Genomic DNA, 144,179 nt, shown 5'->3' with positions numbered 1-144,179 from the left:
GAGGGATTTTCTTCAAACTTTGCACAGATGTCTGATCTGACTGCAGGGTGAACTAATTAGATCTCAGAAGTCAAAGGCCAAAGGTCAAGGTCATCAGGCCTCTGGTTCGTCCCTTACTTGTGAAAATGATATCTCAAGAATGCTTTGAGGGATTTTTATGCATCAATTTGACTCTCCTGTATCTACAGCACTGATGAAAGGAGACTTCCACAAATCACACGAGTACAAAAGCCACCCCTGCCCTTATCCTTGACGCCACTGAAGTTTCACTTTCATGAGGACTTTCATGATTAAACCATCAGGTAGTAGTTCTAGTTTTGTACCTTTGGATGCTTGCTAAATTGCAGTGGACACTGCACTGATCCCAGTGCTCAGAGGGAGCTGAAATATCCATAAAGAGATAATCAGTCCTCTCTGATGGCCTTCTTAATTTTGTAGGGCATAAATGTATCAGTACTAATTTCAGCTTGTTTCATAACCAGCTTAAACACAAGTTTCAAAGGTTTTTTTCTGAATGATACGAACAAATTGACCAGCTGTTTTGGAAACAAGATACAAATTTAAGAAGGACTTTAATATCTCAAAGCTAACTGGGGCACCGGATTAAATATTGAACTACATTTTATAAGGTCAGGGGTGCCACCAGGGATTTAGGCCACATGAAAAGATGAAAATAATCTAATACTGCATAAAAAGGTATGCATGTTTGGATATTTTTAGGGCCCAGTGAATCACTGAACCTCGTAACCATGCTCACTTTTCCTCAATGCAACGCCCCAAAACAGGACGATCAAAATGAAAACAAATTAATACACCACTACTGAACAGCTGAGCTGATGTGGAGAAAGCGATGTATTTTTGGAGAAAACTAAGTGCTGCTGCTGCAAACTTTTTACAGCACCAAAATCAGAATGGATCTTGCAACCAGTCCATCATGGACTGCAGCCTCCAGACAAAGCATCCAGAAAGTATTCAGACCCCTTCACTTATTTGTTGAAGCTTTGGAATTACAGCCTCTAATCTCTCTTTTTTAATATAACACAACAGGCTTTGCACATGGCAATGCCTCGGCCCAGTCTGAGGACCTGAGCACTGCACAAGTTTTCATATCTCTGTAATTTCCTCCAGTCATCTATCCCTCAACCCTGACCAGTCTCCCAGTCCCTGTGGCTAAAAAGCACCCCCACAGCATGATGATGCCACCATGCTTCACAGCTGGGATGACTGGGCAGGTGATGAGAGGTGCCTGGTTTCTTCCAGTACAGTTCAGTCTTTGTTTCATCAGACCAGAGAATCTTGTTTCTCACAGTCTCAGTCCCTCTGGTGCCTTATTGCAAACTCCAAGTGAACTTTCATGCATTTTGCACTGAAGAGAGACTTCCATCTAGCCCCTCTTGCCATAAAGCCCAGATCAGTTGTCCTTCTGGAACGCTGTTCCATTTGATGGTATCCTTAAAGACTAATTTTCACCCTGTCTAAAACAGTGATTCTCAACCTTGGGGTCGGGACCCCATTGGGGGTCACGAGACACTGAGAGGGGGTCACCAGATGCCTTAAAAAAAAATAAGATATATCTAAGATATATTTTTTTAAATTACACTGTTGCCACTTTACACCAATTTTACCAAATTTTAACCTTATTTTCAGGACTTTTTAACACCAATTTTGCTAATTATAGCACATCCTTGCCACTTAAAACCCATTTTTGTCCATTTTAAACCCTCTCCATCACCTTTTTCTGCCTGTTTTTGCCATTTTCTAAACCAATTTTTGACACTTTCTCCATATTTTTGCCTCTGTTGACCCATTATTGCCTCTATCAACCCCTTTTTAAACCCCTTTTTGCCCATTTTAACAACAGTTAACGGATGTTAACTGTTGTTGTTATGTCACAGTTAACCCATTTTTGCCAGTTCATATCCATTTTTCATCCCATTCCACCTAATTTCCACCAATTTTTTTTGCAATTTTTCAAAAAAGCCCCTTTTACCACTTTTTCTGCCCATTTTTGCCACTTTATCCCATTTTAGTTTATTTTTTGCCACTTTTATCTAATTTTTGCCACTTTAACTCATTTATGTACGTTAATCTAATCTCTTTATGTTCTGAAATCTAATTTTACCACCTTTTCATCATTTTTTCAGTTTTTTTAGCCATTTTTTACCCATTTTAATTATGTTTTAAACAGAAGATTTCTTCATCTAAAAAAGGTTAAATGACTAAATAAAGATATTTGTTCCTTTAATAAGAGTTATTATTCAGGTCAAATGTAAAATATGGTTTTCACAGCTTAACTTCACAATGGACCATGATTTTGCTGACCTCAGTGGACCCCCAGTTTGGCTGTGTCCCAGTGGTTACATGATGAATTATGTAGATTTTCAATTTAAAAAAAATAAAAAGAGCATATAGCATTAGTTCAGGTAGGCCATGGAGTCAAGCGCTGCCATACAACTGAGATCAGGTGACCTCACACAAGCCCTCATCAGCTGACAGCCAGCTCATCAACGCTAAGCGCGCTATTGGCTAATCGTACAAATGCTGCCATTTTTAAACTGCTCTAGGCTGGCTACGCTTTGCTGCTGCCTCTGCTAGCTGTTTTTGCAACCCTCCTCCATCCCAGCTCCTCCTATATACCTCTTGTGACTTAATCAATGTCATTTTGCTGAGTTTTTTCTTTTTTTTTTTTTTTTGCTTTTTTTCTCCTCCCCTCAGGCCTTCCTTGTAGGCACAGGAAAGCAGGAACGTGTGCTGTTACTTCTTGATGCTTTCAGGGTAGGCTTATTGAAGGCCAGGGGGATCCCAGAACAGCCATGCAGCCAAATATAGATAATGGCAATAAGTGATAATTAGTAACTGCTAACAAAGAAAAACATTTATTACCACAAATCATGTGTGTTTCTTGAGAAGGTGGTCCTTTCTTCATCAATGGCACTATCGCAGCCCTGTGACCCCCTGACTGCCCAGAGACCCGTTGCTCGTGCCACACGATGAGATGTAATGTTGCTATAGTGATGATTTACTGATGAGAGTCAGTGTGTTGTGTTGTCTTTTAAAGTTGCACGTTTTCAAGCTGTTTGGACTGATCTGCTCTACCTCGATTGACGTGGTTTGGCGGCAGCCGGTGCCGTAAATAGACCTGGCATGTATCTCAAGTGGAGTGGAATGGCGCTTCTGGGAAATGCTTGAGATGGATGGGAGCACGTGCAGAGGAATTTAAAATATCAGCTACAGAGGGAGCGGATTGCTGCACTGACAGAGTATGTGGAATTTGGGGGTTACTCAGTGATGAACTGATTTGAGAGGTCAAAGGTCAAGGTCACATAGCCTCATGTTCATCCCTTGCTTTTGAGATGTGTACTTATCACAAAAGCACCACTCTACTTTCACTGTCCGCAGTTTTATACCCGGCAGCAACATGTAACCAACCAATAATAGGACTAAAAACACTGCTGATGGGGGTATGAGAAAAATAAGGATCATCTTTATATCCACACGGAGTGTACTGGACTTTACTTATCTCCATATCTATTTCCCCAACCTTCCTTTGTAGTTTCTTTTGATGAATTTGGTATTTTTCAAAGCATGCTAAGGTCATGTAAACGCTTGAATAGCATTTCTGTAGTTTCATCTTGCTCCAGGCAGGATGGCCTTAGAGATTTTTTTTGAAACCACAGGTGTTTATAAAGCCTATTCTTCTCCGTGCAGGTCACAGACTAAAGGAAACTGTTGAATGGGAAAGCAGACACCATCTCTATTGTGAGCCTCACATCATGATATCCCTGAGCAGGGCGCTGCTCTGACTGTGGATCTTTTCAGCACGATCATTGGCTCTCAGTAGAAACTCAACACGGAGCCGCTGCACTAAATAACACTGACATACCTGGATGGTGAGGGTAGTATCAACTGTCTGATTGCAATACCCCACAAGACATTTCTGCGTGTCCCATGGTGACCTCAGTCAAATATAATGTTGCCGTCCTGAGCACTCTTCCTGGCAGCGTATCTTAAATAGCCTCCAGAACGTAGCGATTGTACGTCTGATGAAAAAATAATGTGGAAAAGGAGAGATGGGGGTCATCATATTGAATCATCGCTTTGGCACACCTTTTTCTCACAGTGGCAGCTGTGACTTTCATGTATCTCCTCTCTCAGCGTTGTACAGGAATTATCTAACTCGTCTATCAGGCACAGTTTCATCCCTCTGACACACTTCAAGGACAAAAGTGGAATATTTACTGAGACGGCGGAGATGGCTGTTTAGCATGTCGGCCATAATCCAGTCATAATCACTCTTGTCTGTTTATTTTGAACAGAGGTCAGGCATTTTCTTCTCCATAGTCCACACTTTGTTGCACCAATAAAGACAGTTTCAGTGGTTAATGAATAATCCACTCATGACAAGGACAGTGTTTGGTCTGTAAAGAGATGTCGCTTTCATAGCGGTGCTCGGTGTTACTCCAGTTCAAGCTCTGACCTTGTTAGAGTGACTATGAGAGATGAGTTTAGATTTAAAGCTTGGTACTTAATTTCTTGTTGAATTATACGTGCATCCTTCACATGGTTTATACAAGCAAAACAGTTCAAGGAATAAAGCATGTCTCATCTGTCTTTCATTTCTTTTGCAAGCCTTTTCACACATGCACGAACATTTCTTTAGAACTTCAGACATGCTGTTCACATACAAGAAGCATCTCACAAATAGAGATTTTTCTAGTCAGATTGGTTATGAGGGTTTTAGGAGGCAGGGCATGATATAAACAAGACAGTGTGGGAATAGTGGGTGGAGCAACAGTCCGCCAAAATGACAGTTTTTGTCTTTCTGTTATGTAACTGGATGAATTTGCAGTATTTATGTAAAAGTGACAAGGGAAATCCAGAGAAGCATTAACAATTATAACCTTCAATACATGATCAAGAATCAAAATATTTTCTACTGTGTTCTCACACCAACTTCAGGCCCATTTTTGGAGAGAGATCCAGCTGCAGACCGTTTATCTGAGACACTATATACTTCAGAACAGAACAGAAACACATGTGTGATGTCCATAACCTTGCGAAGCAGATGGATACGTCCGTTACCGTTTTTCTCATTGGCGAATCCATCTTGCAAAGCTCCCGTCTGAACTGTTTGGGCCCAGTTAGAAAGCAACAGGACCAATCAGCGACGAGGGGCAGTACTTTCAGGCATGGCGAAGTCGTGACGTACGCAAGCAGCAACAAGAGACCAGTGCAATTATGGAGGAAGACATTAGTGCGGATTCTGCTAAAGTGCCAGTTTTATCAGAACTTGATGACATTTCTTCGTTAAAGAAGAACAGAGAACAGCAGTGAGTTGTTTTCTTTTCAAAAACAACAGAAGTCGTGTACTGACATGTGTACAGTCTTCATGGTTCGTGGCATTATGGCGCTCTCTGTGGAGTTTACTCCTTCGGTAGGGGCGCAGGCGCACACCTCGGTAGCGGCTACGTTACTTGTTTTTTTGTTTTGTTTTTTTTGTTAAGATTTATTTTTGGGCTTTTTTATGACCGCCTGCATACATGATGCGCGCCTTAACCACTCGACTACTGGCATGCCCTATGTTACTTGTTTTGTTGCTCTGATTGGCCCGTAAAAATTGGCCCGTTCAAATTTAGTTGACAACCCCTGGTGTAGAGGTTAAAGCTCCTGCAGTCACACACTCACACTCTCTCTGACCTGGCATCCACACAGATATTCCACATAATAGTTTAGGCCCCATCCACATGGAGACAAAAACACTATATTTCTGTTTTGTTCTGAAAAAGTTTTCTGTAAATACGGGATTGTTTCAGGAAATGTCCTTGTAAGCGTGGAACCACTGAAAATGACTGAAAACGCTGTGGTGTATACGCCAAGCCTGTACGTGGTGCTGTATTGCTGCCACAGAAATGCACCAAAAGAGAGAAGAAGATTACAGAAAACTGCCACAGACTTTCTCCTAGTTGCCCTTCTGGTTGTTCTCCGCATTGGAGTTAAGAACATCTGGTGTGTGCTGTTCTCGGTGGTGGTAAAGGAGCATCAGATTTTGCTGTAAAAGCCGTAATAAGGTCAGTAGCTTCTACAGCACGAACACAACCCCGTAACCCGCCATTGGTGTTTTGAGCATGCGGTTTAAGTGGGCTATGCTATGTGTGACGTAATCGTATCAAGAAAGATATGCTTGGCCGTCCACACGGAGATGAAACGGTAAGCATTTACAGATTTGTTCACCCTGGGACCCAGTTTCAAAAAGTAGTAGTTTATGGACTCCCAAAACGCTGGTTTCTGTGTGGATGAAACGCCGATATGACAAAAAAAAACTTTTCGTATACTCCGTGAGGCAAGGCCTTAGTTTTGTTAGATTAGCCCGGGCTTTAATTGTGTTTGCATTTCACAACATTTACACAATGTCTCCAGACAGGCACATCACACACTACTGGCTTTACTGACTCTTATACTCCATGGTGTAAATATATAATTTGTTGTAATTTGATCTAATCTGGCTTTTCAGACTTTTTAATTAGGTTTGATTTTAAGGAGCTATTATTGTTGCATAACTATTGAAAATGCTTACATAGATCTGTACACAACCTGAAAATTTGTGTAGAGATCTGCAAATGTGTGCAAAGATCTGCAGATGCATGCAAAACCACTGTAAATGCATGCAAAAATTCACAAATTCATGTGCAGATCTGCAAAAGCATGCAAAGATTTGGAAATATGTAAAAAGATTTATTTAGGTCTAAAACGGCTGCTTGGCTCAGTATTGAATACTGGACCATGTGCTGTGAGGTTGGCAGTCTTGCCTGCGAGCCTGCGCTGAGGGCAGTAAAACCCAGTGCTTTTACACTTAAATATCTGAGTACACTTTTGCAGGTGTACAGCAGAAGTGTTACAAAAGTCCTGTGTATACCACAGCCAAATGAGAGGCAAATGAGAAGCAAAAAGAGTACGTTTCGTCAACCAAAATCAAGTACACAGTTAACAAAATGTTCCATCCAAGTTGTGGATCTTTGTACTTAGCACTGTATCTTAGCACTGATGATAAATAATTTTGAGATTATTAAAGTTAAAAGGATGAGTTTCCACCAGCTGTCTTGTTTGGTCCAGTCATGGTTTTGCTCATTAATTACTGATCTTACCCATGTTTCTTTAGCTGATGTCTGTCCAGTCTCCCTCATCATGATTAGAAATCTGTCCCTTTTAAGAAAAGCAGATTGTTTGGCCCCCTTATTTGATACCAGTTTGGCTTCTTAAATTTGGATTAAAGTACGACAAAGGATAGAGGAAAGGAAACTGGCACTCAAACGGGATCTAGCAACTGTGGGTGACATTAAAGAGCCGTTTAAAGGCACGTTCCTCAATGGCTCATCATGTCTCGGTCGTTTATCCCAGGGGTTCCTAAACTTTTCATCCCATGACCCCCAAAATAACAGCGTCATAGACTAGACACAGTGTTAGATTGAACTCATTTTAACAGTGTAAGGGGAGCAGGAGGAATAGGGGGTGTCCTTTGAAATTTAGGAATTTTCAGAAATTTTCAGGAAATTTCTTTGGATGTTTCTGTCATTTTCATTTATTTATTTATGTATGTATTGATGTGTTCATTTATTATTTTATTTTTTATTTATTTATTTTTTGGAATTTGCTTTGACATTCAAGGGGGGGTGACTAAATTTTTGGGTAATTTACATGTAAATCTTTGGGAAATTTTATTGAATATTTAGGCTTTATGATATGTCTTTACTGAAAGATTTGAGATATTTAAATTATTTCTTTCAGAGAACTTTTTAAAATATGTTTTAAAATTTCTCAGAAATTTCAGGTATGTTTAGGGAATTAGTTTAGATTTTGGAAGAAAAAAATCCCGTCCTAATATTCCTAGATAAGTGGAAGTGGAAGAGACTAAAAAAACCTTTCCAGACAAAAAGCTCATGTCTCAGGAGGTTAATTTGCATAATTAGAGGTGTGGTTAAGCTGACCAATAGGTGGGGGACTCACTTGCTCCACCTGTCTTTCATCATACTGGTTTAATGTTAGGTAAAGTCAGCATTCTCAGTGATGGTGTCCACCATCGCTTAGGCTTCATAACTTCTCTTCAGAAACCAAAGAGTGATGTCACTGAAACTACGTCCATGTTAATACAGTATTCAGGACTGACTCGATCTAGGAGTCAGCCTCAAGTGGACATCCATGGAACAGCAGTCAGCACATTAGTCTTTTCCTTCATTTTTCCAGCCTGAAGGCCACAGCGAGGTTTTGCTGTGTCACATGTTGGTATCAGGAGCCTCCCTGCAGCTGTATACGTGAGGAATGTCACAACCATCCCTGGTTCAAAGGTTACAGTGTGGTGTGACTTCCAGCGGGCCCTCCCACTGCACCTCGCACCTGCCTCCTCCCCAAGAGGGCCCTCCTGCATTTCAAACCTTGGGAGACTCTGCAGCTGAAATTGGGGAGTAGAGGTCAAAGGTGGAGGGTTAATGTCTGCTGACATCGGGCTCAGTCCCTCGGAGACAATCAGGCGTCTGAAGCTAAACTCTCCTGTGTTTGCTCTGCTGCTCCATGAAGACGCCACTGCTGCTGACCTTTACTCACACATTCATATGTTTACCATCAGTGTATGATTGTTTCAGTGGAGCAGTCAGAGGACGAGAACAAGTTTAAAGAAACAGTTTTTAAAGAGACCTGGGTCAGATAATCCTGGACTGAGGAACAAACAAATCTTTATATTTCATCCTAAAAAAAACTGGAACAACAATCTGCTCTAGTGACTGCTTAGTGAACTCAGGCTGACTGATGAAGATCAACTACAGGATTTTAATATGAAATAAATGAGTTTTAACTGAGGTATTTTCACTTTAATCATTAATGAAAGTGTTGAATTAGAGGAGGTTTATTGTACACGAAGATATGATTTATTAGTTTGCAGATATATGAGCACTTGACACCTGTATATACTTAGTATTAGATTACCTACTTCATGTACATATTTAGCAACCTGTTACATAACCTACAACAACATATTTATTTCAGCTCCCCTTACACTCTGCAGACTCTCATGCTGTCTACTACAGCTCATGTTGTTGCTGTTTCATATTTCTATAGAGATTCAATTCTAATTCTAATTCTAATTTGTGTTTTATGATGAATTAATCTCTACACATTTTTATTGTTTTATTCTATTCTTACTGCTCTGGATTTTATTCCTTTCTGTCTCTTTCTATGTTTTAGATGCTCTTACATCTCCGGTCCTTAGGTCTCTTTTATGTAGTTGGGTTCCTGCGTTGCCTGGACTGGTCTAGGTCAGTGGTTCTCAAATGGTGTGACAGGGCACACCAGTGTGCCTTAAGGCAAGTCTAGGTGTGCCGTGGGAATTTGTACAATACGTTATTACTACAACTTTATGGCAAGTTCGGTAACCAGGCCTGCCCACAGATCTGGCTGGACCTCTGAAAACCCCCAGAGAATGGGACCTCCCCAGTTGGTGTTTATTGATGGTATCAGTGCACGTGTGTTGATCAGCAGCATTGGTGCTAGCATCCTGGCTAACAGTTATCTCATTTAGAGCTAAAAAACATGTCAGGCTATTACTTGGTTGAAATTGGTGTTGAAATTATTAATTTGTGCATTTTTTAACCAAGCTGACCAATTTTTCTACACATTTTTGCCACTTCTTTTGACAACTTAGACAATTTTGCTGCTTTTTAGCATTTTTTTTTTTTTTACTACTTCTTATTACTCTTTTTTTTTTTTTTTTTTTTAAGATTTATTTTTGGGCCTTTTCATGCCTTTATTGGTTAGAGGAAGGACAGTGGACAGACTTGGAAACAGGGAAGAGAGCGGGGAGAGACTTGCGGCAAAGGGCCACAGGCCGGACTTGAACTCGGGCCACCCACGTACATGGGTAGCACCTTAAACCACTCGACCATCTGCGCACCCCCACTTCTTATTATTACTACTTTTTGCCCATTTTGGACACGTTTTTGGAACTTTTTGCCTCATTTAAACAAATTTTTGCTTCCTTCTTGCCACTTTTCACCCAATTTTGCTGTTTTTTGGCCATTTTTTTCTGTCACTTTTAACCCCTTTTCACCACCTTTTATCAACTTTAACCCTTTCTTTGCCATTTTTCTGCCACTTGTAATCTATTTTGCCACCATTTGACACTTTTAATTGATATTTGTCACCTTTTTGCAAAATTTGGCCACTTTTGCCTTCATTTGACCACTTTTTGCCCAATTTTGCCCTTTTTTAAATCACTTTTAGCCCATTTTAACCACCCTTTTACAACATTTAACCCTTTTAGATTACATGTAACCCTGTGTTGCCACTTTTTTGACACTTTCAACAAGTTTTTACCAATTCCAAGCCATTGTTTGGCCCCTTTTTAACCAAATGACTTTTGTTCTGGAATTTTCATACCTAGGTATTATGATGACTTGACATGTTTTTGGGCTTTGTAATGTGTCTACCAGGATGATTATAATGTTGTGGTTATGTTTTCATGGCTTCTTCTGTTGTTGGGGTTTTGTCCTTCCTGTTGTGTTCTTTGCTGTGTTGTGATGCTTTGTTTTAATTGCAATTTGTTAATCGTCAAAGCACTTTGTAAACCTCTCTTTTTACAAGGTTCTCTACGAATAAAGATATTACCATTATTATTATTATTATTATTATTATCATTATTATTATTCACAGAAAAATACATAGAAACAGAAACATCTTAAATACGTATTGCCATAACCTCCTGAGACCTGAGGCTTTGGAGAGCATTTTTATTTTCTCCCTCTTATTTGGGATAAATACAATCAGATAAGTTAAAATATCAGCCTTGTTGTCAAACAGGAATTTCTTGGAAATTTTCCTTTCCAAAACCCCCCAAAATTCCATAATAAAAAAAAGGAAAATACTAAGACATATTTTTGAAGTACCCAAATATTTCTTTAGCTAGTACTCAAATCTTCAGTGAATATTCCTCGAAAAGCCTGAAAATTCCAATAAAAATCTCCCAAAAATTTCATGCAAATTCCTGAAAATTTTAAGCAAATTCCCCAAATATTAAACTAAATTCCCCTTTCAATTTCTTGGCAAATTCTTGACATTTTCCAGAAACATTCTCCAAAATTCCATGAAAATGATGGAAATTACCCAAACCCCTTAAAGTTTTCTAGGAAAAATGTTGAAAAATTCAAAGGACAATCCTGAAGCCCAAAATTCCTAATCCAACTCCCCAAAAAATTGATAATAATTTCCCCATATTCCCATGAAAATGCATTAAAAAATTTAGAATACATTTAAAGCCTTGAAACCCTCCAAAATATACGAGCATATCCTCTTAATTTCAATAAAAATACTTTGATAACTTCCAAGAAAATTCCCTAAAATATCCAAACAGCAAATTATCCTGGCAATTCAAGCAAATACTTTAAACTTGAACAGACATTTTGAACAATTATTACTTCAATTCTGATACCAAAAATGATTGCTATAATGTAGGAAAGCTAAAATGTAATGTCCTCATATGTGGATGTAGGGTCTTAGGAGGATATTTATCTATCTAATCTTGTTCCAAACAGAATTACAGAACAGACAGAAATATATACAGTATTCAACGTGAAAAACCTCACAGATTTGAAACAGTAGTGTGCAGTTCTTGGATCAGCTGACTCTCTATACAGTTGAGTTAGCACTGAATGCATAAATACTGTAAACTAACTCCAACATTGAAGGAATGGAGTTAGAATTAAAATCAACTCTGAAATGTTTAACACTGAGATTTCAACACTCCAGGTTTTGCTGTGTGCTTTTTTGTTTTTAAACTGTGAGTGTCAAAGTCTAACCTGAGCCCAACAGGATGTGTAAGCCAAAAGGAAAGTCGCAGCACTGCAGATGCATAAGTGCTGATACTATCAATCTATTTCACCTGTATTTTAAAGTCAGACCTTCATTTCCTCTTTTTGTGGTTGTTTGTTTGTTTTTGTATTGACCAACATTCTGTTGAAAGGCGCTATCCTTTGAGATGTGCTGATATCCAGGTCTTTACAAAAAAACAAAAACAAAAAAAAAAAAAACAAAGAGCAGGGCTATTCATCTATCGACTTATGCTTTCTCTAAAATCTTAACACTTCTGAGTGGTACCGGTATCTGGTCTGGCCCATGGACTAAAAGGTTGTTGGCTCAAGTGACAGAGCGTCACAACAGTAACTCTAGAACTACATAAAAAATATTTTTTTTGACTGTCAGAAGAAATGTAAGAGAAACTTTACTCAGTTTTACTCAGTTAAGTATATTTTGAAACACATAATGAAAAATGAAACACATAAAACAAATAAGACTGACTTTTATAAATGTCTGCTCAGTACCTGGCTGCATGTTTCTCAACGTTATTTTGTGGTTTTGGTGGCAAGCTTTGCCAAAGAAGAAGAGCATTTGATACTTCCCCCCCTTTCTCTGACCTCATTTAACACCCCAGCCTGCTTCTTTGACTCATCATCACTCAAAACAAGAAAGTCATGAGTTAAATGCACCTTTATGTAGTTGTTTAAGCTGGTCTGAGATGACACGTTGCAGTGCTGGGTTCAAGCACACTGGATGTTTGTTGCTGTTATTACAGACTGGCCCAGATAGAAAAGAACATTTATATATTTAACTGAGCTTAATCAAAACAGTGATATTTGGTTAGTTAGCTTGCTGTTTGTAATGCTAGAACAAAACATACTGATGACAGGACTCAGACTGAGCTGTTGTCAGTCACATATCACTCTGCTATGCCAGCGGTGGCATTGGTTATTCCTCTTAAGTGCACAACAAAACGACATATGCATTTAAACCGCTGATGACAGTGCAATAGAAAATCCACTCCATATGTTACCATTGATAATACTGATACCAGTTTACTGCCCAACACCACTGAGCCATAGCAACTGTGATCAGTAGGTAGAGTTAGTGGTCAAGGGTTCGATCCCCAGCAGCCACAGTCACAGTGTTGAATTGTCATTGCGCAAGACAGATTTGCTCCCACTCCTGTGTCAGTGGTCGGTGAATATGGGATTAGCTGACGATGGGATGTCCAATTCTCCATGTAAATGGAAAGGTGTGACCTGCTGTGCTCAGGTCCATGTACCATAAAACATGAACCCAAGCTCATCAAGTTTTAGACAGTTTCTTTACATAACAGGTTTTTATTGGTTTGAGTTGGAATTGCTGAACTCAATTGGGTGGAAATTTGTCATGTCATTGAAACATGTAAAAGTGACTAAAGTTGACTGAGGTTTTTTTTATTTTTTTGTGTGTGTACTAACTGGTTATGAAACGCGAGTTTGATATATGTTGGATGGATGACTTTTAAGTGAGAAGAACAGCAGGGTAGGGTTGTTTAACTTTCTCAGCATCAGTTTAATGTGAGCCACATTTCCTCTGCTTTCGGCAATGACACTTTGTGGTTACTTGACACATTTTATGCAGTTAACAAATCAGAAAATAAGAGGACTAAACGTAAACTTGATGAATAAACAGAGGTAGATTCAACATATTTTACTCAAATGAGAATATTCTAACCTGTAGATTCAGTATAGCTCTGTAAAATAAAATATTTCAAAAACATGTTTAGACTCGATACATGAATTAATTTAATAACTTAATTTCTTCACTGTAGGAACTTACAGTTATATACCTTAATGGTGTAGATACATATTTTGATGATTTCCAGTTTAAACTACCATGTATTTAGTACTGATGTACTAGTACGGATATTGTATTCTGAATGATTCAAATAATCCTATGATGGTACAGGATGAATGAAACTGCAAAAATGTTTTAAAAATGATTCTGATTCTGATAGGCAAAAATAAGCCACTGGGCGTCAGCCTGTTCCTTTTTTAGTTGCTGTCCGATAAATTATTATTATGTAAAGAATGATTTTATTTATGTTTTAAACCGAAATAAAGCATTCATTCATTCATATGTTAACCCTTTAAAGCCTACGGGAGCACTGGTGCTTCCATTTGCATATCCATTTTTAACTATGGGTAAAATTATAACCAAATGAGATAGAGCAATAATTCTTGTTGCATATAAAACCAGAGGAGCTACACTAACACATAATACATTCAATGTGTTCCACAGAACTGTTTCCTTCCAGAAATATCCTTCCTTCTTCTGCAGACATCTAGTACAATGCGCACACATCAAAAACAATATAGTATAATATAATCTGGACTATAATCGTGTTGTTTTCTTGCAGGTCAGGAGTCGCACTTGTTTCAACATGGTCTTTTGCAAACATGTATAAACTACAGTGAATAGTTTATTTTTTATAAAGATGTGTTTTTGAAAATTAAGCACAATTTCATTTTATTTCCATTTTTGCCACAGTTTGTAAAGATCAGTGTATTTCAAAAATGATGTAACGAACACACTCAAAATAATTTTTTGTTGTTTGAAATTATCTTTTGCAACTTTTTTTACAATCACAATTTTAAGGGATGCTGTGACATCTCTGTATTTGGGAAAATTTGTAATAAAAGGCTTTTCACTGTTCTTGTGTTTTGTTGTTTTTGTTTTTGTTTTTGTACTTTAAAGCAGTTTAATTTGTTAATATGCAATATCACATACGTATCATTAAAATGTGGGTTCTAAGGATTGTATTGTTTGAGTATGGATGTTTGGCCAATTCAAAAACTTAAACAAAAGGCACTTCAGCATGTAAAAATGCAAAGACATGCTCTGGCAGATTTGTTCTATGGTAAGGCATAAAGGGTTAATAAACTTTGGATTATGGAGGTCAAATTGAGGCATAAAATAATGACCTTTGACCTCCAAAAATTTCATCAGTGTACCCTCAAGTCCAAGTGTAGGTTTGTGCCAAATCTGACAAAAATCCCTCCTTACATTTCAAAATATTATGCTTCCAAGATTTGAGGTCATTGTGACCTTTGACCTTTAACCCCTTAAATCTAATCAGTTTATCTCTGAGTTAAAGTGGACAGTTGTGCAAAGTTTGAAGCAAACCTGACATGCATACAGACGGGCAGCCTGAACATAATCCCTCTGACCCTGACGATGAATGCTGTGGAAGAAGAGACGGGTTTTTAAATGTGTTTAAAGCCGATTCTGATTCCTGTTTGTCTGCTGTAAACAAACAACTTCTAAAATGTGATACTGTATTTTTTCACAACAGCTGCTGGTTATTTGGTTATCATTCAGTTACAAAACCCCTCTCCAGTGCTGTTTTACACACTTAATACGACACTGTGTTAACATGATTGTAAAAAGTCGTCCTTGTAAAACAAGAAAGTCCGCTTCCTAATGACGTTTAAATGCTTGTTAACCTTCTCTTTTATAACGTGGCACACTTTTTCACTTTTCCGGCCTGTTTTGTCACCACTCAGCTGTATCAGCCTTGTTAAAATCCCTCCTTTTCTCCTCAAACGCAAATACAATGATGACAAAATATTTTCAGAAAGGCCTCAGACTTTTTCTGCTAGTCACAATCTGTCCTTTTGCTCGAGGTCAAAGGACGCAGTTTCCTGCACCACATTTCTGTGAAAAGCTTTGGGGCCAAAGTTCAGTCTCTTCTGATGGGGTGGGGGGGTTAAAGGGAGGATATTGTATCTCCATTTATGTGGCATTCAGGGTCAGAGTTTAAAGATGAGAGGTCATTCCAGTTCAGAGGTTACAAGGTGAGATGCTGAGCCGATCTGCTCCTCTATCACTCCAGGCTCCTGTCCTGAGAGGGCCTCGTGGTGCAATAATCGTACGACAACAATAAACACAGCAACATCAACTTTTTATGAATAGCACTTTGGCCAGGACTTTGATCAGACTTTTAACTGCTGTTGTAGTCAAAATGCAAATGGCAGGTAACACCTATTGTGAACAACAGCCTTGTAAAAGAAAACTATCCAATTTAGCCCACTGACATGTTGAGTGCCGCCTCTGTTTATACTGCTGGCAATGAACTGAATTACTGTTTAAACACCACGGTGGGGGCACTGCAGGTTAGAAGGCACAGGATCCTGTTGGCTGAACACGAGTGGCCAATAACCCAGCGTGACGTGACGACAGAGCAGAGCGGAGAGAAGGAGGAAGAGCGACACCCTCACCCCCCCATCCAAGGTTTGAAAAGAGAAACAGAGACAGGGATGAGTGGAAGTAGGTTATATTTTTGTGTTCTTATTCATGAGAACGCTGATGTTCCCCTTGTCCTCAGAGACATTTTGTTCAAGGCCGTGTCAAAGAGACGGGCTGCCGGCCAGAGGAGCTGATAGTGCGGATAAGTAGAAGATTTCTGAGCAGAGAGGAAAGTTGTTTGCACAATCACAAGTTTAGATTAAAACTGCTTATGTTAAGTCCACCCAATTGTGCAATATCAGGCTTAATATTCCATGTAAGGTCTGAGAAAGTATGCAAAACATAATAGAAATGAGCTACAGCTCCACACATGCACATAACTGCTGAAAAATGGCAGAAATTTCCAGGGAGAGCCATATGTGTCTTTGCAAACCTGCTATACCAGGCTTAATTTTCCATGTAAGGACTTAAAAAGAATGCAAACACAACAGCAATGAGCATCAGTTTCACACATGCACCTAGCTCCTGAAAATGGCAGGCATTTTCAGAGTGAGCTAAATGTGTGAATGCAAATGGTTGAAGTACTCAGTGCAAATGCAGCACATGATATTTAAGTGAAACTGCAGTAGCCTCATTATATCAGTGTGTATGTTCTTTGTAGTAAACAGGATTCTGATGAGGCCATTAGGAATGAATGGGACTGGAGGAAAGTTAGTACTTTAAAGCTCTAAATGGACCTCTACGCAGAAATTATCAAGAGATCTTTTTTTTTACAAACATTGAGTACGATCTTTACACTTGACAAAAAATAAACTATTTCCTGTTTTACTTGGTGTGCAGGCGTATTCAGTCCTGCAGACCTAGAATCTAGCATCCAGATTGGGAGGCAAGAGTCTTGAGGAGTCTGTACTGAGCTAAGAGGATAGCTGAGCCCCTTTACAAAAAATAAAAATGTATTTTGTCACAAACATGCCCTCAAATGACACGGTGATGTGCTTTCAACTGAATAAGCCTTGTAAAGTGAGCACTGAGTAAAGAAGTGCTGTTTGAGAACGAGCCTGTTCTACTAAGTGTGAGCCATTGTAGCTATCTCCCCTTTGAGTGCCAGTTTCCTTTCTTTCAACCTTTGTTGTTATTTAATCTATACTTAAAAAGCCAAAGTGTAGAAGGGAAGAGCCATTTGGGAGTCAAACAACCAGCTCTACTGAGCTGAGCCAAATGATTGAGATCTCTTAAAAGAGATGGATTTCCAGTCACAACAAGCAAGACTAGAAGGACATCAGCTGAGGAAACACGGGCAAGATCAGAGTTTAATGTGCTAAATCATGGTGAAACCATACTAAACCAAAGTGGACCAATCTGAGAACGCTAGTATGGGCTTTGGACAGAGGCTTTTTAAAATTCCTGTTTGCTGCTGTTTCTTTAAAACCTCCTTTTTTGCCTAAACGTTTACTTCTGAAACACAAAAGCAGCTTGAATCAAGAATATCTTCAGTTTCCCACTTCGAACGCTTGGCATGGTGATAAACAGCTCAAAACAGGGCCCTTTTGGTAGCATTTATCTATGCAGAAATCACTTATTGCCTTCCGTGAACAGTTCTCTGCTGCAGCGCAATATTATCTGCAAAGACATTGTTAAAGAATTAAAATAAACTGTGCATTTAAGTGCCTGTTTATGCACCTGGACCTCTCTTGTTCCACTTAAACAAGACTGTGATGCCATATTCCATTGCATCTTTGCATGAGACCAGAGAAACTGTGATTTCTAATGTCAGGCAACAGTGCAGCACAGGACTTTCCTATTTTCCATTTGACACAGTCATCATTTTTTTCTTCATCATTGGTGTTGCCAGGATGGAGCCTCCAAAAATTTCTTTTTAATTTTTTTTTTGATCAAATTTTTTTCACAGATGCTTCAATTCATTATATTATGACTATAGCATAGAATTAGCCCACTGTTTGTTCACTAGCTACAGTGCTTCTTCAGAGTTTTTTGATTTTTGTGTCTGAGGCCAAAATGTGCTTGTGTGAAATAAAACTTATTGCTTGGTAAATGTAGGCAGGCCCTGTCACAGACTCAGCTATGTGCTTTTATTATTCAGAGTTGTTTAAGGTGGGCAGAAGCCCACCAGGTACACTGAAATTGCCTTTCCAAATGTGTAAGCTGCCCACGCCATAGCCACTAATGCAACCCCATACCATCAGAGATAAAGGCTTTTGAACCGTGCACTAACAAGCTGGATGGTTCCTGTTCTCTTTAGTCAGAGTCTATGGCTTCAAAAAAGAATTTGATTCATCTGACCACAGAACAGTTTTCCATTTTACCTCGGTCCGTTTTAAATGAGCTTTCACTCAGTGGAATTGGCTGTGATTCTGGATCATGTTTACATATGGCTTCTTCTTACATGAAACTGCTTTAACTTGCTTTTGTGGATGGGGCAGTAAGCTGTGTTGAGAGACAATAAATCTGGAAGTGTTCCTGAGCCCATGCAGTGATTTCCAGTACAGAATCATGCCTGTTTTAATGCAGAGCTGCCTGAGGGCTTGAAGATCATTAGCATCCAATATTGACCTTCAGCCTTGCCCCTTATGCAGAGAGATTTCTCTACATTCTCTGAATCTGTTAATGTTATTTACTACAGATAGAGGGATGTTCAGTCTTCACAATTTGGAACATTTTCCAAAATTGTTTCACATTTTTTGACACAATTTTTCACAGATTGGTGAACCTCTGACACTCTTTATTTCTGAGAGACTCTGCCTCTCTAAAATGCTCCTTTTATACCAAGTCATAGTGACCTGTTGCTAATTTACCTTCATAGTTGCAAAATGTTTCTCCATTTGTTTTTGTTAGTGACTTTTACTTTTCCAGCCTTTTTTACCCCGTCCCTACTTTTTTAAGATAAGTTGCTGCCATCAAATTCAAAATGTGCTAATATTCTTCATGAAATGGTAAAATGTCTCACTTTCAACATCTGATAAGTTGTTTATGTTCTTTTAAGAATAAAGATTTGTAAACCACTGCATTCTTTTTTAATTTAATTTTTTACACAGCGCCCCAACTTTCTTGGAATTTGGGTTCTACATGTTTATAGTAGCTCTATCTTGAACAACAGGAAATAGAAAATAACACATTGTATCATTGGCACTGAGGCTACAGTGACAACCAGTGGTTCTCAGTTAGTGGGTCAGGACCCAAAAGTGGGTCGCAGAGCTGTTTTAGTAGGTCATGACTTTGTGCAACAAAAGACTATAATTTATGAAAGTCCTGAGGGACATAAAGACATGCATTTTATCCTATTTTGTTTTCCAGTGATGACGTGTACATTTCAGTCTTTTTTCTCAACTTTTCAACTTACTTATCAGTGATACCTTGAGAATTTACTGTGGCAGATCTAAAATTTTCTATGTTTTTTTAAAAGATGTGACCTGCCATAACCATGCTTTCTTGATTTTGGTCCGAACATGTTTTGGTCTGGGTTTTCTGGTCTTAAACATTTATGTTTATTAATTTAACCAGGAAAAACCTCACTGAGATGAAGAATCTCATTAGCAAGAGTGTTCAACACATTCAAAAGTAACTGTGAAACCCTTTAGTATACAATGAGGCACTCTGTCCTCTGGTTCCCTTTGAATTTACCCTTCAAGAAGGTCACAGAAACAAACTTTTCTGGATGTGTGTTGACACTCTCCTCCTTAAAATCATTTGTAAATTTCCACCATCTGAAGCCGAATTCCATCAGCTTTCAACCGCTAATTCCTCCAAACTACGACTGTCTCTGGGGCAGTTGAAAGTTTTCATTAATGGCACATCTGCTGCGTGTGAATGACACCCTGCTTCACACTTTAGTGACACACGTTCACACCTGGGAGCTGCCTCACTGCCTTGTTCAAGGGCACCTCGACGCCGTTCGTGTTGTTCATTTTCTCCTCTCGCTGGCTGTGAGCTGAGGCAGGCAGTAAATCTCCAGCACTGTGGCAGATATATTCTTTAAACTCTCATAGTTTGGGCCTCTTCCAAGGAGAGGCCTCATGATTAGTTTAGAGATGCTGACTAAAGGTTGGTGGGGGCACTTCTTACTTAATTCTTCATTTTACCGCAGGGCCTTTTTATTCACCTGCTCATGTTTTAAGGAGATAAGCTAATGGATTACTGTTTAGCTCCTTTAAGGGTTTACATTCCAGACAGGCCAATTAGTATGTCAGTGTGTTATAAAACAAAACATATGGAGTTTACGTTCAAAGATACTAACAGAGTGCTGTGACTTGCGTTTCTACCCATAATACTTTATTCAGCTTCGTATAGGAAAACAATCTTGTCCCCTGAATAAAGTGCAATGAGAACAAAAGGTCTCTGTGAATTTAGGGTTCCACTTTAAAGTTGATCAACTTGATTGGTCACTTGAATAAAACAGGTAAATCTGAGTTATGCACTTCCTTCTTTTTTTGACAGGATGAAACTCCAGAACATCACAATGCTCTGTTTCCCACAATGCAACTTTAAGCTCTGATGTATGTCCTGCACTGAAATGTAAAGTATTGATAAAAAATGACGACCTCTATAAATGTTTGTAGAAAAGGTTACATTGCTCAAATATTTCTAACATTTTTCAAAGCCAGAGAAATCCCAACTGTTATCATTAAAATTGGATGCGTCCTAGCACTGTTGCTGTCATGACAAAACCACCATGACAGTCACAACTTGTTTATCATTGCCATGACAACGCCGGACCTTAACTGCAACTTTAAGTTGCTGTTCTGCTGCTGTATCATTAGCCTCATAGTATAGTTGCCTAAGTCATATTTTAATGTCTTCAGAAAAATAAGGCACAGTGAACCATATAGTTAAGCAGACTTCACAATTTGGCTAAAAAATGACTCAGGCAGTTATGGCACAAGGCTAACATTATGTTTTGTGCTGCTTCTCTGTCATGGACCATGATCATTCTCTGCCACCAGTTGTATGTTCAATCACCCCGGCTTGTCCCAGTAACAAGGAACTTCATCCCCACCACCTTCTGTGACAATGCCACCCATCAAGGCATTTTTAGGTGGAGTAGAACCAAGGTGCAGTGATCAGTGCAACCACATCCTCTGGTTACTAGCATTTTCACTAAAACTGCACTCCATGAGGTGTATTTACACTAAACCACTATTTTGGTTTCATGGCTGAATTACTCATAATAAGGGAGAAAAGCTGTTTAAAGTGGCCTTGCTGGCTCACAGTGATTACATGAGCGATTACAGGGGAATTTGCAGGTACAGCTTGCAGTGTGAGCCAAAAACGCCACTATTAACAGCTATTCTCCCTCATTATGTAAAATCAATAAAACCAAAATGTTGTTTTTCTGTGTTTAAATACACTTTATGGAGTGTTGTTTTGTTGAACAAAATCCTTATTTCAAGACAAAAAGGAACTAGCAGAGCTGGGAAGAACTGTGCAAAGGAGGAGTTTTAAGCTGGTGATAAAACTTGCTGGAATTACATTATTTGGAAAAAAAAAAGTATTTGGACACCTGGCCATTCCACCAATGGAGTTGGCCTCATTCTTGTTACTATAACTCCAGAAGACTTTCCTCAAGATTTTAGAGAGTTTCTGTGGGATTTTTTACCCATTCACTCTGAGGAGCATTTATGAGGTCAGGCACTGATGTTGGTTGAGAAGGCCTGGCTCACAATCTCTGTTACAGTTCATCCCAAGGTGCCCCATAGGACTAAGATCAGGGCTCTGTGAGGATCAGACCAGTTCTTCCACACCAAACTCACCATACCATGTCTTTATAGCCACAAAGTTGGAAGCACAGCATTGCCCAAAATGTGGAGATAAGGGGTCTTGCCTAAACCCTGAAGAACAGCCACATACTATTATCCCTCCTCCACCAAACTTCACAGTTGGCACAGTGCAGTCTGGCAGGTTCTCCAGGCATCTACCAAACCCAGACTCACAAATCCGACTGCCAAACAGAAAAGTATGATTCCAAAGAACGCATTTCCACTGCTCCACAGTCCAGTGTAAGTGTGCTTTACACCACTCCATTCAACACTCGGCATTGGACTTGGTGATGCGAGGAATGCATGTAGCTGCTCGGCCATGGAAACCCATTTTAAGGCTCTTTTTTTTTTTTAATGCTAATATTAATGCCAGTGGATGTTCAGAACTCTTCAATTGTTGAACCAGCAGAGCTTTGGCCACTTCTTTGCACCATCTGCCTTAGTAGTCATTGACCCCATTCTGTGATTTTACATGGTCTTGGTGTGGCTGGGTTGCTGTTGTTCCTAAATGCTCCCACTTTCTAATGATTATACCATTGACCAGTGTTTCCCAACCATTTTTCCTTGGAGCCCCCCCTACATGTACCTAAGAAAAGCAAAGCCCACCCATGATAGAAGAAAAAGTGACACACTGCTGGCAAAAATCAACATAGATTTTAATTGTTCCACTGATAAAACCCTTAAAAAGGCCTGTGAATGCTTTTCTTATCAAAAGACCTTTGTATAAACTACTTAACAACTGCTTTATCATGGTTTTAGTCAATATTTGCAAATCTCATTTTGGCAGCCTCACAGCAGACAAAGCCTCACGCCCCCTGATATCTTTGGCGCCTCTGCTCGGGGGTCCCAGACCTCAGGTTGGGAACCAATGCCATTGACTGTAGAAAGAATTGGACAAAGCCTGTGTGACGTCAGCTGTTCGATTTCAATAGGCAGTCTCAAACAGCTCTTGAAGCCAATCTGTGGTGGGTTCGCTTAAAAACTAAGGGTGATCGTGCTTTTCAAGTTGTGGCACCAACTCTATGAAACTCTCTTCTATTTCAGTTATGGTCAGCTGTTTCTGCCGATGCTTTCAAAAAGGAGCTTAAGACTCATCTTTTTAGGCTGGCTTTTGAACATCTGATTTGATGATTTGGTCATCTTTTCAATGTTACATATTTCAATGCATTGTTGTTGTTGATGATGATGATGATGATGATTTGTTGTTTTTTATTATTTCTGTTGTGAAGCACTTTGTGACTTTGCTCTGTGAAAGGTGCTATACAAATAAAATTTACTTACTTACCGCTTACTTACTTGACAGGTATTATTATTGTACTTGATGCTGGTATCAGTAGTAGTAATCTCATGCATTATTGTCCCCTTCAGCTGGCTCGGACTAAGTCACTTAAAAACGTCCTCCAATACTCTATAATGAGTCATTTTGTACTTGCACTCCTGCATATTGCTTAATTTGTAATAGCATTTAATTCTGTATTTGACAGAATAAGTAAGATGAAGCCGTCTGCTATCCAAGCAGCAATGTCTGTGATTGAAAAATAATGCCAGTGTGGGCAAAAATATTCATTTGAAACTACCCTTTTGAGGCTGACTGAAGCACCAGAGGTTCCACACACACCCAATGTTAAAATGTCAATGTTTACGCCTTATTTCAGTTTCAGTTTCATTTTCACCGACTAGTTCAAGACAGTATAAATCCAAAATGAAACAAATACTTTTAAAGGCAAAATACTGGGAATTCAAAATGTACCAAAAAGGGATCAATAATTGCGATTAACCATAGATTCTGAGATTAACTGGGATTCAGCACAGAAGAACTAAAAGGTTTTTGATGCTGTATTCAGCTGTTATGCTAATACAGAAACACTGGAACAGTCTTTCAGAGGATCTGAGAGGAGCTGAGAGCATCAAGACTTTTAAATGCAATTTAGAAACACATTTATTAAGCCTGGCTTTTATGTAGTACTTCAAAAGTTAATGCTTATCAGTATTATCACAGTCATTGTGAGTTTTTAGATATTTGTCATTTTATTCACATTTTATATTTTAATTAAGGACTTTCAGGATTTTATGTATATATGATTATGACCATTTAATCTTTTTATGCCCAGTTATGCAGGCTTTTAATTATTTGTGATTTTACATTAATCTTTCAGCATTGTTTTATTTTTTTTTTTCGTTTACTTAAATATTGCTGGTGATATTAGTTCTTACTGTATTGTATTGCCTTTTTCTGTTTCTTTTAATTTTAACAGTCTCCTCTTTAAAGGTCACATATTATACAAGATACATTTTTCAGGCTTTTCTGGCAAATATATGTACCCCTGGCCTGCCCCCCCCCACAGAAAATGTGTGCTGAAACAACCATTCTAAGATTTTCCCCCTCATGACATCATCTGGGGAGTTAGCCCTGCCTCCAGGTTCGGTTGGCCCTCCCCGCTTGGAAGAAAGTTCCACCCTCCTCTCCTGCTGAGCGGAGGATCAGGAGAGCCATGGCCATTAAGCCAAACCTATTTCCTCAAGGGGCGGGGTCAGGGGCGGAGTCAGACAGCTCATTAACATTTAAAGCTACAGACAAAGAAACAGCTCGTTCAGAGCAGGAGTGAAACAGAGGATTTTAGACATGCAAAAATCCAAAACTGGAGTGTTTTTTCTGAAACAAACTTCACAGGCATGTTTTCGGGACCTTTACGACAATATAAACTTGTCTTTAGGGCTCAAATATGTGAGCCTTAAATTACCCATCTTTTTTAAAAATATTTTTTGGTGTATAAACTCTTTAACTTCTTAAACCCTTTATTTGTTTGTCAATAACTTTTCCAAGTTCTTCTAAAGCACTCTGAACTGCAGCTGAATTTGGTTGGAAGGTTTGATATAAATTAGCCCGATGTTTGTATCTTGAGGAGTGCTGTGAGTTTAAGGTTAATGATGATGATGATGATGATTATTATTATTATTAGAGTAGTTGTAGTGTAGTCCATCAGTAGCAGCAGTGACGCTGGGTGGATGCTCGTTTCTTTAAGGGTGGTGTCAGCAGCAGTGTCTTCATTTTTTTAAGTGTATTATTATTTTTATGTACATTATTATTGTTATAATTTTATTATTATTATTTCTATTACAGTAGTTGTAGTGTAGTCCATCAGTAGCAGCAGTAATGCTGGGTGGATGCTTGTTTCTTAAAGGGTGGTGTCAATAGCAGTGTCTTAATTTTTTAAATGTATTATTATTATTATTATTATTATTATTATTATTATTAGGCTATTTTTATTATCATTTCTATTACAGTAGTTGTAGTGTAGTCCATCAGTAGCAGCAGCGACGCTGGGTGGATGCTTGTTTCTTTAAGGGTGGTGTCAGCAGCCCTGTCTTCATTTTTTAAATGTATTAATATTATTTTTATTATTATTAGGGTATTTTTATTACTATTTCTATTACAGTAGTTGTAGTGTAGTCCATCAGTAGCAGCAGCGACGCTGGGTGGATGCTTGTTTCTTTAAGGGTGGTGTCAGCAGCAGCAGCGTGGGGCGGGCGGAGGGCGCAGTAGGAGGAGTGAGTCTGTCTCCGCTCACTTCTCCACAGTGAGGAGACTCTGGGAGAATAAACAATTCAGCCTGCACGCCGCTCACCTCTGCTCAGCCCGCTCCCAGTCGCCGCACAAATCAAACGAGGCATTTTTTCGGACTAAAACCTTGATTTTGAAAGCCTGCCTCGCCTTTTCTGCTCCCTGCCGAGAGTGTCAAAGAAGACAGATGAGAGCGTTTTCAGTGGATTTGCCTCCTCCTGTCGAATAATAACGATGCGCCTCTCCGGCTGACTGTGGGGTGGACAACGCAGGTAAGGGGCTCTACGTGCTGTATGTAACACACTGTCATATGGTGGGAATTATTACCGCCGCTGACTGTGAAAATGACACTCACAGGACGCGGTGTCGAGCTTAACTGTACATGATAGCGGGTTTTATCGAGGGTCTGTTTGTGTCGTAAGGCGAGCCGTGGCGCGTATGGATACAGCGCTGAAAACGCTGCATAAAGAAGTGAATAGACCTGGCTGCTCTCCGTGCTGTACGCTTCTATTAAAGCCAAAACCACTATCTGTACCCCTGAGCTCTTATACGACTGGAAATTTGGGCCTTCATTTGAGGTATTCATGTGTCAAAATCCTCATTTATCTCAATGTAAACCGAACGTAGCGAAATTTAATGTAGCCACATTGTAATTTAGGCTACTGTCACATCCCCACCGTGTAAAAACTGAATGAATAATGACACCTTATGGGCTTATTTGATAGCAATACACACTGTAGGGCTGTCCATGCCAGTGTGCTGTAATGTAACGTAAGCACTGTTAATCTAGTTCATCACATTGGGTCAAAACAGTAGACTGCCTCCTATTTTTAAGCGGTTTTAGCACCACCAATGGGAAACACTTCACTGTTACACTATCTGTACATTACTATCGGCTCCTTTAAAAGACCTTAAGGCGGTTTGAATGAACCCAAAGGCCTTGAAAATGACCTAATAGCATACTTACATGTGGAGCTTGAGTCATAAATAGTGCTATCTAGGCTACCAGACGGGAAATCTCCTTTATACCCACACTACAATGAGATTATTCCTCTTTTAATTTGATGTCACATTGTAGGAGTGCTCTATTTGGGTGTTTTTAGTGGAAAATTCTCTTTTAATCAAAGTAGCAGTGGCTCTTCTCTCTTAGCATGCACAGTACATACAGCTGAGTGGCCAAGAACATGCAAAGGTTTGTAAATGATCATAATAAATGTGGTCTTGTCTGGCTGTTGTACCTACATCTCCATGTCTGTGACCATTTCAAGGTTTTTGTGAGTCTCTAGTTCAGTGTGCACAGGGCGGAGGTTGGTCAGTTGCAGCCTGTCACATCACTGTGTCATCATGTCCGATATGTTTTGATAGAGTTCAAAGACTTGGATGTTTTTCAGCCTGGCTTTCTTCTCTCTTTTTTTTTTTTCATGAACGGCCTTTGCGTAGGAGTTCCTTTCTCCTGAAATGTCCTATTGCTTCACTGGACTTTGTTCCGGTGAGGAGGCAAAAGGTCAGGGGCTGAAGTTTGCTGCGAGTTACAGGAATGAGGGCAGAGTACATCTTCAGTACAGCTTCCAAAAGGGCAGTTTACAAAGCTGCCCAGCTGCAGCCTGTTTGGGTTTCATAATAGACGGATTAGACAAAGGAAAAAAGTGTGTTGAGTTAATGTGCTACCTCTCGCTGAATCTCTGTTACTTAGACAAAAAAGTAATGTGGGGAGAAGTCAAACTTTTCTAAAGCCTGCTAAATACTGTCTGTGTCTGGGGGTCTGCCTTTTAGCCTTTCTTTTGTTGAGCGTTTAAGCTGCTTAATTATTTGACCTGAACTTACACAAGATGTTCAAGGTAGTTCAGCTTGTCCTCTTTTGCCCGAGATAACTAAAAACCTGCACATTTATGGACAAAGTTTGAAAGTTGCAGAAGTTGTCTGAGTGCTGCGTTCAGTGGCCCAGGCACCCTGACTCCTCTCTCTGTTTTTGGACGTGGCTGGATTTGACTGGGACATCTGCTATTGTCCGGGGAGCTGCTGTTGAGTGATGTGCAGTAGCCTGCAACAGAACCAGAGGACATTCAAATGGCCAAATGCAAATGATGTCGAGGCTGCTCAACAGTCACAAGACTGGACTCTGCTCTCTGCCCTCTGATCCACTGACTCCTTCTCATGACAGCGAGTCTTATCTGCCATCAAAATAGAGCGGCTGCTGCAGGAAGGGGCAATGTTTTGACGTGTGGCAGTGACTGGGCTTATGCAGGTGTGGTGTAACCAGTGTTATGCTTCACATTTGATTATTTTGAACAGTGGTTCAATGCACATATAAATTACTGTCTTTACCAATCAGGCTGATGGCTGTTTTCATTATTAAGTCTATAGAGTGTAAAAGCATGTGAAACACACCCAAAAATGCAAAAGTCTGTAAATGGCTTTCTCCTGCAACAGCCAGCCAAAATAGCTAACCCATAACAATTCATTAACTACTATAAATGACAACAACATCTGTGGATTCTGCTTATTTAAGCAGCTGAAATCAGCAACTTTTTCATATTAATGCTGAAAATGTTCTAAAATGTTTAAAAAGTTACCAAAGTTGCTGGCTGTAGAATTTCCTTTAATAGAATTATTGAACGATCATATTTGCTGTTAGGCTTGCACTGTATTGGACTTTAGCTAATATTAGATATGCCGATATTTACAAGATAATTTGAGACGAAAGCTGCAAAAAATTGAGAGTCTAATTCTCAGTGTTACACATTTTAGAGTTGATTGTAACACCCAAAGTTTAATTCTAACTCCAGTCACAACTTCTGGAGTAATATGACAGTGTTTATCCAACTCTGTAGAGAGTCTGTTGATTTCAGCTCTGCCAACTGTTGTATCAAATATGGAGGTAGTTTTTCCCATCATGCCCTTGGGCAGAGAGTTTAGATGTTGTCTGTTGTACTGTAATCACTGTTTGGATTCCTTTTCGCATGTTTCTGGTAAATTATTGCTGTTTTTGATGTTAGACATTTCTGCACCCTGAGTGAAGTTATCCACTGGGTCAGTCACTTCCTGCCTGTTGGAGGATGTCTTGTTATTGATGCTAGACATTTCTGCACCCTGAGTGAAGTTATCCACTAGGTCAGTCACTTCCTGCCTGTTGGAGGAAGTGTTGATTTTGATGCTTTGATGATTCTGTTTGAGTTGAACTAATGCTGGTGATTTTGTTGTGTAAAACTCTGGTTCAGTGTTAAAATATCATCACTTTAAAAAGTATTTAACTACCACCAAGGGTGGACACCTATACACACTTTTCTAGTGTGTCCAGACCTAAAACAGTCCTTAAAACTGAGGATGAACAAATCACCAATTTTACAGTCCTTCAAACATTTTAAAGCTGTGGTTCTTAACTGGTGGGTTGGGACCCAGAAGTGGGTCACAAAGCTATTTTCAGTGGATCACAGATGTGTTGGGGGAAAAATATGTTGCAAAAAGTCTATGAAGTGCTTTTATTTTGAAAGACGCATCGCCATCTCTTTGTTTCTTCACCTCTCTGGCTCCATCTCAGGTCCAAACGGGCCCATCAGAAACACTCGGTTATGATTGAGACATGAGAAATTTGGGTTGTGCTTCATTCGTGAGGAGGTGATGGAGGGTCCTGACTTCAGATCAATCACTTTTTTAAAGAGTAAAGAATGATAACAAATAAAGGAAAATAATTCAGCTCTTACAGGTTTGTTGGTCCAGTCTAAATCTAGCCAAAATGATTGGTTGTGAATATTAGCAGGAATGTACATACCACGCCAATAATACTTGCATTGATCTACTTCTTTAAAAAGTATTTTAAATGGAGTTTTGTCACTGACTTACAGAAAAAAAGATCTAATCTTCATGATAAAGAACAGTGGAAGCATCCCTTTGTGTCTTTACAAAGGTCTGTCATAAATTACAAAGAAAATGTAGGAAGTTCTCATATTTAAGAAGTTATAATGTGAAAATGACTTCTGTATGCTTAAATCAGTTTGCAATTAATCACCCATAATTGATTAATTGATTAATCAGAAAGTTATTTATCCTTGCAGTCACAAAGCTTGAACAAGAATCACTTGCTATTTCTGCTTGGAAAATATGTGGAACGATGAAGCAGTTTTCCGAATAGATGACCATTAATTGTCTTTAATTGATTAGTCAATTAGTTGTCGTAGTTTTTCCTCGGAGTTGCTGCCAGTTCAACCATAGATTAAAAAAATAAAAAATACCATTTGCCATTTTGGAGAAGCTGAAGAAGAATTACTGCCAAGAAAAAGATGAAAACAAGAATCAATCTTGAAAATAGTTTGCGATTAATTGCCTTTCGATCAGTAAATTGATTTTTCAAGAAAGCTGTACGTCTCTGTTTCTTCCTCTCCTGCTTTAAAGTGTCTACACTTTAAATGAAGATACTTTATCAGAAAAATATTTTACATTAGCGCTTTTAAAATATGTGGAACAGTTGAACAAATAGCAAAATAATTGGAAATGAATTGTCTTTCAAAAGATTAATCAATTAATCGCTGTAGTAGTGGCTGTCTTTATGGAGTTTACTCAAGAAATACTGCCAAGAAAGAAGCATGTTCTCACATTTAAGAAGTTTTAACTGAAAAGTTGATGTTTTAGCTGCTTAAAAATGTGAGTAAACACTTTACAATCAGTTGCCCTTCATCAGTTAACTGATTAATCAGAATTTTACTTACATAGATGACATAGAAAAGAAGCTTATCCTCACAGCAATGAAGCTTGAGCAAGGAATGCATGACAATTCTGCCTGTAAAATACTGGGAACAATGAAACACTTTTCCAAATAGATGATGACTAATTGTCTTTCAACTGATTAATCAAATAATCGATTAGTCTTTGCAGCTCTGCCTCTGAGTGGTGGTCATTTCTGCCATAAATACCAAAAAAGAAGCTTGCTGTCATATTGAAGAAGCTGGGATCAGAGAAAGTCTGCCCATAAAATAAATGAAACATGAATTTATCATCAAAAAGGTTTCGATTAATTGCCCTCTGATCAATTAATTGATTTGTTACATCCGTGTAACTTCCTCTTTCATAACAAAGACAGTTATCGTAAATCCAGAGAAGCTTCTTTAAGAGGATATTTGACATTTCTGCCTGAAAAGTCTCAGGAACTGTTACTGGATCCAGAGAGTGGTTGGCCCTTTAGTCATGTATTGATTGATGAAATGATTCATTGATTAATCATTGCAGCTCTACTTCGTTGTGACTTTCTTTTGTCCTCTGAATAAGTTGATATACCAGTGTATTTTTATGGAGGGTGGTGCCACAGATATGGCAGTACCTGCCCAGGCACTTATGTGCACTAAGAGCGTCTCTAACCACCATCACTGTGCCAACTGGAAGCCTTCTGTTTGTAAATCTGTCAGTCACAGAAACATGACACACGGGACAGGCTAAACTGAGGGCGTCATCCTCGCTTTTTGATCGCTGAGGTAGTCTGCGAAAACACAAACTAATGTGCAATCTAGCAGAACAAGTGTCATGCATTTACTGCAGAGTTTTTGATTTATTATAGACCTGGGAGCTGCCCAGCACTTGTGTTGTTGGCCACCGAACATTGTTCAAGGGCACTTTGACAGTGGATGTAGAGGAACAGAAGTGCGTTTCTCATCTACTTACTGGCTCGCACTCTGTCAGCCCACAGAGGATTCAAACCAAAGACCTTTTGGCCACAAGCTCATTTCTCTAATTGTTCTGCCTCCATAATATCTGTGTGGAGCGTGCATTAAGCTCAATCACTTTATTGTTCTTTTTATTGTTTGTTTATTCAGTGGACACTCTGCACTCGTAGTAATACTCCATACTACTGCCGTTATTGGGCAGAGATTTACACCGCAACAATTACACTGTCAACTTTAAAGTCAGAGCAAAACATTAATCTCAAATTACGAGACAAAAACATGACACAGGACAGGACAATGTCATCAATCAAAGTGATTAAAGTAGAGCCTGATTGATAAGCTATTTTTAGACTATACCCATATCTATAAGGGGGTAAAGGTTCTCTGCATAGGTGGGTTGATGGATATGTTGAATTTTAAAAAGTAAAGTTGCACGGATTGTAAGAATTAGGCCATTAGCAATCTTGTCCTCATCTCTTTTCCCCCACTGAGCCAACATTTTCTCTCATGTTTGACCACAAAAACACATCATAGATTGTCCAACAGGTGACCTCTTCACCCCAATAAATAAGATCTTTTTTGATATAGCAGTTAGGTGTATGAGATGTCGAACATAACAGGTAAACTTTGGCTACTGACATCAATTTGTGTCATATTCTTCATCTGTGCATCCCTATGATAAAGATATTTAAACCTCGAGAAGATGATTGACTTAGGGGTTTCATGTCAGGGACCCAAGTCTGCTTGAGGATGTGGTCTCAGGTTTTGGGGATTTTACCCCGGCTGCTCCAAGTGGATTAGGATGAGTCATCTGCAGCAGCAGACGGGGTGACAGTTGTTTACAAGCTGATAATTGTAGAAGGTGATTTGATTCATAATGCACATATACTTATTTGCTGGCAGCTAAATTATAGAAATAACCACCAGTGTGCATACAGTGTTAATCTCAGCTGCAGATATCTGCAGTGTTTCATACAAAGTCCCTGAACTCAGGTGGTAAAGATGGCCGTCCTGCCCTGTCTCATTCTTTCTGTTTAATTTTTTAGCGTTTCTGCCTTTTTTTTTTTTTTTTTTTTACAGTATTCGTCAACAGTAGGCTATGCTGTATAAGGATGCTCAGATAACGCCTTTTGAAATATTTCTCTCAGTATTCCCTAATCATAGCAGGTGAGCAGGATGTTTGGAGGCTTTTTGTTGATGGAGATAGCATCACAACCATCATTCAGGAGTGCAGGATAATATTGGCAGCACTGACCAGCAGAAAAATGGTCAAACAGAGGCGTCATTTTTATCACGTGTTGGGATATAGAAGTAGATGTCTCTGTCATGCACACAGATATGTATTATTGATATACCTGGATAGTTAACCAAAGTATAGTCTATCAATGGGAAACATAACACAGCTGATGGATTGTGTCTACAAGCGTTCATCAGGAACAACCAAATATATTTTTTTATGCACCGATTTTGAAAATGAGCTGATACCAACACCAATGTTTACAATAAAATTCAGTTGTTTACTGATGTGATAATAATGTGTTTTTTAACTTCTTTTTTTTTGTTGGGACAATTCAATTATGCCAAATTTTCTCTCATGTACAGATGAGCACTTTTCTGCCTCATAAAAAACACTCTGTCTATTCAGCAGGAAGGTTTATTATATATGCTAACATTATATTGACACAACGCCACACATAAACAGCAGCTATCCTTTATCTATTCATGCCATTTTACTTGCTGATGCTTTTTACAATACTGGTTAATACCAGTGTTAAACCCATGCATCGGTGCATCCCTAGTATTATGAATTTAAAAAGTCGTATGATTTGCGTTACTTCCTGATCATGTGGGGTACCTCTTATTCATTTTCTCGTACATAGCTGTCAAATGAAGTTGACATAGCTAGTTTTGTCATAGGTGTGCAGTAGGAATGCTCACCATTGGATTTTTTGCTAATATCTGATAGATATTTACAGATTAATTAAGCTGATAACAGTATCGTGCAGATAACGTTGTGAATACTTAGTGTGAGACTCAGGCTTATATTTTGCTGTGTAAAATGAAGACATTTTAATTCTTTGAAAATCCTACAGTTTGAATTGGATTGCTTTTTTGAAGGGCGATTTTTGGATTAAAACATGTCTGATTTAACCTTTTTTTACTCATGCAATCACCTCTTTGCAAGACAAACAGAGACATGTTTTTTGTTTAAATAATCTGTACTTTTCAGTAGTATTGATCAACAAAATAACACAGTCTACATATTTTATAACAGAGAGTAAAGAAAAAGTGTCAAACCTGGGGTATAGGTGTTCTTGTGGTTAGACTGCACCCAGTTTTACCTGAGTGGCCAGGCTTGAAGGCCGTCCGGTGGCTCCTTTTGCATATATCATTCTCTCATTCCTGTTATGAGCTCTTTGCACTGTCTCCCTTACTAATAGTGGCATAAAAAGGCCATAAATAAACCTTTAAAAATTGCAGTTTCACAGTTTTTTCAACTTAAGTGCAGACCTCCGCTTATTCAGCTACAGTTTTTTTATTTTGCAGTTTTTTCAGCAAAATGTTTCATGTCCATTTATACTGAAATATAAAAACGCTAGTTCTGCACAATTAATGTAATTGCAATTGCAATCACAGTTATGATTTCAGGTTGTGCAATTGCATAATTACATGAAAGACTGCAAAATTTTTGCATTAAGTAGTGCTTGAAAGGCCTTTAGGTTTACAATAGTGCCACTTGTACTCTCTGTAGAAGTATTTCTGTATTTTCAAATAAAGGTAAACTTAAGTTTTGAAAGCAGTACAGTCAAGACTTCAGGTTTTGTATTTTTCTTACACTACCTAATATTTTTTTGCTTTTGAGATGTGAAATACACACTTCAAAACTGTCATTATTCTCTGTATTTTCCTTGACAACCAAGGCAGTAGACTCATGATAGCATACCAGTATCATTGCAACCTCACATTCCCACCAAATCATGCAGCATGAATAAACGCTATAATGGTATATCTGTGGTTATCCCATATCAGCTATACTGGTCATTTAAAATATCAGTCAGGGAGATAATTATTAAGATTTCTCACTATTTAAGAGGATGTTAGCACTCTATGTGACTCCTTTCATGGCTCTTCTCTGTGCCGCCGCTGCCTCCTCCTCCTCCACAACCTCTTATCTCTCAATGGATTTCACCCATCCACACACATGCATTACACACTACAGTATCTTGAGCACAAGCAATGAGCCAGATTGCATAGAATTGGCATAGAAAAATGTCTTGAAATGGATACAACAAAGATGAGGCTAAAACGTCAAGGCTTGAGTGATTAAAGTGTAAACATATACGGATGGATGCAGCGACTGAAGCCAGCATAATTGAATCAAAAATGAATACAATACAGACATTAATACAACAAGTGGAGGCCTGCTGCAGGCTGATCTTAAATGACTTAGGCAGGAACATAAAGAGGCATGTGGAAACTTGCTGTTTACTGATTATACAGCATTTTAGTGTATTTTCTCAGTAACAAGAACAACTATAGAGCGAGATTGCATCAGAAACAAGGCAGAAAAACTCCTCAAGTGAAATTTTCAGTCTGAAATAAGATGATTGTGTGGGCAGTTTGAGAGTATTCCCACTGTGTGCTGCTAAGAGGATAGGGTTTAGAAAGGCCTCTCAGTTATAGCAGCACTATCTCATTCAGAGACAATCACTCCGGCTCCTGTTGGTGCTTCTGTCATGAACAGAAGGCAACCAAAGTCAATGGGACTCATTTTGATGACAAGGCAGGAACTGCTAAATGCGTCTTTACAGCCATCGCTCCTGGATGCAGGCTGGAATGACGAAATGTGAGGGAGAAAGATGGACGCCTCCTCTGCAACCCCTGAGAGCTATACTAGCAGGATCTCATCTGTTGAATGACTCCCTCCTCCTCCTCCAACTCTCCACCCCTCTGCCTTCACACTTCACCTTGGCCTTGGTGCAATGACAGGCCCCTCAATTATCTCCGCCGATTGATCGCTGCTGATTGCAATTACCGTGAATTATTTAGACTTTGCAGAAATTGCTCAGTAAAGCAGAGGGAAGGCGAAAGACAAAAGATACTGCAGGTCAAATAAATTACACGTTATAACCCACGTGAAGCATCGGCCCTCTTTGAAAACAACAGCTGCGGAAGCCTAACTGTGCCGATCAATGAGGCAGAGCAGGGAAACAGCATCAAGAGTACCTTGTACTGTGGTAACAGTCTCCGGCTCAACACCAAACCTGCACTGGGCTGCTTCTCTGATATGTTAAGTAAAGACCAAGGAGATGGAGCACGGAGCAGCAAAGCCTTATGGGTGATGTGAGAGGAGCTGACTCTCTTCGCTGGGCTGGTGTGGTCACAGCTAGGGCTGGGCACTAGGTTTAGCTTTTTGTAGAGACATATTTTTGATAAGACATGGCTAAGATGGTGTCATTTATATCAAAATAGTTAATAATGTTTTAAAAGAAATCAATGTCAGGTCTAACGCTCATAAAAAAGATTGTTCAACGTAAGGAAGACTAACAGTGATATGCTTATTAATTACAGGTTCACTGATTTGAACTGTTAAGTCTAAGTCAGAATTATCATGTTATTCATTTTATGTAAGAACATTTTCATAAGGGCTGAACAATTTTAGAAAATAATCTAATTGCGATTTTTTTCCCCCAAATATTGCAATTGTGATTTTATATCCAATTATTCCTTAACTTTCTTTTATTCCTTATTAAGGGCTGAAGTGTTTAATTCTGATGATTTTGACTCATTTTGCGTATTGCATCTGATTTGTTGCATTGAAGGGTTTTTGTCATTCTTATATTTGATAAGAAAAAAGTACAGAAATTAAAAGGTTAGGATTTTTTGTGAACTGTTAAAAAAATGGCACCTGTATGATTGCATGATCTGTCATTCATAACATCTCTGCTGCAAAAACAAAGTTTAAAACTGGTATTTTGACACAAATTTCAGGTCAAAGAAATATTGCACCTTTTATGATTTTAAAATTGCAGCAGGCCATATTGCTATTTAATCTAATTTTTGATTAATTGCCCAGCCCTAATTTTTATTGCTGTGGAAAATCAAATGAAATATCTAACCATAATCAATAGGGCAATAAATCACCAGTTTCATTACAACATGATACGATACATCGAAGCGATATAATAAAATGCAATAGGATATGATAAAATGAGCAGATATGATTGGTCACAACCCACCAATATGATATGAGATATGATAAGATACTATGGAATGATCAATACAATGTAATACAATACGCAGATACAGTATGATATAATACGATATGATACAGCAATATGATACAATAGAACAAAATATATTTGATATGTTACGATACACCTATATATATGATATGATACACCAATACAATGAGATACATTACACGAAACCATGCGATAGACAATACACCGATACGATACCATAGAATACAGCGTGATATTTATTTGTGACATTATGATATTTAATGAGATCAAATCTTTGTCACATGTTGATGCAGTGAAGATTTGGCATTATTTTTGCTCTGGAGGAATCTTGACTTTGATCAATGAAGGAGGTTAGGACAAAGTTTTGAACTATAATCGATGCATCCAGAGAAGTGTGAAACTGAGTACTTTTTCCTCTCTGTTTAGCTGCAGAGCCTTAATCAGACACCACTTGCACTACTTCAGCCACGGTTAAATAGTGAGGGGAGGTTTGTTATCCATAAACAACGTTATGTCACATAAAAAAATGGAGATCTAGTTGGCAAAAAAGGTTGTGGGCCTACCCTGGTGTAGTCCAAGTCCTTAATATTCCCCCACAGCCGAGAGTGGAAAAGATAGCTAATTCATCCTCCTAATTTCAGCTAGCAGCTGTGAACCTGTTTACCACTAGCTTGTTTCCCACAGGTTTGTGTGAGGAATTTCAAAATAATAACGGAGCTTTATCATGATGATGACAATTGATATTTTGAGTTTCTATTTCAGTTGATTGGATTGTTGAGCAACCAATTTATACATTGATACACATTGATCAAACGTTAAACCAATTTATGGTTTTTAATCATCCAAAATTGCAGGAAACTGCTGCAACATGTCGTAATTGCACAAATGCTTTTGCAACATTCAGAATAGTGAGTGTAACTTTGGAGAAGCAAGGGGAACCACCAACTTTTTAAAGTGTTGCCAAGTTATTTGGCCATTAAGAGCCACTCTCTCTTTTTTGGTTAAATTTTGAGTTAGGATGATGAAGTTTCTGCACTTTTAATACACACTACCATTAAGACATTGGAGATTTGATCATTTTGAAGGCATTGAACAGTGTTGAACATTATTGACAAACTCATTAGACAGAAAAATTGGCAATAGTTTTGTGCATTTTAGTGAGGTTATCTTCAAATAAAAAAGAAAAACTGCCCAAAAATGAGTGTCTGTCTTTGTTGCTGTGGTATCAAACAATGTGGTTATATTTTCACTAGAATCATATCAAAGTTGGTAAGGTGTTGTAAAAACCGTTTATTGTTTTATACAGAAAAAATGTTGAGATATATATTTATTATTTTTTGGCTTTCAGGAGAAAGATGTTGGAAGTATGATCTTTGGTCCGTATCACCCAGCTCTGCCTTGTACTGTAGTAACAGAGCCACCAGCTCAACACCAAACCTGCACCCACCGTCCCTCTCCTCTGATACGTTAAGTAAAGACCGAGGAGATGGAGCACGGAGCAGCAAAGCCTCCTGGGTGATGTGAGAGGAGCTGACTCTTTTCCTGGCCGGGCTGGTGTGGTCACAGCAGAGGAGCAGAGTGGAACTGACTCCCTCCCTCCCTCCCTCTCTCACTTCCTCTCCAGCTCCTGTAGCAGAGCTGCTGCTGCCCCCGGGCTGTGGAGGTGCAGTAGGAAGGTTTCTCTACCATTGTGGTGAGCGTGCTGCCAGGATGCTGCAGTCAGACGAGGGGACGGTCTCTGCTTTGCCACAAGCAGGCCAATGTCACAGGCGTGACAGAGTGGGCGGGCTGTGAGGGGAATGAGGGCAGACGCTCACAGATAAAAGGAAAACCCAGCCTGTGTGTGCATGTGATAGAGAGCCTTGTTTTCATACAGAGAAGCACACAGGATTAGAGTTGTTCTGATACCAAAATCACTACTGGAAACTGAGCAAGTGAACCAGTCCATGAAGATTTGTTCATTAGCTCCAAAAACTGTCAACTAGTTTGACCAAACATGAATTCTTCTTCACTGATCTAAAGCAGTAGCTTCAACAGAGCAAGCAGAGCTGTCCTGCCACCATGGATGTGCTGCGGCTGCCACCAGCAGCTGTTTAAGAGCAGCAAAGAAGAGCAGGTTTTTAGGTCATTCATCATGTGCTGACACTGAAAAGCCATGCAGCACTAGCTGAGAATATAGAGTCAGTCAGCATGTTTACATGCAGTCCGAAATAAAGTGGAATACTTGTCAGTTTGACTCAAACTGGACCTTTAAAAAGTAAACATGCAAGTTAAACTAGAACTGTTGGAGACTGACCCACTCCAGCATCCATATGCCTCAGTCAAACCCAAACTGAGCAAGGCTTTCTGCTCATCCACCACAACCCCACTGCCAGGCTTTCACCCCAAAGTTGAACAGAGTAAATGCTGAGACTAGCTGAAGTCTTCAAATGCCCCTCCCAAATTTCAGGGCCAACAAGCATTGTATTTGTACCAAAAGGAAATCAAATAGTATATACAAAGTGTAAACAGCATTGCTCATGTTTTCACCATCTGATATAAAACAACTCACCTGCTTCCTAAGTAACTTGTTAAATGGGAGCTTATCAGCACCCTCAGTGGTGGGGTCCAAGATACGCCCTAGATAAATTAAAGGACAGCAGTCCATTTTAATGTTATAATCAAGCAATAACTTTAATCAGACTTACTTGAGCATGAGCTGAAGAGAAAAAGAAGCATTTTCAAGATCTGCAGTTTGACACAGCATGACCAAAATGGCTGAGAGTTGAGAAACTACTTATTAGGATTGTCACAGTGCCAGAAATTTAACCTTCTATTCAGTACAGCCAGGAACACACTTATCATTTATTTTACCGTTTTATTGCAAAATGTATATAAAGATTTCCTTGGTGGAGAAGGCACTGCTATAAAGATTCTCCCTGAGTTAGTCTAACAGCATGCTCTGACTTTCCAGGGAGCACAGATGGATACATACATTAATGACAACGTGTACTGAATACAATAAATTAGTTTAAAAGCAATTAATCCACAGTAGCATGAATCTGAATATGAGGGTATGCTATAAAGGAGGAGGCTGGGGTGGAGGAGGTTAAGCTTTGCCAGCATCAGCAGTAGTGTGGTGCATCAGCATTAATGCAAGCAGGGATTAGTGTGATGTACTTTGTATTTAAATACGTAGCTGTGTGCTGAGAAAGAGCTATGATTGGCTGTTGGAGCTGGGAGGCAATAATTGGGATCAGCTGGCCGAACACGATATGAGTATCCTGTTCTACATGAACTAATGTTAGGCTTCATTTCTGGCAAAAAGATCAAATGATATGACAACCAGACCAGGGGTGTGGCTCACCTTTTGCCCAATCACAGCTGGGATTAGCTCTAATCCCTTAAAACCCCAAATAAGAGGAGTGGTGTCATGGTCTAATGCAGTGGCTCTCAGCATGGGGGTCTCGAGACACTGAGAAGGGTCAACAGATGCCTTCCAAAAAGCAAATAATTTTTTTAATATTGTATTTTTCCCCAATTTTGTAAGCAAATATTTACACAAAATTAGTAGGGATGCACAATATTATTGGTCTGATGTCGGTATCGGCAGATATCACAATTTCAGCTGATATTTACATCCGCTATTTCGTCTGTTTTTAAGCATACATCGACTGAAATTTCTTGTCTGAAAAGCTTATTTAAATATCAGTATTGATATTGGTATTGGCTAAAATGAATCTGTTAATATGGGCATATCGTCAATCGGAAAAAAATCCAATATTGTGCATCCCTAAAATCTGTTAAATGTAAAATAAACACAGGAGCATTTAGTGAGATTTATGCTGAAATCAAATAATGTTTAAAGAAATCCTTAAAAAGTAACTCTGCACGTGTTCAGCTATGTTTCAGCTACAGACAGAGTTCCCGGTCTCAGCCATCATTATTTTGGGTGATGCAGGCTGAAGTTTGAGAATCACTGCTCAAAACATAGAAAAGCTCTGAAACTTTAAATCTGGACGTTTGTTTTGGAAAAACGCAGCCATCTGTTGCAAAAACCCGAAACTCTTTGGGTTCCCAGTCAGTCTCTTCTCTCTCTTTGACTTTCTCTCCGTCTCTTTGTCACACACACTCATGATGTCGATCATGCCATCATCACAACTCAGTTTGGCCATTATACTCTGGTGGCTGGATGTACCTGGGTGTCGCCCTTTGAGTATCATCTTTGCATGGGAAACACTGAGATAAATGTCTGTCCAACCCTAGCAGACGCCATGTGTCAGAACAATTCACCCCATATATAGAACTGTTATTGCTATGTAAGACGGTATTTCTTGTTTTTTTCTTTATAGCAGCAAAGACAATAACAGACATTTCTCTGATACTCATCCCTTGACGTCTTTTAATCTGACTAGAGCTATAAAATAGATAAAAAAATCACAGTTTTTTAGTTTGAGTGAATAGCAGATCAGTACTTATGTCACCAGCTTAGTCAGTTTCAGTATTCAGACAGGAAAATGGTGTCAGAGCATCTCCACAAAGGATGAAAACAGCAGATACTTGTCTGCTTTTGTTGCAGATGTCTAGCTGCAGCAGTTAGAGTATGTACATAATTAAGTCTGTGATAATATAGTCGGTGATCTGAGTGATCATAGCAAGCACAGATTCACATGAGGCTGCATTGGGCCGCGCTCGAACAAAACAGCCACCGACAGGCACGAGAAGAGGCGCCTGCACCTTGTGTACTAAATGCTATTAGTGTTACCTCCGCATGCATTGCTGCATATGTCCCTGGCTCGGTCTAAGAGGCCTAAGGGTTGAAGGCTAGAACAAAGGGTCGCAAAGTCCAGAGGCTAAGGTCGGCTGTTATTCAACTGTGTCTTATTTTAACCAGGTTATGTGGCAGCAGTGCAGGGGAGAAGCTGGGGCTAAGTGAAAATGCCACTCATTCCTGAAGAGTCCCTGGCCTCGTCAAGGTTAGTGGCTTGTCTTTGTAAGTTGAGGGATTGATGCATGAGCCTGTCTGGCGCTGAATTCAAAGTCCAAAGCTGTCACAGGCGGCAGCTCCCACCCCCCTTTCCCTCCCACCTCCCTCCCTCCCTCTCTTTGCAGGCTATCACACGGCCCCGTCCTTCCCAACTTCTTAGCAGCCCGTCCTTTTGGGAACCTTGAGCAGCCCAGGCAAGGACACAGCGTCTGGTGCAGTAAGCCTGTGCAGAGGGGGAGGCTTTACGTAACGCTCTGCTTTAAACATGGGTGTATGACTTCCCTGACACGGAGCAGTGCAGTGCAGAGCTGCACGGCTCGCGGCACATGTCCCCTCGCCCCCCCGCCCCTCCTCAGTACAAGGCGGGGGCAGAAAGATCCCTGCAACTTAATTATATCTTTCTCTTTTAAAAGCTTTCGTTTGAAATTAAATTTTCCCAGGCAATTAACTAAAGAGGAGTTTTCAGAATTTATGAATGAATGATGGATATATAGCACAGACGACAGGAGGAGGGAGGGCAGGAGGTATAGAGGAGGTGGGGTATATATATATGCTGTATAGGCTGCGAGGTTATGTCTCCGAGATTTATTTCCATTGCAAAATAGGTGAAGTTCAGGGAAAATCAGGCATCATTAAACTTTGTACCTGAGAGCTGCTCTTAAGTGCCAGCAGTGCCTTAACTCTGCTGTGCTTGTGGTACACTAGGGTTGTCAAAATGTTCAATACTCTGGCTTACTGTGACTCAAGATCCACTATTTTAAAGAGTATCTAAGATCAGAAAAAGCAGACATACAGTCTAAACAAGTGGAGAGTTAATGGGTTGGCAAGCAACGTTGGATTGAGTTACAAACAAAGCAACAATTTAGAGAAATACTGCCCAATTTTCTGATTGTTTCAAGTGGTTAAAGCAGTTGTTCTCAAGTAGTCTAGCCTCAGGACCTGCCCACACTTTTATTATGACAAACCACTCAAATTTACATACTGAAGAATAATGCAGTGTGGACCTGAGATTGCTCAAAACATCACTGTATGTCTTCTAGGTGGCTCCACACTTCACCTTAACTCAATATGTCCTAAAAGGAGGACCCATATTCCATGGATTTTGTGTCATATTTACATCAACCTGCGATACTGCTAGCATAAAATCAGACTTAACACAGCTTAAAAGGTCCATGATTTTCTTTTGAGTTCCATCCTACCAGTTGGGATCCATGGATCTTAAGAACCTAAAGCTTACACCAGGGATGAATGTGATTAGCCAGCTAAACAGTTAAAGTCAAATCTATCTGTAGACAGCACCAAAATCACTAAATAGGTAACCTAAATGTTATATTTTCCATCAGTTCAGGCCTACAAACCAGGTTAAATAGTGTGTCTAAACTGTGGCATAGCTGCCCGCAACAGCGATGTGGGCTGTCGGCCAAAACGGAACAAGATTTTCATTGCATAGTCTGACATGGTCCAGTCGTGAAAGACCAAATACATCATGTAGACTAAGCCGACCTTTATGAACAGCAGGATTTGGCTCTATTTTGATCAAGAAAATGGGAGAAAGTTGTCTGTAGATTGTTCTAGGTTGTACTCATTGAACTGAAGCCTTGAGCACTGATATTCCACTCACATATATGGATGTTATCCTGCATAAAGGATCAAATGTTGACAGTGCTAGCGCTGCTAACTTTAGCTTCATGAAATTTGCTATCTGCTGCTGTGATCCTGGCTTAAGAAAATTGTGCTCAATTTTGACTTTTTTATTGTTTTCTTATCATCTGGGACATTATTTGCCTAGGAACATAGCTAGACACTCGACACCTCCACACAAATGTGCAGGAAGTTGCAGGATTTGTGTACATCTCTACCCCCTTGTCACAATGGAACAGTGTTATTCACAGGTTTGCATATAAATTTTGAGTCTCTTTATCATCTCACTTCAATGTACACACTAACTTTAGTTTCTGATACAAGCACAAAGAGAGCAAAGTAGAGACAGAGCATTCTCACCTGGTCCTTGAAAGTCTTTTTACAACTTAACTGTAACCTGTGTTAATTGACCTCGATAATCAACCCTTGCTGCAGCTACACACCTGAGCCTGGGAGACTGTTGAGGCTCCGGCTGATGCTGAAAAGTCTGGATAGTATTGTGCAAAGATATTTTCAGAGAGAAGTAATCAAAGACATTTGCAATGATGATTAAAATTTGGTATAAAGAGGTTCACTAGCATGGGACTTTTTTTTTACCATGGTTATCACTGAACCCAGTAACCTTCTTAAGCAGTAAAGGCTGCAAGGTTATGTCTTTGAGATTTATTTCCATTGCAAAACAGGTGAAGTTCCAGAAAGATCCGGCATCATTAAACTTTGCACCTGTGAGCTGCTCTTCTGTGCCAGCACTGCTTAAACTCTGTTGTGTTCACAGCACACCAATCTTCCGTCAATATTTGGGTTATTTCAGTGTAACCCTGTGAGCACTGTACAGAAAGCTTTAAAATCAGAGTAGGGGTTTTTCCTTATTCCTCATTCAATCAGAATCATATCTTATTGAAGTTGCTGAATGATGCTACATGCAGAATGCCCAAATCCGCTTTCGGCTTGAACTGTAATTGTGTAACTTTTTGGCTTCTGGTGATGAGCTGAATTGTTGCTGGGCAACAAGGGACCTGTGCGGGTGGCCGTGGAGAGTCTGAGCTCTGTGAGTTCAGATGGATCTGCAGCACATTATCCTGTAGTAGAGGAATGTCACTGAATTCGTTTTGACCTGCCTTATTTTTAGCGGAGTATTTTGGTGTTGTCACAATATCAGAACTTTAAACACTGATATGTAGCTAAGAAACCAACCATTTTAATGCCTGTTTTCTTACCATGACCAAAAAATAGAAGTCCTAACCCCCCAGTGTTGGTTAATCTCTTGTTTCCAATCAACACAAATAGCAGGCACACTTCTGCACACTTTCTAAATTGCACAAAACACATGCAACAATCTAGTGCTAATGCTGCCAGTGTTTTGTGCAGTTTGGTTTAGGGATGGAGATTGCAGTTCCTTGAGGACCTCGTTCTGCATTTTGCAAAACCTGAAAATCAACATTTGAGCTTAATGATACTGCTGTGGAGCAGCAGTTGGTCCTGTAATGAGACATTTTATCAACGTCGACACTGATTCTTAAAATCCATCACTGGCGCACATAGATATCTAATAGACCACATTTTCTGAATGCAATTTAATTGCCATCAAACACGTATTTTGCACACCTGCACTGTAAATCTAATCAAATCAGCACATTCAACTGTCTGATTGAAAATACTGTCAGCTCATCTGCAAATCTGTGCTGAAATTTGGCAGGAGAAAGCTGTTCGGGTTTCAATCCTTACCAGATGTATTACTATTATGATGTCACTCATCACATAGTGTCGGTATTGAAGTGGGTCTATTTTGCGTTTCAGTCAACAGTCAGGTTCTAGGTGTAAATAGGAGCAATAAAAGTAAGAGAAACTATCATAATAGAAATAGTCTATTCAGCACAAATATCAGCGACTTTGTCAAATGAAGTCAGGGGACACTCATAAATAGAGAAACTTGTGAAATGAAGACTAAAAGAGGCATTTTCAGTACAAAGGCAGTGATCTCTTTCCAACGAGGGCCATGTAGATATATGTAAGGACGAATGGGCCACTTTTTTACAGTACTGCAGGATTTGATAATAAAGTGCAATTGTGATTATACTAAACACTACTGCAAATTTTCAATTATGATGTAATACATGTAAAGTTTCATGCTTGCTCTTTAAGGGAAATGTTGAGAGTAATGATAGTTTTGAAGTGTTTTTTTCTTAACTCAAAACATACAAATATGAAGTCGCAAAAAAAATGAAGTTTTGCTTTCAAAATAACTGAATGAAAAGAGTTTTCCTGTTTTGAGAATAAAGTTACTTCTTCAAAGTTCATATGAAGTAGCATTATTATAAACTCAAAGGCCTTCCTGCAGGCACTTTTGTAAAACTTTCATGTACCACTTGAAGTAAAAATAATTGGAGCCTTTTATGAGATTATGTTATTGCACAGCCTGATATCTAGATTGCAATTGCAGTTAGATTAATGATGCATCACTGCTTTCATAAACCCCACCTTTAGGATGTTAGGTAAGTAAAACCAAGCTAATGAAGGGTAAGATATGCTTTTTGAATTGGGAGGCTTAAATGGCTGTCAAGGCAAAAAGCCAGTCATTTTGAGGATTTTGGGGAGGCCAGTCAGATTTAAGGGGGCCCTGGTCAGCCCAAGCTGGCACTGGTTCCACCACTCGAATGCTATTAGTACTGATAATAGCTGCTTTAATACACCAGGGCATTTTAAATCAAGATACTGTCATTTTTTTGTTTGCCAATGTGTTTACCATTTATAGTGTTGTCTCAATTTAGCTAAAAAAAAGTACTAATTTGTTGTTGTTACCATTATCCCGTTCAGTACATCTTTTCCAAATAAGTCATACCTGTGGAAAGTGTTTTGTTTTTCATTTCAAAAAATGATTTGTAGGAGTTAGGGCTGGGCAATTAGATGCAAAGTAGATTAAATCCCAACGTGGCCTGCTGCAATTTATTTTTTTCTTTAACTTGAAATGTGTCTAAATACCGGTTTAATACATTTTTGCAGCAGAAATTTTATGTTCAAAGTGCAAAGTTCACTTTTTTTGGAAAAGAAATTCCTACTTTACTAATGGATATTCTTTTGCTATTTGAAATTAGATTGGCATAAAAATGATTATCCCTTTCAGTATAGCAGTTAATATCAAATTAGCAATATGAGCCAAAAGAATCGATTTGTTTAAAATCATTTTCCCTGGTATATTATATCTAATATTGTGAACATTATAATTTCAAAAGATTTATTGCTTGTATTTATTGAAAAATATATATGATGAGGAACCTAAAAATAATTGCATTTTAAATCGCAATCACAATATTGGGGGAAAAAATTGCAATTAGATTATTTGTGCAAATCTTTCAGCCCTAGTAGGAGTCTAATACTGACAATTCAAGGTTTCTAAACTTCCATGTACAAAATGTGCACTACACAGAATCCTGCAGGAAATCTGTATTTATTTAGCACTAGATGCACTTTTTTTCCATCCAGGCGGGGTGGGGCCATCTGATGTCAGATTGAAAAAAGGTAGCCAATTAGGTAACTTTTCAGCAGTAATTGAAAGCACTGATAGCAGTATTGATAAGGACTCAAGATTATTAAGGGGTATTGATTAGGGTGTCAATATCAATAAGAATCAACAATGCCCATCCCTAGTGCAGAGGTATGTCTGCTATTTTTCATAGATTCATTCCTGCCCTCACACTAGAGTTATGAAATGGGAGTAGATTATAGTATTTTTCAACACTGTCATCATTAAAATGCAGAGTATTTAAAGTGTATCAAAGTATCTAAAGTTTTGATAACCTTGGATAATTCTAGAATAAACGATATTTAATTTGATTTGTTTATATTTTACATAAAGACTAGCCTTTAATGGCCCTTACACTACAGATTAATTGCTCTCTGCTCTACATTTTTCAATGAATACATCAGACTGATTGCATTTTGAATAAACATCCTTCTGCAGAACAAGGCTAAATAAGTGGCACATTACTAAATTAGATAATGAAAGCATTCCCACACCAAAAGAGAAAAGGGCCGAGGACATTTGGCATAACCCCAGCCCCCTTCTCTCACTCAAAGTGGTCTCTTGAATTTCTGAAATGCGCTGTCCTTTTGTGAACCTTCAGCCCACTTTTACATCCATTAGCGAGGCGGTGTTATTCAGTGCGTCCTCACTGGAGCTGGGTAAACAGACTGAGAGGCTGCTGTGGTTCAGAAGTATACAGCCGCTTCATAACTGTGTTATAGAAGGCGCCCTGTGGTAGAGAGGCCATTTGAGAGGAGATGAAGAGAGCGCCGGGCTGATGACTTGAGGCAGCTGTATGACCTATTACTTTGGCAAAATGGACTGGTGACCAGAAGATTGCTGGCTCATACTCTGCTCACCCTCTGCCCTTGAGCAAAGGCAATTAACCTGGATTCCTCCAGTAAATATCCAGCTGCAGAAACGGAAAGAGATGTGCAAGAGTGATAATCGTGTAAGTGACTTTGAATAAAAGTGTCCACTAAGCAGGGCGATTAATACAGCTAATAGAATCATAGCTTGTGTTTTCAAGTTATCAAGGACTGCTGAACATTCAGAGTATTTGCCCCTCCTCCTCTTATCTGTTCTTCATGCTCTCATTGCTTAGACGGGGGATGAATAGAGGATCTATGGTGCAATGTTAATAAAGTACTGAAGTCAAGAGGCAATAGTAGTGCAATACTTGGGTCAGAATTTGATGTTATCACTTTACTTTTTTCACTTTAGGATGCTATGACTGATGATATCATCTAACAAAAGTTACAGTATGATACTGTATTAACACAAAGCAATATTCCTGAATACTTTATTTAGGACATGACACTTTTAAAGTGCTAAGGTTGCAATATTTTATCATGATACTACAGTCAGTATCATGATTCTTAAATCAATGATCTTTACTCTGGACATGATACTCTTACCTTTTGCACAATAATCTGCACTGTAGTCAAAATTTGTTATCATGACACTGATTTCATGATGAACTGTAGTATTTTACATAAACCTAAGTCACGTTATGGAAGTTTAAAACACCTCAGTAAAAATACAATTTATTCACAAAGTTTTACTCAGGAAAAGTGTGTCAGATATACTTTAAATCATGATAAAATGTCAGGATGAGTTTGCATTAGTTTCTCATATTCTTTAGTCACTATATGATATATGTGTCATGCTGCTTTAGTCGCTAAATATTATCAGTACACTTAGGTTATTATTGTAGCATTTAAACTCTGCCCTATCTCTTTCTTTACAGATTTTGTTTCTTTTGTTTTTACAGTGTTCATCAGCAGTGTGTTGTGTAAAGACACTCAAATAATAAGGATGCACAATGTTATGGGAATGATCTGCAGATATTAGCTTTAAATGTGAATTATCACAATGGCAGATGTGAACATTTCTGCTGTTATTTTGCTGTTAAAATGTGGCTTTTTAAAGCTGTTGATATTAGCCACATAAAAAAACAAGTTAGTGTCATTTTAGGCTGCATCAACAGACCTACATCAGCTGAAGTGTTTTTCTTTATTCGGCAAGTGTTGTTTAACCCTTAGGGGTCCATGATCATGCTGGTGTGATTTCATCATCTGCTATTTTTGTCTCATGGTAGCATGAAAACAAACAATGACTTAGTGTAGAAAGTGTGTTTTTTAAGCTTTCTTTCAGTTTTGTTTGATGTCAAAAGGCCGAGTGAAACAGGAAATATGATCATTTGAATTTGATATTAACTTTAATTCTACACATTGGGGACAGCTGACCGTATTATACAGGACCGGGACTGGCAATTTTTTCACAATTTCAGCATTTTGTAATTTCTTTTAAAAAATGACAATGGTGAAAATGGTAAGCATTTTCTTAGTGGTTTATATTGCCAAAATAAAAGTTTTAACAAAATGGCAAAATAGTCGTGGACCTCTAGGGGTTAAAGACTGAAATGTTTGAATTTGTTCATCTTCAACATTAAATTGTGTGTTTTAAGGACTAAGTTTTAAAGGTCTGAACTACATTTAAATATTGGTAAAAAAAAAAAAAAATACAATATCGGCTTTGCTATCACTTGCTGTTTCTGATTTTTGCTTGGTGCTCCATTATCATGGCAGGTGGGCTGGTTGAGTCTGGGCTTGTCGTTGCTGAGAAGACATCTGCAGCAAATATCACAGAGTGCAGGAGTAGAGGATAGTATTAGCAGCAGGAAGCTGCAGAAAAATGTCAAAATAACATAAGGAGTGACATATGAAGCTTAATTTTAACATGAGACATTAAGTGGTGCATTTACAGGAGGGATGGGCAAGTGGTTGTTTTTCTCGGTCTAGCGACTACAGATAGATTAATAAAGGAAAAAGACAGAAATGGTCAGCATAAATACTCAGGTGACTTTGAATAAACCTGGATGGCCCATCCAAGTGTCATCGCTGTAAAACACTCTAGATCCAGTATGCTCTTACAGTACATAAGTTATATTCTAATTTTCTTGGTCACCTGTTACTACAGCAATTTAGTTCAGATTTGATACTAAAAATACTTGAGTCACAATTTCTTATCATAAAAACACTTCTGTTAAAATATGATGCTGAAGTGATGGCAAAGTGTTCGAGTTTTGATTATTATATATGTGATTAAGAATCAGGATAATCCTATTAATGACTTCAGTATTGCATTAACTTTAATGTCAGGTCTGTGTTGATTCCTCAAGATATGAGATGTATTTTTCTCTGATGTTTTGCAATCAGTGTTTATAAAAAATTACATTTTTAACTGAAGTTAATCAAAGTTTGTAAGATTTTTTTTTTAATCTGACCACATTTTTTCTGTTTATCTTCATTCTTATGGCGGCTAAATGGGTATGGTAATCAGAAAGACGGCAGGTAGAATAAAAAGGACACCTTAAAAAATCCTGCTGCCTCTGCAATTAATGCAGAGCATTGCTGTAACTTTTAAATATTTTGAATAAAATAACTACCGTTGTATCAATTTTTTTCTACCACTTTGCTCATTTAAACAGAAATAAGATTGTACTGTGATAAGGAACTCTTATAATTTTTGTGTAAAGCACTTGAACTGTTTGCACTATCACTATAATTTGTATTCATTCTATCGAAGATCAATACTGAGTTAATACAATATTTTCATTAAAATATCCATTATCATGCATGCAGCTCTAGTGGTTCCCCACCCCTACTCTCCTTACACACATATTCATAGACTCCTCTCTGTGGCATTAAGACTAGAGCGTGACCTTGACCTGATTGCTGGGGGCTTTTTAAGTAACTCTCCAGAAGGAGATCCAATCATGTGACACCCTTCACCCAACCTCACCCCCCTATCCTCTCTCCTGACCTTCTATGTCGACCAGGATGAGGGGGTGGAGACGCTCGCCACGGGCATGCGATGCAGCTGCAGGGGCTGTCATTCAATTGGGTAATCACTCTTAAGGTCGCTATGGGTCAAGGTTGGGTCAGAAAGAGCTCCGCATCTCCTACAATCTCTGCTTCTGCTGTGGATTTTAGGAATGACTGGTCACAAGTTTGAGTGACTAACCTGGCAGGTTTAGTCATCCTCTCCTTTCTTAATCACTGATACCAGCATATGTCAGGGAAAGGTTGTTTCATGTCCACAGTGATTCATGTCCACAGTGAGCTGGCTGCTTGGTTTTCTCTCATTGCAGTTGCCTTCACTCACTCCCTTCAGCAGTTTAAACCACGCTGGTTCACTGTCTCACTGCATGGATGCTGCTCTTTCTGCTGTGGAGTGGTTTTATGTTAGTTTGCTCACTTTACTGCCTGTGGACGCGTTTCACATGTGGCTTAGGGCTGGGAAATTCAACAGGTTTTTAGGACACAATGATACATTTTCAAATGAGATATGGTAAATGTTGGTTCTAATTTGATAACCCTAAAGAGATAGATGTTAGGTCTATGTTGCTTTTTTGTTTTTACAGTTTGTTTAAATTCAGACATTACTGATTTTTTGCTACTTCTCCTCTCAATCCTGTGCCTTCTGTGTTTGCACACAGCCCTGCAGTCTCCCACCATTGTATCGAGGGAAAAGGTGCATTTCTCTATTCTAACTAGGAAAAATTGGCATGAGCCTTTAGTTTTAAGGACATGGCATGCATCAATTTAAGAACAAAGTTGAGAACAGTTCAGCAGTTTAAGGAAATATCATGAATTTGATAAAAGTATCTCTTAGAAACCTACCTCTGCCAAGACTTTAGATTTGGTTTCCTCTATTTGACGATCTGCGTTTTAAAAAAATGACATTTTTAGCTGCATATTAAAAGTGTAAGAATTTTTTTCCATCTGTCTATCTTTTAGTGTCTTTATTGTAAGTTTTATGGCACTTAAATGGGATAGGCCATCAAAAACGTGAAATAAAAAGTGCAACCTTACAAATAATCCTGCACTCTGCAAAACATGTAATACACAGCTCTTACATTGGAATTTAATGATGATTACTCTACATTTGCATCAGCTTTTTCTAACAAAACACCTCTAACTAACAACGACTGCTCTCCATATGGCAGCTGTGTCCAAACTATGGCCCACGGCCCATTTTTGATTGGCCCCCCAAAAATTCTTTAAGTCAAATGAAATATGGCCCTCAATAAAGCATGAAGCTTGTGCTGGACTGTATTATTATTAGTTTTAGCACAAGGCAGTGCTACCATGCTAACACTGTAAACAAACATTTTGATAACATGTTTTAATGCTGTTTTTTAAGAACTAAATTGAGACACTATAAATGTTAAGCATATTGCAGGGGTGTCAAACTCAAGACCCTGGGGCCAAATCTGGCCCGTTGTACAGTTACAACCGGCCCGCAAAGTCATATCATGATCTTATTATAACTGGTCTACGATATGAGGCCTGCAGATTTCCTGCAGTATAAAAAATATAACCTTAACCTTGATGCTATGAAACATCCTTAAGTCATAAAATTGTAAAAAAATAAAATAAATAAAATAAAGAGTAAAAATAACTAGATCAAAGTAAATGTGGGAAAAAATTCAGTTGTGTTTTCATTTCATATTTTCAGTTCTGCATTGCACAATTATGACTTCAGTCTATTATTTGGACTTTTATTTCATATTTTGACCTTGTCAATTTATTATTTCAACCTTGATATCATATTTTGACCCTTTAGCTACAACATTTTTAATTTTAAGCCATATTTTTGCCTTGAAAACATGATTGTGACTATCTTTTTTTATATATTTTCCCTTTAAAAGCATTATTTTAACATCTATTTTCATGTTTTGACCTTTTGAACAAATTAGTTTGACTTTTTATTTCAGATTTTGAGCCTTTAACTTATCATTCTGACTTTTTGAATCTCAAAATCATTAATCATTGCTAACTTTTTTCTCCATAATTTATTACTGGCAAAAAATGAGGTTGACAGTTAAATGTGGACCCTGTTAGGCCCTCAGGTCAGACCTTAATTCAGAATCTGGCCCCTTCTGTGATTGAGTTTGACCTCTCTCTCATATTGACAACCAAAATAACAAAGATATTTTGATTTATAACACCCTAATGGATTACAGCAGCAAAATGCAGCACCAATGATGTTCCGAAGCCAGAGTCTCCTAAAATCTGATTGCCCCCCCAAAATCCTTAAATGATTGGCTATTTGCCTTGTCAGCCATCAACTATCCGTTTAAGCAATCGCTGAGCGTATTATAATCTACATTAGATTGGTTTTACTTACTTTAATATCAAGGTGAGGTATATGAAAGCCACACCATTTTATGTATTTCTTTATGTGACCCCTCATGGTAAAGTTTGGACATCCCTGCTGTATGACTGAACCATAAACCAACATTTGTTTTTACTGATAAGCCTCACACAATGAGGGAGAAAAGCTGTTAAAAGTGGCCTTTCTAGAAAAAAAATGCTGTGACGAGGAGTGCTGTGTGCTTTAATTTTGAAAGATATAACTCAGGTCCAAACTGCACCATCACCTTCTCTACTGCTAGGCCACAGGGCCCAGCTTTTCAGAAGTTTGGGACACAGTTTATCAGTGAAGAGGCATTGATTCATCCTCAGGATGAATTACTCATTCACCACGGCCAGTCTAAAAAAAGTTCTGAACATTTGACAGCCTTACTTTTTAAGTTTTAGCTTATTTACCTGGATATAAAGAGAGTTAAGGTCTTTGGCAGGTCACTTATTTTCAGTCAGTCGGGAAAAGCACAGTGAAAAGAATCACTTTAATCAAATTAACTCCAATCTAATGCAAACTCATTCAAATGGCAACGACTGTAAATTTGAATTGAGATGCAAAACAGGATTAAATATGATTGAATTCAGCAAAAGAGAGAGCCATTCTTTAAGGTAATAAAATGACTCATCGTTTGGTCATCGTAGCTCCTGTAAATTCAGCATTATATTAAACTGAAATGGTTATTTGTGAAGCTGCCCCGGCTTCACTGTGATGTCTGATATCAGAGGTGTCACAGGGTCTAAGGCATGTTATTCTAGGTCTTGTTTTTCACACAGATCTACTGTTTTTTGCTCTCTGTGGAGCCAAGTGTCATTATTTCTCACATACTGTCCATCTCATCTCACTGTAGTTTTATTAGAAAACAGGCTGAATCATGCAGTCCTCTGCAGCTTTAATAAAACTCTCTGTTTTGTGCTGGAAGGAGAAAATCACAATATAGAGTGGATTTATTTTAAGGCTGGACTGAGAGGGTTTAAGAGGAGATCCAGATGCCCTCATATGTTGTCTTTTAATTTACTTAACAGATCTTTATTATGAGTTTCACACTTTTTAACATGCTTATGTCCACTCTACTTTTATATACTTTTTTTTTTCAGACAAACTTGAATCATTATTTCACTTTTTTTGTCTTTAAATCATTCTGATTTGAACTTTAAACCCAGACATAGTTAGTGCAGTCCTCTGTCTCTGTGGTCTCAGCACTTCCTCACCTCAGCTGATTAGCAAAGTTTCCTAGTCAGACTCAACTGTAAAGGTGATCACCTGCAATGATTTGACATTTACAATCAGCTATTACTCTCTACCTGCCAGGAGGCGTCTCCAGCTCACAGGAGCCCAAAGACATCGGCATCGTTTGGATGTCGATTATCAGACATAGCCTGTCAGAGAAAACTCCTACGGCTGAGAGACAAAAGAGACTAAAAATCTCTGTTGATGGTGATGATAGACTTTAGGTTGTTTTCTTTTGGTAAAGATGGATGTCGCAGCTTAGCACACGGTGTAAATGACAGCCAGTTGTTTTAACTTTCATGCTGGTAGTAAAATCCTCTCCAGGAAAGGCTTTCTTCAGACGTCGAGGAACTTTTCAACCATGCTGTATAACCTGATTCAGGGTTTAAGTCATTGGATGTTTAAAGCTAGGACAGGGCGATTAAGCGAGTTTAAAGTTTGATCAAGATTTGGGTTTCAACACCACAATCATGAAAACAATTGAGATTAGCCTAGATAATTACTGTGCATAGTGCAGCATGATTGCTACATATTTTTATGTTTCCACTTAATTATTTTTATTTGCTGCTTCTTTTTTAGAGTTCAGAGTGTTAAAGGGTTAAATATCTTCAAGGTAAATAACTGCATATCATGCAAATGTTGTGGAAACAATCAGTAATTGTGTTTAATTAACATTTGATTGATATTGTCACCACAATAACAGTCAAAACAACCGTGATCATGATTTTTGCCCTAGAATCTAACAGTGCTTCAGGACAGGCTTGTGTTTTCAGCAGCAAAGAACAGCAAAGCAGCACTGCTTTTAAAGAGTGAAAAGGCCTTTTTAGCATTTCATCAGGTTTAAATGTAGAGATGTGTCCGCTGTAACAAATTAGGACCCATGTTTGAAATAGCAGTTTAGACAGTGGTGGATACTGAATCAGATGTTTTTTTTATCCAATATGCCAATGTTTCCTCTCCTTCGTAACCATGAAAACAGATCAGACTTTGTCCAACAGGTCACATCTTTTGCTTTTTTGAAAATATATATTTTGGGGATTTTTTGCCTTTATTCATAGCAGAGGACGGTGGATAGAGCCATGAACAGGGATGAGAGAGTGGGGACTTGAGGGCCAGACTTGAACCCAGGCTGCTAGAGTATATGGGGGCCAACCTCACCACAAGGCCGTCTGCAACCCATCTTTTGCTTTTTAACAGATCACTTCAGTGGATGATGAGTCGTTAGATGTGCAGAATGCTAAATTGGTGCAACAGGACAGATAAACACATGCCACTGGCCTCTTTTCATGCCCACATTATTTGTTGACAGCTGAATGTCTGTTAAAAGGGCTGATATTTCTGAATACAGATGTGAAACTGATGCAGCTGTGCCCTTCTTGTTTTAATCACCAAGACCTCAGTAGTAGTAGTACTATTATTTCCAAAAAAAGTGTCTCAAAACACTGATTTCAATAAAACTATTTTAGTCTTTGACACCGTGAAGATCTGTTTTCTTTACAAACTTTTTTGTTGCATTGTTTTTATTTCTCATTGGTGCTAACTGTTGTGAGGTTGCAGAAGTTGACTTCTGCTGTCCCCAACAGTGACAGTCTGTTCTGTTTTAACTTACAACATATGTAATATTTGATTTAGTTGAAGGATCACCATGAACACATACAGGTAAAGTAAAGGCATCATGTCATGGTGTTAGGAGCAGCTCTAAACCTCAAAAAAGGGGTAGCATTAGTTTTTCCTCCACTAAAGTTGATGCCAGTGTCCTACTCTTCCTTGCTGCTCTGTGAGGGAGGAGTGAGTTTGGCTCTGTTCATAAAGATGAGTTACTGTCAGCTGAGCGCCGTGAGTGCAGCAACAAAATCAGCCAACATGGAGTGCATTTGTGCACTCAGGATGCCAAATGCTAAAAATGCTAAACTGCACTGGTTTTGGATTGATCATGAAGGTATTAGTGCAAAAAACAGCATCAATGGTTGCAGGCACTGATAGGGCTCTCTTCTGGAGAAGAATCTACTTGGCAGTGTTTTTTTCCAATATTGCCATTGCAATTTTATATGCGATTATTTTTAGGGTTCCTCGTCATATGTATCATTCACAATACAAGCAAAAAATGATTCAATATTATGATAAGCACAATATTTGATAAATTAAACTAGCGATGAAAATTTTTGAAACGACATCTAATTGCAATTATTTTGACTCATATTGCAAATTCGATAATTGCTGTCATTCTTGTTTTGATTCAGAAAAAACATTTAGTACCAAGAAAGGTGGGATATTTGTCAAGAATTAAAAACACACTTGAATCTTTTCATAAAGCGTAGATCAAAACATCTCTGCTGCAAAGAAAGTTATACAATACTTTATTGTTTTCTAGTGTATTGAAACAAAATAGAAGAACAGCAACTTAATCCCTTTTGAAAATGAAATTTGAAAAATCTAAATAACACATGAATTGAAAGGAATAAAAGAGAAACATAAATATAAAAAAGTATTTTGTATACAGCACATACAAGCATACATGCCTATATAGTTGATATATGTCCTTACAATGATAAGTATGAAATATTACATAAAAAGAGTTATTTAACTGTTATTTTGACACATTTCAGGTTAAAGAAATATTGCTGTGTCTTCAGTTAAAAAAATGCAGTAGGACATTTGCAGTTTAATCTAAATTTCAATTAATTGCCCACCCCTAGCCCTAACTCCTCTCTCAGTTTGTTGCTGCGTTTACAACCTGAGCTAACGTCAGTTAGCAGCTCCGCTCACATCCCCTCCTCATGTCTAATATTGGCTAAAGAGTGACACAGAAACACGTTTTAAACACAGAAGTGCTTTCTTCTGTGTTTACATCTGTTTGTTTTACAGAGGAGGTGACCTGTGGATTATTTGTCTCCTTGTACAAACTAATGCTGTTAGCAGCAACTTAGCTTCTGACCCCTCCTGATGTCCTTTGTCTGCTTGAGAAAGTCAAGAATAAACCGGTGTTAGAGCTGCTTAGACCTGTTTTAATCATTTAAATGAGACAAAAATAGAAAAATGTTTAAGAAAACTTTAATTCGTGCTAAAACAGTACATAACGGTTAAAGGGATGGGCCCTCAGACAGTGTCTGATTACAGGAAGTGAACGGCATTGATCACAGTAAATCTAGAATCATCCTGCTGTTTTATTTGTCACCTGGTCCAGCCGTTGCACCTGTTGTTGTCTAACCTGTTTGTGCCCAAAAAACCACCCCAGCACATGTGTCTGCTCCCCATATATCACTTTAAGCTACGCCTTGTTTGGCTTATAAAGGGCATTGGAAGCTACAGTAAAGCTGGTAAAGCTTGTATAATGTGAGATCTTTTTTTGCCCGCTCACGGTCTCACGTACGCTCACACATACACACCTGGGGTTAGCACAGAGGAGCTGTGTGCTTGTGTAACTGTGTTTACACGTCTGGGGCCGGTGCTGGCACAGGATCCAGACGAATGTGGTTTATCCAGGGCCTCTTTCTCTCTAAGCCACCTTCGCTTCTATTCAGCGTTGACCTTGGTGCTTATGAGGAGGCAGGGCTTGACCTACATCCACCCCTTTAACTGGAACTAGAACCTCCACCAGCCCCCGCCGAATAAAGAGACCTGACACCTTCTCCCGCTCCCTCCAACGGCCATTTTCTCTCTGTCTCTGGTCACATTTGCTGCACTTTACACATAAAAAAGTAAGAAAGAGTAGAGCGGCGTGTCTGGCAGCAGAGGAAAGTGGAGCAGCGGCCTTCATGACTCGTCTCTGAGGCACCAACATGTCTGTGTGCACTGGGTCACCATTAGCACGCAGAGGCTTAGCACCGGGCTGGTGAGAGTTTAGCGGCAGGTCAACCCTCCTCTGGTTTTTTAAAGCAGAGTGTCAAACTGTGGGTGATGCAAATGAGCACGCACGCAAACACATGTTGTCGCTAGCATCTGGTGAGACTAATGTTGTTGTGTGGACAAACTGTGTGACGCCGGGGTGCTAACATAAGGCACGATAATGTCAGAGAGATATGTTACAGTGTGAGAAATGTTGGTTACGCTGTGGTTTCACATTTGTAATGCATATTGACAAACAGCTTTTACTATTACACATTCACAGAAGTGATGCTCATTCAGTCATTATTACGGCTGAACTACAGAGCGCTCATTGTTCATGTTGGAGTCAAATATTTATCAGTGTTTATGTAGGTAATGCTTATTTTGACCAACTTCTGATATTCAAAAAAAGTAGAAAGGTAGAGAGAACAGTTTAGATTCTCTTAGGTTAAACTTATGTTTCATGTTTGTAGGTTTGCGATTATATTTTTTTTATTATATGTTTTATAATCAAGCTCAAACAGCATTCAGAAAAGAAATGGGTTTTAACTTAACATAACTTATCCACACACTCTGCTGGTATGTATAACAGATGCACTTTAAAGCAGACATATTATTCAAAAATCACTTTTTCAGGTTTTTCTGACAAAAAATGTGTGCCCCTGGTATGTCCACAGTTCCCTCAAGTACCAGAAAAATCCATTCCCTTCCTCCCTTTGTTTCTCCACCTTTCAGAAAATGTGTGCAAAAACAAGCTGTTCTCAATTTTTCCCCTCATGATGTCATGTGGGGAGTTAGCCCCGCCCCCAGGTTAAGTTGGCCCTCCCTGCTTGGAAGAAAGTTCCACCCTCCTCTCCTGCCAACTTTGGTCTGAGAGACTCATGGTTCAAATCCCAGTCAGGTCCTTAACTTTGGATAAAAGCATCTGTAACATTGTAACATGAGGAGTGCCACATCCATTTCCTGAGAGGGGTGTGGTCAGGGGCGGAGTCAGCCAGCTCAGTAACATTTAAAGTCACAGACACAGAGACTGCTCGTTCTGAGCAGGGCTGAAACAGAGGAGATTTAGACCAACAAAATTCCAATACTGGAGTGTTTTTTCAGCAACAAACTTGACAGGCATGTTTTTGGGACCTCTGAGGACAATATAAACTTGTCTTAAAAGGTAAAATATGTGACCTTTAAGACTAAACTGTTAAAGCTTGTCAAACAAAATGAGTTATGTTAACTGAAAAATCCTATTTCAGCTCTATTTTTCTTGACCTGATAGAATACATTTTTACTTTTAAGTAAATAGAACTTGATCACTCAAGTATTTCTATCTTTTTACTCAAATTATATGATATTCATCCATTAATCTGCAGAGTTCTCCCAGAATGCCTTTGGGCATTAGACACTTTTGCACCATGAATGAAGCTACCCACTCAGTTAGAGAAGTCCCGCCTCGTGCACCTTTCAGTCTTTAATACTTGTAGTCGATCAGATTAGCTAACTTTAGGTAGAATAGCCGTTCAAAATTAAAATATGTAAAAGACATGAGGGAAAATTACAGTGGATGAGGATCATGGAAATTATGTATTTTAACTTGAGTCAGACCCCAAAACTTATTTTCACTATTTTGAAACTTTATTATAATCAGTTATGACAAATATTTTGAGTAATTTCAACTTGTTTGGTTTTACAGTGTAAATTGTCTGTACATGTCAATAGAAATTTCAATATCTGCCAGAATAAATAATTCACTTTGTAAGTGCTTATCTGCCAATAATGACATTGCATGAATAATAGTGTGTATCCCTTTGAATAAAAAGGACATTTTTTCACAAGCGTTGTCACAATACTAGAACTTTTAAATATGAATATCATAAAAGTCAAATTTAAACTAGGGTTGTTCCCAGCCAACTTGTATCTTAGTTAGTGAATAAGGTTGGACTAAGCAGAAAGTGTAAACAGAGCAGAACTAGTCAGAGACTGCCAACAGTTTTTAGGCCAAAAGGACATCCACAGGATGACAAAGGGGCTCGTGGCAACCCTACTACCCTAGAGGGTACCGTTGGCCATGCTTCTACACCACATCAGTCCCTTATTCCGCCCTAAAGGTGCAGACTTTTTGGGGTTGTGTTAATCCCTCTTCCCACTGAAGGATGCTCTCTGGGGGCTTACTTGCCAAATCTACGCCTTTTTTAGGCCTCAGTTTTTGGCTCAAATATGCCCTAAAGTTTTGCAATGTATTTCTTAAGATTTGTTTTGTACTTTTTCCTTTATTTAGATAGGAAAGCATAAGAAATGGGGAAGAGAGAGAGGAGAATTGCGTGCAGGAAAGAAGCCACAGGGGAAATTGAACCCAGGTTGCCAACTTTGAGAGCCAAAATGGGGCACAACGTAACTGCTAGGTCATTTGCGCCCCCTTCATCTATCTCCTAATGATAATAATTAAAGCAAAAAGTCATATTGTTCATTCTTGAAAGGAATGGATTATTGAAAATGAGTTTTAAAGATGTATTTGTACTATTAAAGCTTATTTGATGTCTAGAGCTGACAAAAATAGAAAGTTATACATGTTTTCTGTGATAAAATAACATAAAAGACTGATTTAATAACCATTTAAACCAAAAACATGTTGCTGCCCCCAAATGTGGGAATGATTGTTGTAAGATATGTCAGTAATACAAGCATTTACACAAAAATCTGAAGGGTTAAATACAACGTCTGCCTCCACTACGCCGGTTTTTACATGCATAACAACAATAGAAACAGGACAAACAACATCAGACATTATGCATAAGAAGCTGTAGTGCAATCAGTTTAATCTCTCACGCTAACATTTAAGCTTTAGTGTACCAAAGAATAGAAGAACAGAGGATCGTGGTATTGAGTTCAGTGCGGGTCTTTAAAGGTAAAGGGTTTTTAAAAGGTAATAATTAAATGTCACTCTCACTCCTACAAATATAGCCCTCCATGAGGAGCTAAACAAAGGTTGCTACGCGACACGGCAGCAGTGAGTGATGATTTTTGGCTGGCGCATTAATATTTAAATTAGCAGTCAAAGGTGTGCGTCAATGAGGTATTTCACGAAGGCTTCAAACACCGATACATGGGACGTCTCCGGACAAACTATCTGTTTTAGAAATGAATGAAAGTGTTGTCGGAGAGAGCCGTGTTAATGTATGGAGGGATTACTAAAGCAATGCATGAGTGAACGCAGCTTAATGAGGGGAAGGTTTGCATGAGAGCAGCGCCGTGCGTGATCTGAGATATATCATGAGCTGTCCTAACCCACACACAGGCATTCAGGGGACCAGTGTCATGCTACCATGCAGGCATTAGGGCAGCTCGCGGCTCAGCTCGCCTCCTAATATCCCCCCCAAGCCAAGACAGGCTCATCATTTTTTCAGGCTGCATGACATGCAATACCTTCACGGGTGTTAAATGACCGCAAAAAGGAGGGTGTACGTCTGTGTTTAAATAAGGAAGAGGATCCCATTTAGCATTCTGAGAAACTCATGAGATAATGGCCACCTAGAAGGAGAGATGTGGAAATTAGGAGGAGGGTGCAGTGGAGAGGACTTTCAATGGCATTTCACAACTGATTAAAGGGAACTCCTGCTCCATTTCTTCAATATCACTTCTATAGCTAATAAATATTAAAGAACTGTAGAAAAAAAACCTTTCATTTCAGCAATTTTGCAAAATTTTGCCACACCATTTGTTACAGCAAGTAATGCAACCAACGTAAATCACCATGATGGGCAAAATATGGCAACTTGAAGGAAGGAAGTTGCAGCTAAACAAGCTGGCTATGCATTAACATTACATCTTTAGCAATGATCTGATACCAGATCTATTCTTGTGCAAACATCATCCATACATCATTTCAGTGGCTCTCCTACTGTGGCGTGGTGTCTCTCCATGCTGTACGCAGTGAAGCTGCTGTTAGTGATACAAATGAATGGGAAGCCACAAGCTAAGAGGCTTTCAGTGCCTTTTTAACCGCTTTTCTTCTTCATTTTGTCATACACTTTCCTTTAAAAGACACAGGGATGCACTATTTAGCAAATAAATCATGTTGGCTACTTTTTTCTACATTGAAATGACAACTCGATTCAACTTAATTCAAGACTACGATGTTTTTGTTTCATTGATGAATTTATCGTAATGGGGAAGTAAAGCTGTTAAAAGTGGCTATTCCTGGTTCAAAGTGTGAGCAGTCCTTAGCTGGCAGCATCAACCAGGATGCCCACTTTTAACAGCTTTTCTCCCTTATTATGTAGAATTGATCTATGTAACTCTAACATTGATTTACTGTTTATTAAATACAGTTGGGGTTTAATGGTTCACAGAGGTCACGGATTGGTTTGTACCTCGGTTTTGTGGTTGTGGTTTGGTGCAGGTTTGATTTTACAGGCAAAAAATACGTCCCAGACATGATTTAGGAAACTATTTATGATTATGAACAGGCAATGTGATTGTGGTAGCAGGCACAGTCCTTGGTTTATTTAACATTAAGCAAAAAAAACAAAAAAGAGAAAAAAAACATGTAAAATAAAAAGCAAGAAAAAAGTACATAACATATTCTGATTTGACATTATTAAAGAAAGACCATGGAAAAAAAAGCATAAAATAAAATACATGCATACTGGAGCAATGTGTTGCATTTCTGATCTATAAAGTGTGCAGTCATAGTTGTAGAAGAACAGCAGGTGTAGGGCTTATTCGTGCTAAACCATTGCTCTTGTTACCCAGAAACAGACTGGGACTTGTTTATTTGAACACAGGAAGAGTCATAGTGACAAGGTGTGAAGACGTATGAATCACAATTGAAGTCTCTACTCTCTTTTATCAGCATGTAGCCTTTAACGTGTATTAGCGCCTGTATTGTTTTCTTTGCTTTCACATTCAGGGGCTTTTAAAAAAAAAAAACAATGCAGAGAAGTTGGAGGGGGATGAGATTGCGCCCCCTGGTGGCAGAAGTTACATACTTTGCATTTCAGGCCAATGGTCTGATCCGACTATGGTTGGGCACATTTTAGCCATCACCACCGTGCCTGAGTCCAGGGGCATAGCCAGGGATTTTGGGCCCCAGGAAAGAATATTACACAGGCCCCCCTTAACTGGCTAGCCAAGTAACAAATGTTGCATCATTTTTTACAAATACATATGCATTTTAATGCATTTTTGAAGCATAATTTCATCATTTATAAGCAATATTTTTATGGTTAAACAGAATTTACTTGCATTATTTTGCAGCACTTGACTATACTATTTGGACATTTTTAAGGGAGGAGCAGAGGCCTCCCAGTATTTATTTTACTCTTTTTGTAACAAAGTTCAGTCTGTTAATGATTCATTTTGTTGCTTTTGAGTCAATAATGACACTAATTACTAAGAAGCAATAGATAAAAACATACTTTTCATTGCAGGCTCCTCAAGGGCCCCTCCCTGCTGTGGGCCCAGGTTAGCAGTACCCTTTTACCCCCCTGTGCTACACCCCTGCCTGAATGCAGCCATGCCAGAGGACAAGGTACTCACCAGTGAGAACTGATACGAATCTAATAAAGTTAGCTAAATATACTTGTCCAGGTCATCAGAGGTAATTTCTTCACTTTGTCCTCTCCGGTGAAGGGTGGAGAAATGATAATATTATCCCGTTTTAAGTGTAACTGACAAATTTTGCATATTTTAATCTTAAAATCACTCTTATAATCACATTTAGTATCTCGTTTCTGTGCAAAGTCCTGTTTAGACGGAAAGGACTGGAAGTCGTGCCCACATTTCACACAAAGTAACATAAGGTGGACACTTGGACCATAAAAGTATTCATTTTTGTTGATTAAATATAATTACACTCAGTATTTTGATATATTTTTTACTCTTTTTTAAATGTATTGCTTTTTCCAAGGCATTAAGAATGCCTTAGCTCACTAAGTGTTGCAGTAAATTCAGTGAGTATTAGGGTTTTAGAAATGTGATCTCAATATAAGTCAAAGATATGATTTTTGCCATGGCTGAGCAGCCGTACAACATGCATGATGCCACCTGCTGTATCAGACAATGCATGCATGTGTGCATTTTAAACCTCTGTTTAAAATGTCTTTGCTCTCTCCATTGTTTTTGATTAATTCAGACATGTTTTAGTGAAGATTTTCTATCAGGATCCGAGGCTGCAGGATTGTTATTTATCATTATTTATGACTTTTTTGGTTGTTTTGATGAATTAAGCAGTCCTTTTGTCTGTGAAGAGCTGGGAACATGCTCATCATATTTTCCAGAGATCAAACTGACGTCCTGAAATTGCTGGAAGCGTAAATCATAAAAAGTCTGACATTATTGCTTGAAGAAGTCCACAACTATTAATTATTGTAGGAGCTGGCGCCTCCCGCCCACTTTCAGCAGACTCGCTTGCGACGACACATCACTTCACCTCAGGAGCTGTTGTTGTTTCAAGGCGTAGGAGGATTTTTTCTTTTTTCTTTTTTTTTTTTTTTTTTTTTTTTAACCAAACATAGAGCAGGTCATCTGATAAGAGTCGCCTGTGCTCAAAAGGCCACAGGAATGCATTGCTGAAACTCCGAGAGTCATCAGAGAGAGAGAAGCCTCCGAGTCTCTCTTTTGAACTTCTTTGTCTCTCTCCCACTCCCTCTCTCTCCCTTACTGTCTCCCTCGATCATGCTCTGCAGAACTCCTCGCACGATCTTAGGGAGGGGAGAGAGAAGAAAGGAAAAAAAGAGGAAGAAAAGTGGGTCAGGGCGACCTATTTTTTTTCCCACAGTTCACGGAGGCAGAGGGTGGCGGTGTTATCGTCAGTTAGACGAGGAGCAGGGCCTGATGGGGAGGCAGGGCCTTGTCGCGAGACGCAGCCACTCAGAACTGGGTCAGCGGCAGAGGCTACGTCTTGTAAACGGCTTGTCATACTGGGGAGAAAAGCTGCAAATGAACCATAGATTATACGCCCCAAGCTGAGCACCGAGGTCTCTCCTGACTCCCTACACAAAAAAGAAACACTCACACAGGCACATATAAGGCTTACAGTAGCTAAGAGAGGACTATGAAGCACTGCCACCTCCTATAAGTCCCTCTCTTCCCCTCTCAGTCTCCACTAATATCGTTTGATTAGCGCAGTCAGACCTGTCAGGCTCAAACGCTCTCTAAGTGAAGGATCTTTTCACATTTCTCTCCCTCTGACACACGGGCTTGCTGTTTTCTAAATATAGGCCGCTTTCTCCCAGATTTGCTCGACTCTATTCAGGTCAGGTTATTTACTGTACCAAGTTCAACTGTGGTTTAGAAATGAGCAATACAGATGCTTATTCAGCTGCAATGACCTCTTTGCATATCATCCGTGCCAAAGCCAGACATATGAGGAGATAATTTGCTTTCATGAGCCCCCCTGAGATATATTTATTCTGACCAAAAAAACAGCCTATTGCCTTCTTTTACATCATCCTGTTTAAGTCAATCTGAAATGCAAACAATAACAGCCAGAGCATTCATTCTTTCTGCAACCCAAAGCTCTCCGTCCTGTCTTTCAAAAACAGTGTTCTTACTTCCTTTACAAGCGCAGTACATCACACTCCTCTGGGTTAAAAATTACAGAAAAACATGGTGGCAGCTTCAGCATGGCCACAGATCATCACTGATTTATCAACCTGTGCAAATCTGATCTGAAATTAAAGATAGAGCATCTAGAGCAGGGGTGTCAAACTCAAGGCCCGGGGGCCAAATCCGGCCCGCAAGATCATATGATATTTCTGTTATAACTGGCCCATCAGTCTGAGGGATGCAGAGTTCCTTGTTAAGTCAGATAAAAAGTCAGGAATGTGGGAAAAGAAATTAATTTGTGTTTTAATTTCTTATTTTCAATTTTGCATCTCACAATTGGGACTCCAACTTAGAAATGTGACTCTTTATTTCATACTTTGAGCATTTCAACTCATAATTTTGACTTCTTATGTAGCATTTTGTGCTTTAAGATTCATGATTTTAAATTTTAAGTGATATTTTGACCTTTTTGAGTAATAACTTTGTGTTTTAAACTCCAAACTTTGACTTCATAATCCAATAGTTTGACCGTTTAGAGTTATAGCTTGACTTTCAATTTTGTGATTACAAGTTTTATTTAATAGTTTGACCTTTTAAGCTCATAATTTGGACTTTCTTTCTAATATATTTGCTTTTAAAAAATATTATTTTTCAATTTCATGTTTTGACCATTTTGAACTAATAAATTTACTGTTTTCAGGTTGTGAGCCTTTAAACTTATTTTTTCTAACTTTTCAATTTTCAAAATAATTTATCATCAGTTTTTTCCCATATTTTATTATTGTTGAAATTAGTTTGACAATTTATTGTTTAAAGATGCTGCTGTAAGGTCCTCAGGTTAGACCTGAACCCATAATCCGCTCCCTGCTGTGTTTGAGTTTGACACCCCTGATCTAGAGTCTTCATTCTTTGAGCAACTGAAAGCTCTAAAACATATTTTTTAATAACATATTCTTTAATATCTATATCTGATTAAAAAAAAAATGTACCCGTGGCCTGTCCACAATCCCCTCCAAAAATCAGCACCCCCTCCCTCCTTCATCACCTTTCAGAAAATGTGTGCAAAAACAAGCCGCTCTCAGATTTTCCCCTTATGATGTCATGTTGGGGAGTTAGCCCCGCCCCCAGGTTTGGTTGGCCCTCCCAGCCTGGAAGAAAGTTCCGCCCTTCTCTCCTGATCCTCCTCTCAGCCGCCAGCTGAGGAGAGCCACACCCATTTCCTGAGTGGGGTGTGGTTAGGGGCGGAGTCAGACAGCTCAGTAACATTTAAAGCCACAGACACAGAAACAGCTCAGGGCTGAAACAGAGGGGATTTAGACGAGCAGAAATCCAATACTGGGGTGTTACAGGCATGTTTTGGGACCTCTGAGACCAATATAAACTTGTCTTAAAGGGGTAAAATATGTGACCTTTAAATAAAAAAAGGTCAGCTAGAGCCTTCATTATTTTGGCAACTGACACTAGACAGTTCTATTAAGTTAAATCTGTAAACAAACATTTTGAAGGGAGAATTTTTTTCCATCATGGAGACAAAAGAATATTATTGCTGCTGAAAGATCAGGCTCATTTACTTCTCTGTCTGCTCTGCTCAAGGTCTGATTCTCAGAGCATATTCTGCTAATCATCTCTAAGCATGAGCACTCCTCTAAAGTTTGCCAGTTTTGTGCAGTTTGCTCTTGTTTTGTGTTTGAATGTGAAGATGGCGCTGTCAGCGTCTCTCCTCTCTGCTGTATGGAGTGTCATTCTAATCCCGAGCAGGTGTGGATCTAGAGGTAGCCAGGGCTGACCAGGACCCCCAAAATCCTTAACTTGCTTTTTCCAAATCAGCCATCAGTGGAAATCTGAAATGTTGACTGTTTTATTAAATAATTAAGGATGTGTGAATCTAAAGGTCCAGATATACCAAAGTGATATTTCTCTTATTGTGGTGAAAAACTACTTTATAAACCTGCTGGCGCCCAGAGATGATCACTGACACATAACCCAGTGTAAACGCGAGAACAGCTAGAACAATCCCTGTTTGGGTGACTGAAAGCTCTGATACGTCTCCCTTTATAACCTTCGTACATTACGTTCCATTTGGTTTAAAAAACAGGCTGGCAGCCTCAAAATGTCAACAGAGGATCATTGTTACATAATCCTTGTTAAATTCATCTTAAATAAAATGTGGAAAAGTGAGAGCCTTCATTCTCTATTTTTATGTCATATTGACCTACTTTACCTTTGTTTAGGAGTGGGATGAAGCCAAATACATTATATAATTAGAGAGTTATCACATTTTTCTGTCGACTTTTCAAAAGAAAAGTGATCATTCCTGCGGAGGAGATAAATCAGGCTAGAACAGGAGTTCCTATTGGTTAATTTAGTCCATGTTGATTTTTGTTAAATGCAGGACAAACCTCCTCCTCAGACACTGTCTCCACACACATATATATTTTGATATTGATTTGAAAAGCGTCTGAGCCACAGCTCGTGCTTTCACATCCTTTGTGTCTCGGACAGACAAAGCGGGATAAACACTGGGTTTGATCTCCTCCTCACAAATAATCGCTGTGGCTGTTGTATCGAGCTCACACTGTAGAACTGGGGCTTATTCCTCCATCGGCCTCTGCTTATGGAGCGATGCAATTTTCAGGCAGTCGAGCTCACTCATATTTCACTATGTGGAACAAATCTGCCTGTAATGAATCTCCCAGGACACTGTGGTGCCTCCACAACCCAGCCTGCTTTTTGGCTCCTCTGCAGGGGGGGTGGGGGGGATCTATAGTGGGGGCTTTTAATATTTCAACACAGCAATGTCCCTGAGATTAAAGCGAGATTTTTGTTTTTGATGGGAGGGATTTCACAGCAAATAAACACCGAATTCATTAGAGTTTTTTGCATTTTTTTGAATCTCTCTTCCAGTCCAGACTCATTTTAATCATATTGGTCCCGCTTGGTGTAGAAAACAGCCTTATTAGCCGAGGTGTCACACTAACAAACATAACATAATATCCCGAGGTGGGGCTAAACATGGCGGGGGATCGGATTAGCAGCAAGACTCCTGTGAGTACACAAACCCGGCTCTCCTGCTCGGTGTCACAGCTCCAGAGTCCTCCTCTGCCTCTGCCGGGCAGCGAACCTGTCTCGTGTTATTCTTAGCCACAGAACTTCACGTCTCTATGCGAAAGCCCCTTAACGCTAATTGAAGAGGCTGCTCATAGCGCATGTCGCTCAACAACGGCCTCAGAGGGCATGTGTGCGTGTCACCGTCTGTCTGTCTACGTGCTTGTGTGAAGGTGAGACCTGCTGAGCCGTAAAACCAGTCAGAACCAGTACCCCGGTTGTGTTGTTGTTTCTTTTTTTTTCTGATAGGGAGTCACAGCGCCTTTAGCAGATGGTTTCCAGCAGGCCTGCTTATGACATGTGATAACATTACAGTTCTGAAAGGTCAGGCATGAAGGGAACCAGTAGGAGGGCTCGTCCAGTCTCAGAGAGCCCAAAGCTGCACTACAGCCCCCTGCAAACACACACAAACACAACCCTGTAAAGCAGAATGTGGGCCGTATGTTCAAAAGAGAAAAAGGCCTTTTTATGGACTCTCAAACAGCCAGTATTGGACTCACAGCTTCTAACAGGGCAATGCAAATATTTACAGAATTACTTGAACCTTGAGGCTGGAGTCACAGTTGCAGAGGGGGGGTTGCAGCCATATTTGCATGCTGATAAAAAACCTTCTTTGTGCTTTTACAGTGGACTGATTGGATGCTGTTCACTTACATTTATGTTGACAGTTAATGGAACAAGGCAAACCTTAAGGGTGGGACAAGGAAATCAGTAATACTAGTGTAAATGTTAGGCAAAACCTTTCTGGAACACACAAGGATATGCTGTCATGATCAGTCCTGCTATCAGCAAACAGGGAAAACAATATATTCAATAAAATCGTATCTGAGCTAGTTTCTTATTCATTAATTAATGTCAAAGTAATTTTAGTGATAGGACATAACTTTGGATTGATTTGCATTTTTTGTGATTACATTTTACATTTTTTTTTTTGAAGATAATGTTGTGGGCTTTTTGCCTTTATTTGAAAAGGATAGCTGTAGAGAAACAGAAATTATGGGGAGAGAAATTAACACCAGGAGTTGACCCTGCGACCTGTACATTCAGGACTACAGCCTCCATATAAGGGCGCCTGCTCTATCCACTGAGCTAAACCAGTGCCCTAATCATTATCAATTAAGGTCCACAATTCAAAAAACATGTTTTATATTGCAATTGCATGCTTTAATGTCCCTTCAGCCCTCGTTGGTTAAGCCTCTGCAGAATCTCCCTGCAGCCACAATGATGTAAAATAAATCCACCACTGCTTTTTAATGTTTCATTTCATTTTAAAAACAATCAGACCAATCAGTGGGCAAATCAGAAGTCACCTGACCCAAAACATTTGTCTCTTTTCTGTCACCTTATTTTGTTTTCAATCCATCACACGTTCCTTTTTTCAACCTACCTATAAAAGCAGGCCTGTATCCTAACAGGAAAACAACTACAATGTTTAAATTTTTGCACTAAAATAGCTATATTTATATCTAAAGTGACCATTCCTATGTTTAATCTTACAGTATATCAGTTACTTCCTTAAGTTTTCAAAGACAGAGAAACTCTTAGTTTATATAAGTGTAAGGGGACGTTTGTTGTCATGGTGACTGCCATCTGTTGCAAACTCCAGTGTTAATTTTTCAACTAAAACTTTGATTAAAAATATTGATGACGACCTTTTTTTCCACAAGAAAGATTCGACTAATGCTAGTTAAACATTGATCTTTAAGTGACTAAAACTCTGATGAAAAGTAAGTTCAGTTCTCTGCAAGAGGACTAAAATGCAGTTTCGTTTTTGTCAATCAAATTCCAGGAGGTTTCTCTTCTCTAAATGAAGCTTTTCTGCCTCCTGCTGTAGTGACACCAGGTTTGCACGGGTGTATTGAACATTTTAGTATGATTTTGCACCGTATTCATGCAAAGAGAATAAATGCTTGGACTAAAACTAACAATGTTTTGGGGGTTTCGTCATCTAAAACCAGACTAAAACTATTAAATCATATCAAAAAATGACTACAATGTGACAGCATTTATTCTAAAGACTAAGACTAGAACTAAAAATAGATGCCAAAATTCCCACTACCAAAGTCCCCCCTGTATCATGGAAACCCCCACATCAGCATTTCCAGTAAGTTAAGACCAGCACTGCTCAGCGCCACCCACCTCCATGGCCTCCTTCTCAACATTACTTCCTGTTCTGAATTGAGGACTCTTTTCGATAAAAATGGGACCTCATGAGGTATACTTAACAGAAAACCAATGTTTTTTTTCATTCATAAATTTCTCATAATAATGGAGAAATGCACTTAAAAAGGCACTCCTGCATTCACTGTGGAAGCAACGCCAGAGCACATGGGTATCCTTGGATCTCAGAGTACATGTGCATTCTGGGACTGCTTCCAGCGTGAATGCGGAAGTGTACTTTTTAGTGCATTTCTCCCTCGTAATGAGAACTTTATGAATGAAAACAAAACCATGGTTATCGGTTTAATAGATACACATTTAGTATAAAGGTGCTGTATCTATTGAATAGGCCTCAATTTAAAACAAAACAAAATAAGGGAAAATGGGTGTGGTTATTGTTTTAACTTAGAGCCCTCTTTTTGTGAAATTTTACAGATTATGCATTAAAACTGAATGACACACAGACACTTTTAAGTACAATATAATGTTTTTTAAAATCCTGGTTAAAAAGGACAGATTAATATCAAATAACTAGAGAAATTCTGAGATTAATCCTGATTTAAAATTTTAGTCATTTGACAGCCTTATTGTAACATAAGTTTCCAAATAATTGTTTAAAGAGCAGCTCAAGGTTTAACTTTACATTATCTTTGACTAAGACCCAGATATCCATCTAAGGTGAGCAAGAACTTCCTTATTAAAGGCAGAAACATCAAGATAAACAGGCTCATTAGTCGACAGACATCTGCCATGCTACAGTTGGATATTTTAAGTAATTTATAAGAGGATATAGTATTTATCCCAGAGGGAAAAATAAATCCAGGAATACATCTATGCACAGAACAGGAGCATGCGAACATGGAGTAAGTGAGAGATGTCAGAGTGGAGAGATGCACATAAAAGAGAATCCTCAGCGGTCAGGGCTATTTGCCTTGCTTGAAGGCACATTGGCAGTGAACAGGAAGTCAGCTGGCACCCATCCAGCTACTAGACAAGAAAATTTCAAGTCAGGATATGATTCAAAATTCAGTGGCAATAATTTCAAAAAAGAAAAAGTCAAACCCCTTGACTGTCTTGTTTGATGTGTAAATAAAGTCATTAGCCTTTAAAATCTCTAAATGATGATAACAGACCGATGCAGCACGGAGAGGGACAAAAGCATTTACTCTGTGTGAACAAGGTGCAGACAGGTGAATAACTATGTCTACAATTCTGAAAAATAAAAACAAGCTAAACAAAAATAACATACAGAGAAACAAAATCAGGTCCTACATGTCCTGATTTAGTGAGAACCACAGATGGACTGGGCTCTATAGCATAGTTTTTTAGCTTTATGATAACAAACAATGGAAATTGCTTTTAGCAGGCTCAAAGATTGAATATTGGATTGCGCTGATTTAAACTGAGGAAATTAACAATTTTACTTATACTGTCCTATTGTTTAGTTTCATTATGTAACATAAAGTAACAGTATGGATTGTATTCTATCCGACCCTGTCCTATTGTTTAGATTTGCAGTGTAATGTAACAAAATATAACATTATGTAAGGAAAAGTTACAGATCTTATTATATCCTATCATTCTGTCCTTCTGTTTAGATTTGTAACATATTGTCACATAATGTAATGTTACACTATTTATGATTCTATTTTATATTACATTTGTAATCTAGCATTGCATAAAGCAGCGTGACAATGTAACATAACGTAACATAATGTAACATAATGTAACATAACGCAACGTTATGGATCCTATCCTATCATATCCTATCGTTTAGATTTGTAAAGGGGATGAAACAGAACATAACTGAGTGTAACGAAAAGTCATAGACTGTTTTCTTTCCTATCCTGTGGTTTAGATTTTTAACATAATGCAATGTAATAGAATGTCACATAATGTAACATTACATATCAAAATGTAAAGTAACATATACTGTAATACCCTATTCTATCTTAAAGTTTAGTTTAGTAACACAAAGAAATGGGACATGACTAGTAAAGTGTCATATCGTTTTGGTAAAATTTGTAATGTAACATAGCGTTACGTTGTTGATTGTATCCCGTCCTGTCCTATCCTACAGTTAGTTATTTGTTTTCCTGACCTAATATAATGCACTGTTACATGACAAAAAGTATTGTTTCATACTAGGGCTGGGCGATTATTGCAAAAATCAAAATCACAATTAATTGATTTTTTTTTTATCTCGGTTATGATTAGTGAACGGTTATTCCACCCCCAACCTCCAACTAGGTTTTTATATTTGTATAATTTTAAAACAAACAACTGAAAGGAACATGCACTGATTAACAATTTGTTTTTTTTTTTAATTGAAACATTTGAAACCAAAACAAACATCAGCTGAAATAAAAATGTTTTTTGTAAGAAGTTTTAAGTTTTATGTAAGAAATTTTTCCAAGAAAAGGTGAAAAATTGAAATAATTCACACAGCAGGTTTATGTCAGTTAAAGGCTCTAAATGTCAGTTTCATACCCTTTTTTAAGTTTTAGTGTCAAAGCATTACATAAAATCCTATCCTAAAGTTAAGTTTCATTACATAATGTTATATGGCAATGCAATGCAATGTAACATTGTATTGTTTTGTATCTTATCCTTTCTTTTTCTTAAATTTCATTTTGTTTCCCATCATATGGAATCCTGTCCTATTGTATCGTGTCATTGGTATTTCATAGTATCATATTGTATTGTATTTTACTGTAATACATCATTTAATATCGGACACTATCCTATCCTATTCTTTCATACCAGTTAGTATCGTATAGTATTATATTTTATTGTGTTGTATCCTATTGAATCATTTAATTTCCTATTGTGTCATATTGAATTTGTTGTATCGTTTCGTATCACTTTGTATCATATTTTATCCTGCTTATTATATCATATTCTATTATATTGTATCCTAACATATCTGATTGTTTCATATCATGTTAGTAAAACAACGGCAATATTATTTAAAACTATATAAACATGGTGTAAAATTTTCAGTTGCTTTTTAAACTGAATGATTATTTGAATACTTGCCAGTCATGTTCTTTCCTTACCAGTCACCAGACCATGTTTTTTTTAGACCTGGGCAGAAACCAGACTTAAACACTCCAGTACTCAAGCAGAGTCCAGCAGATTGGGTATGTGCTGCTCCAAAAACCATAGTCCACACTTCAGCTGGAGAAGACCTGAATTCTGTAGCTACATATTCAAACACCCTGACCAACTGTGATGTTCCAGTTCTTCCAAAATTTGAAGTTGAGTTTTAATAAGTCAAGAGCTATATATGGTGCTTTCTTTGTTTATTTTTGTCCTAAAAAGGAGTGGGTTGATGTACCAAAATTATTTGCTTCACATCAGATTCATGTTTTCTTTGTGTGAGAGCGCTATGAGACATCCAGCTGTAAATGTAGTCACTAATTTTATCTCCAGACCTAAGGCAGACAGTGAGAAATAAGGGATTTGTTATAAAGACAGAACAATAAACCATAAAAACAGTCTCTTCTGAATTTACCATCCTGCTCTGGTCTCTTATCAGCTGATCTTCTGTCTCAGTTTGGATGAGTGCAGCAGAGTTGGAGAGCACAGTTGGACAGGGCAGATCCAGACTTTGGACTTTGCATCGTGATGTTTTCTTTGGAAAATCAGACATCTATATTGGGACCCAGAAGGTCAATGGCAACCTGTCAAAACACTCTCTGTAAGTCACCACCCTCTGTTTAAGTCCAAGAACCTTGATCGGCCCGTAAGCCGGGGCTCATCCTTGGAACAGAGGTCTGGGGTATTTGTTTTGAAGCTACAGGCCGCTGTGTGCCAACGGCTCAGAGCGGAGGGGGAGGAAGAGGAGGCTGGAAGTTCCTGGTACGTAAACAACACCTCTGGATTGGACAGCCATGTCATCACACAGGTGTATTCCATGAAGCCCCCCCCCCCCAAAATGGCATGGGGCTTGAGCACGAAGGAGGAGGCAGAGGTTTAAAAATAAACTCGTGCAGGCCGGTCAGACATTTTGAAATTCTGTTTCTATCTCCGTCTGATAGAGAGGTTAAAGATACAGCATCCTGATAAATCTCTTCCCACCAGGGGGAACAGATAAGGAGTGGCGTAGATTGAATAAAAGAGCCGAGGAGAAGGGGGAGGATAGGTTGGAGGGGTGTAGGAGGAGGAGATGGAGGGCTGAGATGTCTATCAGGCTGCATGAAGGGTTTTTTTTTTGTCTTGCAGATCCAGTTCAAGGGCGCCCGCAGGCGAGGCAGCTCTCGCTCTTGCCGTGCCAACGCTGCTGCTCAAGGTCATATGAGCCAGCCCTGTGACATTAAAGAGGAACAGGAAAGGGGAACGGGGGGGGGGGGGCACAGACCATCAACCGCACTCACACAGACACACAGACACACATAAAATGAAGTTGTAAGGGGAAAAGTAGCCTTTAACTCCCTGAATCCTCCCTGTGACTTTCTGCACCGCTGTCTGGCTGGGCTGGATTTTGTTGGGGCGAGAAGCTTTTTAAGGGCAGTAATGAGAGTGTCTTATTCTCTCTGCACAGAGCCAAGAGATGCTTGGCTAACTGCTTTGTAGTTGCCAGACACACATACAAGGAGTGAGTGTGTGTGAGAGCGAAGGAGGGAGAGTGAGAGCGAGAGAGAGGGGGAAAGATGGAAGAGAGAAGAGTCACAGTGATAAACCTCCGGGGAGGGAGGTAGAGAAGAGGAGAAAAAAAAAAGGTCTTAAAGTTATTTAAAGGGACAGTGAACCAATGGCAGTAACTTCCACTTGTTCTTCAGTGGACGGCTGAGAGTAAAGTGTGTTTTTAGCTCGAGTGCATTTCACCTTTTTAGACCACTCAGAGAGCAAAAACACTGCTGTATGCAGACTGAAAGCATCAGCAGGTGGTTTCATAGAAACAGTAGAGCTGTGGTCAAAGATTGAACTCATGATTGTTTGTGTCTGTTGTGACTTATTTTTCAACAGGCAGCAACTTCTGTATAATAAGGTTATTTCATACAATTACTAAGCAATAACTTTATTACTGAGTGGTTTTATTGAACTTATGAAGTGCGCAAAGCAATGCTGTGATGCAGCACTTGAAGTGCTGATTTAAGCCAAGTGGTAATCTACAATGTTAAAAAATGAGGTGAATGTGGAAGCCCCAAACCTGGTTTCAGATTAGGGCTGGACAATTAATCGAAAGTCAGATTCAATCGTAATATATGTCCCATTGCAATTTTCAAATTGCAGAAGCTGCAATTTTTCTTTGACCTGAATGGTGTGTTGAAATAAAGGTTTAGTATTTTTTTACTTATTGATGAGGATCACTGTCAGCTGTCAGTCAGTGTTCTGGTGCTGTAATCTTAAAGACAGTCATATTTTGCTGAGGATAACACTGTATTTGTTGGCAGGATTAGGAGAAGGCTGTTCCCTAAATGGGAACAGTGGGGTGACTGGCGGCATGATCTAGGGCTGGGCAATTAATGGCAAATTAGATTAAATCGCAGTATTGCCTGCTGCAATTTACAAATTGCAGAAGTTGCAATATTACTTTAATATTTTTTTCAGCAGAGATTTTATGCACATGATGCAAACATTCACATTTTTATAATAAAAAATCCTGCTTTACTAAATATGTTTTTCTTGTTTAAAATACAATTGACATAAATATGATTTTCCCTTTCAATATAGCAAGTGAGATCAAATTTGCAATAGTATCAAAATAATCACAATTAGATATTTGAAATCATTTTTCCCTAGTATATTATTGAGAACGATTTCTTCCTTGTATTTATAGAAAAATAAATAAGATGAGGAACCTTAAAATAATTGCATATTAAATCCCAATCACAATATTGGGGAAAAAATTGCAGTTAGATTATTTTTGCAAATCGTTCATCTCTTGCATGAACCCACGTTTTTGCTCCTCTCTTGGTTTTCTTCTTTTAATTCTCTGACATCTCTAGAAGTATAACCTGGGCTTGTTTCCTCTTTGGTTTGTGCATTTAATTAAACAGTTGTATTTCATTCAAAAAATTCTTTAGAAACTGTCAGCTTCTATATAAGGTACAGCAGTTGGAAGTCGTTCTCTGCCAAGGGCGAGGCCATGATCATGTGATGCCCTATGAAAGCTATTAGTACATCCTATGTTTAAATACTCATTTCTCCATTTGAAATAAATGTTTTATGGCTTTTTTCAACACACAGTTCTGGTCATATTGGTAATGTTTTTATGGGCACACACTGTACCGGAAGTGATTTTTTTTACTGGTCTTTGTGGTATTAAAAAGGTGATGAGATATGGGTAATTATAACTGTTGGAGACAGCATTTCACTGTGATGATTCCTACCCATTCAAAAGGCACTTTTATTATCCTTCAGTAGCTTCATCTTGTCTGGTAGCCCTTCTCATAATACTAATACAGAGGATGAATAGTCCTATAGTTGTACTGTTGGCTGGTTTGCTTTGTCTGCTCTGAAAGGCCTCAGTTGCACAACAATGAAAACGCAAAACTTTTGTTGAAAACAGAACGAGTAAGAAGTCTCGTCTCTATGTAAACATGCAACATGCAGTTTTCTAAAAACGTGCATGCGCACTACTGTTGCAGTCAATTGCCATGCATGAGTAGGGTTTTCACACATGCCTGTGTGGCTGCTCCAAGGAAGGAAGTCAAACTAAGAGCGTGTTTTTAATGGTGGCAAATGCATATCGGCCTCAAACACCTCCTTCAGTAACCAAAAGGCCATCCTCACTCAGGCTTTGTCTGATACTTTCTACAATCTAAGGTTTGAACATCTGCCCTGATGTCAAATTTAAAGTTTCAATGTGATACTTGTAAACAAACAAACATTATGAATACTTGTTTCAACAAATCAGCGATAAAAATAAAAGTCTGAGGCATCCAATATTGGATCATGCATGCAGTGATAGCCCTGCACATGGTCTTAATTGTGCAATTACGTTTGTTTCTATTGACACATGTCGCTTTTAGCAAAGAAGTTTCCAAATATCTCAAGATCTTTTTAAAGCTTTGGTACTTTTTGGTACAATCAATCATAAAAGTGTTATTATAAAACATGTGGTATGAAAAGTGTTGAAAATTCATCACCCAGCAGGTCATAAATGCACTCTTGAAGCAGGCCCTTTAAACGGATGATTTTAAGTCATGCTGGAGAACAACAAATGAGCAAATAGTAGATTTGAGAACAGCTGGACTCCTTTTTAATGCTCCAACACGTCATCTATCAAGCCTGAAGTCACTGTTAATTCATCCCCTTCTCTATTATTGTAATTATGAGTAAATAGGCGCTGTTTGAGTGGCTGTCAGAGCAAGTTTTTGGCAGTACTTCTGAAAAGGGCCAGGGGGACAAGTTTACAAATGTCAACATTTTTCCAGGACCTCATTGGTGAAACGAGTAGAGAGGAAGGAATTTTGAATAGTTGTAGATATGCAGGTCCACTCATACTTTATATATAAAATGCATTTGCTTTATGCATTGAGAAAGTATGCATTACTGATGGTTGCTCATGATTCAGCAGCATGCAGGAATCCGTACATTTTCAACACTTCACTCCCTCACCTAAGTGTGAAAGCCAAATCGACATTTTTCTCTCACCTGGCCTCCTGCTCTCCCTCTCCCTCTTTCTCTTCTCTTTGTCTGCGACCTTTTCTGCCTCTTCACCTCTGCCAGGATGTCCGTACTAAGAATACCCAGCTAAGACGGGAGCAGGAGGTGTTTGCCTGCAGGATCTCTGCCAGAAAGCTGTGCCATAACTTTGCCTGTGAGGCTGACCCCATTAGACCTGCAATGAAGAACGGAAGCTTGTGTGTTCCTTTAGCATGTCATTGAGATGTTCAGGCTTCATCAGTGATGGTTTGTTTTTGTTCTGGCATCATCACTGAATATCCTGCAGGTTTACTGAGTACATAGATGATAATGTGGAGCTGTTAGAGTATCCATGAGCTGAGTTGTTGTCCATCTTTTGTTTACATTGCAGTCGTGTGTCCATCGGTCAATCAGGTATCGGCTTGCAGTGCCTCTTACATCGAGAACAATGTCTACAACAGGATACAGCGCTTCAGATCAGAGGTGCATTTAAGGCGTGGAGTTGTTCACCCTTTATACCCCGAGGAGCAGAGTTCAAGTCCTTGTATTTGGCAGCATCCTGTACGCTGTAGTGATTCATCAATAAGGGAAACGTTGAATCACTACTAGCTCCAGTTCACATGCTTTGCTTTGTAGCAGATTTCTAACCTCAGAGAGAAAAGGAAGTGAAGAGGAGATTCCCTAATTTTTTGTTTTTTGCCGCTGAAATGTCTTTTAACTGTTCATTATTGCCCTAGTTCTGCTAGAGAAAGGCCTTCTCATGATTTTATACACCATAGGATGAGTTTAGAGAGAAGAACAAGGTGAAAGCAATTTGCAGAAAAGATAAGGTTTTGTTATTGGGAACAGAACTAATCACCCTTCTATCATCTGAATTTCCTCATAGATGTAAAAGTACAAGCAGACGTTGTTCGAGTCCACAAAGTCAGTCAGGCCGCTAATGGAGCCGCTTCAAGGCGATGCATCAATATGACATCACAGATTACAATCTGTGGACTTTGGGAGCACTTTAGGTACTTTCAGAGCTGGAAGAGCAGAGCCAGAACTGGCCGACGAAACACTGAGTCATTATAATAACAATCAGAGAGATGGGTGGAGCCGCTCAGAGATATGGCCCAACAGAAATCACTCCAGTATTCTCACAGGAACCCGCAGTCTTGCGTGGGATCTGATGGGGGTTTTACAGTGACCCAAATGAACTTTATTCTACCTCTCATCTCGTGCAGTCATAGTGTGACTTTTCCTGTCACTGCATGCCAAAGAGGAGGGAAAGGATTGCATGCGGAAGTTTTGTTTGTTTCCTTTTTTAAGATGTTTTTTGGGCTCTTATGCCTTTATTAGATGGGACAGCATGAGTGAGTCAGGAGAGGAGGAGAGTGGAGGATGACATGCACCAAACAGCATCAGGTCCTGGAGTTAAGCCTGTGAAGTCTGGAAAACTGCTGTAGTCCCCAAAACTGACCTAAACCTGTGCCCTGGTACTTTAGGCTGTTTTTAGACACATTTAGTTGCAGAAGACATGATAATAACACACAGCTAATGCTGAAATTCTCCTCATCATGTTACAGTGAGAAATAGCAACATGTTTTTTGTAGTTGGAGAGTATTTGAGCGGAAGAGTCAAGTTACAGTAAAGAAATGTTGAGATGGAAATAATGAGTTTGCTTACTAGGAAATAATTAAGCGACTTCTGTCATCCACAAAAAACAAGTGATTTGCTTTACTAACAGTAGGAGTTGGAACAGTTACATTACATTAGGTAATATGACTTTAAAATAACTCCAGAAATCCTGATGATTTGACTTTGTTGGAGTTTGAACAATTCTAATATGCTTCTTAACACATGGAGAGTAAATATGTTCTTCGGCAATTAAACACAATTTATAATGGCATTTAGTTAACTAGTCTCACATTCAGGAAACTCAGAAAAAAAGTTTAAATCTAGCCCAGTTACTTAATATAATTGCATCAACATAAAAAACAACATGAAGTTTGTTTGCAGAATGTGTTAACAGCCTTCAGCCCTATTTGCAGGCCAGTATCCATTGTTATATAGAATTGTGCTGAATGTTTTCCCTTAATGCTTTGGTTGTATCTTAGTCTAACCTGGCACAGCCTACAAACAACTTTCTCCTCTTTTTCTAGATCAAGCGTTCCCAAAATTTTCAGTCCGTGACCCCCAAAATTACAGTGTCAGAGACTGGTGACCCACAACACCCCTGAAGATGGTTGAAGTGTATAAAGATGCATAAAGCATCATGTACAAATTTACATTCTGGGGTTTATTTGTACACGATGCTAACTTTCTCAGATGTCACCTAATTACTTTATTTTTATTATAAATTGATGTCATTTATAACATTTTTACAATACAGGATAAAATATATTACTTTAAATAACTTTTAAAAGCATAATTAGACTAAATCTCAATATGGTGTGCTCCAATTTTCAAATTGCTGAAGTTGCAATATTTCTTTACCCTAAAATTTTAGTCAAAATATAAGTTTAAAACTTTCTTTAGAGTAGAGATATTATTTATTATATGTAATGAAATCATCCAGGTGCCATTTTTTTAGCATAGTATTCAAAAAAGTCCTACTTTCTTAATTTTGTACGTTTTTCTTATTAAATATGAGTATAAAAAAAAGAGTGACAGTCATCACAATTAGATATTTTTATCAAAATTGTCCAGCCTTTGTTTAGTTTAACATTGTGTTTATAATACAGTGATTTTTTGCTTATGTTTGCTGGAAAATAAATACAATGAGGAACTTCAGAAATAATCAAATATCAAATTGCAATCGCAATTTTGGGGGAAGAAATCACAATCGTTCAGTCCTAGTCCTGATTCCCACTGTTCTAGATGGAAATGGTGCTGGACTGTTCTGTTCTATGAGACGCTATCAGTGCTATCAGTTCATCTCTGTTTACTTTAGGATTAAAAGCATTATGGTAGCACGGCAGTAGCTATGAAATAAAGTGACAATGGTGACTAGTAGTGGCATCTCTGTCACTGTTTAGACAGAGAATTTTACTGTGTTTTTGGGGGCTAGAGCTTAAAAAAAATATCAATTCGTTTAACTCTTCTTGTGTCGACTACAGCGGTATCCGACTCTCGCTGCCACAGCATTCCTGGTGGAGTAGGCACCTCTGCAAAACAGCATCAGTGTGATTCCTCTTCAAAGCTGCTTTAGCTTCTATTTTACCTTCAATCTGCATAAGGATTTCCTTCATTGTGCAGCTCTTTTTGACGTTATCTTAGCACTTTGTCAGAGTTGCTGCTTTCTTGAATTTTGTCCTGAGATTCCCAGTTACATGGGAGGTGGACTTCTTCTGGCTGTGTTTCGTTAGTTCTCAGGCTTTTAAAAAAATCTTAACTTTTACTTGTATTTTTTTAATTGCACATATTTGTAGATTATTTTAAGCATGTTTTCATTTTTAAAAACAACATTTATGGCTTCTTGCAGGACATCTGGGGGCTCAGCAGCCCATTTAGCAAAGCACTGCTTTAGATTTTCTATTTTTTCTGACCTCTATATTGATCAAAATCATCAGTATTGTTTTGGCTGAAATGGTACCTCCCTATGTCTTTTATATTAGTCATTTGTTTTGTTGCCCAGCCCAGTCCCGGTCTAATGCTGCAACTAGACTCCCCACACCCACACCTCAGATCTGTATTTCACTAGACACATGTTGAAAATCAAAACAAGACATTGTGGTTAAACAACAGTTAAGACTCTAATTTGAAGGGATTTACCTAATAACAACAGCTAGCTTAGCCTCAGTGACACAGCAAATCTGAAGTCCCCCGGTTAGCTTAGCGGTTCACACACCTTAAGACTCAGAGCAAGACTAGATTATTCCAAGCCAGCCCAAACATAACACAGGATAGTAATGAGAAATCAGAGGAATTACTGGCATTCCTCCACCCCTCCTCCTAGCATACTCTGCAGAGACTAAAATAGATATTTACCCCCATGTTACTCTGAGGAAGAGAGCAAACAAGCAGAAAAATGTCAAAGGGATTACTAACTGTACTGTAATTACTGAATCTCTAATTGTATTCCCTGAACTTGTGGCTGAAAGAAGTCATCAAATTAAGGTAGCATTTTGCATGCTTTACTGCCCATCTCAGCTAATAAACAGTAAATTGTTTCACACTTAGCCGCAGCATACAGATAGGAAACGAGCGTTGCTACCTTGGAAAAAGTCACTTCCACTGATGAATAATAAATTGACATTCAAATTGCAGCAGAGAAAGTCCTTTCTGTGGAGGCTTGCTCTGGGGATTTCACTGTTTATCCCCTTTGCATGCTCCAACTGTATTAATGTAACAGGTCATTTCCCCCGCCTGCATCGTCCTCCATTACAGTTTATAAGTGTGAGCATGATGACAGACGAGCAGGGACGGCCGGCTTACTCAGGACACCTGTAGCCCAGCTAAAACCTTTCCCCTGAGGAACATATGTATCCTGCCGCTATGACATGTCGCCTAAGTCTCTATGAACCGTACTTTCTACTCAGACAGGATTTACCGGATAAGTGTCCCTCGCACTTGTGACGCAATCCGTTTGAACCCTAACCACTCAAAGCTGGATTTGAAGCTCCAGTGAACCCTGGTGAACTCTGACACCTAAAGTGGAGCGCAGGAAGAAAACATGGTAGAAACAGTTTCCTCCCCCGAGGGCGTTCGATCCCACCTGTTCATCACCCAGCTGGCAAAGTACCACTTTTACTCCTTCTTTTGATTAAACGAAAAAGCATTTAGACTAAACAATCAATAGGTACAGGCTTGAGTCCTGAATGGCTGGGGCATAAATCTTCCCGGTGCCTGGCGTGGAGTCGTCTCTGTATCATTTTTGCTGATTAGTTTTCCCATTACTCAAAACAGATGTGTTGGCTGGTGATGAATGATCCAATTATGGGATATTTGTCACCCATTTGATATCTGCTGCTAGTCTGGGACTGTAAAGTATTTCTCTATGTTGCTTCCACTCCAGTCCACAGTCCACTTTGGCTGAAGTGACCCGTCCTTTAGATCCTTTTTACTGGCCAAGTGGCCATTAGACAGAGCTGCCCTGTGGTGTTTTTCTGGCCTCATATACACGGAAACATTTCTCCCTGATCATCTCATCAATCTTATGATTATAGATGAGAGAGCTGCTTCACAGGATAGTCAAGTTTTATTTTTTAAATGAGAGTAGTTGCCCTGGAATTACATTTTCAAAGCCACCTGATAAAGTGGAAAGGCTAAAATAAATCAAAGTTAAGTCTTGTTAAGTATCCACAAAAATCAAATGATGCCAAACCAGCCAATTTTCTGTTTGGGCCATTCATTTAAAACTACAGAGGAGTGGTTAAGTACATTTTGATGGACGTTTGTCTGGCTTCAATCAGTCTTAAAATTATTGATTTGGGTTGCTTAATTCAAAGGAGAGAGCAGTATTCCCATCTTAAAATTATTAACTGTAGTTGAGTCCCATTTCAAGAGCTGCATCCTTTGGAGGGCTCATGTCAAAGCAGTGCTTCAAATAGATTTCTTCTTTGAATATCCTCTCCTGGAATGAAAAAATCTATTCATGCATTGTCCAAGGCCTGATCCAGTATATTCTGTTTGGCTGCAACTTTGAAAAGTTTTTTTTAAATCTCAGTTGTACTTCTGAGTTAAATAAAGGTAAATAACAAAACATAAATATCCGACGATTCATTGTGCACCAATTCAGTCAAGCTAACAGACTCAACTTGTCAAAAGGTAACCTTTAAATCTAAAACCACAACCTCAGGTGTCGAAAAGACTGAAGCCATCGCTGAAGTGCAGACACCTGAAGTTCCTTGAGTGTCCTCTGGGTGCTTTAGAAGCACTAGACGTCACATAGACACCCATTCAAAAATGTTTTTTTTCCTGCGAGAATAAATATGTTTACAGCCAGGTTTGTCTCAATATTTCATGTTTTTGTGGGAGTGGGAGTTATTTCTCATCCATTTGGTTATGACCGATAGGAGTTATTCAATTTCAGGGGCAAAGCTGATGTGACTTACAGGTCGACTCTTGTCTCTTATGCTCTATTTGTTCTTGAAATTAAGAATTTTAGCTATCTAGCTAAACTTGCATTAAAGTTGCAGTTAACCAACTAGTCTAGAGAGGAGAAACTGCCCAAAAAATAGTCTGATGTGAGACTGGTGTGCAGAGTAGAGTGTGGCTAGAGTTAGCAGCTAGCTCTGCCAACCTAATTTCCTCTTTGCAGAGTTATCATGCTCACTGTGGTTACGTATCATCTCAGCTGTGTGTTTATATGCTACTTTAACTCTCGACAGCCTACTTTGTTTCCATGTTCTAGCTCAAGACACTTCTATACCTTGCTGATCCTACAAGATGGTAACGGCTAACTCCTCACGTGAACGTCATGTAGAAAGCTAGTGGGAAGTTCTGGCAGGAAGGTAGCAACCATGAACTGAAGCTGCTGCCACTACATGTGGCAAGGAGGCTTTGTTATTTGTAGTCTTGAAAGAATTTGCACAGGATTTCAGACATTAAATTGGCAGAAAATAAGTTTAACCACTCGTAAATGTTGCTGCAGCTAATTTGAGATTGAAATTTAACAGTTTAGCTTGATAACTGTTGCATCTCTAATTTGACGACTACTTTCAGATGCACACCAGCCGCCATCAGTAGTCAGTATTACATTACAGCCATTGATTGGTAAAGTTAATGTAAAAATAATATTTTTTCCATTTAAACTCTGTCGTGTAAATCTTTGATATTTTTATTGAATTGTCGTCTGGTTGAATATGAGATAATTGCTGTTCATCCCTGTTACATTTATGTAAATAACAGCCTAATTGAAGAGTAGCAGAGCTTTTGTGTCTTTGTGCTCCCAGTGGCTTTAAAGCCTCTGTCCTGAAAAGTCTGCACACCCCGCTGACATGCCGCAGATAGTAGTCATACATGTCTAAACTGTAGTTGACCCCCGCAATTGCTCTGCACACACACCAAAACAATACACCAACACTCACAGCTGAAAGGATTCATGTAGACCCCCCCACACCCCCTCTGTCTGTGGACAGTAGGCTGATTCTGCAGCCTCCCTCCCTCCCTTCCCCTCTCTCTCTCCTGCTCTGCTGTGCTGAGCTGAGTGTGTGCGTGTGTGACAGCTGCCTAATTGGGCATTCTCCCCTCGTCGGAGCGCCTGCCTCTCCTCTCTCTCCTCTCTCTCCTCCAGCCCGGGCCGGGGCTGCTGACGAATGGCAGCGGATTACAGATGAGGACACGGTGACCCGCCTGACCTTGCTGCACAGCCGCGGGGGAGGCAGAGGGGAGGGGGGGAGACAACAGAGCGCTAGGGGTGGGGCAGACAGGGTGCTAGGACTGCAGAGGGGTGGAGCGGGCGTAGGTGGAGGAGGGCTGGAGGTGGGGGGGGGGGGGGTGCCGCGCGGCGTCAGGTCAGCGGAGGATGAGGTCGAACGAAGGTGGGCGAGATATTAGGATGGGGGGGTTGCCAGGTGGTCAGGCGGGTGTGCGGGCAGGCGGGTGGACAGGCGAATGACAGGAGTGTCACATGACAGCACCCCCCCTCCCTTCTCCACCCGTGTCAGTATGTCAAGGGCATGAGCCCCCGCTGGCAACCGCCACTGCGGCATTTTCCCCCTACTATTATTTATATATTTATCTCCTCTCCTCCCCTCCTCTAGCTCTTCTTCTCTTCCTTTTTTTTTGAACTTTTTATGTGTTTTTATGTGTCCGTCAGACAAGCAGCTCCTATATGACTGCTGGCGTGCCTCCACACACCCCCGGGCCCCCGTGATGTGGTCGGTCAAAAGGAGGCGGTGGATCCTTGAGCGTGGTGAATTTTAATTTCTGTGCGCACTGTAGATATTTCCATGCCCCCGCCTCCCCCAAACCCCCCTCCCACCTTCCTGCTGCGCGTGTGAGACTGCCAAGGTGAGGTTGTGTCCTCTTGTTAAGAGCGATTAATGGCACTCGTTATGTACATAATGAAATATCCCTGCTGATGCATAGGGTGGCGTTGTCTCTCTCTCTCCCTCTGTCACACTCACATTGCCTGTGTACTGTATGTGTGTAACATCCAGGACGCTTTGTTACAGCCCCCAGGCAACTCTGGTATGTGTTTGATATGGTGTAGAGACCCCCCCCTCCTGTGTAAGCCATCTCTCCAAATGAAAAACGAACGGGAATTAAGGCCCTGTCAATTCACTGGCGAGTTTGTTCCTCTTTCTTCACTTCAGGCGTGCACAACGCTGCGACTCTCTGCATGACATGTGCTCTGAAGATAGTGGTGGGTGGGTCACCACCATGTAAATCTGGATCTAGTCTGCCTCTATGAGTGCGTTTACATGCACATGCAAGCCAAGCTTCGGTTAAAGTTCCATGAGAAGAGTTAACTGGACTGCTGTCTATTTCCAAGTGTTGGGGAGCATCCGTTTTTGCCCAAAGTATGTCCAACTCTGCTATGAAGCTACTTCCTGTTGGACTAAGTATGCAAGCAACAAATTAGTTACATGACCAATCTCGTAAATTGTTGCATGCTATTTCTTTCAGTTTTGCTGATATATGACAGCAGATGTCAACAAGATCTCTGCTTTGCTTGGCATTTATGCTGCTTAACTTCCAGGTCAAACTCAGGCATGGAAACTCTGCAGCATGTGCAAAACGCTTAGTCCAGTTTTGGTCCAACTGGGGTAACAAAATCCATCAGCAACCATGTGCCAGTAGCCATGCAAAGCCAATGGATCAGCCAAATTCTAGGGATGCCTGATCTCTGATATCCAATATGCCGACCTTTAGAACATGTTTTAGATTTAAGGAATGAGGATGAACAAAGACAAATACCTCAGCCCCGTTGGTTCCACCTAAAACTCCTCTCACTTATTCATACTCGCAGTCGATATTGATAGCAGTTATAGGCTGATATGGATGAAAAGTCTTTTACAGTGGTTCTCAAATGCCGTGGTGAGACACTCAGATCTACCTACGGCAAGTCTAGGTTTGCCATGGAAATTTGTACATCCATACATTATAGTTCAGCAATTAAAGATACTATGGCAAGTGTTTAAGAGGCTGTTTTGATGTGCTTTGAGATTTTGTCTCAATCCTTGTGCAATGGGCTAAAAAGTTTGAAAACCACTCATATATTGTAAATATAAGCAGAATTTGTCATATCTGTCCATACCAAAAATTACCAACAACATGCCGCTAATATCCTGCACCCTTAAACAGCTCTGTGCATTTTACAATACATGTTAAGAGCAGTTTTGTTTATGTCCAGTTGCAGATGACAACACATCTACTGCTATGCTCAGCACCTAGCTGCTTGACTTTTGTGTCAAATCAAGGCATAAAGACTGGAGCATGTGCAGAATGCTACATCCACTTTGGGCCCAACTGCTGCAAGAATATCAGTCTGCAACTGCATTATCAAGATGTATTAGTGACCTGCAAAGCCAATGGCCAGATTCCATCTTGCAAACCTTTGCAATGATAGGTTCGTTCCTGTTTAGAGAATAACCAGACCTATCTAGGCATGAGTGAAATCAACACATCCGATACCCACCGGACCAAAGGCAAGAAAAACGATATGGAATTTGTGTGATACGTGTTCATTTACACCGGTTTCCTTTTCTTATCCCATGTTCAACTAGCATCTTATAGATAAGATATTTCAGTTAATTACTGTTATTCTCCCACTGACTTTGAGCACATTTTTTTCTCTCAATTTCATAGTTTTTTATTATATAAGGATTGATTTGGGCACCATTAAGGCTTGCCGCAGGATAAAAAGTGTTGATTTAGCATCCATATCAGGAAACAACCCAAATAATACCCAACCCTAGATCTATCTGCAATATTTCTGTAAAAAAAGCAGCAGCTACTGGTTTTACTGTATAGTAAAAACACCACTGGAGGAGCAGTTTTTGTTCACAAGTCCAGTTCAAAGTAACTAGTAAGCCATGGAGATAGAGTTGAGCAGTACATCTCTACTCAACTTGTATATGTCCAATGGTGCCACAACATGGCAATGCCACCTCTGTTACTGTTTTGATTAAAAGCCCCCTGGCAGTAGAATATATGTGCATTTAAAAGAGGTTGAAGTTTTTCAAACATTAAGGAGGGGGGTAGTATAAACATGCAAAGCCAGTGGATTGGCCAGAAAATGGCTGGATAAGTTAGCACCATTTGAGTAGAACAAGGTGGAAGCTACTTGTGTTGTTTAGATGTAACTAACCCTAACCCAGTCAGTGAATAGATTAGCATGGTTGCAGTTTTAGTGGTAGCTGGACAGCATGTCTTTGTTAAAAGACAGGAAGAATGCAATGAAAGTTTTTCTTGGTGCAAAAGGTTTTTTTTACTCTTCTCCCAACTATCTTTGACTAAAACTTAATGTACCTACTGGCTCCACTGACGGTGCACAATGATAACGGTTTAAAGTCAGATTAGCATTATGTAGTTCACTTCTATGCAGCAGTGCACACCTGCTATCTCATGTTTTGTTGCTCTGGTTGCCCAATCATGAAAGAACATTCATCCAGAATGGTTCTCCCCTTCCCAAACACCATTTATGGGGTGTTGTCATAATGGATGTTGAATAAATCCCATGCCAGTGAAAGTTGTAACAGTCTATCTCAGTGATGCATGGCTCCCGAGCCTCACATGGCTCTTTCGTAGTGATTTTTAGCTCCTTTATGTCTTAATTTGAATTATGATTCCCCAAAAACCTTAAAAAGGGCAAATTTGACCTCAGAAGTTGCCAATTGAAAGTCACATTGATCAGTTTGTTTCCCACACTTTAACAGTTAGCTTTGATTGTCAACCTTTATTTTTTTGTCTTGCCCATATTTTTTGCCCCTTTTTTTGCATTTTTTTTGCCACTTTTTAGCCTGCTTTTTGCAAATCTTTGTCATTTTTGCCACTTTTCAACCATTTAAGTTGCCTTTTGACATTAAATGCCACTTGTTTCCCATTTTTGCTGCTTTTTGCCCATTTTAGTCACTTTTCACTATTTTTTTGCTACATTTTTGCTGCTTTTCGACCATTTTTGCCACCTGTAACTCATTTTTATTCACTTCCATGTTTTTTCTCGTTTTTGTCATTTTATGCCTATTTTGCCCCCTTTTCCCCTGATTTTTGGCCATTTTGCCACCTTTAACTTATTTTTCTTGCCACTTAAACCCTTTTTATGCCACCCTTTATCATTTAGATTGTGGCTCTTGCAAAGGCATTTTTCAACAATTTAGCTCTTTAGTTGAGCAGGGTTGAGTAACACCGGTCTATCTGGTGTGTCAGGTCAGCATGGGAGTCCAGCTTCAAGAAATTCAATTTAATGTGGTTTCAGTGGTACTAACAAGTTTACAAGCATTTTAAAAAGCCAGTCTAAGGAGTGAAGGTTGAGTTTATTTGGTGGTGCAGGCGGCTTTTTATAGAGGCACCATCCTTGATGCACTGGTCGCAGGATCCGTTCCCTGGCCCTGGCTCTGATTAGTGCATGTCTACGCCATATTTCCTGTCACTTTTCAGCTGTCCTAGCAAAATAAAGGAAAAATGCCCCAAAATACCCTTTATTAATTTAGATAACTTTTCCTTGCATGTAAACGCACTGACTGATATCACTGGTGTACTTTTGGTGTGCAACATGGAGACGCTTTGTTACAGCCTCCAGGCAGCTCTGGTACGTGTTTGATACGGTGCAGAGACCCCCAAACGAGAATTAAGGCCCTGTCAATTCACCGTTGAGTTTGTTCCTCTTTTTTTTCTCTCTAGATGTGCACAACGCCGCGGCTCCCTGCGTGACATGTGTTCTGAGAGATAGAGATGGGTGGCTCACCACCGAGTCTCGTTTTGACTGGCGGAGTAAATTTAGATCTAATCTCCTTCTGTGTGCTCTTTTATAGCCGGAGAATGTTCACCTAACATCAGCTTTTAAGTTGACCTTGTTGTGCTGTTTGCTCGTCTGTGTGAGTACGTGTGCGTTTCTAGGACGAGACGCTGCTGGCTTCCCTATAGGTTTATTTTGACCTCGTATGTGTGTGAGCGCTAACACCATTCAGTGCCTGAGTCAAGCTGTGCAAGCTCTTTTAATCCCACGCCCCGGTGCACGTAGGCTTGATTAGTGGCAGCAGTTATCTGTGCAGAAGACAGCCCGCCCTCCTTTAGCATTTGGTCAGGTCTGGGGCACTGGGGGGGCGGGAGGTGGGGGGGTGTCAAGTCATGAGAAAGGTGAACGAGGAAGGAGAAAGGCAGAGGGGGCGGTGGAGGAGGCAGGATGGAGAGAAGGAGGAGAGGAGGGGAGGGCTGAAGCCTGATTAGTATTCTAAAGGAGCGCTCCTGCCAGTAGAGCAAATTGATTACTGCACTTTACCTGTATCAGCCTCCACAGCTAAGGATGACAAGGTACGGGAGCATGATGTGTGTCTGCGCTCCCCTCCCATATACGGCACAATACCTGTGTTAGCATTTGGCTCAGGCTGGGGTTTTTTCCTGAACTTTTTGACTACATTTACCTTTGAATAGTTTTCTCCGTCCTCTTGATCTCCTTCATTACAGAGAAATAATAGACCGGCTGCAGTTGGGTGCTGGCCCTGTCTATCTCTTTCTGTCTGCTTTAATAGTCAATGGCAGACTAAAGGAAGACAGACTCATTTCCTGCAAGCCTTGGCCCTGTGCTTGTCTGCATCTTGGCTGACAGTCTGTTTGTCTTGGTTACAGTAAAGACAACCTTGATTCAAACAAGCCGTCTTCACCCTGCTGCATATTTCTAGAATATTTCTGGTAGGAGTGGGACCATGTGCCCCTGTCATGATAAGATTTTATCAGGATTGTTGGGTGCTGAGTCTATTCATATAGTTTCTCTAAAGTTAGCTGATTCTCTAAAGTACACGTTTTGGTAGTATATCAATTAAAGAAGGTTCCATAAATAAAAATGTCCATTAATTTTCTCCATGGCGTATTTGATTAGGAGCTATATTGTAAGAAATATCCAAGTTGGACTAATTGTTAGTTACCTAAGTGTGAAACGATGGTGTTAGGAAAAAGTTTGTATGAAGAAAAACAGAGTTTATTTGTGGTTTTTGCTAAAAATATTACAATACCGACAATCCTAGAGTGTCACAGCGTTATCTCTGATTGGCAGAGTATTTCTTTTGCCGCATCCACAAAGCATGAAGCAATATATCTTCAAAAGACCAGGCATGTACACATGAGGGCATTACATTTTGGCTGTCCTTAAACAGTGTAATAATTTCTGCTATTAGAATTTTATAAATAATTTTAGGTTTAAGAAATTGGCTTTGAATGTTGGGAGAATTTGTTATGAAATATTCAGAAATTTACCTGGAAATTTTAAGGAATTTGTTTGGATTTTGGGGGGATTTGCTTGGCATTTGCTTGAATTATTTTCATTTGAATAAATTGGAATTAAATTGGAATTTATTGCGTTTAAGCTTTTTGGAATTTCATGAGAATTGGGAAATTTGTTTGGTTGTCTGGGGGGATTTGCTTGGAAATTTTCAAATATTTTCATTGAAATTTGGGGGCGTAATTGACAGTTTTGGGTGAATTTTACTTTTGAAGTTTTTTTGACATTTTCTTGAGAATTTGGGAAATCTGATTTGTTGTTTTGGGGAATTTGTTTGGAAATTTTCAGGCATCTTCATGGAAATTTGAAATTAAGGAATTTGCATTATTTTTTTTTAATTTGATAAGAAATTTTAAGGAGAGGTTACATGGAGCTTTTGTAAGAAGTTTTTATTGGAATGTTTTTATGGACTACTTTAAAAGATGTTTAATAATTTTCACAGGAATTTTAGGTTGAAAATTTTGGAAATTTGTGTTGATTTTTTTTAAGGGAATATTTCCAAGAAATTCAGAACTTTTAGTGGAAATTTCTAAGTAAGAAGTGAAGTAGCTCCACCATCCCTGTCTCAGTGACTGACTCATTTCTTACTGACTGAAAAACCCCAACAACTGGCCGACACCAATGGAAACATCTACTCTAAAACTGATCCAGTGCTGTTATTTCTGTAGAAACAGGAACTTCGGGAGATTTGTGGACATCATTTTTGGTGAAGACTACTTCCTCTTTTATGACAAGACTGAGCTTTTAAACTTATCAGGTCCTGCTGAACCACAACAAGAGGGAGAAACTTAATATGCGTAAACAAAAACCATTTAAGCTGGTTTATATACACCATTATGTGAACGGGGTGGGGGGGTGGACAGTCTGGTAATTGTTTTGTGTTTGGGGTTTCATTTTAAATGTTTAGGACTCAAGACGGGTGAGTTTCACCTCAGTCAACTGACTATACCTGATAGTACTCTTGAATATTTTGCCAATATTTAAGACTGATATATGGTGACAAAATGTATGCCAGTATACTGGCTGTAAATATTTGCTGTAATGTTCATATCTGCTGATAAGATATTTATCTTTTTTTCGATTGAACAGTCAGCTGGAGCATCCTGGTGATCTGCTCCCACATATTTGATTCCTCTCATCTCCCTATTTTCTGTTTTCTTGGTTACCTGTGTGACTAGTCCGCCCCATCTAGTGTATGATTTGCTGTCAGAGCATTCATATAAACACCTTGCTGAAGAGTCCAGAGATGTGTCAGTGTTAACGTCATAAGCAGCAGAATAAATACTAAACAAACTCCATGACCCCACACTCTACAGATATGCAATGAACAAACCACATTTACTAAACTGAGACAAATACTCAAAGTGTAACCTGACGATGTTAGGGCTTTGAAGAAATATGGAATGCGTCATCGCCTTCACCTGCCCAGCTCACGCCTGCTGCCGTTTCATTAGTTTGATCTCCAATTATCAATAAAGGAAAAATGTCTTTTTGAAATTAACTTCTAAAATGTTGTAATACTTTGGTGAATTGATGTTTTTGTTTCTCTTAATTTCAGGCAGACTCCTGAACTCTTCCTGTGCCTTCAAATGGGGTCGTGTTTATCATGTTGAGGAGAAGAGACCAGACCTACGCCATCCTCTGATGATATCCATGACATGTAAGTTGAATTTTTCTGATTGTTCAGTTTCACAGGCTGTGATTTATTTTATAATGCTTTCAGAAATGGCCTTTAACACCCGTTTATGGCCACCTTTTGGTCACCTTGGTCCCCTTGTTTTTCATCACACTGCAAATCTGGAGACTTAACCTATGGAACGGCTAGGGTTAGTGGGGAAGAGGTCTGGAGGAAAGGCATTACCTTAAAAGGACAAAACAGAAATGGTTATCGCTGTCCTGACAGTTAAAGTCAGTGTTGAGTGTAGTTTCGATGTATACCGCCTGGTCAAATCCTTTGAATTGTTTCTGAAGATGTCCTTTAGTGTTCACTCATCAACTCACCCCAACTTCATGCATGAAATTTACTAACAGGCCCAGAGTAAAGTAATGGGTGAATTTAGGAAAAAATAATGACATTTGTGAGAATTTTAGGAAGTTTTCTGAAGTGGCAAACATGGGACCAGGAAGTTTCTTGAAACTAGTAGTATTAATAAAAAGATGGCGCTTCTTGCTGAAGGGCACAAACAAAATCTACCAAAATATCCTCAAAGAAAGCAAAGCGACCTGCAAAATTTAAATACGTTCTGGCATCCAGCATTCCTGAGGAAGTCGACTCTGGCATTTTGCGTCCGAATTCCTGAAGAGGATGTGTGCTGCAGCATGTTTTAATCTACTTTTTAATAATATTAGTATCATTGAGACTTTTTAAATGTACTTATAAAGACAAGTGTCTAGGTTTCTCTGGTGATATTTTTCTGATTTCATGAGTTTCGTTCACTTAAACATCAAAAACAAACACTGCAAATGTGAGTTATGTTTTGCTGATGCTCACTCTACTCGCTTGCTCAGATAGTGATCACACCTGGGCTTCCAGGTGAAGACGATTAATTGTAATTAACCTCCACTGTGATGGAAAAGCAGCTGCAGTTTGAGTGATGGCAACCAGAACTGACAACCACCAGCGAGGGTGCAATACTCCGCTCCTCTGCCCTCTGATTCAGTGACTGAACTAAACACAGGCATGAAGACTAAAGAATATCTGTGTTTTACTGTGAAATTTAATTCAAAACCACTGATCATTTTAGCCTATCAGACAACTGCAAGAGGTGTTTTAGAAATACCTGATGTCCATGATGATAACATTTAGATTATTATTCGTCTGTGGCCTCGACTGAATCCTTATTTACAGACAGAATGACACCAGTAAGAGCTGATTAGCTTAAGTTTTATTTGGTCCACCTGTTTTAAAGGTTCAAATTTCAATAAAACCCTGAACCCTGATGGAAAAATCTGGGATATTTTACACTCATCAGTGTAGTGTGTGGCAGCAGTGATTCTGATTTTAAGCTGGTATGCAGAAAATCTTGTCTTTGTGGACTGTTACCAAGTCTGCAGCCCTTTGAACATTTTAAGTACTCAATAAGCTACAGATCTAACTTTTTTAAAGAATCTGTGTGATTTTCATCCATTGTTAACAAATACAAGCCAACACGGTGTCTGTTCAGCTGTCTTGCTCTGCTGATTGTGTTGAGAGTCTTGTAAACAAAGGAGTGAAAGCATGTTCTACAGAATGGCACCATGTCTAACTCCCTACGAGCATTGCTTTTTAAATAAGTCAAGATAGAATAGTTTTAAACTTTATTATCATTATTATTATTTTAGATAAAACAAAAACAATACCTGTTTTGATACCACAGGCTTTCACGAGTGCCAGCTGTTGGCCAAACAGCGGACCAGTCCTCTAATCACAGCTGGATACTTTTTCTTATTAGTGTCCTTCTATAGCTCATCTATAAATTTGTGAACCACTTTTCCAGTACATTTTGAAAGCACTTACCCTGACTAACATCATTAGATTCGTGTCTCTGTGGAAAGCCCTGGACAATCAGTTTTGGAAACTTTGTCTTTTTTAATTCAATTAAATCAGAAAATGCAGCAAAATGTCTAATGACTGTCCTCAGGGGGCCATATCTGCTCTGACATTGTCAAAATCGTACGTGCATATATTATTTTAAAATCTTGTTTCAAAACATAATGTCTGAAGGTGCATTAGGGTCACCTTAAAAGATATAAAACTAAAGAAGATGTGCTCAATTTTTAACAAAGGCAACATTTTTGAGATTGTATTTACAAACTCTGATTTTTTTTTTTTTTTTTTGGTTTGTTTAAAAAGTCATACATTTTGACATCATTAACTTAAAAAAAGTTCAACGTCATACATTTACAATATTGTACAGTCAAACATTTAAGAGGAGCCACACTGAAACAGCAGTTGGATAGCTTCAGTTCACAGAAATTTTCTGAGTCCAGAATTTAATGATAGTTTGATCATTCAAGGCTTAAATCAAAGTGTTTTCTTATTGATCAGTCCCAGTAAGAAGTATCATTTTAATAAGACTCTCAACTGTTTTTGTGCAATAAAAAGCTTAATTTGTTGATTTTCATCCACACAATGAGGGATTTTGGACTTTTTAATCTCAAAAACTCTCTGAATTGGCTCATGTCAATTGAAGACTTTCATAGTTAAAGAATTTCAAGTGGTTTTCTCATTAATTTATGACTTAAAACTTTAGAAGTTTTAGGGTTTTTTTTTTTTTCTAAAAAATGGATGAATGCTCTTGATTTTTGTTTTATTTTTCAGAGCGGCCTTACTACACTATCATAATTATTTATAGTTTAGATCTTTTGGCAAGGACCCATTAATTAAGACGGCTTTTTATGTCGAGTTTTTGTCAATGAAAACGATTAAAACTGATGGTAAATTTTTCTGAGAGGGTCCTGGGGGGCTTAGTTCTTCCTAGATATATGGCTAGGAGAGCCTCAGTATGAAAGTTTAGGAAACACTGGTCTAAATTGCTTAGAAATACTCTGTTTTCTGTACTTTTTCATACTGTCAGTTATTAAAATAGCTGAAATTGTTGCTTGGTGTCTTCAGTATTTGAATTATCTTAATCAAGAGGATTCTGTAACAGGTCTGTGTCCGATGGAATCTGTCTGATATAAAAACAGTCAAACTCAAGTTAATTTCAGTAGCAGGTGATCACAGTCAAAAACTGAGCTTTTGCAACAAAAACTCAGTACAATTACAGATGAATAATCACTCTGAAAGAAGGATTTTCATCTCATAGGTCAGGACCCAAAAATGGGTTGTTGGTTTGGTTAATGTGGGTTTCTGATATGGGCTTAAAAAAATGGGACAAAAATCCTAAGTTCATTTACATGCTTATTTATTTGATTTTCCCATGATAACAGTTACAGTTTGGTTGTTTTCCTGAGATCTGGACTTATTAACTTATTTTCTCGAGATCTCTGGAAAGCAATCACATTTTCCATGTTTTTACAGGAAATAGAGTAAATTTTAATGCATGCGTGCTCGTCTCCGTAGGCTTCTGTGTTGGTTTACCTTTAAACATGTTTGTTTTGTTTCTCTTTGCTCAGTCACGACTTTTGCTCGATCTAAGGTGGGTTGCAGTTTCTAAATTAAGGAGACAGTGATGGGTCCTGAGGCTAGGCCAGCTGAAAACTGATCCAAATCATGTTTAGACAAATGCACTGAGATAGCAGACTTTTATTGAAATCTTAGATTCAGAATTCCATTAGATTAATCATTTCTTTTATGAACAAATTTCTTTTAACGGCAGAAAAATGATGTGAACCATTAAAAGGATTAAAGGAGGTTTTAATCTACATATTTCTTGACTCTTTTTTTGTAAATCAACAAATCCCAACAAAGAGCAACTCACACAGAGCTTCACGTCTCTGTATTACAGCGCTGAAGTCAGCATGCTGTATTTAGAGAGTAGTCCAGACAATACAGACCAGTCTTTTTAGCTCTTAAGTCTGAGCGTTGAGGGGACGGCTTAAATATAAAGAGAGAGTGGAGCTCGACAAAGTATTCTTGGCCCTGGTGTCTATAAGATATGGATTTATCTCTGGCTTGATTAGAGATCATGGGGATTTTGACTCGCATCAATACAAGAGTTTCTGATGCAGAGCGAGTTTTTACAGCCAAACCTCCAGCTTTAATACATGCTGGAAAACTTTACCTTTCCCCAGTAAGCTTATTTACACATTCTCACATTTTTGGTACATATTTCTGGTCTAACTTAGAGCCACTTAAGCTTATTAGCAGTTCTTTAACCTGTTTAAAATCCCAATAAACTGAATATGTAAGTTATCAGAGGGTTTCAGAGAGAATAAAGTCCCCAAAGACCTCTTCAAATCAAGCTAGAAAGATTCTTGTCATGCTGGTTTTAAAGTGGATCAACCCTCTGGCAGTTACGTTCCTTCTGTGAGGTGTACCATTGAAAGACAGTGACGGGTTCATGCAAGGCTCAATCCTGACACAACCTTTGCTTCCTGCCCCTTAGCCCGACTACTGCAGGTTATACATTAACGTCTAGAAGTAGGGATGTCCTGGTTCTTATTGGTATGGAGGGATTGGGTGAAGTGCTAGTTGGCCCTTTGGATTGAGGCCCACTCCAACTGAGTGTTATAGGAAATCTCCCAGAATGCCTTGCGACTCATTGGCAAGATTTGAAAATTACAATCACAAACAATCTAATTTCATAATTATGGCTGAGATTACTCGAATTAGTCATGATTAACTAAGATCCACAATTAGTGCATTATTATTTTCTAATTGTAATTAATCACTTACTTTATTGCCTTGGTTTTCAACTGGTGGGTCAGGACCCAAAATAGGTCACAGAACCATTTCAGTGGGTTACAAATATATGGCAAAAACTCCACGACGTGCTTTTATTTTGAAGGCTTTAACTTCACCTCTTTGTTTGATCAGGTTTTGCTCTATCTTAAGTCAAAGCAGCCTGATTTTATTGTGAAAGATATTTAGTTATCATTCAAAAGTGTAAGAAATTTGGGTCATCAGGGAGGTAGATTCTAGTTTAGTTGTGAATCGCTGCTTTATTATCCCTTTTAGCCCGCTTTGGTGAATCTCTGCAGCTACAGCGCTGTAAAATAAGTCTTCTGCTCCTTAATGTCTTATTTTACTTTAAAAACCTCACAGACAGCTCTGTGAACAGGTCAGAAGACATCTGAACCTTGTGTTATCAAACATTTACCTTTTTACTGTTCCCTTGTTTCCTTTTAAATCCATAGCAAATTCCTTTTTTACGTTAAATGCATGTTATAATTTTTAATCTACCTATAGTTTAAGGCAGTTCTGTATCCAAACAGAAAGTCAAATACTCTTGGATTAGGACATCCAAAATGGCGAAAAAACAGTTCTGAATGCAAAAAAGCAAATATTTAAAAATCTGTTAATCACAAGTAAAAGCAGAAATATATAGATTAATTGTCATCGCAGCTGTTTACATAAATGCAGTCAATTACAATCAATGATGTATCAGGAGGTTGAAGGATTGTCCCATTTCATTGTCAGAGATTTCACCACTATTCCTGTAACTCTGTTAAAGGGGGAAGGGGGCACTAGAAGAGGGGTCGGGGTAAAAGTCAGCCCAGGAAGGCTTGTGCCTAGAGTTACATGGAATAGTCATCTATGCTTTACTGCTTCATGATGACTCTTGATTGAAGTCATCACATTATTAGACATTTACAACATGGACACCAGGAAGATGGCAGGAGAATCTGGTGTGTAGAAAATACTAGATTATATATCACACTAGCCTGTGTTTGTTTGCACTTGCTCCTAAAGAATGTTGTTAGCAGTGTATGTATTGTGATTTGCCAATATACTGTACAGAACTTTGCATAACTGAGGCTGAAGTAAGGCGTGGATGTGGTGAGTAAGCTGTCTGAGGGCACCATCCGGCAGGAAGGAGGACAGACACAACCCATTGTAATGCTCTGGATGTCCTTGCATATTACCAGGGGCATGGGAAGATGATCTGTTGAGAAAAAAACAAAGTCCACACCTTTGTGGCAGAGTAAAGGACAGGGGTTTTCAGACCCATGACCCCCAAATGAAGGCGCCAGAGACCGGGGACCCCTCTGTACCTGACAGTGGTTGAAGCATTGTTGAACAAAGCTATGCAAACTCAAGGATATCCATGTGCAGACCTACATTTTAGGGCATTTTTAAACATTACTGTGATGACAGAGGAATCAATCCTTTGTGCATTTTTGGATCTTTCAACAGAGATGCTGTTCTCTGTCTGTGCTTAATCAGCTGTTGATTAAAGTTATGAACATTAATGCACTCTAATAAGGGGGGAATTTTACCCACTGGCAGTTTAAGGTATGTAGATACGTTCTGGTGTTAAGGTCACAGTGACCTTTGACCTATGACTTCCAAAATGCATACACATTATCCTTGAGTAAAAGGGGGCATGTCTGCAAAGTTTTAGGAAAATCCCTTAAAGCATTTTTGAGATGTTTCATTCATGAGCAACAGATGAACTCGGGTGAGTGACCTTAATCTTTGACCGATGACCTCTTGAATGTGGTCGATCTTTGAGTCAGAGTGGATGTTTGTGCAAAGTTTTAAGAAATTTCTCAAAGCATTTGTTAAGATTTCACATCCATTAGAACAAACATAAGTTCTCCTTTCTGCTTTGTCTCGTGTGAAATCTTTCTGTTGTATGTATTTTAAATGTTGGGAAATGTAGTCGGAAGCAGCAGAGCTGACTCATTCCTTAATTGATAAGCAGCAAAATGTTCCAGAAAGAGTAGTGTCTCTTAAAAAACTTTACTGTGGATGTAAAGCTTTATGTTTCTGAGAAGCCCGAGCAGATGGAGATGTTTCCAGAGGCAGTTTGCAGTAAAAATAAAAGCTTCTTTTTCACAGGAAATACATCTGTCTTATGTTCACCTAATGCCTTAGTCATCCTTAGTGAAGCTTTTGTTCATGTTTTCACCTAAAAGCCACAGTCATACTTCCTTTTATGTCTAACATGGACCTTTCGTTTTCTGAGCCTGCACACTTTTTCAAACAAGTGTTTACCATCCTTTAATCTACCCTAACTTAATTCAGCCATATTTAACATTTAAAGCTGTCTATGAAATGATATTATAAGGAAAAATGTTCTTTAATTGGTGTTTTTGACCATGCAGCAGCAAACATCTCTGCCCTCAGGGCAGTGACAGAAATGATCACTATGATATTCCCCGTTGAGAATGACCGGGGTTACCCGAGCTTAATAATTGGTTAAAATGTGTTTTGCCCTAAAAGGAATCATATGAGGCTTGTAACATTAACTTCAGTCGCCAGGGCTGCATGTGTAAAGCTCAAACTTGGGTCCTCTCCAGGTCGTGTAACAGCAGGGTGCAGGGTGGTACAAGGTCCTCCGGGGTGACAGGGCGGCAGCCATATTGTTGCTTTGCCCCTGTGTTATGAGGAAGTAGAGTTACACGGGTGTTGTACTTCATCTGGTAATAGCTACAGCTGTAGAAATAACTGTCTCAGTACCAGAGTTCAAACCTAGTTGTAAAAATCCAACACAACTAGTGCTTGTTTTAACACAACAGTGAAATCAGAAGTATAGGAGGCTATTTTGGGTCATTTCTCTTTTTAAAGATACTAAAAAACTTCAGGAAACTCTGTGCCAATGTTTTGGCACTGAAACTTACCAATGTTTTGTGCAGTTTAGACAGTGTGGAGGAGTTGCCTGCAGTTTTTGATGGATTCATTCCTCTCCCACACTCCTGTCCTATCAAACAGAAGGAGCTTTTGGAGTTTTGGTACTGTTCAATGCCATCAATCACTAAGATAACAGAGAATGTATCGCTTTGAACAAATAGGAACTAAAAATATGAGAGGATAAAAAGTCTTCCTTCTCATGAATGTTGGTGTAAAAGGATCATAAGTAGAGATGCCCTAATCATATTTTTTGTGCTGCCAAATAGAGATGCACCAATTGGGAAAATTAGGGCTCAGCTGTGATCAGCTGATTCTTATTATGGCTCCCAGCTCCTACAGCCAATCACAGCCCTTTTTCTCAACACATTGGTGTGTTTAAATACTTCTCACTAATCCCTGCTTGCATTAATGCTGATGTTGCTGCTGCCAAAGCTTTACCTCCTCCACCCCAGCCTCCTCCTTTTTAGCATAAAGCTTGTTGCACACTCATATTCAGATTCATGCAATGGATTTATTGCTTCTGATCTAATTTTATTGTAATCAATATGCCATGCCATAAATGTATTTATCCATATGGGGGTTTCTAGCCATGCCCGACCTGGAAAGTCAAAGCATGCTCTGACTAACCCAGGGAGCATCTCTGCCAAGTAAAACGGTAACTATTTTACAATAAATTGGTTGAATATGTGTTCAGAGTGATCCTGAATGAACCGAATTCATTCAAGTTTCCCTGCAAAACTTTAATTTCCTTTTCTTGACGTTACATTTGAACACATCCTATTGGCACTTCTTTTGCTGTTGCCAAATAGCCATTTTACCAGACCTTAAATGCATCATCATGCAGTGTTATGCCACTTTTTTCAGTTGGTTAGCTATTAGCTGACTTACAGAACTAACTTTAAAGTTTTGGGAGATTTTACCACGGCTGCTTTAGAGGAGGATGACTGACCTGCAGCAGCAGCAGACGAGGTGACCGAGTTGTTGTCCAGCCAACAGTTGCCGTGCTGCAATTCAGTTTAATTTAATCCACAATACTGATGTGCTTACAGCCCATTGTCTGACAATTTAATTATATGATTACACTACAGAGCACACAGGGATTCTCTCAGCCACAGACACCAGACTGTTATCTACAGGTGATCGGTTTTGATCAGTGACCAGGCAAAAGTAGTTCAGAAAGTTCACCATTTTTTTAATCTGCTGAAATTATGGGTTCCAAATCAGCTTGGGTGTCTATGTGGTGATATATTTTCTAATTGCAGTACCTTTTCAGGGGCTAGGAGAGCTCTTAGGTTAAACTCAGCACTTTGACCTAAAACTGTCGAGGATTTTGTGATTTGGTGTAACATGGGTAGTAGCGAATGAATTAATATCAGGATGTGAGGAGCTGTTTTGCCTGCAGGTAGTTTATTTTATTTCATATCTGTAGTTGTGTGTGCTGTGTTGATAAATGTCTTTGTAAAGGAGGGCAGTTTATGTAAGATTATCCTTCTTCTTTGTGGAGATTTTTTGTTTGGATTGAATTGTTTTATTTTGTCTCTGAATTAAAAAAAACATATGAATCAATAAATACAACATTTCAAACCCCTGGTCCCAAAACGATTGGCTTATCAAGTTTCTGAGTAAAATGTAATTGCCAGCAACGAGGTATTAAGCACATCAGTATTGTGAAGTGAATAAAATGCTGCATCTTAGACTGTCAGTCATGTCAGTCCTCCTCTCACAGCATCCATGACTGTAGAGATTCCCGTTAGTTAAAAATAGTAATCCCATGTTGAAATCCATGTTTACACTGGCCAGATAAAAGCTTGTTAGCTAATTAAACAAGGTCACATAACTTTACATGACGGTGGGTCTTAGTAACCTTGCAAAGCAGATGGATTGGCCAGGTTCCATGTCTGTCATCGGGCAGATCCATCTTGCAAAGCTCCAGTCTGAAGTATTTGTGCCCAGTCTGAGAACGGACCGGACCAGTCCGTGACATTTGAGGAGAACCAGGCATGGTTTACCTGTACTGGACGCCGATGGCAATGGCTGCCATCAGTGGAGCATTTAGTTTGGATGTAGCTTTTCATGATGGAAAAGATGTTTTTACTTTTCTTCCGACATTTTAAGTGCAGACTTAAATGTATCCTAAAGCGGACTGGGAGCCAGCAAGAGAAGCTAGAACTGGGCTTATATGATCCCACTTTCTAGAGCCTATGAGCAGCCTTGCATTTCGACCCAGCTGCAGGTGGGACAAGGATGACTGGCTGACACCAAAGTACAGGGAATTACAGTGATCTAACTGGGACGAAATGAAGGTATGGATAACTTTTACTAAATCATTGAAGAAAGTGTAGGCTTCTGAGTCGGAAGAAACTGGATGTCACAGCTGATTTCTCCTGATTATCAGATATAAAGATGCTGTTAAAAATGAAACCAAGGTTTTGGCGTGTCTGAATATGTGAAGAAACATTTTTAAGACCAGTTTGGAACCAAACAGACCTGTTTCAATTTTGCTGTTAAGTTGAAGGAAATTGTGGCAATGCAGGTTTTTTATATCATAAAGATGGACTATGAGAGAGGTGAGATCAGACTGGTTGTTTGGTTTGATTGGGAGATAAAGCTGAGTGTCATCAGCGTAACAGTGATATGAGAGAAATATGGCCCAGAGGTAGCAGGTCTGGAAGACAGAAGAGGGCCTAGGATGGATCCTTGAAGTACCCCCCTGGCTGAGTGAGCTAGTGAGGAAGTGTAAGTGCCAATATTTTCACTGTAAAGTTAATCTGTGACAATCATGTCTCATTTTGAACCTGATAAATAGCCACTCTTATCAAAGCAGCAAAACTGAAAATCATTCATTTATGCTGTAGTAAAATAAAGCCTCTTTCGAGGTGTAAGCCACTTTCCTTGAAACAGAATCATCTTTTTTAAGGTATTGTTAACAATCAGGATGGGAAAATTTAACTAAACCATTTGGAAAGTAGGCAAAAAAGTGGAGAAGAAAATGGTTAAAAGTGGCAAAAATGGTTGAAACTTGACAATAAATGGGAACAGAGTGACAAAAAAAAAGGTTGAAAGTGGAAAAAAGTTGCAATATGGGTCCAAAATGGCAGCAGAGTTACAAAAAATGGTTATTATTTGTGAAAATGTGTTTAAAATTGTTAAAAATGCTTATTACTGGCCCAAAAAGTGGCCAAAATGGAGTAAAGTGGCAAAAGTAAGTGGCAAAAATAGGTTGAAAGGGGCCAAAAAAGTGGCAGAGTGGCAAATCGGGTTAAAAGTGAGGGGAAAAAACTGCTTTGGTCAAAAAATGGCAACAGTTTGTAATGCTTTGTAGTTAAAAAAAAATGGGGTGAGATGGGAAAAGTAAGTGGCTGAAATGGGTTGAAAGTGGCAAAACAGTGAACAGAAAATGGTTAAAAGTGTAAAAACTGGCTGAAACAAGCCAAAGAAGTGGCAAAAATGGGTATGAAATTGCCAAAAGAGTGGTAAAATGGGTTAAACATTGAAAAGAGTGGCAAAATGTCTCCAAAATGGCAACAAAGTTGGTTAGATTTTGCAAGAATGGGTTAAAAGTGGCAACAAAAGTTGCGAAAATTGTTTAAAAATAGCAAGAATCGGTTAGAAGTGTCTGAAAAGATAGAAAAATGGGCAGAAAAGTGGGGAAAAGAGGTTAAAAGTTGCACAAATTGATCATTTCAACATCAGAACTCAATAATAGCTTGACACTTTACAGCTCTAAAATGAGGGAACTGTTAGCCAGGATGCTAGCACCAATGCTGCTGATCCAACACACATGAATTAACGTCAATAAATCACAGCGTCCCATTCTTTGGTTTTTCAGACAACTCTGTGGACAGGCCTGTTTACAGAGAAGGTTCTGTTGGTCAGACATGAATTTTAGAAGTGCAGACTGAACTGTGAGCTTCCTGTCCAGTATGTTGTTTTGAGAGAGATACGGCAGAGGTTTCTGTTTAAAGGACTCAGATTGTTAAGGAGTATCTATAAGGGTATCGGTATCAATAAAAGGAATTGATCCCTGTTCCTGATCCACTTGACTGATTGCCAAGTTCCAAACTTGTACTTTAAGGCAGTTTTGTTTATTGACTTGGGTTCTTGTACTGATGGTGAGACCTTCAGGGCCGTCTGCAGTCAGACTGTTTAGCTGCACGTCGAGCACTGGGTCGGGGCATGAGGGCCAGGTGTAGGACTAATCTGATTGAAGTCTCCTGTTTACTGGCATGTCCTCTGCTCTGTCTTGCCAACTGGATTTGTGCTGCTCGGGGGATTTTCCTGGAAAAGGTTACTCATAATTATTTCATGCTTTATTTGCTTAAATTTATCGTAATTTATTCATCACAGGTGGGATTTGACTGGAAAATTAACAACTAAAAGTTGTATTTTTCATATTCTGATTGAACGTCCCTTTATAAAGCACTGCACCCTGTGATATCTTCCCCCAACCTCACTGTGAGCATTAGGATGATTTAAAAACTAGAAAGTAGGTCAATGGGAGCATTACGAAAGGCAGAATGATAGCAGAGATATGTTCTCTCCTTTCAGTCACTTAGACCTCTGTCACACACCATATTACTCCCAAACCAGCCCTAAATTATTCACTGTTAGTCGAAAATCAGCGCTGCTTTGTTAACCCAATAAAGGCATGCTGACTCATGGCTGTAGCCTTCTCAGGGCTGATGCCAGGGATATTATGGAAATGATTCATTAAAGGATGATGTTTTTTAGCTGGTTTTATCCAGCTCTCGGGGCAGCCTGACGGTGGGTCATTTGATCTCAATTGCAAAGTGGCCCATTTCCCTCAGACATCACCACTGCAGTCTGTTTCAAGAGCCTTGTTGTGCCTGTTGGCGTGCAGGCCATGGGGCAATCAGCTGTTCCTATTTCCAGCTCCAGTGTTTACAAATGGAAAATGCGTGTTGTTTCGGGAGGGAAATGAGCACCATTTTGGACGGGCGATGTGGGCAGAAGATTACCTCGGAGCCTCATAGAAATGAATCAGGTATAGATTGATGGCAGCCACGGCTCATTAGGAGAGGAATGTGTGCGTGTGTTTAATTGATGCAGTAATTTTCAGGCACTCAGGAAATGGCCCTTGGGTGGGTCTTCCAAATGGCACACAAATATTTACTATGGGCACAAACATTTTGTAAGCATATCCACGCAGGCTTGGGCAGCTCAGGTCCGTCTCTGTGATAGGGTGGTATCATTGCACTGGCTAGTTTGGCTGGGTGCTCCGCCAGTCAGCTGGGCTCTGAACCGCTTAGATGACTCATCAGTGTGCATGAATTCCTCTCTGCTCTCTCTCAACCTCGAGAACTCTTTGTACTGATGAGTGCAGATGAAGTTAAAATCCGCCCACACACTCTTCATTCGAGGCCAGATACAGGCCAAGAACTTTAGCACTCTGCTCCCATTTTGTCCAAGTCTGAAATGTTAGCATTCAGTCATCACTCTCTCTGCCTCACATACAAGTGCTTGGAGTATTCTTCCCAATGGATGGCCTGTGCTACTTAACACAAGAGGTCTGACTTTTTAGCTTCACATTTCCTTTATCCGTGGTGCATCCGCCAGTTTCTGCATGCACACATGGAAGCATGTGTGCTATGCATGACTAGTTTGGTCAATGCATCCTAAGAAGTGGGTCAGAGTGCCCTAGTTCTCTTTGTGTGGGCGTGCATGTGTCTGTGTATTGCATTTCAGTGTTATTTTGTCCTGATTGACTTATCTGCAAAAACATCTTCTTGCTCTAGCTCTCCTGCTGTTCGGTGGTGTGTTCTGTTCTTGTTTACCTCTCTCAAGGTGAATGAGAGCTTTTAATTCAACTTTGGTGCACTTGTTCACTTCTGGAAGGCTACGAACAACTGCATTTGGTCAGGTAGCTTATGTTTTGTCTTATTTAATCTTGTCAGGCCATATTGAATTTACAAATAGCGGTCACGCCGCATGTGTAAGTGAGCTACCCTGTTGAGTATGTGCAGCAGGGCTGGGCTGCAGATTACATGATATAATAGTGTTTAGGCATCGCCTCTCCTTTTAAATTCCTTTAACCTTGACTCCCCTTAAATGCAGGGAGAACACATCTGCCAGGCTGGTGTCAGACATTAGTAACACACACCGCTCGGGCAGCATTGTCACTTTTTATTAACGCCCAGAGCTTTGCATGGACACCAGCTGTTGCATCAAGTGGAAAAGCCTTGGCGGCATGAATGACCTTGACTTTAACTGCCGCTCCTTTGGCTCTACCCCCCTTTAATTCTTTTGTTTGGTCTCATACATTTTAAATGGCTTAAATGGATTACCATTCCTGACAATGAAGGTCATTAAATAACTCACTTTTTAAAGATAAAAAAACACCCAGTGATACCAGCAGGTGTTGGTGGGTAGTGGGCAGGCCTGTTGAGGCTAACAGGGTCTCTATCAACTGCAGTTTGTAAATGAATCGTAATGGCTCTGCTTTACCGGGTGTCTCTATTTTTGTTCTTAAAAAACAAGCTTGACCTTTATTTTTGGTGCAACCTGCAGGTACCAAAATACGCTCACACTAGCAGTGCAGCACAGGCTCTATATGCTGTGCTTGTCGAATCATAGACTATGCTAAATTAGGTAACTATAACTATGAAGAAAGGACACAGCAATTAAGCAAAATAGCAAACAAATAAATGAGTGAAGTCAGCAGTGTGGGGGCATTTCAGGTGCGCCGAGAGATTATATAGGAAGATTGATTACCATGGATAAAAACCAGACAGAAAAAACATTGCAGCTACCGTGCCAAATGGGTCAACCGATCAAATAATAATCAAATATCTGTGTCGGCTTTTTATTTTATGGATTGCCGATAAGATTAATCAATCAAAAAGTAATCCAGTGGTGCAGACTATTATTCAAGAATGCAATACCTGCTTCGGCATGAATTTGTTTTTCTGTTTTATTCAGTGGCCGCTGCCATGGTAGCTATTAGCTTGAATGTAGCTGCGGTACAGAGGAAGTTTAATCCGAAATGGGCCTACCTTTCAAAAGCAAAGAGCCACACTGAAAGCTTGTCTTGGCACGTCATCGAGGGTTGTTCTCATGTTCTCACCCTGTATGCGTGCTGGGTACTCAAGCTTCCTCTCACAGACCAAAAACATGCTCTGTAGGTTAATTGGTGACTCTAAATTGGCTGTAGGTGCAAACATGAGCTAGCTTGATGGTGTGTCTCTATATGTCAACCCTGCAGTTGACTGGTGACCAGGGTGTTCCCAAAGAGGCAGAGTACATCCTGGATGCCCTACCCAGGATGTTCCAGGGCCCTTGGATAGGCTTCAGCCACCTGTGACCCTGAAAGGGGTTAGCAGCAGTATAGAAAGTGGAGGGTTGGATAAGTAACGTGTTTCTAAATGATAAACTCTCCATTATATCAGTGATCATGGTATCAAAAATTACAGAAACTTCATGATGTTCAGTCATATTTTACTCAAAAGAGAGAGAGATTACAGTCTGAAATGTGCACTTTGGAAAAACTGGTGTAACTTGTGAAGAGCAAGGGTTTCTATCGATCCTGGCCAGTTCCACCTACTGGGGCGACTGGGGCTCAGCAGGTAGAGTGGGTCGACTCACAATCGGAAGGTTGTGGGTTCAATCCCCTGCTCTTACCCCAGTTTACTCCCACTGCTTCATCTGTGGCGTGTAAACGGGATTGAAATGGGATTAGCTTACTGATTGTCCTCTTCTGCCATCAGTGTATGAACAGTGTGAAAGCGTAGTGACCTGTGATGTAACGGCGCTTTGAGCAGTCCGACGGCTAGAAAAATGCTACACAAGCTCCAGTCAAGTTGATTCCAAATGTTGCGAATGTAACAGTATTGTTCAGTTTAGATGGTGTGTTGGAGATTGTCTGTAGTTTTTGATAGTTAAATGTAGGGATGCATGATATTGGTATTAGCAGATAGCAGCATTAAAGTTAATTATCTGAATCTGCACATAGAAATATTCTGCTGATATTTACAACCAATACAACCATCCATCCATTTTCTACACCACTTATACTGTCTGGGGCTAATCCCACTCACACCTATAGGTCACTGATTGACCTAATGAAAGTGTTTTTGATGGTAGGAGGAAGACAAGAAAGAAACCACAAATGCATGCAATCTCCACACAAACCAAGAACCTTTTTGCTGTTATCCCTGCACCGATGTGCAGCCCATTACAATCAATACATCAGCTGTAAGATGTACTTTTTCATTGTCATTCCTTAAAAATTTAGTTTTTTTTAAGAACTAGACTTTTGCACCCAAACCACATTGATATGTCGACATTTTTATCAGTAACGGCTACAAAGAAGTTTGGGTATTTTGGACACTTTAATGTGTCACTCAGGTATCAAATAGGTTTGAAATTCTATTTCCTGCTTTAATAATAAAAGTATCCCTTACCCCTTTAAAACCTACCATTGTGCAAGTCCACCAGGACGTTTTTACATTTTTACATACTGTGGTGCAATTTTATTGCAATAAATTGCCTAAAAGTGCAATAAACCTTAAAAAAGAATGAAAATCTTTTTTTTTTTCGCATATAGTTCAAAATACAGAAATTGCACAGCTGTATCCCTCAAATTTGTTGATGTAAAAAAGTTGCACAACATCCGTTGGAGCCACAGGAAATTTATTTGGAGTCTGTACATAATTTGTGTTTTGAGATTTAGTCAATTTTGTAACCTGTAAAAAAAAAAAAACGAGCCAGATGAGTAGGTGGACTCTTCATCTGACACTGAATAGTTTGAAAGCTTTGCACCAGCTGTAAACCGTTTGGCACGACCAGGTTTTTGCAAATCCGTAGCTACATATGTGTGTAAGTGTGTCAGAGGTGTGTGTGATGGATGTCTGGTGTGTTGTGGGTTGTGTGTCTGAGTGTTTTTGTAAAAAAGTAGGGGTGAAACAAGAGCGAGAGCGTTTATGTGTGCAGGCTGAGTTCTTTGGTGTATTCGGCAGAAAAACCTACAACTCTCAGGAAAATACGCCACTTCCTGTTGTTGCGGAGGAGGGCCTATCAAGTAGGGACATGTCGGGGAGCGCAGATGGTCGAGTGGTTTAAGGCTCCACCCATGTACGCGGGCGGCCCGGGTTCGAGTCCGGCCTGTGGCCCTGTGCCCCATGTCTCTCCCCACTCTCTTCCCTGTTTCCAAGTCTATCCACTGTCCTTCCTCTATCAAATAAAAAAAGTAGGGACATGTAAGAATCATGTGACATGTCACACTCACAATGATGTTTATTTCAGCATAGGAAGTGCTGCAAATACCCGTGGTCTCGTTTATAAAGATTTTTGTTGTGTGAGCTTTATTGTGTATTTTTAGAAACCCATCACTGCAACTAGAAAGTGCTCTGAAACATGGGGAATGTGCGAAATGTTAGTGTAACTCCCTAGATTTTATATGCAAAAAGAATGATTGATCATCTCATCCGGTTTCAAATCTACTGCCGAGCAAAAATGAATATGCTAATCGTAGAGCCAGTGCTACGCTGGGTTCTATAGGGTTAAATTAAATAAAACAACTTAAATGAATATTCTCTTCTTCAACCAAGAAATGTCAAATTAGTTGTCTTATGGTTAATATTTATTTATTCATTTATATTATATTATATTATATTATATTATATTATATTATATTATATTATATTTATTTATTAATAATAGTTATTATTATTTATTTAATTTGTGTCATCTTACCCTATATTAAAAATATGAAATGCCCAGCCCTACCAAGACTACTATGTGTTGAACAGTTTAAATATTATAAATCACCGGTTGGTCAGTCATTGCTGTTAATAATCTTTATTGTATAATCAATTTCTTATTTCTGTTTAAAAAGGCAGCAGTTAATAACACATAAGATATTATGAAGAGTGTCCATGTGATTTATACAGCAGTGATATTATGAAATTAATTATTCGTGACCATTGTGAAATCAAGATTATTTATAACGGTATAATCGTGCCATCAAAATGTCCAATCCCTCGGGAGGAGCTGCAGGAATGGAGGTCATCCTCTGAGATCTAATCCGTGACATCTGCATCGACACATCCTGGTAATTTCACAAATCTTAGGAAGCCGCTGAGACGGCGATGACCTTTCTTGTTCCCGGCGTCTTTTTAAGTACAAGAGGAGCGAAACAAAAAGAAAAAGAGATAGATGAAGAGCCGACCAGCATGAGGATGATGAAGCTCTCTGCCCTCCCCATCACTTGCCCTCCCTCTCACATGTACGTGGGGTAAAAATCACTTTAGAATGGTGCCTGCTCTGTCATTGGCTGACATTGTCAAGGATAATGGATAATCACCACAGAAACCGTAGAACAGCTCATTGGTGCCGTGGTGTCCCGCGGTGGGGGAGGGGGAGGGTGTAGGTCATGCTTTTTGGGTGCCACCGCCAATGAGATGACATGTTAACAGATGTGTAAGGTCATTTTATATGTATACACCAGGGGAGATAATGTAATAGTAATGCACACATCAGACATTCAGAGAGAGGAGAGGAGGAGGGCTGTGTGCTTTAGGGGCTCTGCATAGAGGACGGCTCTCCCTATATTAAGGTCATTTATTTAACCCAGCTCTGTCACGGAGGAAAACATCTTTTCTCTTGCCCTTGCTGTAGCAGAGCTTTTTGACACCGGCTCTGTCATTACATGTCTCTCAAGAGCCTGAAGGTCCTTACTTTTTTCTAAAGAGTGCTTAATGTGAGATAGTGAAGGCAGTATCTCTGTTGTATATAAACTAATATAGTGCTGTGTCATCGTGTCCCTGCGCAGCCTTGTCTGCTCTGTATTGAAGTTTCTTCGGGCAAAAACAGAGACAAGGTCAACTGTAATTCAAAAGGTTCACTGCCAGCAGTAAAGAGATTAACAGAATTTCCCATGTTGAATGCGTGTTAGTGTTTCTCTTCCATTTATTACAGCCTGTTCTCTCTCTTTAGGCTGGGCTATATATCCATCTTTCAAAATATATCGACACATTTTCTAATGAGGTAAAGGGTAAGATAGTACCTGTTTATATTATAGCCTAATGCTCAGTAAAGAGATCATTTAGGATAAGAACCCCTACAGTAATGTGCCTGTTAGGGATGCTCCTAGGGGAATAAACAACTCATAATTATGTTTAGCCATCTTGTCTGAAATTAAGCCCTATTTCATCACAGCAGTAGTTGGTAAACAGTGCAAAGATGGATCACAGAATGTGGCAAAAGTTAGCAGTGCTAGCACTGCTGGCTTTCCATCCTTTTTGCAGGTAAATTACCATGTCTCCTTGTTAATGCAATCACTTAGTGCTTCAGTAATATGTGAGTATAACCTGACAAAGGCCACAAGCAACTTTTATACCAATTTTCTGTGACAAAAAAGTAATAGATGCTATCAGTGCTATGAGTTCACCGTCGTTTACACCAGGTTCAAAAGCAGCATGGGGGCATGGCATTAGCTAATAACATGAGTGCCTGTATTGCAGTTTAGATGGAGTGTGTCATCAGGATTGTGGGCCTAGACTAAATAAATAAATAACTCAAGTAGTTGACCAACCAGACTAGCCCACCATCAATTCAGGTGCTAACAAGAAGTTTGAAATTAGCTTTATAGCTGGCCATTGGTGGGAGCATCCCTAGTGCTTCTGGCCACAAGATAATCTATATATGAAGTTTATTTGAAATGGGGAACCATCTTCTTATGTATTTTATTTGTCCAAAATAAACTGATAGCAAGACACGCCATATATATACCCATGCTTAACAGCCACATGGAAAAACATAATGCAGTATCTTTAGTTGTTGTACAGCTGTAGTCATAATGAACACCCAGACTTGTCTCTTGCCACACCATTTGAGAACCACTGCTTTAGCCAATATGGATATGATATATACACACTTTTTATAACTGTAAAAATATCACAAAGTGTCTCTACACAAGGAGAAGCTGATTCAAGTGGAGCTGAGAGAGGAGCAGAGAAGTAGACAGTCTGATAGTTGATCTAAGTTTGGGTTGATTCAAAATGTTCGGGGCTCACGATGGGCCTCCTTGAGTGAGCAATGCCCTAAATGATCATCTATACCTAGCAGTACAGTTGTGTATTATACCAATACTCAAGGCCAAGCTATAATTTATATTGCCAATAGGCACAGCCAATATATTGGCTGTAAATATATTGCTGATGCTGTTATTTATCTTTTTGAATTAATATCTGCCAACACCAATATTATGCCAATGACACTGTGTGCATCCTAACAAAAACAGATGTCCTTGACACCCAAATTTGGCAACTTTGGTTTTTAGTTGTCCAAAATAGCAGGCAGCCTTCTACACACTGTCCAAATTGCACAAATATGTTTCGTGCAATTGGGAAAAGTGGATTGAATGGGTGGAATTAGACACCAATCTCTTTCTTTAGATTAAAACTCTGACTGAAGATCATGAAGTTTCTATACCTTTGATACAACCAATCCTTAAAATAATGATGGAGATTTTATGATTTTGAAACAAGTTGTATTTAAGAAAATAGAAAACAACAACATAATTTTATAGAAATGTTGCTCATGGTTTCGTACACCTTGAATTTTGTGAGCAGTTTGTCTTCAACATGTGATCATTAAAAACAAAAAATCACCCTATGATAGTTCTCCAGGACTTTTCTTTTGTTGTTGTTTTTCTTGTGGTATTCAAAAGGTTTCTATCCTACAAAAAGTGATGGTAAACTAAAGACCTGAGATTTTGGGAGGAGTGATCTAGTTCCAGGCACTCAAGATAGTTTGAAAAATGTAGAAGGCCTTTAATTCACAGGGCTAGAAACATTAGAATACACTAATGTGTATCTGCTTCTGCCTTCTTCAGGGATCTGTGATATACTGAAACACAGTGAGGATTCAGTTTTTTTGATTTTAACAGAATAATATCTAAGTTTATATTTTTGCTATTGTGACGACTGGTTCTTATTTTATTGCCCAAAAAGCATATCAATGTATCATGTTTTGCTTTCCAGCTGAAATATTTTAGATTTGATGTTTGGTCCTCATTTCCCATCCCTACTCTCACTGCTTGAGGAGAGAGCTGTATCATATAAGTAACATAGACTGTTTTGGAGTTAAATATGTGTACATGTTTACCGTGCTGATCAAACGAGGTGTTACAGGTCATTCTATTATAATTGCTCTAAGCTCACTGGAGTGGAAATAGCCCTAATCCTGAGCATCTAAGATTAGCATGACAGCAGACGTCAGATGGCCCAGTATGACCAAGTTGGCTTTTATTGTTGTCAGATTTAGGTCACCAGCTTAGAAATGGCCTTGAAGTGTAATTGACGCCGATGGGCCAATCTCACTTCGTTATCCTATTCAGCACAGCACTGAACGCTGCCTCGTCTACCTGTGGGCCCTCTGGTTGTTAAAAATTTCCAGCCTGATTGTTTTCCTTCTAGTATCCAGTCTTAATTGTGCTCAGAGAACTTAAATCCTGCCTCTAATCCCAGCTCATTGTCAAGGAGGGTTAAAAGTGCCACCTTGTTGCCCTTACTGTCATGACAACCTGTGGACCTTGGCCGCGGGGATGGATTTCTGCCTGATTAGAAGCCTGCTGCCTTGTTGTTTTTGGCCCTGGCTACTGTTCTCTGTGAAGTATTTAGACTGGTGGCTGCGTGGGTTGCCATGGCCTTTCGTCATAATCAAGGGCTGCTGTCCTGTTGTGTGACCTACTATGTCGGTCCACTCAGCGGACACCAAAGGTGAGGACGGCTTCGGGAAAGGACACGGACAGCAGCTGAGGCGAGGTGGAAACTCTGTATTAATTAACCTTTATGGGATGCGGCCAGGACTGTCGGAGGTGTCCTGTATCCACGGAAACCACGCTGACAGGGTTCAGAGCAGAGGTCTTCCAGGGCAGAGCTACTCAGACTGTCATAGCAACTGGCACAATGCTCACCCCAGTGTCACCAGTTCAGTCCTCCTGACAGTGGTGTGGTGTGACAGGTGCACCTGAACCTTAAGCCACCCCCAACCCCGAGATAAACGCACACAGAAAAAAAATACACACCTTTGAAAGTCAAGCATGGCATGTCTGCTACCAACATCCCCCCTGTAATTCTCCATCACTTTGTTTCTACTGTAAATATGACTTTACATCAGCTCATTCCACATTCTGACTTTCTGTTATCAAAGAAAGTCTGACTCAAAATGCTGAAGATTGGCGAAGGACTGAGATGTTCAATTGGCGGCCCCCAGGCCAGATTCAGCCTGGGGGAGCTCAGAGTGGCCCTGGCCTGGCCAGCGTTCACGAATCCTCTCTATGCAAAATAATAAAACTGTACATACAGTGGATATAGAAGTAGCTTGTGATCAAGCCATTTTACTACTTTACTATCTTTGTCTAAATTTGCACGTGTGCAATTCCTATCAAGGCTGAACACATCAGCTAAAATATCGAAATATGATTATTTTGACTACTTTTGCAAATTCAATGTAAATTATTGTATTGAAGGGAATCATCACTTTATGTCAATCTCATTTTGATTCTGAAAAACAAACAAAAATAAGGAAAGCCAGATTGTTTTTCTAACTTTTAGAAAAAAATGGCACTTGAATGTTTGTGTGATGTGTAGAGCATTACATCTCCGCTGCACTTTTTTTTTTTCTTAATAAATTAAGCTGGTATTTTGACTCACATTTCAAGTTAAAGAAAAATTGCAACTTCTGCGATTTGTAAACTGCAGTAGGCCGCAGGGCTGAAGGATATGTGAAAATAATCTCATTGCAATTTTTTCCCCAAATATTGCTATTGCTATTTAATATGCGATCACTTTTAGGTTCCTCATCTTGTGTTTTTTAACAAATGCAAGCGATAAATCTTTCAATATAGAATAAACTAAGGCTGAACAATTTATGAAAAGTAAATCAAATTGTGATTATTTTTGGCTCACATTAAGAATTTGTTATAAATTGCTATACTGACAGGGATGATAATTTATATGTCATCATCATTTTGATAAAAAAAAAAAACATTAACAACAAAAGATGGATTTTTGTAAACTAATTTTAAGAAGACATTTGAATGTTTGCATATTGCGCATTAAATCTCTGCCGCAAAAAAATGTATTAATCTGGTTTTTTTTTTCACATTACAGGTTAAAGAAAAATTGCAACTTCTGCGATTTGTAAATAGTGGCAGATAATTTTGTGATTTAATATAATTTGTAATTAATTCCCCAGCCCTAGTAGGCCATAAGTCTGTTGGAACGAACTTCAGGTTAGAATATGATTTGAATATTTAAAAACTCATTAATATTTGAAAGCTGAAGTTACTTTTGGAGCATGTTTTTAAAATATTTTTGCTGTTTATAATCGTTCTCCAGTCTCTCCTGTCTCTCCTTGGCCTCTACTTCACCCATATGTAGGTGTAGGAACCAAATGTTTCGTCACATGACATGTGACATGATGAACAATAACGTTTTCACTCCAAAACACAGAGGAGCAGCAATAGTCGCCATTGGGGATGTTTGGTGATGTTTATCGCCAAGGTGGTGCACACGCTGGTGGTGATTTGGCAAGTGAGGCTTGGCTACATCAAGAGATGCTGATGTACAAGAGTAAAACTGCGATGCCTACCGACAGTAAGCCGCTGTGGTGGGGTAAAATGTTCTGGTCCAGGTATCCTCTCCTGTCCCTGCTGGCACGCCGTTACCTGTGCATCCCGGACACCTCTGTCAGGGTGGAGAGGATTTTCTCCACGGCTGGGTGAACAAAACGCGCTCTGTTCTTGATTCAAAAAACGTGGATCACCTCTTGTAACTACACAGTGATAAAAGCAACTCAATGTTTTACATATATATTAATAAAAATGTGCATAATTATTCAAATATGATTTGAAATCTGTACAAAATAATACATGAAATGTTAATCGGACTGTAGCTAAATATTGACAGCCCTAGTAAGCCATATGTGATTTGATCTCAAATTACATAAATACCAATCAGAACAGAGGTTAATTAAAGCAGTCAGGTTCAAAACATTCAGAACAAACTAGATTTTACAAGCATCATTGTACATATTGAAACAAAAGATAGACAATGAAACTGCAAGGTAACTCTGCCTGGACTTGTCTGAATAGCAACTCCACATTTTAACCAAGGAAACCGGCATCACCCTGAAAAACACTCAACTTTCCAGACCAGCTTTCCTCAGAGATCTCAGGAGAAGGACGCTAAAGTAACAGTAACAGACACAAAGAACCCTGGTGCAGTCCTGCACAGTCCAGCAGAGATCCACAGCTGCTCCCCTTCATGTGTCATGGCTCTTAGTAGGGATGCATGATGTTGGATTATTGCCAGTATGACGATATGCCAATGTTTACTCATTCATTTGGATTTGGATAAACTTGATTGTCCATCCAAGAAGTTACAGAAATTTGTCTTTGACAAGGCTCAAACACATAAAACGTACATTAAAACACATTCACAACCACATTCAAACCCAAAGCAGCAGTCATTAAAGGCAGGCATATTAAAAGCAACAGCTATTAAATAAACATTACTGTGTCAACTAATATCAACAAGTGTTGTGTAGTCTTTTTCATATTGTTCAAGGTGGTTATTGCAGTGGGAATGAAGGATTTTTTGTGGATATTTTCAGGGCCAGTTGGACTTTGTGGCAGACCTGATGGCAGGGGTCTTGGGGATCAGGGTGTCCTTCCTGATCATAGAGTGGTTGTAAAAAGGAAGTTCAGAGAGGGGGTTTGGGGTGAACCCATGATCAGTTGATACAGTATAGAGGCAGTATAGGGCTTAACGATTTAGGAAAATGATGTAATTGCAATTTTTTTACCCACTATTGTAAATGCAATTATTCCTTTAATTCTTCATCTTGTGTATATAACACAAGCAATAAAGCATTCTCTATTACAACCAACACAATATTAGATTAAATAAGGGCTGAACAATTTTGAATAAATACCTAATTGTAATGATTTTGACTCGAATTGCAAACTGGATATGAAATGTTGTATTGAGGGAGTGATCATTTTTTGTCATTTTCATATTTTATAAGACATAAGTACAAAAAGGAAGTAAGTAGGATTTTTTGTAGACTATTATTTTTTTAAAAAAGGCACTTTAATGATTGCATGTTTATGTAATGCATTACATCTCTGCTGCAAAAGAAGTTTTAAAATGGTATTTTCATATAAATTTTGGGTTAAAGAAATATTGCACCTTCTGCGATTTGAAAATTGCAGCCAGTCATATTGCGATTTAATCTGATTTTCGATTAATTGCCCAGTCCTGGAATAGATACCTATAAATAAATCTGGTTCAGACCTAAAACTTCAGTCTTAAAACAAACTCTAGAGTTTCAAGAATGGCAATAAGCAACAAAATGAACTTAAGCCAATATACATCTGGTAGTCCTGACTCAAACACAACAAACTTATACGTACATTTGGCTGATATTTACAGCCATTATATTGGATGTACATGTTGGCGGTCATTTTCATACCATCTGCTGATATCAATAGCATGCCAATAACATTGTTCATCACTAGATCTCAAAAAGGTTAGGTGCAAATGACTTATCAGTTTGGTCTTTCCCAGTGTATGAAGGGGGCCCGGGTTCAAGTCCAGACTGTGGCTCCTTTGCCACGTCTTTCCCCTCTACCTCATCCCTGTTTGTGAATCAATCCTCGGTCTTAGTCTATAAACAAGGGCAGAAAAATCACAAAAATAAATTTAAAAAGAAAAAAGAAGAAGCATTCATTCACATAAATTGAAAAAGGCAGACATCATGTCTATAGCGTTTGATAAATCCAAAGATAAAAGTGATACGGTGAAGCACAGTACAACCAATTTTTTTTTACAGCAAATGTTTGTGAGAAATTGCTTGGCTTATTGCAAGGGCATTTTTGTTGAAATATAATAATGTTCATGCACTTTATCTAGCCCTGGTATAGGATTTATAGCTTGACAGGTGTTTAAATCCATCAGATGCAATGATAGGAATTAGTAGTCGCTGACAGAGGTTTCACTTTCTCGAGTCACGTGTGAAATTATGCATACATGTAAATATGTCATAGTACACATTTCTGTGCTTGTGCCTCAACATTCCTTCTTAAATGCTAACTTGTGTGCATGTGGGTGGTTCCTGCTTTATGACGGCCGAGGGTTGCATCGTGTGAGACGCTGCTCAAGTGCATAAGGAGCAGGAGGTGGGGGGGGGGGATAATCCACTGAAATGACAAGCTGCATAAGAAATTATTCACAGCTCTCACAAGGCCCTTCACTTTTGAAAGACATCGCTGTGAGGGGCTTATAGCTCACGACCTGAATGTTTTCAAGGTAGTGGGCTTGAATTTTCAATTTGGATCCAATCAGGCCTAATCTACATTTGTCGTCTGTTCAGTGGCTGCGAGGGGAGAGTGCAGAGACGAAGGAGCCGTGTGCAGTCAATCTGAAATGTTGCTAAGTAACAGAGATGGCAGACGAGGTGGTGAAATGAATGTGATATAGTGCAGTGCAAATTCCTGCTTCTCACACAGTTTCTTCTTTTTTTCCCTCTTTCTCTTTCACCTTACCAACCCCCTCTCTCCCTCCCTCCTTTCTATCTCGCTACTATAGGTCCCCCATGTGAGATCTGGAGAGCTAAAAGGCGCCACTGACAGAAGCACTGCCAAGCCTTAGGACAGACATCCCAAACATCCACAGCCACGGAATGTGTCAACATCTTTGTGGTGAAATCCTGCTGACTCCTCGCTTGCTACTCACATAAGCCTGGATCTGGGCCTTCTGGGATCCTACGGTCTTTAAAGGCATACAACAATGCCTGGGAGGCCCACCTGCCCCAGTCTGCCTCCAACCATGGTTGCTGTTTCGCCACAGCGCTGACTTTCCCGCTGTAGAAGGATCACATCCGACCAGTGCATCCGTCATTCCCTCGCAGGCTAACTCTGTGAAATTGCCTGCCCTCTTTTTGGTATTTAGGAAGTACATGCCACTGTCAAACAGATGACCTAGTGGACATTTGTTTACCAGTAACAGTGCTGAACCATACGAGGGGATCCTAGTATTGAACATGACTCATGGGGAGGAGCCTGGCCCTGAGACACACAAGGATTCAGCTGTTCTAACTTATCTGGAAGGTTTACTGATGCATCCAGTGGTAGCCGGGCCTGGGGCCACGGCAAGCGGGAGGTCTGAGGCTGCCCACAGCAACCAAGATCAGGGTGACAAGGTCGGAGGGCCCTTCCAGTTGCCCAGCCATGGCCCGACAGCTCCCAAGGCTGGAACAAATGGACCAACTCTAGGTTCTTCACAGCACCTGAAGAAGGCCCGCCTACTACGCTCCGAAGGGTGGAATGATCCAGGGAACCAGCCAAAGAGTTCACCCTCCATAGAGCTGAATGGCCAAGGGGGTGGCCTACAAAATGGAGCTCTGGAGGGAAACCCTCATGCTGGGGAGAGCACCCTTTTGGCCTCCTTGCTGCAGTCATTCAGCTCGAGGCTTCAGAGTGTGGCAATGTCTCAGCACTCCACTAAACCCCCCAGCGAGTGTTCTTCGCCCTCCAAGGCACCACCTGCAGAAAAAGAGCCACTTCCTGTGTATGAGACGGCCTCAAGCCGCCTGAAGGGTCTAATGAGGAAGAGTAAACTTCAAAATCACAGCAACACACCTTACAGTCGCAGGGGCCACAGTCAGGACAGACCCCCAGAATCGCCTCGGTCAGCACACAGCGCCACCCCTCCCTCTGCTCCAGCTTCTGCTGAATCGGTGTCCTGCGCAGAGCGTCTGAAGGCAGTGGCAAACATGGTTAAAATCCGGTCTAGCCCAGCACCTTCACCCAAGCCCAGCGTTGCCTGCAGTCAACTGGCTCTGCTGCTGTCCAGTGAAGCCCATCTCCAGCAGTACTCTCGAGAGCATGCACTCAAAGCCCAGCTCTCTGGAAGATCTGCCAGTGAAAGACTAGCTGCCATGGCGAACCAGCAGTATGGCCCAGACACAAGGCCGCCTAGTGTTGGGACTCCACCGAGAGCCCCAGACACACTAAGCTCCTTAAAAACCCCCAATGGAATGACAACAACGTCAACAACAACAACCACACTCCCTCGAACAACCCTTTCCAGTCCACAGAGCCCCTCTTTGCTGCGTGGCCACAGCCAAAGCTCCCCACCCACACCTCCACATGCTCCAAACCACACTCACAGCCAACCACTTAGGGAGAAACGAGGCTTTGACTCACGCCCAACCCGTCCCCCACAGACATGCAGCAGCTTGTTGCTTCTGCTGCTCAATAACCACAATAACCAGAAGCAGCTGACCAAGAATGGGCATCTGGAGGACAGCTGTGGGATTCTGCCACCAAGCGGGTCCTCTTCAGTCACATCTGACAGTGAATGCTCAACCCAGGAGAGGAGCCTGACCAAGGACAGCAGCGATGCAGAGAGCTCCTACTCAAGTTGCTCACCCATTGACCTCTCCATTAGAAGCAGGGCCAGTATACAAGAGCCAGGGCCCAAAACATCCTTTTCTTCCTCCTCTGCCTCTTCAACTTCGACCCTCTCTTCTTCAACCCCAGTGTACTCCTCCACCCCAGCTACATTCTCCCCAGCTCAACCCTCAATCACAACCTTTCCACCATCCTCTACTGTTGTCTCTGCTGTTTCTACTAGTGCTCCCTCTACATCATCCTCCTCTTCTTCTATCTCCACATCCTCCCTGGACAAACTAACAGAATCTCTAATAAACAAGTGGAAGCCGGAGCCATCAGGATCCAAGGTGTCCAAGAGCAAGGAGCCTGAAGTGAGCCCTGATCCAAAATCCCACCCAAAGCTCACGCTCATGCAGCTGCTTCTTGAGCGACGAAATAATGAGATGAGTAATAAAAGTGCAGCAACCCCTGATTTACCACTTGATATAAGTATGGCCACCATGTCTCGAAGCCAACCAAAGGGACTGGCACCCTGGGAGGAGATTAGGACAAAAAGCCCTCTAGATAGACCCATAGCCCCAGCCCAGCCCCTGTTCCAGCATAGTCGAGACCATAGTGGTGCACTATCCCCGTACTCGTACCCCTCCCCACATGTCCAGTCTAGCCCACTGGATTTGTGTAAGTCTAAAGCCTTCCCTGCTGAAAAGTCCTCAGAGCCTGCCTTCAGTGCCAGTAAACTGTTACAGAATCTGGCCCAGTGTGGTACTGCTTCTTCCTCACCGCCCATCCCCCAAAGTGGGCTTAGTCAGGAACTAGATGCCAACAGGCCCCTTGCCCTCTTGGAAAGGCTCAATGCTCCCATCCACAGGACCACTACAACTCCACTCTCAGATGGACCCTCAGGCAGTGGCACGCCTTTAAGTCAGAAGGAGGCTTCTCCTCCTTCATCACAGATTGAGAACCTTCTAGAGAGGCGCACTGTGTTGCAGCTCCTGCTAGGAACCGGATCAACTACGCCCACTGTCAGCCGCAAAGAAAGGACCAGTGGTTGTGGCAGAAGGAGTGTGGAAATGCCTGGGGGGAGCTATGAAAAGATCCCTGGTGCATCCATTGCCTGCGACAGCTCCAATGTGCTGCCTTTAGACATAAAGGTCAAAACAGAAATCATGGAGGAGGTTGGACCATCTTCAGCCATGTCTGAAGAGTCAAGTGGCAGAAAGAGACCTAGCAGTTATGGGAAGAGTAGTCCCCTGTCAGATTCTCAGCAGGACTTTAAAACAGAACCACGGCCTACAGAGGTCATAGCAAAATACGGCCTACTCAGCCAGTTGCTTAAACAACAGACTGCTACCTACTATACCAGTGCTGCTATGCAGACTGAGTCACAGCCCAGACAGGTTAAAGAGGAACAGAGGGAGTATCCAAGCCCAAGTCCTAAGAAAAGGCGCCTCTGCCCTGATCGGACTGATTCTTTGAACAATACGAGCTCTACAAGTGCAATGGACAGTGTTGACACTCGTGGTTTTGCCTCTCCTCCTGTTCAGGAAGAGCCTGAGCAGCAGAGGAGTCCGAAGGAAGAAGTGGCCCCACCCAGGAGCCCTCCAAGTGACGCCCTCACCAGAGAGAGCCGGGGCTTCAATGTGCTCAAACAGCTGCTTCTCTCTGACAACTGCCTGAAGGAGCTGTCCCAGCAGCCGCGAGGGACGCCCAGTCCTTCTGTCTTGCAAGCCAATGGCAAGGCCAACGGCAGCATTCTCAGTCAGCCTTCCCATAATCACAGCTTCCTCCACCTTCCCAGCTGGCATCCCCGTGGCTCCCTCAACTCAGGGCTTCCGAGTAATCTCAGACCACTGCCCACGCCCCCTCAAGGTGACAGCCCTGTACGCGCCTCCTGGAGCCGCCAGCCTGCTCCGTGGCCAGTGACTCAAAAACGGGACCCCCCTACTCTAGTCAAGCAGGAGCCTGAGAGCCCTGTGAGATGGAGTAGTCAGGAGAACGAGGAGGACGAAGGTTGTGACTCAAACCTGGACTCTCCACGGCTCTCGCGCTCCAACCCGATCTTGTATTACATGTTGCAGAAGGGCAGCATTCAGCTGAGGAAGGAGGCGAGGGATCAGGCGGAGGGAACCCAGTCTGTGGTCAGAGTTAAAGAAGAGCCAATCAGTGACATGCATGCTTATGAACACAGTCTGAGCTCAACCCCACAATCACCAACCCACAATGACAAGCACAGCCATGAGAGCCAGGGGCTGAGCCAGTCGTCTGAATAGAAGTTGTATCAACTGCAGGAAAAGGAATCCAAAATCATTGACTCTTTTTTTCCTTTTTTTAATGACTTGCCAAACTGGTTTGATGATACAAAAAATAAACTTAAAGAAAATGTTTTATAAGTGGAATAGAACGAATACAAATTCAAATGCATTCATATGTGCATCAGTTTTAAAAAGTGAGGTCATGAAATTAAAAAAAGGTCTGTCTTTACAAAAGGAAATGAAACAACTGAGAAAATTACACCCTTCCTTATTAATACCTTGCACAATTCACTTCATTTTGCCATTACTGAAGCCCCTCTTTACAATCTGGTCTTGTTTTACACTTATTATTTATATCTGAATTGCACACATATCACTATTCCATGTCTCCTTTTTGTTGCCCACCATAAAACATTTAGAAACAACATTTCCGGCAACATTTATTATTGATGACTCCAAAAATGTTAGCGTTCAGAGGACATTTATTTATTTTCTCCGTCAGAACATTTGCAGATCGACAACTTCCCATCAATTTTAGATCAGATTCCAAATAAAATGATTCTAGGGCAGACACAGCAGTCTATTACAACAACATACATGATTAATTTATTCAAAGGAGGACCTTGAAAACAATGTTCACACTGCAGTAGCTTCAGTGAGGATCCAACATGCTTGCTTTTCCTTATGTTGTGGTATGATAACCAGACGAGTATGAATATATCAGTGGAGATTTGAATGGTCACACTTCATTGGGTTATGCTTTTATTTGAATTGAACTTTCGAGGGCAATATTCGCTAGTGCAAATTCAGGTGCTCTGCAGACGCTGCAGTTTTGAGCAGATGGGTCAACTCTGCATGTGTGGTTCTTACAGTTGAGCAACTGTACGTAAACAGGTTTCTAGAGCAACAGTTAGTAGGCCGCAGTGCCTGAGCGACTTATCTCACCATCCTGGGTAAACTGACACAACTTTGCTTCATGCACACATAAAACTCAGTGGCTTTTTATTTGCATTTCATATAAAGGAGCGCCCAGAGTTTGCATTATCGAAGCTGAGCCCTCTGTGTCCTTTTTCAGAATAATTTAACGGCATGTTTTAATCCGTCAGTATTGTTATCTGTTGAGAATTTGACAGTTTGTGATTACTTTTTCATAATTTCTTGTGGTTTTTGGGACATCTTTTATTTTTGTGGCGGTCTCTAAACCCATAAAATGTCAAAAGAATTGCATGATAATAAGAGAAGACCACAGGTACGTCTTTGTTTTCAAAGCAGCTGGATATATGTACCTGCCCCCAAAAAATCACCAAGGCATTTTGGTGTCTCGAGGGATATCTGCTATCTAGCTCCTTGTTTTGATTGTACTGTTAATTTCACACATTGCTTTCTCCATTTAGTCTTGTGATCTTTTTAATACATATACCCATGGAGTACGTCTCTGCGATTATTAATACATTTTCACAATGGTTAAATATATTTGTGTAAATAGTACTTTCAGTATGAAAGATGACTATTTTGTAATGTTTAAGAAAAGATATTACCCTAGTTTTTAATGCCCTGAAATGTAAATATGAATTATATGCGTACAAGTGTACATACAAAGGCAGAGGATGCTATGCCCATCTTTTTTGGTTGGTTTGTTCTTTGCATGTCTCTATGTGGTAAATGATAATCTATCCTGCGCTGTGTTGTGTAATAATGTCTGACTCTCCTCACTGCTGCCTGTTGCATGCAGACGCATGGGAACTACCTGTGTATCCCTACTGGTGATGGGGGAAAATGTCAAGTCTTAAAATAGGTCTTTTTTATCACAGAGAGAGGTTCGTTTAGAATATGAACAGTCCCTAAATAACCACAGACTGTTGAGCAAGTTGATTAAAATGTGTGAAAAATAAACGTGCATTGAATATTTTTGTGATTTTCTTTTCTGTTACTGGTTAACAAAGCTCTGTGAAGAAGAGCGTTCGGGGCTATAGTGGGGGATTGACGTACAATCATAGATCTGCATTGTGCATCTAAGAAAAACATTTGTAGCAGCAAATATAAAAAAAAGGTGTTTCATTTTTTTCATGTGAAGACCTGAAACATTATTTCATTTTTTTATGTTTTCATTTTTGGTGTTCATTTGCACTGATATCTCAGAAATAAAGTACTAAAATGCATGAACTAGTATGAACGTGTTCCTATCTTTCAGTTCTCAAATGAGAGAAGTGTGTTTTTTATATGCAAAAAAAGAGGATGTGTGAAAGTTGGTCACATAAAACAAGAGGTTATCTGAGGGAATTTGTTGTTTTCTAGTCTCTCAGGCTCCAATTAAAAAACTTTCTGTCTCTTTTTAACCCGTCGAATCACAAACCGCAGAACACTCAAGGAAAGTTTATTGAGAAAAATATTTTATCTGAATTATTAGCTAAATGGCTGACTTTCACAGAGAAAGCAAATTAAAGTGAACACCTGTAAAGAGTAAATGCTGTCACATTATTATGGGATCATTGGATGTCAGGGAGTCATTTTGTGCATGCACTCCTGCATTTTTCTTTTCGAATAACAGTTTTGGACATTTGATTTGACAGGAAAAGTCTTGGTTTCAGATCACACTGGTAGCAGTGCAGCACTCATTTAAAGAATAAATCTAAAATTCGACAACTTGCAATGCAACCCCAGTTCCAAAAAAGTTGGGTTGCTGTGTAAAATGTAAATAAAAACGAAATCAAGTCTCATAAACCCCATATTTTATTCACAATAGAACACAAAAAAATACAACACATGTTGAAACCGAGACATTTGACCATTTCGTAAAAAATATTAGCTCTTTTAAATTTGATGGCAGCAACACATCTCAAAAAAGTTGGGACAGGGCAACAGAGATGGTACTAACGAGAAATAAAAACTAGGAGAGTTTTGATTAAGTAAAGATGGGGAGAGATTCACCAATCTGCGAGAAAAAACTGCATTTAAAAATGTGGAACAATCTCAGAAAAAGGTTCCTTAAGATAAAATTAAGTAGACTTTGAATTTCCCACTATCTACAGTCCATAATATCATCAAAAGATTCAGAGAATCTGTAGAAATCTCTATGCATAAAGAACAAGGTCAGAGGTCAATATTGGAAGATTGTAATCTAAAGCTCTCAGGCTGCGCTGCATTAAAAACAGGCATGATTCTGTACCGGAAACCCCTGCATGGGCTCAGGAACACTTCCAGAAATAATTTTCCACAACACCATGTCATCCACAAATACAAGTTTAAGCTGTATTATGCAACTAAGAAGCCATATATGACCACAAACCAGGATCTGTGCCAAAACTCATTTATAATGGACTAAGGCAAAAAGGAAAACTGTTCTGTGGTCAGATGAATTAAGATTTTAAATTATTTTTGGAAAACACCAACACCATGTCCTGCAGACTAAAGAGGAGAGGGAGCATCCAGCTTTTTGTCAGTGCAAAGTTCAAAAGCCGGCATCTCTGATGGTATGGAGTTAGAGTGCATTATTAGTTCTGAAAAGTAGATAGAGCTTTCAGAGCTGCATATGCTCCCATCTAGACAATAGCTCTTTCTGGGAAAGGCCTTGCAGTTCTCCAGTGGTGTCATGCAGGGTATATGCATAGTCACAGTGGAGTATACCCACTTCTTAATAAACAGTAGCCACAATAAAACGTAAATGGATAAAGAGTATATATGGTAAATGGACTTGAGCTTGTGCTTTTCTAGTCATCCGACTACTCAAAGCACTTTTACACCTTAGTCACACCTACACCTACCATTCACTCACAGATGTCAGAGGTTACTATGGAGAATTGGCCATCAGTATTAGCTAAACCTATTCGTATGCTCCCATACCCATTTACACACCACTGCATGGGTTTAAAAGGTCAAAATATTTTGCAATCATGAGTTTTAAGGTCAAAATGAGTTTGAATTTTAAATTGTGATCCTAAAAGGTCAAGATATGGGATTAAAAGTGAACATTAGGAGTTGAAAAGGTAAAAACATTAGATAAGATTCAAAATATTTAATTTAACAGGTCAAAATACAATATAATATTTAAAAGTGTAGTCTAAAAGGTCAAAATATGCAATAAAAAAGCCAAAATAATCAATTGAAAAGATCAAAATATAACATACAAGTCAAAATCACAAGTTTAACCCATAATTGTGAGATGCAAATCTGAAAATCTAAAATGAAAACAAATCAATTTATTTTTCCACATTCCTTGTTTTTTTATGTAATTATTTTTTACTCTCTCCTTTTTCAAATTTTCAGAATATTGTACATAATCTAGGTTAAGTTTACTTTTTTATACTGGTGGAAATCTGCAGACCTTATACCGGTGGCCAGTGATAAGAAAGATTTGATTTGATCTTGCATGCATGGTATAAGTGTACTGGTTTTACCAGATTTGGCCCCTGAGCCTTGAGTTTGACACCCTGGTTTAGCTGACTGACTTAAGTATTTGCATTTGCGTTTATGTATAAATTGTGTTATAGATTTTCTTATATATTAGTATGTGCATCACATTATAAATAAGTATAAATATTAAATTGAGAGTAACTTTGCAGTCTGTAAAGGTCTTGCTAGCTGTGGCCCTCTCAGTGACCAGAGTTGCCCGGATGCAGATCAAGGTGAGTACGATTGGAAAGATGTGGGAAAAACAGTACAACCTGTTTTGACATCACTACCCAGAATGCATTTAACAATGACACCACACATCTGCCACCTTAAACCAAATGAACCAGTGAGAAATGTTCACCAAACCCCCTGATATCTGTAATCCAGAGTGATATTATTGTTGGTAAGGACAGAGACATCAAAGCTGGTGTTCACTGAGTGTAATCAAAAGACTGCTTCTATTAAAGTGGAGCAGGAGGATGTCCTGTATTTGCCCTAAACTTGTGCTTCTGAGTTGGCTGCTGTTCACTAGTGCTGAGTCGTAACAAAGGCAGGAAAGACAGAGAAAGGAGGGAGGACACGTGGAGGTCACCAGATGTACGCAGAATGCTCAAAGATGTGGCTCTAAAAATTCAACATGTATCTTTTATTTATAGCCCCAAATAGACCTCATTGTAGAGTCAACAGCAGACCTGAATCCAGTCTGGAAAGTTGTCCATTTTGTGATAATTCTCTTGACTTGAGAAAAACAGCCCGTAGCGTGAGACTTCCAAAAGGTGAAGATGAGTTCAAGCTAAACTTCCCTCGCTCTGGGTTTGAATATGAAGTCCAGCGAGCGAACAGACGGCTTTTTGTCTGCAGTGCACTTTTGAAATCGCAGTGCAGTTCCTCAGCCCTGACTTCCCTTTTATTTAATACTCCCCATGACTGAGCGCACTCTCTTTAAACTCCCGCTAACCTTTCCCCTCGCTGAACTTCTCCATTTCAAGATTCTTATCAAGGCTGAACCGCCAGTAACCTCTCGATTTCCTGCGATTGCTGAAGCAGCGGCAAACATAAAGGAGGGAGTCACAAGTTTAAGCTGAGGTCAAGGTGTAAAACTTGACAATCGGCTGTTTGTCTGTGGCTTCTCTCTTTGATTTCCTGACCTCAGCGTGAAGCCAAAAGGATGTGAGCGCTGCCTGCACACCAGGCCACCAGTGACTCGACTCGGCTCAGAGGCCAAGGACTCGGAAGTGCCACAACAGCCTTTCATAGTCATGAGGCCTCCAGAAACTATTTCCTGGCGTTACAGATGCTTATTCTCTGACAAACAACTTAATGACTGCACTTAACGTGCTCAGCGCAGGGGTTATCTGCATGGGAAAGCATTAACTCTCTCTCCTCCTGCTCAGAGAAGTGAGGGCTGATGGGAAACTTTCTTTGTTTAGAGCTTTGTTTATTCACATGGAGCCCATACACCAACGCTCGTCAGCACTTGTCATTGTGATCGGTGTGATAGATATGCACACAGATGTTCGATCGCCCTCCCCGTGAAAGTGTGTGAACTTTGAGCCCAGGGTTTGACCTCAATGTTATGTAAACACACTCACACACAACATGATTAACATTTTATTGGTTTGAAGTGTGTTAACGACAGAAAATGTTGAACAAATGCCAAAAAAATCCCACTATTTTGATAAGAAACAATAAAAAATCAACCTGTTCTCTGCCTTGTTTCAATAAAACAGACTTTATTTCTATAGCATAAGATTTTCACACCCATTAGCCCCCATACAAACACACATAAAGCAATAAATGCACACTTGACAACAAGCATTTATACGTGCAGCATTAAAAATAAAAGAATAAAACACTAAAAACTACAGCCTGGTGGTTATATGCTACGACCAGACACTGAAAGTGCCAACCTGACATGCCAACGTGGGAAACCTCACATACAAGGTGTTTGGGAAGAGTGGGACTTATCAAAAAAGTTGAAGTATCAACTCAAGCTTTTTACTCAGGTAAAAGTAAAATAGAACTGGTTTCAAAACTACTTAAAGTATAAAAGTAAAAGTAATGTGGGGGGGGGGGGATGCCGTTAAGGACAAAAGCTTAGGCCGTGCCACAGGGGCCTATAGTGCACTACCCCGCCTCCCCAAAAAACATTGTTTAAAAGCCATAATGACTATAGTGTTATATTAAAATGTTAATGTTGAAAAATTTGGGATGCACCTGTTTCAGCCGTATTTATGCCCATTGAAAATGAACGCATTTTAGTACAATGCAAATACATTCAAGAACCACATATGGGTACTACTGAGCATTAACATTTGTTTCATGGAGCTGAAGCGATGATGACTAGTTGCCTATGCGTATTGGCTTTCCTGGCTACCAACCTCCTCGCTGGTGCTTGGTTGGGACATTTCGCTCGAGTTCTCTTGAGTCTCTGCCACGGGCATCTTCGTACTAGGCTACATACGTCTGCTATTTCCTTGCTGGAGTGTGACGTGATTTGTGTCGTGCGCAGGTGCGATGGGTCGCGTACAAACCAATAGGGTGTCGAAATGGTATTATGTTTATACTTCTCATCCAACCACAATCAAATTCACTCTATCTGGATGGTGCGATTTATTTGGTGGATAGGTAAAATGAAATAGGAGTAGACGAGTAACGAAGAGTAGAGTAACAAGGCTATTTTTAAAATGTAAGGAGTAGAAAGTACAGATAATTGCTTGAAAATGTAAGGAGTAGAAGTAAAAATTAGGCCGAAAAATAAGTACTCCAGTAAAGTATAGATACCCAAAATTTCTACTTAAGTAAGGTAACAAAGTATTTGTATTTAGTTACTTGACACCTCTGTTAATGGCATTTTCCCCCTTACATTATTTTTACTTTCATACTTTAAGTAGTTTTAGTCATCACAGAACTGTTTTTGTTAGTTTTAGTCTTGTTTTTGTCATGGAAAAAAGGCTGTTGATGAATCGTTTTCGTTATAGTTTTAGTCGACTAAATTAACACTGAATGATACTCAAAGAAACTAAGTTAGAATGATAGCTTTTTATACTGGGTACATTTAACCTGTATTACCTGTTTTTTACAGCAACTGATTCAGCACAAATAAGACTGGGTTAAAGGGATATTTCAGGATTTTTGTAGTTGGGTTGTATGAGGTACTTGGCTATAGTAGTGGCATTAGCCTCCCAATGATTTCTGTGATCCTGTGGTTATTACAAGCTCATAGAGTAGCTGTAGATGGGAATGTTTTATCTGCGTAGCTTAATGAGTTTTAAATAAAAATGGGCCAAGTTGGCTCGCCTGTATGCTGTGTCAAAAATGTACAAAGCACTTCATTCCCCCCCCCAAAAAAACCTACCACTAGTTTACGGTGCAGCTCTCAGCATTTTGTCTCCCTCCGCCACACACTGATCCTCTGATCAGCTGTGTGGGTCTGCGAGCTTCTACCGGGATAATAACACCACACCAAGCTAAAACAAAGTTAATATGAGTGATCCCGAGTTACTTGGTGGTTCTTCCTCTGCTCTCTCTTTCAGCCCGCTGACTCTTCATCTGTATTTCTTCTTTGGTGTACTCCGGTTCATACAAATATCCTCTCATCTCCACAGTAAATGGCATATCATCATTACTTGAGTTGAAATCGCTCATATTATCTTTGTTTTTGCTGGGTGTGGTGTTATTATGACAAACATGGAATCTGGCCAGTGCAGGGTTATAAAGGTCAAGTGGTGGTTCATGGACGGCTGGGGTGGGTGTGACCTTGACCTTGTTCCTCCAAAATCCAAACTCATTCTTGAGTCAGAGTGGACATTTGTGAAATTCCTCAGACTGTTCCTGAGAGCTGTGATACATAAGCAAGGGATAAATATGAGGCCCAGTGGCCTGCAAAGATGAAGAAAACCTCTCCAAACATTCATGGGATATTGTGTTCACTAGAACAATCCTGATATGGTTATGTACAGATGAACAGAAGCTCAAACCTACAAACAGAACACCCAAAGACTCCAGCTCTGCTTATTGCTGCCACAGAAGCAGAAAAAAAACGCTGCTAGGATAAATTAAGAGGAAATCAAAAAGTGTAGGTATTACAAAAATAAATGTAGACCTTAAAGATTTGTATTTCTATGATGTTGTAGGTGCGTGTTTTGTAATTGGGACTACAGAGTAAGTTAACTGTATGGGAGTCGATTTGCCTTTAGAGATGACCTTTGGCCTCCAAAATGTAATCAGTTCATCACTGAGTCAGAGTGGATATTTGGGCAAAGATTGACTAAAATGCATTTCTGTAATTTCATCTTCACAAGAATGATCAAGACGGAGACGGACAAGCTGAAAAGAGAAGTCCTCCTGGTCCTGCCTTCACCAACACAGAGGCATGAAAAGAGAAACTTAACTATTGGTCACTCTAAGTAGATAAAATACAGTTAATGATGAAACCAGGCTATTTTTCAAAAGTAAAAACACAGAGTATCATAAAGATGTAAAATCATTAAATAAAACAGTTCACCTAAGTCATAAGGTAAAATTCATAAAAGCTGAGTATAATCAGGGATACAGAGATAAACTGGAAAATAGATGATCATAGTACCAGTAATAAAAGCAGAATACACTGAATAATAACATTTACATATGAATGAAGCTCACTCAAAGTATTACAAAGAACCTGAATTACATAATATAAATCACTGTGAACTTTTTGGAGCCCCATTAGGAACATGGGCTGATAAAATTTAAATAGAAGTTTCTGGTACACACACACATTTTCACATGCACTTCAAAAACTATCTTGTGCACCAGAAACTATTTCATGAAGTTTTACACACACACCAGAAATTATATTTTTCTGCCAGTGTCCCTTTAGGGGCTCCGTAGAACTAAGAACTATAATTTCATAAATTATGTGCTAACATTGCAATAATTGTCCAATAAAAGTAAAGGTAAAATGCACTGAATAATTGGACTATAAATATATATTTATAAATAACTATATATAATTATAAATCTATAAAATAATATATAAATATATATAAAATAAGATAAAGTAGATAACATTAGTTATCTTAATCTCAGTATTTAATTTAAAAAGATGATATAACAGATACAGGAATAAAAGTCAGACTGAAAAGTAAATGAAGATAATCAGCTGATAAATTAATGATTGAAACAAACTATGGCCTTATCAAAAAGTCAAATACACAGGCTGACATATAAATGAATATAGATAGAAAAAATGTTTAAATAACACTTAAAGTTCATTGCGTAATTTTAAGGTAAAATTTGATAAATAATATAACAGATATACCAGTAGAATTTGATTAAAAGCAAAACTTAGAGGGGAAAAACACAAGGTATAATACATAATAAATAATAAAAAGATGCATAAAGGAAACTCCAATAAATGCCGGTCTTAAAGATAAAATGCATGGAATAATAAACACTGAAATATAAATAAAGCTAAATTAAAGTAACAAAAAACAGAATATAGATTTAAATTATCTATAAGATTAATATATTATCAGATTAGCTTATCTTGATTAAATGATAAATATGTCTATTATAATATAATATATTAATCAATTTAAATTAATTACATTCCAGACTTTTTGGTTAAATGCAAGAAATAATAATAGTTACATATAAATAAAGCTCAAAGTGAAAAAAAAAATTAAATTTGAGTCATATTTTTTTTATTTTAGAGGTAAAATAGAATAAATAACCTAACAGAAACATTATGCCCAGACCTTAACATAAAATAAAAATGAATAATCTGCTAGTTGAATAAACATAACTTGTGTTAAAGATGCAGCTCAAAGTTATAAATCACTGAATATACAATAATATAAATGAATGGAATCAAAGCTCCCATGAGGAAATTTAGTTTGTGGGGATTCTGGCGCCCCCTGTGGACAGAGTGTATATCTCAGTGGTTTTGACATCACACCTTGTCCTGATTACTTCCTTCAGTCAGCTGTATCACTCAGACAGAATCTTGGCCTTGGAAATGTAAATAAATGCAGGATCTGCAGCAGTCTTTCAGTCAGTTCATCTGCCCTGCAGCAGCAGTTTCAGGTATTAAAATAACTCTGCAGAGGTAGCTGTGCTTTGATGGTCTTTTTTTTTTTTTTTTTTTTTTTTTTTTTTGCTTTTGTAGCTCATTTACAGGCATTGATTTTATTTTCAGTCTGTTTTATAACCACCTAAAACCTCCACATGGGAGCATAAATAAAAGCTAAAATAAAAAGCTTCAATCAAAGGACAGATAAACCAGCAAACTCATTTAAACTGTTCTTTTTTAAACAGGTATGTGTTGATTTTTCTGTGTCATACAGTGAGGTATGAGTGCAGAGTTAAAGTCAGTGACATTAAGGAGGTTAAAGCAAACACCTGGGGAAACTCCCGCTCTGAAAGAACCAGGTCACATCGGTTTATTTTCACAACCTTATACCGTTTCTTCCCCCGGTGGGGCCGCTGCTTTTGAAGATGTTCCTCTTTGTGAAGTCTGTTTCTTAACCCCCGGAGGTCACCACCTTTTGCCCCTTCCAACCCCCACCCTCCCCTCCTCGCCCTGACCTGGCTGATCCTGTTTCCCGGGACAGGATCAACTGTTGGCCTGCAGCTGTGTCACCCCCCACCTCCTCCCTCCCCCTCTGCGTCTCCTCTCCTCACATCTCACATACAAACATACACCACCTCCCCCTCAATCATGCTCACACCGTTCTTTAAACGTTTTTGTGTAAATATGACAAGTGGCAGCATGACTTCAGTCCTTTTCTTTCCTTTTATGGCTGACAGCCTCTTGACCCCTGCGGCTTCCCGTAGCCTCCTGCTCCACATACATGAAGCTCTAATTAGTCATGAATTACTAATCAGCTTCTGCAGAGAGGCTGGAAACAATACGTCTGAGTGCAAACACAACATACTTCCTTTATTGGCCAACTGCATGTAGTAAGAAGAAATATTAGAGGAATTACATGAATTTGCTATTTTTAAGTCTTGGTTGAATGATGAGACTCCCTCAGTTTGTCAGCCAGGGTTTTCCTTTTGCCATGCCTAAACAGAGAGGTGTTTCCCCAATAACATCACTTCCCTTTGTTGACAGCATAGCAAAACTGTAACACAAAACAGTTCTTCTAATATTTCTCTCACAGAGGAACTCATTTTTTCTTTTAAATGAGAGGATTTGTGAGCTGCAATCTGTTTTTGTTTAAGACAACTATGCAACCAAATAACCATTAAAGGGATATTTCAGTGTTTTTCAAGTATGAGGTACTTGGCATTATAACTGGCCCACTGGTTTGAGGTCTGCAGATTTCCTCTAGTATAAAAATGTAAACCTAACCTTGATGATTTAAAATACACTTGTTAGGTTGTAAAAATGAGAAAACGTTAATATAATTAGAAAAAGTCAGGAATGTGCACATGTGTACATTTCTGTTTTCATTTCGTTTTCTTAATTTTGCATCTCATAGTTATGATGCAAAGTTATGGGTTTGACTTTTTATTTTATATGTTGACCTTTTTATTAACCTTTTAGATCCTCAATTTTAAAATTTTAAGTAATATTTTGAGCTTCTGAACTTGCTATTTTTTATTGTTTCTCACATTTTGACCTTTTTAGCTCCCTAATTTGACTTTGTCTCATAATTTGACCTTTAAGATCCTCAATTTTACATTTTTTTGTAATATTTTGACCTTTTGAACTTGTGATTTTTGTTTGTCACATTTTGACCTTTTTAGCTCCCTAATTTGACTTTGTCTCATAATTTGACCTTTAAGATCCTCAATTTTAATTTTTTTTGTAATATTTTGACCTTTTGAACTTGTGATTTTTGTTTGTCACATTTTGACCTTTTTAGCTCCCTAATGTGACTTTTCTCTCATAATTTGATCCTGAATTTTAAATTTGAAAAAATACTTTGACCTGTAAGACTCATTATTTTCCTCGTGCTTTGATAATTAAGCCAATATTTCGAATTGTATCTCATATTTTGACCTTTAAAACTCATGATTTCAAATTTTTATCTCCTATATTTGCATTAAATTTTTTTTTTTACTTTAAATGCCATGTTTTGACATTTTGAGCTAATAAGTTTGAATTTTATCTCAAATTGGAGACTTTAAACTTATCATTTTTGACTTTTTCAATCTCAAAATCATTTATCATCAGTACTAAGATGTTTTCCCCCATAATTCATTGGTGGTGAAAATGAGGTTGACAGTTGACCCGGTGCGGCCCTCAGGTTGGACCCAAATTCAGCTTCGTGATTAAGTTTGACATCCCTGCTCTAAGAAGACTCGCTACAGACAGACTCGCTACACTTTCTTTAAGTAGGGGAGAACAGCATTGGTTGTCACACTTCTTACTCTAGTGTGAATTGCTCGACATCAAAACATCCGTCAATAACTGAAGCTTGAAATTCACCTCCCTCTAATTTTCCAACTTACTATAACAAAGAGGTAATAAATGATCAAAGACTCTCTGACACATTGTGACAACTAACTCCATCACGGGGTTGGCTGTCACACACTATAGGGTTGGCTGTCACACTGTTATTTTTATGGAAAAACCCTTTCAAAAAAAGTCAGAATGCAGAACTAAATATGAAACTTTAACTGAATTGGCAAGTTGCTGAATACATAACTTCATGCATCTTCACACAGAATGAGCAAAGAACATGAGTAGGAAACTCTTTAGGCCAGCCTATAGGTCGATATCAAGGCATTTGAGAAGGGGAGGACTTCTCAGAAGGTGATTGGATGAGCATTCTGCCAGTCACATTCATCACGAGCCAATCAGAGAGACAAAACATGTGACAGAGTAGCACGCATCTGGAGATCTGCAACAACCTGCCGGTAAATATACAGAAGTTTAGGAACTGTGGATTATGATCTGGATTAAACCCCACATCGCGAGAAGAATGAAAACATCTTCCCTACCAAGAGGAGCTTACAGTGTGGTCCTTTTCTCTTCTTCTTATTAAAGAATGTGGTCCAGTTCTGATTAATCTGCCACGATGCTACAGTCAAGCCACTCCACCAGCTCCCACTGTATACAGACCAACACTACACCCCCCTTCCAAACTCATGCTGAAGCAGGTTGGCAGAAGGGCGGAAAGATCTATTCTGCCATGAAAAGCTTTCAAGGCTGTTTCTTGCTCTATTTTGAAAAGAAATGTGGTCCAGTTGTGATAAAACCACTGCTATATTTCACCGAGCTAACTGTGAGTAACATGGAAGTTTCTGTCAGCTCACAGTACAACCAAACCCCGCCCATAGCTACCGCCTCGTTCTCCTCAAGTGACGCTGAACAGCGCCTGGTTTGCCACGAATGTTGCAGAGGAGAGATTTGCAAGATGAATTTGCCTGCTGACAGACATGGAGTCTGGCCAATCCAGCGGCTTTGAAAAGTTAAAAGTGACAACCAACCACAACTGGAATTTATTGCTAGCATCAGTGCTAACAACCACTGAAGAACTAGTGAGCTAACTAACAATCTTAACCTTAGCTTTTCCTTCACAATTTTTGAGGGTAACAATTATTTCCTTGTAACCTCATTTTGCAAATGCCTAGAAGAAAAACACTGAGGAGCTGAAAATTTTGATTTAACAAGAAAAACACAAAAAGTCCTCTCACCTCATGTTCAGCAGTCCAACTCCAGAGAAGTCTATGTATGTGAACTCTGATCCCAATTCTGGAAATGTCCATAACAAATTGTGGGAGAACGCGTCCTCTGCTGGCGGATATGGGTGTGACAATAGATCCCTGTGACAACCAACCCTGTTCAACCCTACCTTAGCAGGTTTAAGGATACAAAACAGCTCAAATATATAACCTGACACTCCCGATACATTTCATATGTCTGTTGCATGGATATATTTCATATTCTTCTGGGAAAGCTTCAATAGAGAATAGTTGGGAGGGGCAGGGCTTTTTAAAAAATTCTCAAAAGGCGATTGGAGGAACGTTCTGTCATATTCATGACAAGCCAATTAGGCTGACGACAGAATTAGGTTGTAAAAATGCGTAGCTCCAGATGTAAGATCAGCTTGGCAAGCAAACTCTGCTGTTGTGCATAAACAGTGGAGCATGATGTGGATAAAACTTATGCTGAGGCCGGTTGGGAGAAGAGCAAAAACATCTTCTCCACTAAGAAAGCGTACAGTGTAGCTCTGTGCTCTTGTTTTAATAACAAAGTGACACAATTCTGATAAAACTGCTAATCCATCCAGTGGTATCAGCTATTGCATCAACAGCTTACAGTCAAACTCAACCTTCACTGGAAAAATTGCAATCCCCATGCTGAAGCAGGTCTGGAGAAGCACCAAAACATCTCTTCTGTCTTGTAAAGCTGTTGGTGTGGCTCTATGCTCTATGGATGTGGCTAAATGCGAGCCAATCTCTACCGGCAGCCATACAGACTCATACCACAGGCTAATTGCCCCACACCAGTGGCAGCCATTGCTATCAGCTTACAGTACAGACTGCAGTTATCACCTCATCCTTAAATGAAGCTGATTGGTTTGGACTATGTTTAATGCAGCACAAATGGTGTGAACTGGAGCTTTTTCAGGATGGATTTGCCTAATGACAGACTGGCAAATCCATCTACTCTGCAAGGTGAGCTGCAGCCAGCTATGCTTGGTATAGAGCGTTGGTGTGGCATGGCACAGCACTTCCAGGTGCATTTGGTCACAGCCGATGTGGGTTTGTACATGGAGAAAAATGGGAGTGATCATTTGAACACATGTCAAGACACAGCGCTGGTTTGTTCCCGGCTTTACTGTTACAATATCAGAACATTTCAGAGTGAATTTTTTTCTCTTTTCGTTCATAAAAAAGTATCAAACAGATCAGATCAATACTTCTACTTTACTGGAACACTTTGAAAACAATCTTTAAAATCTCGTCTCCATCTTGTGAGTGCTTTTGACCCCAAACTTTGACAGCTCTGATGCTTTATAAAACAGAACTGTACTTTTTGGATTTAGGAAACGACTCTGCGAATGTTTCAGAGCTCTATGATAACTTGCTAAAATGTTTACTTTTACATGGTTAAGAAATAATTACTGAAATTGAATGCCATGATATTAAGGAGTTCTGATCTATAACTGCTGTTTTGCTGAGCTTCCATATGGGTCACCATGTGCGGGCATGTAAACAGACTGGATGTAATATTCATGATGAGAGAGGGTCCCTGCGGTCCACAGTTCAGCCTGTCAGCTGGAGGGATCTTGGCTGACACTGAAAGAACATGGATGATATTTACCATGTCAGATAAGCACGAGGGTAAATGTTTTACAAACCGACCGGGGAGAAACAGCAATGTCAATCTCCCGTCTGCAAATGTCTTCAGCGCCCTCATATCTCTTTAGAAGTGGAAGCATTGTCTTGTTAAGTCTTTCACAGAAGTTATTCAAAGGTTATTTTGATCCCTAAAGATAGCAGCAAATCCCCTCTGTGCTCAATGATGTTTTCAGAGCTGATTAATTCCTCTCTTGACCTGGCTCTGACCTTAACTTAGCCTCCGTTCAGACGCGCAGAAAGCAAAGTTAATCGTCACCTCCCTCGGTCATATCTTTCATGTCAAAAAACTCATCTTCAGGAAATGTATTAACCACTAATTTCCTGTCCATTTCATCAAAAACAACGACGCTGAGGTTGCTCTGCGGGGTCATGAACTTTCCAAGTAAACATTTGTGAAAATCCCCGGTAGAACGAGAAAGGGCAGTTCAGTGTCAACCAGGCCGGCTTAGACCAGCTCGGGATGTGAACTTTGTGAGGTGGGGGCTAAGGGCCATTTAGGACCAAGCATGCCAAATTTAACTCTGTCTCAGTTTGTTCTCTGATGTTCCACTCAGCATGAAGTCACTCAGAGAAATAATAATAACACTGCATCTGCTGTTCAGCGGGGATTAAGTTACTCTCATAATGCTGAGTTTAGAGGAAAATCAAAATGTTAGATTTGTTTGAAGGAATAATGCTCCTTTAAAATAATCACTTTTTAATCCAAACCTTGGTTTTAAAGCTCCGTATTTTTTTAATAGTCATGTTTTGTCACTGTTAGCGGAGTAGTGAATGTAAAAACTGAGTTTAAAGTTCTGTAATTCTTGTGATTAGATAGACGTAGTTGGTCCAAGCTGAAATATCTCAAAAATTTCTGGTTTGCAAAGACTTTTTTATACATCTACAGTCTTTCATCTCTAAGTATCAGTCAAACAGGATTTAAAAGTAATCAATAACATACCAGTCACACTTGTATGAAATATTTCATTAGAGCATTTGTGTGAAGTTCAACCACATTCAAATTTATCCCTCTTCGTTGTTTTCTGCTGCTCCAGCTTGAATGATTGGCTACATCGCTCAACACTGCCGCTGTGGTTGCAGGTGGTATTGCAATGTTTGTTCTGTAACCGCAAGCTACCAGAAAATGTGCAGAATAATAAAATGAACCCAGAATATGGATGGAAATCTCCATCAGTATGGATAAGAGCAATCCATCTGAGTACTTTGCCCAATCAGTGCTGGCCCCACCCCTTTCTGGGTGAATTTGTTTCATCAAAATTAATCATGTTAAATGGGAAAGACAAAGTCTTTAGGTATTGAAAAAGATTATATATATATATGAATAGTGTACAGCAGGCCTATTCAAGCGGCCCAGGGGCCAGATGCAGCCCAGAATCAACTCCCAAGAGGCCCAGCATGTGGTCATGCCAAAGATGCAAAGGGCAACCTGTTTTGCAAGTTTTCATAAATTCCCACAGTATTTCAGACCATGAATGCCATGCTGTGCGGAGACTATGAATAAAAAAAATGCACATTTTTCAGCAAATTGATCTGTATTGGTTTGAAATTTGACATTACCAGCTGCTTACTGGGTGCCAAACATGTCTTGCATTGCTACATTTCTTGATTTAAACATTTGGCTCAGTTGGATTTGTGATTGAATAGCCCTGCTGTACAGTTTAACACTTATTGGGAGCCTTAATCCAGTGACCAGTCGGTTAAACATAAAAAATAGGACTTATCTTGGCATCCCAACTATATTAAACAAAACGCCGTAGGTTCTTTGCAGATGACGTCATCCAGCAGTAGAGAACTCCTGCTGGGGGGCAAGTAGGGATTTCTGCATTGAGAAACACAACCATGAGTTCATGTGTTCAGCTGTTTAAGATTATGCCAAGTGTTCAAAATGCAAAAACAAAAACATTCTTGATCCTTAAGCTACTTTTCTCCCCCAAAGTAGGGAACTATTTTGGAAAAAAGTAAAAGAAGAAACCCATGGTTTAGCTCATTAAATTGTGATCTTGTCCGTATTTCCTCAGCTGATGTCTGTCCAGTCTTGCTCGTTGATTGCCAGCAGAAGGCCAGAGCAGGGAAATGCCAAACTGGCACCAACACAAAAATGTTGTTACCACATGTTATTGCCAAAAATCAGCATCCATGTAAGTTTCACTGATCAAACCCCAAGCAAGTGGCTCTACACATTTTTCTTACCAAAAGACCATTGTGCAGTTGTTTGAGAATTTTATCATGACTTTATCCAATACGTGAACATCTAATTTTGACAGCCTCAGAGCAGACCAAGCTTTGCACCTCCAGAGATCTTCTGTGCCCCCCTTAGGGGTCCTGGACCCAAGTCTGGGAACCACTGATCTACACCACTCATCCCATTTGGGGTCACAGGGGGCTATCCCAGTTGTACAGAGAAAAACAACCAGGCCCGCTCCCACTCACACATGTAAAGCCAATTAAGAGTCACTACTTCACTTGTCAAGCCTTTCTTTGGTCTGCGGGAGAAAGGTGGTGAACATGCAAACTCCACACAGAAAGGCCCTGACTGGGATGCAAACCAGGAACCGTCTTGCTGTGAGGCAACAGCCTTTTTAACTTTTTAAGTAACACAATAGCATGACAGCTTACATTTTCAATTTCAACTCAGTAAATGTGCCATGTATAGAAAGCTACAGGCAGCCTGCAATACATCCTGGAAAACTGAAGCATAAGCTCCACCTCTGACAAAGCACATCATAATTTTGAAGTTCAGGGCCACCAGAGAAGTCAGCCAGATTTGTAGATACACCCATGCACATTGCTCAAGACAGGTGGTGATACACAAGCTTAAGCTCGCCAAGTCTTTATACAACTTATCCCCATTTTATTAGATCTAAACGCAGCAAAGTCCCACTGTTCCTATTGGTTGTCACCTATGCTGTTTACTGTTGTTAGCTTAGCAATGGTGCAGCAGTGCCACAGAGGCTACTAGTGGGGGGCAGCTACATTACAGATTAAACAGAGCATTTGGCCAGGATTGCAGGCCTGAAATGATTGAAAGATATTAATTATATCTTTCACCGACAAGCACATTTTGTCTTTGCCTGCCTATCATGCACATTCTGAATAAAACACAAGATTACAACTTATTTATCTCATCTCAGGGAACAAAGCTTGCTTTCTTGCAATTGCTGGATGATATTTTATCTGTCTAGAAAACAAACAATATTCAAATCACATCCTCTTTTTTCCCTATTCTGGTTTGAACTTGAGTACATCGTCTTGACCATGTTAACAATGCACTGGTAGCTGCCATGTCACTGACTGAGAAAATATTTTTAGCAGTTGAGCAGGTATACCTAATAAAGTGATCAATGTACAATATGGATCAGTGTTACAGAAACACCGAGGTAAAATATTTAAATTCATGAGGCTAAGTGCTGGTTCAGCCAGTTTTCTTAACCTCACAGATGTCATATCCTGGACTATGAAGGCAGACAGACTGCTGTAGGAGGTAAACTTCAACCATGATAAGAATTAGAAAAAAAGAAAATGGCGTAAATTGACAGAAACAAAGATCTTGTCAGGATGTCCTACATTCAGCCACAGCGGGGTTTAACTGCTTCATTCTTTACTCTGTCGTAAAATCAATGCTCATGTTGCTCTCTGGGGAAAAGCTGGCAAAGAGAAAGGACACAATCAGTGTTGTTTATAATTAAATGCACCATGTATTATTCCTGACATGACTCTTTCTACAAAAATACACTTATATAGGCTCACTCTAGCTGTGCTGTCTCTCAGTTACAGCGTGTTCATAGTTTCTGTATCACATATTAACATCTATGACGGACGTCTGAGCCTGTGTTTGATATTGAATATGAGGATCAGCTCCTAAAATCTCCAGGTGAGGCTGTAATTTCCCCTGACTGCACATCACACTGAGGCTTATCTTGCTTATATGAAGACCAGGACCTCATATATGGTCGCAGGCTTTCGTCAGAGGAAAAATTGCTTTCAGATGACACATCAGTTTCTATGGTTTCATGTTTTACAGCAGATAAATGTCCTGTAGAGAAAATGTCAGTCAGCAGCGCTGGAAATAACTTCGTCAAGAAAAAAGGCTGAATTCAACTGAGCTTTATTGATTGTCTCATCTTTTATCAGAAGAAACATGTTGATATGGTTCGACATGATTAATGTTATGAAAGAGGAGTCATGGGGCAATCATAACTATCTTTTATTTATTTGAACTCTTAATAAAAGTATTGTCCTATCTACATTTACATTTTTATGAGCTAGATTTGTTTCATAAGTGAATAGTCAATAAATCTGATAATAGAGAGACAACATTGATCAAAACATGAAGTCAGATGTTGCAGCTGCAAATCTGCAGGAGGAATGTTCATAGAATAAGATTGTCTACACACTGGACAATTTTAAGATCCTAAGGCATTTTAAATAGTTTCAAGTAATTTTCTAACAATGTAATACTCCAAACATACACACTAGATCAGTGGTTCTCAGCCGGCGGGTCGGGACCCAAAAGTGGGTTTTCAGTGGATCAAGGATGCAGGGGCATAGTCAGGGATTTTGGGCCCCCAGGAAGAATATTACACAGGGCCCCCCCTGTGCTGGACTACAGCATTTGAATATTTCTAAGGGATGAGCAGGGGCCCCCCAGTGTTTTATTTAACTCTATTTGATACAAATTTCAGTCTGTTGACCACTTCATGTAGTTGCTTTTGATTCAATAATGACAAGAATTACGAAGAAAAAAATAAATAAAACACACTTTTCATTGCAGGCTTCCTAAGGGCCCCTCCCTACTGTGGCCCCCCTGTGCTACGCCCATGCAGGGATGTGAACATGGGACAAAAATTGCCAAATTGTCCGAGACTCTATAAAACATGAATGTTTTGTCCTGTTTCATTGTTTTGTTACACCTTTTGTACTGTCTTAGGCCCAAGCTCTATTATTTGGTCGCAAATCTCCTAGAGGAGTTGATGGTGGTTCCTGTGAACCACTGAACCAGATGGTACTAAACACCTGCTATTTGGAGAACAATTTCACTCATATTAAAAGTATATCCAAGAGGCTCTCAATCCAAACCATGACACAACAGAAAATTACCTCCTATTTCGAATTGAGGACTCGGTTCTCTAAGAT

The 144,179-nt window shown here is 39.4% G+C and overlaps 1 protein-coding gene across 3 annotated transcripts; it reads left to right on the top strand.

Annotated features, from left to right (window-relative positions):
* The first annotated feature begins 25,427 nt into the window (after nt 1-25,427).
* Nucleotides 25,428-125,497, top strand: nrip1b (nuclear receptor interacting protein 1b). 3 transcript variants are annotated; one of them, XM_041801142.1, is made up of 4 exons: nt 25,428-25,673; nt 63,114-63,214; nt 93,018-93,119; nt 119,294-125,497. In XM_041801142.1, exon 4 carries the CDS (start codon nt 119,748-119,750, stop codon nt 123,369-123,371), a length of 3,624 nt encoding a protein of 1,207 aa, XP_041657076.1. In that variant the 5' UTR covers nt 25,428-25,673; nt 63,114-63,214; nt 93,018-93,119; nt 119,294-119,747; the 3' UTR covers nt 123,372-125,497. The 3 variants fall into 3 exon arrangements, with proteins under 3 accessions (XP_041657076.1, XP_041657077.1, XP_041657074.1); XM_041801143.1 differs by having other exon boundaries at nt 63,114-63,224; XM_041801140.1 differs by lacking the exon at nt 63,114-63,214.
* The last annotated feature ends 18,682 nt before the right edge of the window (nt 125,498-144,179 follow it).

The sequence above is a fragment of the Cheilinus undulatus genome, linkage group 12 (genome assembly GCF_018320785.1).
Source record: "Cheilinus undulatus linkage group 12, ASM1832078v1, whole genome shotgun sequence".
Lineage (NCBI taxonomy): Eukaryota > Metazoa > Chordata > Actinopteri > Labriformes > Labridae > Cheilinus > Cheilinus undulatus.
This window is presented reverse-complemented; position numbering and strand designations above follow the sequence as displayed.

What these genes read in the sequence shown, in the direction of transcription:
- nrip1b (XM_041801140.1), top strand. Translation starts at nt 119,748, where the DNA reads ATGACTCATGGGGAGGAGCCTGGCCCTGAGACACACAAGGATTCAGCT.